This window comes from Mirounga angustirostris, unplaced genomic scaffold (assembly GCF_029215605.1).
Source record: "Mirounga angustirostris isolate CCGP_5_RB_7025 unplaced genomic scaffold, mMirAng1.0.hap1 SCAF_13, whole genome shotgun sequence".
In the NCBI taxonomy this organism is placed as follows: Eukaryota; Metazoa; Chordata; class Mammalia; order Carnivora; family Phocidae; genus Mirounga; species Mirounga angustirostris.
Window position 1 is genome coordinate 60,862,369 of NW_026991721.1, and position 128,137 is coordinate 60,990,505.

At 46.9% G+C, this 128,137-nt stretch overlaps 2 protein-coding genes across 15 annotated transcripts; one reads left to right on the forward strand and one right to left on the reverse strand.

The window, feature by feature from the left end:
- Window positions 1-7,451: 7,451 nt before the first annotated feature.
- Window positions 7,452-71,799, forward strand: TUB (TUB bipartite transcription factor). Of its 6 annotated transcripts, XR_006793858.3 has the most exons (13): window positions 7,454-7,810; window positions 16,658-16,709; window positions 17,180-17,342; window positions 19,181-19,324; window positions 20,515-20,682; window positions 21,666-21,787; window positions 22,230-22,427; window positions 22,661-22,773; window positions 23,667-23,787; window positions 25,500-25,598; window positions 25,824-25,995; window positions 26,463-27,408; window positions 29,707-30,760. XR_006793858.3 is itself a non-coding variant. In XM_064577057.1 (12 exons), the coding sequence occupies exons 1-12, from the start codon at window positions 7,773-7,775 to the stop codon at window positions 71,522-71,524; spliced, it is 1,485 nt and encodes a 494-aa protein (XP_064433127.1). In that variant the 5' UTR covers window positions 7,452-7,772; the 3' UTR covers window positions 71,525-71,799. The 6 variants fall into 6 exon arrangements, 5 of the variants coding, with proteins under 5 accessions (XP_064433127.1, XP_045750161.1, XP_064433128.1 ...); XM_064577057.1 differs by lacking the exons at window positions 26,463-27,408; window positions 29,707-30,760 and adding an exon at window positions 71,430-71,799 and having other exon boundaries at window positions 7,452-7,810; XM_064577058.1 differs by lacking the exon at window positions 26,463-27,408 and having other exon boundaries at window positions 7,453-7,810.
- Window positions 32,826-92,021, reverse strand: RIC3 (RIC3 acetylcholine receptor chaperone). Of its 9 annotated transcripts, none has more exons than XM_064577061.1 (6): window positions 91,729-92,021; window positions 64,617-64,843; window positions 63,284-63,359; window positions 61,137-61,230; window positions 47,229-47,374; window positions 32,826-35,097 (listed from the first exon to the last, which is right to left on the reverse strand). In XM_064577061.1, exons 1-6 carry the CDS (start codon window positions 91,850-91,852, stop codon window positions 34,661-34,663), a joined length of 1,104 nt encoding a protein of 367 aa, XP_064433131.1. In that variant the 5' UTR covers window positions 91,853-92,021; the 3' UTR covers window positions 32,826-34,660. The 9 variants fall into 9 exon arrangements, with proteins under 9 accessions (XP_064433131.1, XP_064433132.1, XP_064433130.1 ...); XM_064577062.1 differs by having other exon boundaries at window positions 32,826-35,058; window positions 47,229-47,377; XM_064577060.1 differs by having other exon boundaries at window positions 47,229-47,377.
- Between the last annotated feature and the right edge of the window lie 36,116 nt (window positions 92,022-128,137).

Below are 128,137 nucleotides of genomic sequence, written 5' to 3' on the forward strand. Positions count from 1 at the left end.
AGTGTGTTTTCACTCTTGTGTGTTTCTTCTATAAAATACAAGACTTTTATCCTTATTTCAGAGTTGAGCAAGCCATAACTGTCTTTTGTCTCGGGCTGTAAGGTCAACATATCGGAGAAATTTAGTGCTGGGGGAGGTAGCCTTTAAGATGGTGCCACCCCTGATTTCCATGAGGCACAGAGAGGCCACAGACTCGCTCAAGGTCACATTAGTGACAGAGCCAGCCCTGGACCTGGGTCTGGTGTTCCTTCTCCTATACTCACTACTGTTATAGGTGTTGGAACTTTTATTCCCATTTCAGAGGTAGGAAACCTGAGCCAGAGAGGCAAAACTATTGACTTCAGACCCATAGCACTGCCTTTCAGGACTCTGCGTCCTCAGTAACCTGGTGGGGCTAGTCTGGTATTTATGAACTATCCTCGGCAAGAGGGAAGGCCATGGAGCGAAATACTGGTATATTGGGAGTAATAAACTTTGCAGTAGTTTAAATTGCATTTCAGGGTCTGATTCCTCTTGCTCGAGAGATGGTTTTATGAATTCAGAGTAGGATTGTTTAAAATGCATTTCACATTTTAAATAACCAAGGTTTTCTTAGGTGAAGAAGAATAACAGGTCAAAAATGCACACTCATAGGCTTTTCTGAAAGGTTACAAAATAAAATGTTCTTTGCTAGAGGATATGAAGGCACTGGCTCTTTGTTTGACAAAGGAGAGGGCTCTGCTAGATAAATCCTGCATTCTGAACAAATGACAGCTCTGTCCCTCTCTTCCTGATCAGCTTAATTCCTTGTTGCTTATCTGCAAATCCAATAATGCTGGTAAAACAGACCCCTCCCGCAGGCTGAGCACAGGGGCCTGGCGGCTCCTTCTCAGAAGCCTTTTTGTGTTTATAACCTCAGCCCCTGCTCCCTGGAGAGCAGGGCCTAGAAGCCCTGTCAGGAAGTGGGTGGCGGCGGGGGGACATTTGTCTGGGAGTGACAGCCTGTCCTGGACCGGGCCACTGAGTGCCCGGCCTCCCCGCCCCCAGCCCCGGCCCTCAGAGCACGAAACTCAGCCGATTCTCAGAGTGGAGCCGGCAAAGGGGGCACGGGGCAGGTATTAAGATTCAGCATCCTTCCCCCACATCCCCTGTGCCCCTCCAAGATAAATAACCTGGCCCCAAATTGCAGGCGTTTCCAATGCCCGCACACATTACAGTGCGGCCATCTGGGGGTCGTCTTGGTGATAGATCATGCTCCACTAGGTGACTAAGGAGATTTCAATTGCACAGCTTCCAGAATATTTATTTATTTACTTACGAAATCCACTGTGCATGGACGGTATTTACTGTCCCTCTCCCACCCACGGGGGCCCAGGGCTGTCGCCCGGGCTCTTTAGGGGTTACTAGGCCCTCACAGGAGCGGAAAACCAGAGTTGTGAGGAAGCCAGCACCTGGAACGAGGAGCCACACAGAGAGGATGGGGTCCTCGGGTGGCCTAGCTGATGGCACTCGACTGTGTCTCTCTCCCCCCAGGCAGCTTTTTATGAGCCCACGCGCGCGGGGCTTCCTCAGAGCACGTTACCTCCGGCGGTATCGTATCCCATCTCGTAAACCTGCTCCCCCCTGTCATTAAAACCTCCCTGTAAAGGATGCCTAATGATCTAGTCTGTGAACACAGAATGCTTCACTTAAAACCAAGTCCCAAATGATAGGCATTTCGTACCCCCTACTCCTGCCGATTTCTCCCGTTAGAAACAAAGTGGTGCCGACGATCTCTGTTCGTAAACTTTTGACACCCTTGCATGTTTCCCTTGGTCAGGTTTCTAGAATGGGAATTAATGAGTCAAAGGGCTAAGGCTCTCATCGTCTGGTTTTCTCTACAGGATTGCAGTGAAGCCTGTGGCTCTAGAACTCTCTGGTGCCTGAGCTGGAATCTGAACTCTCCCACTTATTACCTGTGTGACTTCGAGCAGGTTATGTAACCTCCCATTTCTTCACCTGTAAAATGGGGATAATAATAGTACCTACCTCATAGTGGTGTTGTGAGGGTTCAGTGAGCGGAGCCATGTGTAACAGTTAGGTTGAATAGGCATGACTCATGAGATGTAATCATAAAGCAAACTTTATTTTTGTCTCCCACGGTCTCTTTAATTTTATTCTCTGGGGCTGCTCCCCCCCCCCCCCCGAAACCTAGATGAAATTGAGGGTAAGTCCCATGACTTCTCTGGTCATTTCCAGGTAACCAAAGGTTGTCCTGTCAGTAATTCATATGTTCTGTCTATTGTAATAGAAAAAAAACTTTGAATTTCAGGTTTACACCAACTCTTCTTGCCCATCACAGTGTTCTGTGAGCCAGCTGCCTGCCGGAGAGGGTCCAGCTTGCAGTTCTCACCCTTTCCAGGGTCCAGAGGGAAGGGAGGGAGGGGAAGAAGAGAGGAGAGGAGCAGGAAAATTCTTTCCGCCCCCCTCCTCTGGGTGATTTTTGGGGTTCTTGGACACCACTCCATCGCTTAGGCTGTCTCCAGAAGCTCAGCTCCCTTGATGCGGGTGATTGTCGCTCCCCAAAGCTCCACAGGACACTCTGGTTCCTTTCTCAGGCCCTGGGAAGCCTGGGCTCATCCCCTCCCCACTGTCACCTCCTCCCCCAATGGGGCCCTCTCGGCTGAGATCTAAGATAACAGCATCTGGCCCTCATGCTGGGACCCACACTGGTCCACAGGAAAAGGGCACAGACCCGACCCCAAAGCAGCAGAGCCCTCTCAGCCAGCAGGGCAGCCACCCGCCCCTGCTCTTCGGGTTGGCAGGCCTGGATCCACTGCCTGTGCCCACCCATGGACCTCAGGACCATCCTAGGGGGTTCTCCTTCAAGCCCACCTCTCTGGATTTGAGGCAAAGGCCATGTACCTTCCCTGCTCCCACGAGGGTCCACTGGACCCTGAGGCTCTCTCTCAAATTCCCCTTAAGCCTCTAACAATTTAGAGGTAGGCGTCGGCTAACAGTACAGACCCGGGTTTCCTCCCCCTCTCTTCCAGGTCCTGTTTGGTCGGGGTTATCCCACCGCACTCAGCAACGCGTTATTTATTCACTCGGCGCCTAGACCAGAGAGTTGCATTTCGTCATCCTCTTGCCCATAGTTGCTTTCTATGAAACCTGGGGATGAGTGCCTGGCCCAGAGCATGCACGCAACCAGTGATGGTCGTGTGTGATCCCATCCACAGGCCCCCCACTTACACTCACTCTGTCGCTATTTCATTTGGCTTTATCCCAATTTTATGTTTTCTTTAGACTGTGCTTTTGGTGGTGGTGGTGGTGGAGATTTTAATTTGCTATTATCTCCTGCAGTTACTTGGAAAATAAGCATATTGCTTTTAGTTCTGCCAGTGCCTACCCTACATTTTTTCAAATACATCAGTAAGCCTATTTATCTCCCTTGAGTCAGGTAGAAATGGGGCGGTGGTCTTTGTATGTTCTGCAGTTATTTAAGTGGAAATTTTGGAGGGCACTATCTGGCCGCCACACATATGCTACCATTTTGCCATCATGTCTGCTCAACAGCTTTGAAAAGGCACTGAGCTCTGGTGCAGGGTCTGCTCATCCCTGTCCTGGACTTTCCCATTACCCAGCTAGCAGTTGTCGATACGTCTGGCCTTGTCTCCCTCTGTCCTCCATTTTGCTCCCAATTATATCTTTCTAAAAGTACACCTGGGCAGGTTACTCGTGGCTTAAAACCCTTTAGTGGTTCCCTGTTAGTTATAGGATAAAATTCAAACTCTTCAGCCTGGTGTTCAGGGTGCCATGTGATCTAGCCCTACCTTAACTTTCTAGGCCCTTCTCCTGCCACATGGAACCACTCACCTCCGTGCTACCACATGGGTTTGCATTTTGATTATCAACTGCATTGGTCACATGTTCTCATATCCCCGTGGCTTTGCTCACGTCATCTTCTGTGTCTAGAATGCCCTTTGGTGAAAGAGCCCAGCTCAGCACCGGGCCAGTTGTAGAATCTCAGTAACTGGAAAGCTCCCCCCTTCCTTTCTTATACCAGTCTATCAAAATCCTACTCATCCTTCAAGGACCAATTCATCACTCTCAGGGCAGATTTGTCCTACCCCGACTTCCCTCGCCCCACTACCACTGGCCACCCCTCCTCTGTGCCCCCAGCACTTGGTACACCTGTGTTGTAACCCTAGCCCCTGGCTTCTCTGCGTCTCTCCTGCCAACTGAAAGCTCCCTGGGAGCAGAACTGGGCCTGACGCCTGCCAGAGCCCTGCACGGACCTGCGAGCCCGGGCGGGTCAAGTCCATCTCCTTCCTCAGCCCGAAGGGAGGCAACACCAAGCTCTGAGGTGGGGCACCTTGGGACTGAGTGCCCGATCTGGATAGATATTCACTTATTATTCAGATCCTGTTGCTTCCAAAATTGATTAGAGGTTGGCCGCACTCAATACAACTGTTAAATTAGAAACTGAAAATTTTAAATTCCACATGAAGTGGCAAGGTGCCGAAAGAAGGTGCGAAACTTCTTCCTTGGGTGAACTAGTCTCGCTGAGAGGAGCTTGCACTGGGGTCTTCCAGCTGGGGTAGCAGATGGGAGAGTCTCCTTCGGCCTAAACTCTTGCACTCCCCTCACAAACCGTGGCCATGTTTGAAAGGAGAATGTAAATCCACCCTTGCAGGATTTGGGCAGGTGGTGAGGCAGGCATTGAGTTTGCTATGTGGCGGCATTTTGGGAGCGATCACCTGGTTCTGCAGGCTAAATCTGAAAAGCCTAGGCCCTTTCTCAAGGGTCACCCTATAGCACAGTTGTGTTCTAACCATGGCCTAGTACAATCTACCTCATGTGGCTTTCTGGAGTGGCTTTTCAATGGAAGCCAAGGGCATACACTTAAAATGTCAACTAGGGAAGCTTTTTTTTTTTTTTTTTTAAGATTTATTTATTTGGCAGAGAGAGAGACAGCGAGAGAGGGAACACAAGCAGGGGGAGTGGGAGAGGGAGAAGCAGGCTTCCCTCTGAGCAGGGAGCCCGATGCAGGGCTCGATCCCAGGACCCTGGGATCATGACCCAAGCTGAAGGCAGACGCTTAACGACTGAGCCACCCAGGCGCCCCCAGGGAAACTATTTGAGCAGGAAAACCCATTGCCAGTTCTGAGTTGAGTGTGAACACTTACACACCCCTTAGAACCGCAGAAGAACATACTGAGATCCTCCCCATGCCGTCCAGCAAATGTTCTTGTGCAGACCAGCTGCAAGGACACCTTATACACACACACTCGTGCACACTCGTGGGTACATGGCACGCAGTCCCACTGGCTCCCACACATGCCATGGGCAGGCGCACAGCCTCTGCAGGAAGAGACATGGGGAGCTGTCTTATTTCTGCACCTCACTCTGCCTCCAGATTTTGCTCTCTCAGGACAGAACATAAAGTATCTATTTAATAGATTCAATTACTTTAGGCTCCTGAGACCTTCCAACTTGATTCTGATTGCTTTAAGGTGTCAGATAATTTGGGAATAAATGGGGAAAGCATTCACATCCTTGAAGGGGTAGTCTTCCAGGCCCTAGTCAGTCATCACTGAAGTGGTAGCTGCGGGTTGCAGTTTGGGAAAGGGTGGCCTGGAGGGTGGGACCAGCCTCTTGTTGCTAGGCAGGGACGCAGGGCTCTGTCCTCTGGTCCTAAAGGACAGAGGCCCTCAGGGTAGTGCTTTGGCCTCCAAAGCAGGGGCCAGTCCCTTTCTGCTGACCTTCCTGGGAACCCGATGGGTGGAACCGAGGCCCATGCCAAGTGTCCCAGCAGGCAAGAAAACAGCCCTGCTTTCTGCCCCCTGCACCTCACTCTGGGGTGATTTCTTTTGTCTGCCCTCTGTCCGCTGTGACAGCGATAGCTCTTGGAGGTTGATAATCAGAGGTCACGGCCTTCAGAGATTGATGATGCTGTGCCAGACAGAGATGGATCTGTCCTGTCCTGCGCTCCAGAAACCTGAAGAAAGAGACCGGGTGTGTGGCATGTGGCACGAACCGTGCTAGGCCGGAAGGAGGCTAAGGGCAAGGGCTGTGGGCCCAGACTGCTGTGTGGGAATCTCAGCTTCACCACTGCACAGCTCTATGACGTCGGGCAAGATCTTTGCCTTCTCTGTGCCTCAGTTTCTTCTGCTGTGAAATGGGTATGATAATAGCATCCACCTCCTAGGGTGGTTGTGAGGATGAAATGAGTTACAGTGTAGAGAGCACTTGGAGCTCAGCAAATGCTCCAAACATTTTGGATATTGTTTTTAATAGTTAACGGGGAAGGCCAGGCCAGGCAGAAAGGCTGGGAGAGTCCTGCGGTGGGGAGTCCTGGCTGTGGACCTAGGGCAGCAGGATGGGGCCCTCTCTCAGCCCAGCTGGTTCTTCTCACACTCCCTCCCACCCAGTCATGCAGTCCTGATGGCCTATTTTGCACCACATGGACCTGCACGGTTGCAGGGTGTGCGCACTGCTGAATCCAGGGTGCACGTGAGGACACCCACATGGAGTGTGGAGACTGTGTCCCTCCGAAGACCCCTGCCCAATCACCTGTTCTCTCCTCCCCAGCTGGGGATTCACTGTCCTTCACCTCACCATGCCATGGCTGGCTTTAGAGTTGGTGTGAGTCACAGCCAAGACCTCCTCAGCACCCAGAGACTTTTAAGATGACTTTTTCTAAAAGAAGTTTTTGCCTCCTTTTAAGTGTGGCCCCTAGAAAGAGCTTTGGAGGACGGAGACCCTGGTTCCATTTCAGCTCCATCGCTTTGTAGCTTTATGTTCTTGGGCATCTTAGCATTACTGAGGCTTTATTCTCTGGAAATAGGAAAATACTTGCCTCTCAAGGCTGTTGGGGAGCTTAAATAATATAAATTTATAAGGGCTGGGAATGCAATACACAGCATATGTTATTCTTCTCTTGACTGCTACAGCTTAGAGGGGAAAGACCCACGGCTTTGAGAAAGCAGCTCCCTTACTAAAAAACAAAGGTTCCCCTGGGGCCTGTGAGGACGGGGGGTGGGGGAGTGGAAGGAGCAGAGAGGGGAAGGCCAGCCTCCACGCTTCGGATCTGCAGGTTCCCCCAGACCTCTTCGGTTCTTTTCAGGCCTCAGCTCTTTCCCCGCACCGAAGGATCCCACCCCCCACTGCTCCTCCCAGTCCCCATCTAAGCAGCGGTTCCCATCCCTGGGTGGAGATAGGTAAGCCAGGCAGGCAGGTAAGAGTTAGAAATATCCCCGCTTCACAGAGAAAGAAACTGAGACTCGGAGGTCTGGGGACCCGCCCAGCGGCCTCGGCCTTAGCCCAGGGTGGGCGCGGGCGCGGGCGCGGGCGCGGTCACGTGTGCGGCGTGGGAGCCCCCGGGGCTTCGGGGAAGGAGCGGGGGCGGGGGCGTTCGGAACGCCGGCGCCGGCCGGGGGTGGGGTCTCTGCCAGGGGCGGGGCGAGGGGGCGGGCCGCGGCCGCCGCCACGCAGCGCTCGGGCCCCTCGGCGCGGGACCGAGCCCCTCCAGTGGCGCCCGGCGGTGCGGGCGGGCCTCTCCCGCCTCCACGCGCGCGCACGCCCGCCGCGGCCCCGCGCACTCCGCCGCTTCGCCCATCGCGCCGCGCAGACAGCCGCTCGCCGAGCCCGCGGCCGGGGCCCTGGCGTGCAGCGCGGGCCTCGGCGGGGCCCAGCGCCCCGGCCCGGGAGGATGCGGCCCGGGGCGGCCCGGGAGCTGAGCAGGGCCCCCGCGCCGTCCCCTGCGGGCCCCGGCTTCCAGAGCCGCAGCCGCCGCCCCGCCCCCGGGAGACATGACTTCCAAGCCGCATTCCGACTGGATTCCCTACAGGTACGCGGGCGCCCAGCCCACCGCCCCCCTTCAGCTCGGGGGCGCGGGCTCGGCCCACTACCCTCCAGCGCTCGGGGCGAGCGGCGCCCACCACCCCGACCCGGGGTGCAGGGCCCCCGTACCCATCCCATCCCACACTGCGGGCGCGGGCTGGAGGTGCCGGGCCTTCCTACCCCAACTTTGGGCCCCGGGCGGACTGAACCGGCCTGCCCTGCTCCGTCTCTCGTCCGCCGGGGCTGCTGGAAGGGGCCAGTGCTCTGGGCCTGTGTGGGCCGTGTTGGGTTGGGCAGCGCCATGTGGCCGCCCGGGGAGGGAGTGCACTGCTCTGAGCCCTCCTAGGCCCAGCACAGCGGGTCACACGCCGGTGTAGCTGTGGACAGACACCCGTATAGCTGCAGGCATGCACCCCCCGTGGGTGCATCGGGCCAGAGACACTCCTGCTGGTCTGTTCACACACGCAGAGCATGAATTCCTGGAGACAGTTATTCTGAACCAAGAGCACAGGCCGCTCATACACACATGCCCCTGTACGTCTCCACCTACACTGATTCTCGGTCTCACACAGGTGTACTCCTACTCTCTGTGCCCATAACATCCTGTATTTGGACAATACCTGACACCCGCTACCCACTCACAGGCACTACTCATATCAGAGACTCGGAAATGCACTTGCGAACAGGTCTATACCTGGACACCCACCAACTCACAATACACAGACCGCCTTTACACGCATAAGAGCACTCACGGAAGCACGGGTACCCTGTGTCCCCAGACTCTGTGGTCTGTCCCAAGGATAGATGGGCTTTGCCGGTTGCCTGGTGGCTGGGGTGGGGGAGGGGTGTTGGAGGCTTCTCATACAGGTGCAGGCCTTTCCCCCATCCACTCTTCATTCTCTCCATTACCCCTGGAATAGAGCTCATCGTCATGGCAGCGCCAGATCCTTGGCCACCTATTGGCTCCTGGTTGCCATGGGCTACGGGGCTGTCTCCAGGCCTCCCAGAGAGGCACGTGTGTAAGATGGGTGCTGGACTGCTGAGGGCCACTGTGCTATTGCCCGCCGAGGTGCTCATGCCTGCGGGCTGGAGGAGCAGAGCCTCCAGACCCGCCTTGTAACACAGCCAGCTCTCGGGAAGGGACCTGATTCTGGTCACCGATAGAAAATACTTCTGACAGAGCTCTTCCAGGAGTCTGTCCAGACAGCATCCAAAATGGAAACCAGCTGCAACCGCCTGAGGCTTGTTAAAAGGAGATCCTTCTGCAAACAAGCACCTGTCACTGACCTGGGGATTCAGGGTTTCTCCTGAGAACTGTTGTCTCTAAGCTCCTTTGGGGGCTCTAGGGCTTCCCAAGTTAGAATTTGTGGGTGCCCCTCCCACCAACATACACACGTGCACACACACGAGTCACCCATAGGGTTTCCTGCAGGCATAATGCAGTTACATCTCAGAGTCTCCCATAGATCAGGGAGATACTCCCATCGGGAGACTGGGGCTTTGCTGACTCAGGAGCTGCTTCCCTGCACCGGGCATCCAGGCTAGGGGCGCAGGTAGTTTCTGGAGCATCCTGGCTTGACACGTCTGTGCCGAGGACCTTCTAGAAGACCGTGCAGCCCCACGGAGTACCATTAACCTTTTCTAGCCGCCCAGCAGAGGTGCCTGGGGAGCACCTGCAGGCTGAGTGGCCTCTAACGCTGTGGAAGTACGAGTGTGGGGGGGCACATGGCAGGGTGGTGGCCACAGACTGACTTAGGAGGGCAGGAAGGGAGAGCCCTTGTGGCTGTGGATACGATGGTATGTTTAGGATCTGGCAGAACGGGGGTCCAGGCCAGATCATGGGTCAAGGAAGTCTTTCCCAGAAGCCAAAGACCAGAACAATGTGTAGAGTAAGTGCACAAGTCTTAGAGAAAGCCGACCTCTAGGAAAGAGGTCCCTCAGGAGGTGGGCTTGTCTCTGGGAAATGGCTTTGTCCTCCAGAGGCGCCCAGGGCACTCGCATCCTTTAAGGGGTGATTTGGCACTTGCCCCAGCCTAGGCCCAACCACCCTATCCCCCCATTCCTTTCTTGGGCCCGAACACGCCACCTGGAGCACAGAATCCTATCGCCCTGGAAGCCTGTCCCTGAGGAGCAGCTTGGCACCTTTGTGGCCCTACTTGCTTGCGGTCCCATTGCTCTGTCACCCCTGCCTTCTTGCTCTGTGGCAGGGAGGGTGGGTCTCGATCGGGGGGCAGGCTATAGTCAGAAGTTGCCAGAATCTCTCCTGCCTTGCTGGGGTCTTTCTGAGCATGCCCTGAGCCTGGGAAAGCACTGGACTTTGGGTGTAGCCTTCCAGAACCGGGAGACCTGGGCTGAGAAGAGGAGATGCAAATTGCCTCTCGCATTAACTGGGCTGCTGATTGCAGTTAAAGCCACATGCCTGTGTGATCGCAGAAAACTGGGGCAGAAGACAGGCAAGGCCGTTTACTTGCAGATGAGGGGGATGGGCACGTGGGCACGTGCTTCGGTATGAGGTTTTCCCCAGTGTCACAGCGTGTCAGAACTGGAATGCGTTGTTTGGTTTGGGGGAGAGAGGTCGGTCGATTTCTTGTTAGCTCTCCTGGTGGGGGTTTTACTCCCTCTGTGATGGCTGCACCTGCGTTCCCTAGGCCTGGCTCATTTTCTCTGAAGCAACTGCCAGTTGGCGATAATCTTCTTAAGGGTAATTGTGGCTCCGTTTATAATGATCATGGATTAATCTCACATTCTGACTCAGAAGGGAGCCATTTAGTTTATAAAGTTGAACAATTGGAATAATGTTTTGCCTTTTGATTTTTTTCTATTATTAGTAGTGCTAATAATTTTCACTTCTGCCATTTTCTCTTATCTGTGTTCTTCTTGAGTATTAAATGCCCCTCCTCCCTGGCTTCACAACCTTTTATGAGCTGCAGGTGGAGCATTAAGAGCGAAGGAGCGATGGCGGGCCCTGTCCTCAGTGCTCTCTCTGCACTGTCTCCCCCCAACCCAGCCCCGAACTCCTGGAGAGCAGGGACCGCACTTGGTCCTGGGCTGTGTGCCTGGCGTGGCCCAGCATAGACAAGATGCGCACTACTTTGAGTCAAAGAGGCATCCCCAGATGGTTTTTCAGACTTTCTGGCTTTCCTGGCTGCACACCTGGGTTCTCAGCACACCCGGGTTCTCAGCACACCCGAGGGATGTAGTAGTCTCCCCTCAGGGAAAGGGATAGTGCTGGAAAGCGTGGCCCTGCGTCAGAGAATGAGCATCGCAGCTGGAAGGGCCCTTCCAGGCTGTTGGGTCCTCTGTGTGAATGCGCCCTTCCATCACGTGGGGGTGACCGTTAGAAAGCTCTTCCTCGGGGTGAGCCTCAGCGTGCCTCTGGGTTCCCTCCTCTTGGCTCTTGGGAGGGTCCTCCCTCCCACCACTTCCGGACAACGCTTCTGGGGAGTAGAGGGACTGCTGACCAAGCAAGACCTGGCTCTTCCAGCTCGGCCCGTGTGGGAAGCCTCGGGGTGCCGTGGATGCTATGGTGGCCGCTTCACCTCCGGCCGCAGGGAGGAGGGGCAGAATCTCTGGCTACTCCCAGCCTCGGCGCCCCCGCCCCGGGGAAGGCGCCCCGCTGCTGCTTCTGGTGGGAGGAGCAGGGACGCAGGGGTGAGAGAGAGGACTCAGGGAGCAGGGACTGTGCGGCTCCCCTCAGGTTGGTCTCTGCCCTCCTCCAGCAGGCGTCTGGAGCCACCTGCAGCTTCCTGGGTGTGGCCTGTCCCACCCCGAGCAGAGGGAGGCTGTTACTTCCTTGCTGGGGGCCCTGCTCCCGTTGTTGACCTTGGGCCCTCCCTGTCATGGGGGACAGCTTTGGCTCACTGACTCGTCACCTTGAGGCCTCTGTAAACAGAACTCCAAAGTCTCATCAGGCTGATGTCAAGCCCTGTGTCCCCCATTCTGCCTGTGTGGGGCAGACCTGGGTTTGGGGACCCACATGTAAGACATGACCTTCTCCTGTTAGGTTTCCTTTGGTTAGACTCTGCAAGCTCTCCGGTGTCTTCTGAAGTCCTATTGTCTTAATGAACAGTTTAGTATCACTTCGACTTTGTGTCACCTATAAGTCTGCTGTGAGGCCTGCCTTGTCTTTAGGTCATCAGTAAACATGCTAAGCAAGGGAAGCAGGATGCTGGAAACCTCTGATTATGGCATGCTTTATTGTCGCAAAACCCTGTCTCTTTGGAGGAGCATGCCGCTCACATTGCTTTATCTTGCCCACTAGTGACTGTCACTGATCCTTGTGATTCCATGTGGCAGCCTGGCTGTGCTGCCCTCCCATTTTCCCGGGTAGGTCTGGGGGCATGTGCCCTGACTTGCTGGCCGACTGGGCTCAGTCCTGCTGATCACTAGGTCTTCTAGCTCTTCAGTGAATCTGTCCCATGATCTTACCTGGGGCCTGTGTAAGACTGATCGATCTACAGACTACGATTTCTTCCCCCATCTGAACAGAAGGCTGCATTTGCATACTTTGAGCAACTCTCGGATTTCTTTTTTGTTCTTTAGAGATCACCAGCTGTGGCTCATGGCCCTCATTTGCATGACTGAACATTAAAATCACCTATGTTTCTCGCGTTAAAAGAGAAAATGAGGTGAGGGATTGATTCTGGGCTAACTTCCCCAACAGTTCTGAATCACCAAGTCAGGGCCGAATGTTTTAATGACGTGCCAAGTTTGGGAGCCCACGGCAGGAATGGAGAGGGCCCATCCTGGGAGACTGGGACTCCTGTGAGCCCTGTGGGCTTCTCCCTTTTGGGGCTGCGCCTGTTCCCACGTGTACTGTGTTTCCCTGGTGTTCCAGGCAGCCACTAGGGGCAGATCTGGGCGTGCTGGGGTGGGGGTGGGGAAGTCTGGCACAGGTACAGGGCTTGCAGCCTGGCCCCCTGCGTGGTCTTGACTCCTCTGTCTCCCTGGGTCCAGCAGGGGCAGCTTCCGCTGTGCCTGAGTGGAAGGAATGTGGGCATAAAAGGGGGAGAGTGAATTGGGCGTGGAGTACGGGCCTGTCCCTAGGTAGCCTGGCCCCCAGGGCTCTGGTCAGCTCTGGTGGGTTAGCTGAGCATGCAGGGGGTGGAGTCTAAAGAGAGGCAGGGCCCCGGCTTCCTAAATGTGTTGTCCACGGCTGGCTGTTCCATCCCCTGGGAGCAGTGCCCCTCCTCTCATTCGTTATCAAGCATGGTTTTCTCTCCAGATACCTGTTGGGCAGCTCGGGGGAGGCAAGATATGGAGGGGCTGTCTCCCTGGGAGGCGAAGGGCCACCTCGTTCGTTGGCCCTGGGCAGAATGGGTGGATTGGTGGACACCGCCGACTGGGTTTCTCCGACCCTCAGGAGCCAGTGGCCGGTGCGTTCCTGGATCTCCCTGGTCCGGTCCCCAGCAGGAGGTGACCGTGATGAAGGAGCCGCCAGGGTCAGCTGGAGGACCCATCCATCAGTGCCCTGTCTCCTTTCCGAGGCTCCTGGCGGGGCCGCAGCTGCCAGCCCGGGCTTGGCAGCGATTCCGTAATTGGAGCCCGAGTTGTTAAAAAGCCATTACTTTCTCCTCTGTGGTTATCATTTAGTGTTGCCCAGAACAGTGCCCATCGGGTAGAGGCAGGCCAGGGAGTGGCGGCGGGACAGGAAGGAAGGAGCCCTGGTGGGAGCTGAGGGGCAGGGCTGCCTGGAGGGGTGGGGCGGGGGCGGGGCCTGCCCGGGTCGGGAGAGGGGTTTCCTTCCACTCCCTGGACACAGCCCCCCTTGTTGCCGTGGTTCTCAGCAGCCGCCGGGGCTTGCGGGGATTTGTTCTCCATCGGGGCGATATGCGCCTCCGACACAGGGCTGTCCGGCGGTCCGGGCTCGTCCCTGCCGGGGGCCCGTGACCCGCTTTCCTAGAAACAGGGCCCTGGCAGGAATCAGCTTTCCTGGACGCGCCGTCGCGCACTGTTGGAACCACCGCTCGGAGCTGCGTGGATTGCCGGCCCTCCCGGGGGGTCGTGCGCAGCCCGGCACGTTCCTCCTCACCCCTGGCCGGGCGCACGTGGCTTCCCCCAGCCGCGCCCCTGCACAGGGCGGGGGGGGGGGCGCTCCGGTGTGCCCAGCGGGGTGGCCGGGGAGGGGGGGCGTGGCTCTCCAGGCTCTTCCAGGCTATCCGAGTTTCTGGAATCTCTTCAGAAGCTTACCCCTTTTCATCCATCTTTCTGTGAGGGCCGGTCCTGAAGTCCGTTCCACCTGTAGTCCTGCCAGGTGACCGGCGGTACTAAGGCCTGCGGCTCTGGCTCTTTCTGCCCGATCAGGGAATGGAGGTGGGCCCGGAGGAGGAGGAAAGCAGCCTCCTTGCCCGCGCGTGACCTGTGGAGAGTCCGGGCAGTGGGACGGTAGCCTGCACTAGGGATGTGCGGCCCCCCCGCCCCCCCGCCCGCACGGATAGGGACACCAGAGCCACCCTTGTCCGTCGCGCTGTCGCTGTGACCCGGCGCCTCTGGAGGTGGCTTTGCTTGTGTCAGCTTAACTCGCGGCCGATGTCCCCTTTTCTGAATGACCCTAGATGTTCGCGTCAGCACCACAGAGGGCGGGGCTTTGCCCTGCTCCCCAAGCTCAGTCCCCGGACGACCTGGCTGTCCCTGGCCCTGCCCTAGGAAAGTGCAGGGGCCTTGCGCCATGCCAGGGGGCCACGAAGCTGCCTCCTGCCCCAGGACTCAGAGCCAGTGGTCTCGTGGAGGCGACGTGGGCTCCTGTGGCCAGGCCACTAGCATGACTGAGATGACGGGCTGCCCCGTGTGGACCCAGGTACAGAGCTTGGCAGGCAGAGCGCGGCTGGATGTCAGGCCCCGTTGTTGCCGTCAGCCGGTGCCACGTGGAGTCCAGAGTGCCCTTTCTGTTCATCTCCCGCTGGTTTGTAAGGAATCCGCGCTGCTCATGCCGCAGACCCCGGTGGACCGTGGCGTCTGTGGACTGAGCCCTTGAAGTCTGTGGGAGCAGATGCGTGGCCTCGGCATTTTTCAGTCCGGCCACTGACTTAAGGTGGAGAGGCCAGCGGCAGAGGTGTAGCCTCTCAGACCTGGCGGGGCCCCCAGGCACCTTGCTCACCCAAATAAACGCATCCTTCCTTCAGAACTCTCGCTGCTGCCCTCCGGCCTGGGGTGCCTGCTTTCTCGGATGGCACTCCCTGTGCCAGCCAGCTTGAGGTTTTAGGAGCCAGGTCCCTGTCGCCTGGTCCTGGCAGTGCCCTCAGGGAGTCCCACGTGCAGCTGTGGGCGATTCTAGGTGGACTGAGGCCTTGACTGAGAAGCACGTCTGTTTAGCAGTGTCTTCCCTTGTGTTCTGGCAGCCAAGGCTTTTGGAGAATAAGGCTGCGACCAGACTCAGCACAGTCGGGGCTCCTCTTGAGTGCAGGGCGGCCCCTGGGTGTCAGGAAAGGCCTTCAAGTAAGGAGGACAGCTACCAGTTAAAACCGGGCAGTTGTCTTAGGTTGTGGCCGGGGAGGTGGGCGGGGAGAGCCAGAGGTGGGCGGTGGGCTGTGGGCTCCATGCGCTTCCTGCCACACCCTTGGCCGGGCCCCCCGGAACACGGACACACGGGTAGTTTGGATGAGCCGAAGGAACACTGCAGGTGGATGACTGTTGCCGGTAGAAGAGCTCCTGTCGTCAGGAGGAGGTGGCACTGGTTGCAGCTTGTCTTCGGGGTGACTCGCCCTCACCTTCCCCCCTTAACACGCGTACTGTGCTCACCTGCGCACAAGCACACCCACTTCTTACGCAGGCGCTCATCTGCACAGCTGTGCGGTGTGTGCTCACACTTGCAGATGTGCTCGTGTATGTGGACACCTCCTGGTGTGTGCACACGCACGACGTATACTTAGCGCTTCGCATACAAACCTGATGCACTCAGGCATGCCTGTGCAGGGACCCGCTCAAGGTCTGGTCCAGGGGCAGGCTCCAGCATCCCTGGGCCAGGGTAGTCTGGGGGTTCCCAGGGCTCAGGTCCTCAGACGCCAGCCCTACTACCCCCTAACCTTGGCTTTTATAGAATTTGGGGCTACGGCTAACGGATGTATCTTGGACTAGAAGGAATGCTAAGTGGTTGGAGCTCCCTAATTATGCTTGTCTTCCTGGGAGGCAAGCCCAGCCTATGTGAGTTGACCCTGCCCGTTCCAAGACCTTAGGGACTCAAGGATTTGATGCCCTGGTGCCCCCTGCGCCATGTTGGCTGGTTGCTGGGCTGCGTCTGCCTGCAGATATCCCCACCCAGCCCTAGCCCTGCCCTCAGGGGCTGGTTGGTCTTTTAGCTTCGCTCTCCCAAATGGGGGGACCCTCAGCCTTCTTTAAGAGGGGAGGGGGTGGGCAGCACCTCCATTCTGCCACCTGGCTCCTGGAGAGCCAGGAGTTTGAATAGAAGAGGAAAGAGTCTGCCGCAAAGGATCCAGCCTCCTCTAGGAAGGACAGAAAGACGGGAAGAGCTGGTGAGATCCGAGAGGGACTTGGAGCCAACAGGCGCCTGGGTCTGAAGCCCAGCCTTGGGCTTGGCTTGCACCTGACGCCTCTGGGCAGGTTCCCCTGGATCTCAGGCATGTCTCCTTCCGTACTTACCGGGGCCAGGCTGACCAGGAATTCCTTGGGTCAGCAGGGACCCCAGCAGGAGAAAGCTCCTAAAGTGGCCAAAATATAGCTCCCACCTTTTTGTCTGGAGCCACTTTCCAGATAGTAGCTCCACCCTTCCCCCCTCTCCTCTGCACCCAGGAGTCCTGACGGGAGGGGTTTGAAGAACCCAGATGTGCGAGGGGCGGGCTCTGGGTGGTGTTGTGGCAGCCGGCCGGCAGGCCCTGAGTGCCCCTGTCTCCCTCTGCAGTGTCTTAGATGATGAGGGCAGCAACCTGAGGCAGCAGAAGCTGGACCGGCAGGTGAGTGGGGCCGGGGCCGGGGCCGGGAGGACGGGCAGTCAGCATTCACCATCCCGGGTGGAGAGCGAGGATTGTCTCCCTTCCTGGGGTGACCCTGGCTGGCGGGGAGGAGGCTCTCACAGAAGAGAGGCGAGCCCTGTCTTGACCAGCTCAGCACCAGCACTGCCCCAGAGCTCAGGGCTTTTGCCGGGCAAGCAGCTGGTGGCTGCAGGCGGAGCACTGGACATCCGTACGCGTGTAAGGCCACCTGGGCTGACCTGTGCCTCCTTTTCCTGGACCCTGAGTCTCCAGGTGCCAAGGGCACGGAGCGTCGGCCCAAAGTGGGCTGTGGACCCCCTGGCAACCCCTAGAACCGAGCTGAGCGATCGGGGCCCTCTCTCTGGTCCCAGCTGGGAGCCTGCCCTCCGGGTGGAAGCGGCGGGCTGCGCTCTCGGGGCCCGCCGACTTGTGTGTCTGTCCCGTGCCTGCAGCGGGCCCTGCTGGAGCAGAAGCAGAAGAAGAAGCGCCAGGAGCCCCTGATGGTGCAGGCCAACGCGGACGGGCGGCCCCGGAGCCGGCGGACCCGGCAGTCGGAGGAGCAGGCACCCCTGGTGGAGTCCTACCTCAGCAGCAGCGGCAGCACCAGCTACCAAGGTAGAGCCTGCCCGGGGGCGAGCCTGGGGAGGGCCCCGCGCTGCGGCCTCGCGCCCCCTCCCGCCGGCACTGCTTCGGGGAGCCCCTCACGGCCGGCGGCCGGCCAAGGCGGGCGAGGGGCTCCTCCCGCCCGGACGACGCCCAGCCCAGGTGGAGGGAGGCCGGGGCCTGGAGCCCGGGGCCCCGGCATGTGCTCAGGCATCCTGAGGCTTTGGTCGCCTTGGCGGGTGTTCCTTGAGCACCGACTGTGTGCCCGGGGCAGGGCCGGGCCCGCAGAAAGGCTGCAGCCCCTCCGGAGAGAGCGGGTCCCACCCCCGTCAGAAGATAGTTTCTGCTCACCTGTGGCTGCGAGCAAGTCACTTACTCTGTCTCGGCCTATTTTCTCCCCTCGTAAAGTTGAGGAACATCCTGTATCTTGGGGCTTTAAAAATCGAAGCGGCCAGTGTGTCCCGCGGTCCAGTCATGAATGCTGTTCCCTGCGGAGACTGCTGCCCAGGCTTGGGGTGGGGGGAGGGTGCCTTTGCCCAGCGCCAAGCCCTGAGGAGGCGCGGCTGGCTGACCTGGGGTCCCTGGTTCCGAGGGCCCCTCCAGCGCCGCCTGCTCTGCCCTCTGCTGGCTCTTGGTGTTAAATACAAGGGGGTCGGTTCCAGAGGCTGAGGGGGGGTTTGGCATCAGTGAGAACTGCTTCTCCCAGCGAACAGTTTTTCACTGACCATGCTCATCCATGTTGTATATCCATTTTTTAAATATTTATTGAGGGCTTACTTTGTGTCAAGCTCTGGATTAGAGGCTGAGGGTCCTGGGGAAGCACAAAACAGGCGTGTTCTCTGTTCATGGACTTGGAGGTCTAGGAAGGGAGAGAGTTAAACAGGTGGTCACAGGTGTGCTTGGTGGAACAGAAACAGGCTCTGTGAGTGAACGGCAGAGAGACTGCTCCCAGACGAGGGCCAGGGAAGGCCTCCCTGAGGAGGTGAGGCCTGAGCAGGAATCCACAGGTTGAGTGGGAATTTAGTTGGGGCCAGGGGGGCCAACGTCCGGAGTAAGGACAGTGCAGACGGTGGGACAGTAGAGCAAAGCCCCTGTGGCAAGAGGGGACGCACTGAAAGCGCCTGGTGGGGCTGAGACTTGGGGTACCCGGGAGATGAGGGGTGTGCTGTGAAGGCCAAGGCCAAGTGGAAGGGAGCTGGAGGGGCCAGACTTTCGGGAGAATGGTGGTCTTCATCTTACAAGCAATGAGAAGTCATTCAAAGATTTTGCGCAGGTTGGGGTTCTGATGTGTGGAGACTGTGGAGGCCACCCAGCTGTGACCCTGTTGGTGTGTGTGCAGCTCTTTGTAGGCCAGAGTTCCCCTTCTGCTCAGGGTACTCTGGGTGCCAGGCTCCCATGGGCTTGTCCCACGCGGGCTGGTGCAGCCTCCCTGGAGTTCTTGCCCTACGAGTTCTGGGCTCTTCTAGGAAATGCAGCCTTTTCCGTCTTCAGCACCTTGAGTGACCCACTTTCTCCCAGATGCTCTCCCTCGCCCTGCCCAGGCTCACACAGTTTGCTGGCCCAGAGCTCTGACTGCGTGCTTCTTGGTTGATCATGCCGTGGGCCAGCCTGTTGACTATCACATGGGGCTTCAGGAACCACTTCCTTCCAGTTTGGCCTGCCCCGGCCCCTTTGTCTTGTAGAGGTGGGTGGGACAGAGGCCCTGGCAGGGCTTGGGTGGTGGTGGGGCCCTGGCAAATGTGCTGAGAAGTGAGTTCCACTTGGAGCTCTGGTCTCACCTAGGGCCCATGTTTCTCTCTCTCTCTCTCTCTCTCTCTCTGTCTCTCTCTCTCGGGCTCTCGCCTGAGCAGTTCAAGAGGCCGACTCACTTACCAGTGCGCAGCTGGGAGCCGCCCGCCCAACAGCACCAGCCTCAGCCAAGAGAACCAAGGCAGCATCTGCAGCGGGGGGCCAGGGCGGGGCCTCTAGGAAGGAGAAGCAGGGGAAGCACAAAGGTTGGCTTGCCTCCATGACAGCCCCTCCTCAGGAGGCCTGGCTCCCACTGGAGGGTTTGGGGGGAGGCTTCTCCTCCAGACTTGGAGGTAAGGGACAGGGTGGGAGGCCTCCATGAAGGCACAGAAGGGCACTTGGGCCCCCACCCAGCTGGCGCTCAGGCTTCCTCTAGCTCATGGGGGTTCCTGAGCTGCCCATGGGCATGGGCAGGCTCCCCGCACTGCCAGGAAGTGAAGTGAAGCTCGCCTGGGTCCAGCCCAGGCAGCCCCTCCCCGACCTGGCCTGAGCACCCTCCACCTCTGTCCTGCTCTAGGCAGCCTGTCTCATCCTTGGGCGGTACTCGCGACTGTCACATGGGCTTTCTCGACTCTCCCTCTAGCCCTAACTCCACCCTCTGGGCCCACAGACCAGTCTGTTCTCTCAGTTCCTCTCTCTCCAGAAAAGATCCCCAGAGATCAAGGACCGTTACGGTGGCTCCTGCCACAAGTCTGTCTCTGCTGGCTAGACACCCCGTGTCCCCAACCCGTGTGCATGCGCAGTGATTCCCAGGCGTCTGAGACGGGGTTGGACAGTGGTGTGTCCGGAGTCATAGGCTTTGGAGCTGACTGCAGCATTGAGGGGCCTAGCTCAGCCGGGCAGGGGACTGCCACCTGTGTGGGCCAGGCCTTCTGTTACTTGGGCACCTTGGGCAGGGTGACGTGGGATGGGAGAGCTTCCATCGGGAAGGGGAGTGCAAGCCGACCTCTGTGTTTTTCAAGGGGCCCCATGTGTTTTGAATGACATGTGTGAGTTATGGGGTGTGTGTGTGTGTGCACGCGCGCGCGCGAGAGAGATCAGCACTAATGACTGGGAGGTGGCCATGTCTGAACGAGTGGTGGCCTTGGCCATGGTCATGATTGGTCCTTGTTCTCCATCTTATTTTTTTCACTGTGCAGTTGGTTTCGTAGATGGCTGTCTTCTGCCTAGGGATGTGAGGCATTTCAGACCAACCCTCGGCAACTAATCTGGGGGAACAGCAGAAGAAACGAAGCCCATGTCCCTTTGTAGCTTGTTGATCGTTAAGAGGCTGGCAGCAGTCATTAGTGTTTTTAAAAATCAGTTTTGTAGAGGGTTCCCCCCACTCATCCCTCACCCACTTCAAAGACGTCTGAGAATCCAGGCTCTCCCCCCCCCCCCCCCACATGGCCTGCAGGCACCAGCGGGCCAGCTGCACTGGCAGAAGACAAGTCTGAGGCCCAAGACCCGGTGCAGATCCTGACTGTGGGCCAGTCAGACCACGCTCAGGACGCGGGGGAGACGGCAGCCGGCGGGGGCACACGGCCCAGCGGGCAGGACCTCCGTGCCACGATGCAGAGGAAGGGTGAGCCCTGTGGGGGTTCAGTGACACCCCCAAAGCTCAGTCCCAGGTTCTCAGATGCACCATTCTTAAGGAGCATGGCCCTGGTAGGGGGCACAGTGCGAGACCAATGAGAAACTTGGGTGTAGGGGTCCCTGATAAGGTCAAGTTCAGGGAAATCAACTAGGGAAAGCAAACAGTCCACAGCCCAGCCTTCTCTCCCCACCTCTATTTCCTGTCCCTAGGGAGACCCAGGTTTGGAGACAGATTTCCTTTCCCTCCTTTGAAAAAGGTCCTTTTGAAAGTGTTTCCCCTTCATCTGCTGAGCTCGGGGAGCAAGGCCAGAATGCCCAGAGGCAGGGCAGATCCTCCCAGGAAACCTGCTGCCCAGAGAGTTTCCCCACCAGGAGCCCCGCCCCACGGAGTCCCTGGTACAGGGTGGCAGAAGGAAGCCTGGCAGGGCCACACGTTCCAAGAAATGAGATCAGGGCTGGCTTCCTGGAGGAAGGGCCATCGAGGCAGCAGGAGGCTGGGGACAGCATTCCAGGTGGGGAGAAATGTATAGACAGAAGGCCACAGGCAGGCTGGGAGAGGAGTCAGTGGGCCACGTGCATCAGGCCGGGGAGGAAGGAGCTGGGCCTCTCCCAAGCAGATTCCATGGTCTGTGCCAGCCGAGGCCACCAGTAGACTCGAAGGCTCCCGGCACAGGGTCAGCTCCACTCAGGCCTCGCTGCCCAGCAGATGGGCGCTGACTGCCTGAGAGGGGGGTCTCATGGGAGGACTGAGCGGAAAGCTGGGTGGGGGGGGGTTACACCCTAAGGATGGTGACCAGCCCCAGGTCATGCATGCCCTCGAGAGGACGTGTCCTTCCATATATTTGGATGTATGTGTGTGGACGCATGTGTGGACATATGGCCGTGTGTGTGCACGGGTGACTCAGTGCTTCGGAACGGGTGGCCGGCGCGTCTGTGACCACTCGTCCCTTCCCGTTCCTCTGCCCTGCCCAGGTGTCTCTAGCAGCATGAGCTTTGAAGAGGAAGAGGAGGAGGAGGATGAAAATAGCTCCAGCTCCTCCCAGCTAAACAGTACCACCCGCCCCAGCTCTGCTACTAGCGGGAAGTCCGTCAGGGTGAGGCGCTTCCCCTGCCCGGAGTGGGGGGTGGGCGGGGTCCCCAGAGGCCTGCGTGTGAAGAAATGGAGAGTTGGCTCTCTTGGGACTGGGCCTAGAAACCGAGCAGGAGCTTTTCTGGCCAGGGCTCTTCTGTCCTCTCCTGCTTCCTCTTCTCTTCAGCCAGGCCAGGAGTGGGGGGCTCGAGTTGGAAGGGATGGCCCTGAGAACCTGCCCACATCCTCCATCTCCCCCCACCCTGGGGACTGCTGAGGTGGGGGAAGGGCTGAGGAGCTAGCTGCTGACCCCAGGGCCAGGATGGCTGGGCCCACATCCCAGGGACCCTGCCCCAGTTCCCACCACCACCACCACCACCACATCAGGAGGCAGCTTTGGGTCCCAGACCACCAGTTGCAGCTGCTCAGGGTCTCTGGGGCTCGGGCTCCTACTCTGTCCCCTGTAGGAGGCAGCCTCGGCCCCCAGCCCGACAGCCCCGGGACCCTCGGCGGATGTCGAGGTCCAGGATCTTGAGGAGTTTGCACTGAGGCCAGCCCCCCAGGGTATCACCATCAAGTGCCGCATCACGCGGGACAAGAAGGGGATGGACCGGGGCATGTACCCCACCTACTTCTTGCACCTGGACCGCGAGGATGGGAAGAAGGTGAGGTTGGCCCGAACTTGCAGTTTCCCTGAGGCAGGCTTGAGGTCCTGTGGGCTGGAATGTGACTGGGAGCCTCAGGTCCAACACTGAGCTTTCCGTTCCCCGAAGGGATAGAAGCCTCCGTGCCCGGTCAGTGCGTACCTTTGTGTTTGCTGGTGTGTGTGTGTGTGAGTCACACCCACGGTTGTGACCAGAGGCTGGGCCTGGAAAGTGACCTTGCTCCATTCCCCAAGGTGTTCCTTTTGGCGGGAAGGAAGAGAAAGAAGAGTAAAACTTCCAATTACCTCATCTCTGTGGACCCAACAGACTTGTCTCGAGGAGGGGACAGCTACATCGGGAAACTGCGGTACTAGCACCCCCCTAGGAAGCAGGTGGGGCTGGGAGGGAGGGGCCGGGCCAGACTCTGGAGTGGGCGTGTCTTGTCCCTGGGGGAGATCTAGGGCAGGGGTCAGATCCTCTCATAGAATCCTTTGTCCGTCAGCTCCAGCCATAGGCCCGGGCCTGTGCCAGCCTAGAGCCAGACTCGGAGATGGAGCTCCCATACCCTACCCCAAGCTGCTCCCAGGTCGCTGGGGCATAGGCCCATCAAGAGGGACAGGTCAGACCTCAGGAAGCCACTGACGATGTGGGCCACCCTGGAAGAATTGCCTTGGCCCCATGCTCAGTGCCAGACGGCACGGCTGTGAGTGAGCCCTTGAGGGAAGAGAGCACAACCTTGGGGTCGGGGGAAGGCTCTGAGCTAGGCCTCAGAGCTAGGGGAGTGTTTGCCAAGGGACAGAGTGCCAGATTGGGGGAGTATAAATCAAGCTTAGAGGTGAGGAACTAATGCTGGAGATGGGGCTAGACCAACACTCAACAGGCTGGACAGGAGAGAGGGGGTTGTGTCATCCACTCTCCGTGGGATGTTGAGTGCCTTTTGCAGTCTTGCCAGATGCCATCTGCTTGCTCGCCTCCCATGAGGGGAGCACTCCTGCTCCTCCAGGGAAACCTGTGGAACTGAGACTTACCTCCTGGGATTTCCCTCACTCAACTAGGATGCCCTTTGATTCTATTCAGAGCGAGTCCAGGCCTTCTCCCCATGAAGGACCTTCAGAGGTGGGGAATCAGTGTGCAGTGTGCTCCCAGGTCTGCTCCTGGCCCAACCCAGAATGCTCTGCAGGCTCCTCATGGGACAGACTGAGCTGCTCCCTGCCCTAAGGCAGAGGGTGCATGATCCTCTATTGATTGCCTGTCCTTCAGGTCCAACCTCATGGGCACTAAGTTCACCGTTTATGACAATGGAGTCAACCCTCAGAAGGCATCATCCTCCTCTACTTTGGAAAGTGGAGCCTTGCGTCAGGAGTTGGCAGCTGTGTGCTACGTGAGTCGTGCGTTCCTGAGTCTCCGGTCTCCAAGTTAGACAGGACACCGAGGACTTGCTGCCCGGTCTGTGGGCTGTCCCATCTATCTTTGTGAGCAGACAAGACTGTACAGAGTTGGGCTGCCCTCTGTTGGCATGGCCCCTGTCTGTCCTCAGAGCTCAGACCACAGAAAGCCATCTGCCTGGGGAGCTCTGGGAACTGGGCTGAGCTCTGTGCAGCCCAGCCTGGGAATCGCTGGGAAAGGAGGCGGCAGGAGGCCTGAGATCTTGTTGGTGCATCCTCCACCCCTTCCTCCAGTACCTGGGCCCTGCATGGACTACAAGGCCCTTTGCATAGTCATCTCATGGAATGCATGACCTGAGAGCTCAGTCCTATTTCCTTTACTGTATAGATGAGGAAACTGAAGCTGAGAGGTTGGGTCACTTGCCAGTGTCATACAGCACATAAGTGACCAAACTGGAATGTAAATACAGGGAATTTTTCTTTTTTTTTTTTTTTTATTCATGAGAGAGAGAGGCAGAGGGAGAAGCAGGCTTCCTGCGGACTCGATCCCAGGACCCTGGGATCATGACCTGAGCCAAAGGCAGACGCTTAACCATCTGAGCCACCCAGGCGCCCTCTACCTTATTTTAAAATGAGGGATTGGTACACCCATTAATCTGGGCCTGGGTACTTCTTGGAGGCCAACTGGGAAAGCCATAGCTGTTCTGTATGAGCCTGTGGTGCCACCTGCTGGTCACCTTTGGGGAGGCAGCCCGAATCTCTTCAACTGCTCATTGAGCCCAGCTAATACTGTTTGAGGCACTAAGGATACAGTAGTGAACAAGAGATGCAAATTTATACCGTTATGGGACTTAAACCCTAGTGGGGAGACAAGCTATAAAACAGATTTATAAGTAAAACAAATAAATAAACGTGAAGAAGAAACAATCAGGCCTGGAAATGAAATGTTCAGATGTGTGGAAGCTTTTAGTAAGGATGGCAGGGAGGGCCTCCCTGAGGTAGCACTTGGGCTTTAAGGCCCAGAAGGAAGGGAGAGCCAGCCGTGTAGTGGAAAACACAGCCCGTACTGATGTCCTGAGTGGTTGGCATGTGTGTGTAGGGGGGGGGGGCTGCGGGTAGAGCAAAGCGCAGAGGAGGAGAGTAGGTGGCGGGGAGAGGAATGTAGTGGGGCCCTGCCACGTGAGGCTTGCAGTCAAGACCTTCAGCTTTTAATCTGCATGAACAGTGGAGGCAAAGATGTGACTTAACGGGACGACTCGCTGCCGTGTGAACAGATGGGCAGGGCAAGGTCGGAAACCAGGAATCCAGATAAAGGCTAGTACTGTGACCTCAGGGAGAGACAGTGCTGGTAAAGTGGTTAGTTCCAGATAGAATTTGAAGGGAGAGGTGACATCATCTGCTGATGGATTAGAAGTGGGTTGTGAGCAAAAGAGAGTAGTCAAGTATGACTCAGAGTAGGTTGCCTGAGCAAATGGAAGAACTGAGTTGTCAACTGAAGCGAGGAAGACAGTAGGGAGGAGCTGGTTTGGGCAGAGTGGAGATTCGGGAGCTCAGTTCGGTTGGGTTAAGTGTAGAGATGCCTGTTAGACAGGCGGAGATGGTGAAAACTAGCTCGTCAGCTTTATTCCCTTTCTCCCAGTCTCTCCATTAGGTAAGTAGAGTCCTCAGATGGCCAGTGTTGAGTCCTCTCTCTCTCTCGGTTTCCCAGGAGACAAACGTCTTAGGTTTCAAGGGGCCGCGGAAGATGAGTGTGATTGTCCCAGGCATGAACATGGTTCACGAGAGAGTCTCCATCCGGCCGCGAAACGTGAGTCTCTCCCCACCCCCCGTCATCCCATCATGTGCATGCACTTCTGGGAGCAGAACTGCAGCTGCGCTGTGTTAGGTGTAGGGGACGCAGTGGAAGAAGCCGGGGCTCTAGGTGGAGGTCTAGGGAGATTAAGGACTCCGTCCCGAGGGCAGATCCCTTTTTAGGGCGGTTGTGCGGCCAAGGCACGGGGCCGGTGTGACTCAGGTGAGGCTGCCTTCCCAGGAGCACGAGACGCTGCTAACACGCTGGCAGAGTAAGAACACGGAGAGCATCATCGAGCTGCAAAACAAGACCCCTGTCTGGAATGACGACACGCAGTCCTACGTACTCAACTTCCATGGACGCGTCACACAGGCCTCCGTGAAGAACTTCCAGATCATCCATGGCAATGACCGTGAGTGTTTCTGTCCTTCCTCAGGACTGTCCCCATGACACCCAGAGCCTTTAGCTCAGGGTTCAGCTCACCCAGCCCTGCCTTCATAGGCCAGAGCTCAAGGATGTGGGTTACATGGCTGCGATCAGAGGTCAAAAAGTCTCTGACCCTATGACTGGGAGGCCCTTGGAAGAACTTTCTTTGGAGCCCTAACCCTAGACCCTGTGCACTCAGCAGAGTCTCAGGTGTGGGAACACCCTCTGAATGGACTTTTTCTCTTCTTCTCTGTCTCCTGGTATTTGTGTGCCTCTCGTTCTCCTCTGTCATCTACTCCCTCTTACCCACCACTTCTTCCAATTGTTTTACCTCCTTTGGGCATCTCTGCTCACCTTCTCTGCCCGTTATGATTTGTCTGTCCGCCACCCCCCCGCACCTTCCCTGCCCTGTCCTGTGTGGCTTTCCCTGTGCACGCGTGTGCCGGGCTCCAGCGGACTACATTGTGATGCAGTTTGGCCGTGTGGCAGAGGATGTGTTCACCATGGATTACAACTACCCACTGTGCGCGCTGCAGGCCTTTGCCATCGCCCTGTCCAGCTTCGACAGCAAGCTGGCCTGCGAGTAGAGGGCCCCCCTGTGCCCTTTGGGGTTGCCCAGCCTGGAGTGGAGCTGCCTGCCTGCAGAGACAGCCCTGCTTACCCTCTCTGTACATAGGCCTCCCGCCAGATGAACCTTCAGCTCTCAGTGGCGCCCTGGCCCAGCCGGCTCAGACCGGACTCCTGCCTCCACTGTGGAGACAGGACCAGGTGGGGGAGGTGTGTGTGTGAGGGGCCAGCGTGAATTCTTCCTGGGCCCCAGGGTCCGTACGCACACTCCCACTCTTGAGTTAGTATCCTGCTGCAGCCGTGTTTGCCAAGCTGGGCAGCCTCTTCAGCTGGGAAGGTAGGAAGAAACAGAGGGAGAGGAAGCACAATGCAGGGCTGCTGGGGCCCAGCCATCCACTCAGTCTAGGAATCAGGTGACAGTGGGTCCCCGACAGTGAAGGGCACAGTGTGGGTGTGTAGGTGTGTGTTGGGTACATCGATTTTATATAGAAGGGCTAGGATTGGCCTCCAGGCCCTTTGCTGACTCCGGAAGGGCTCAGCCAGGCTGGGAGAAGTTACGGGGGTTGGGGAAAGGTGAGTGGCAAGAGCTTGTCAGGACTGCGGGGGTCCGGCTGGCGAATTGGTTGGTGGCCCAGGGTTCCCGCCCATTTGGTTCCTCTAGGTTTTCTGTGTGCGCACGGAGGCAGCAGGAGGCCGGGGCCTGCGGGCCCCAGGCTCAGCATGCGGGAGGTACACGGCACACGCTGCCTGAGGAGCTCTCTGCGGGGCAGTTTGTGCGGAGTGCCCAGGAGACGCGGACGGGGCCGGGCGCCCAGCCTCAGAGGGCACTCAGGTAGGCAGGCCTGGGCCTCTAGCTGGCAGGGCAGCGGTCCTAAGCCATGGCGTGTTCTGGGAAGAAAGTAGCTCCAGGGGTTCTGGCCGGTGCCTCGCAGCCCCTGTGCGCAGCCTAAGTCGGGGCTGCTGAGGCCTTGCGTGTGGTTCTTCTGGGCTGGGAATGGGACAGGGTGAAGAAAGGCAGGGAGTACGTTAGAACCACGAGAGAGGAGAGGTGGCAGAAGCCTTAGAGATGAACTAGTACAACGTGTCACTTTAGGGGAATCACATTTAGAAGATGGACTTGCACCGGGTCACCTAGCTGGTCAGTGGCCGAATTCAGAACTTCCGCCCCCTCGATTTCTTTGTTCCTACCATCCCCCGAGAAACTGCTTTCTCTGGTTCTCTGGCCTTCCTGGGCCCCCGGTCTGCATGCCCTCCCCCTTTTGTCTGATTACAGAGACTTAGAAATGTCGGAGTTGATGTACGAAATTGAAACCGTTCTCAGAGGGAAATTAGGCAGTTTCCTGCTGAAAGCTGGCTTTTTGAACATCAGTCTAATCAGGACTGCCCGGTGTCTGGCTTCTCCCCGAGGGCAGGCCTCACGAAGGCCGTTGCGCCTTTCTCTGTTGGGGTGTGGTGGGTGAGGCGTGAGTGTTCCAGGGCGGGGCCTGATCTCCACCATCCTCCTCTTCGGATGGCACTCTTGACCCTGAAGCCTAGGGAACGCTAAGCTCTTGCCTGCCATTGACCCTGGCCGAGGCTGCTTGCCCAGACGGAGGCCAGAACTCAGTGGGAAGCAAGCAGGAGTTCTTCCCTTCAGCGGAGATGTGCTTGGAAAGGCTGCATAGAAATTTTTGGTTTAAATAAGTCCTACTTGAAACATTCGAGTGAGGCTCTGTAGTGAGGGGGAGTGGTTCTGACTGAAGTGGTAGGTAGCAGTGTGTTCTCATTTCCTTAGAAGATTTCCTATGTGGAGTGTTCTAGCGGGGATCTGGGTGAGGCCCCTCTACAGGACTGGTTTCTGGACCACTCCTGGGGTCATTCTGAGGGCACTAGACTTTTTCACACTGGGGCTGGTCCACTTTTCCACAGTCCCAGTTGGGCTCTTACTCTCCTGACTGGGAAGAGACCTGTTGACATTTGGGATGGTGGAAGCTAGACCTCAGAAGTCTGGTTTAAGCTGTTTCTCTGGGTCTAGGATTTTAGAGTAGAACAGATTGATCTGAGAGGAAAGCCTGGCGCCAGTGTGGAAAAGGCAGAAGCACAAGGGCAAACGCTCACACCCTGCGTTCCATCGAATATGCAGGAGAGGACGAGGAGGGGTTAGGAACGTGTCTTGAGCTTCCCAGCCTAGACGTGGGGACGGTAGCTCAGCAGCAAACCTCTGTTGGGCACAGAGTGACAAGAGCAGTTGAGTCACCTGCTCGAGACCCAGCTTCACAAGGTCTGTTCTTAAGACCCCATTCCTGGTGATGCTGGTTTCCCTGACCACTGGTCGCCTAGCCATGGGCCCAAAGACTCAAAAAGCTGCCAGGGCCCCTGGAGACCACCTGGGCTCAGCATCTCCCAGGGTAAGAGCTCTTGTTCTTCACACCCTCTACCCAGATGGGACTGGATGATGGAATGAGCAAGCCCTAAGGGTGGTGGGCAGCTGGGACCTCAGGCAGCTCCTTCTGTCACTGCTCCTGGGGCCACACCCTCTTCCCCCAAACAGCTCTTCTGTAGAGCTGTGATGTTCACTTTCCCACTCTTTCCTTCTGGCTCCAAGGTGCTCTGTCTCTGTGTGTCTACGTGTCTGTGTATATTTGGGGAAAAGGGCAATCTGCAACTCACCCACTGAGGTTTCTTACTACGATCATTGTTCTAAGGATGAGTAGGAAAGGAATAAGGATATTACGATTACCTGTGGATTTTGTTCATTTCATGCTCTTTGGTCAGAAAGTAAACCTGGGAAAGTACCAGCTCTTTCTTGGGAGAAAGATTAGGAGGATACCGTCTAAGAAATTTGCATTACCTGAAGAAATTGGTATGTTACATGCATGCTTTGGGATGAATTTGAACATAGTCTAGTGAATGTGCCTTAAAAATCACGACACTAGTTCAGAAGGAGCAGTTAAGGTCCAGACGCATGCTGAAGACAGGTGTTTGTTAGAAGCCAGCGAGTGTGAAAATTTGGAGTCTGTGTCCTTCAGTGACGAAAGGGGCAACAAAATTGCAGAAGCTTGTCTTTGGTCTGGAAATTTTAGAGGAAATTCTAAATTTAATAAGCAGTGGTGGTGATTTCAAACCTCCTAAGGACATGCTTTCCTCACAGTGTGGTCCGCAGTGAGGGGAGACGCTGGGCGGCCCGTGGCTCTGTGACGCAAGCACAAACCCTCTCCTGGCTGGAGTCCCTGGTGGTCCCTCACTGTGGCAACACTGGCCGCCCCTCCAGAATTCTTTGCCCCAGCTGAGCTGTACCTGTGACCTCCGAGCACACTTTTCCAGAGCTGAAGGAGTCTGCTGTGTTGTGGGGCCCAGCACTGAATGGTAGCGGCCCCCAGGAACAGACCAGGGGAAGGGCTCCTGTTTGTGCTGGGTCCCTTTCTGTACCTCCAGTTTGCAATCTTGCCATCTCAGGATATGGGGGGGGGGGAGGCATAGCAGAAGCGTGCGGATAGATTTAATTTTCTGACCACGTTGCGAGGCACGGTGGTCTTCTAGAGCTATGTGATTCTGAGCAAACCACATGATCTTCCTAGGTCGTTTTCTCATAATTAGGGTGAATGAAAAATTGATCTTTGCTTTCATCACTACCTTTTCTGGCTCATCACTGTGCCTTTTTTCTTTCCTCAGAAACCTGTCACACCCATTCCTCTCTCCTGTTCTACTGCCCCTCTCCCTTCCCCCATCAGGGTCCAGGCAGAGCTGCAGATTAGGCCAAGATCCAGAGTTTCCTAGAGTGTAATTTTGAGTGGCTTAGAAAGGGAAGCCTGACTCTGGCCTCTTTAATCCTGCAGAGTTTCAAAGGGGACTTGGTCAGGATGGGGGGGACACTTCTCTTGCTGGGATTAGCCATTTAGCCAGTTTTCCTAATGCCTAGAATATGTATGTCCATTTGCACAAGATTGTCCTTTCCTATTCTGGAGTGGTCATTTTATTTTTGTTCCAAATTATCTGGAGTTTTAGACAAACTTGCAAAACTGTGCTTTTATTAAGTGACTTTTTGAATAAACTCTTTGCTATTCTTGAGCAAATGTATTTATTTACTGGTATGTGCAATGAAAAAGTTGGTATTTTCCCATGTTGACGTTATATATGTTGTAGAACTTAGTGTTTGTCTAAGGACAGACCATATAGCAACAAATTAAACTTGAACTGTTTAAATACTGCTGTGCACTTTTTTTTTTCTATAAAAGGGGAGAAAACATTTCTTACCTACAGTGTATTTGTTCCGTCTGTCCTAAGAGCCTGGGGGTGGGGGTGGGTAGGAAGGGCTCACGGCTTGTTTGGAAATACTACTGTGTGGGCTGACGCTGTCCTTCCTGTGGCTGAGCTCGTCAGATTTAAGGCTGGGCAGAACCACACCCAGGCTGGGAAGGGCTGGATAGAAGAGACTTCGGTTAGAGTAGTCCTCTGCAAGCACGGGCAGCTTAGTTCCTCAGTATGCCCCTAGGGGCCTGGTTCTTAGGACAAAAGTAAGGAGAGCTGGTTTTAGTTTTTTACCCTAGATTTGGAGTTTTTATGTGGCCAAGATCCTGCCAAAACCACGGCCCAGCTCCTTGGCTCTGCCTCTGTGGGAAACCGCAGATGCAGGTTCTGACCAGAGGTTTTTGTTGTTTAGCGGTCAGGTGAAAGACAAATAGCCAAGGACAGGGTGACCATAGGTCCATGGCAGTCCCGGTTTATACCTATTGTCCTGGCATCATTCTAATTAAAGCTCCCTTTTCTCTTTCTCTCAAGGAGCCTTAGTTTGGACCATGAGTTATCTGATCACCCAAGCCATAGAAGGTACAGAGAGAGTGGCTCTCATAGGCCATCTCTTCTAAAGGTCCAGTATGCCTCCATTCTTCAACATGCCTTCCTCCCTGGGCCTAGTTTTTTAGAGCACGTGCACCACTAGTCCCGGAGCTCACAAAGTGCTTTCCTTGTGCTCCTATTAGGACTAGGAAAGAGGCTCTCCTGACTGGCTCGCCCTCCTAACTTAACCAAGCTCAGTCCCAGGTGATGCCCTTGTTTCCTAGGCCATTTATCCATCCCCAGAGCTAGGACTTCAGGCTCTGTGCCACAGTGCTCAAAGGTCACTGAGGACCTAGTACCTGGGGGCTGATCAAGTTCACATCCCAGACCAGTTCCGAGAAGTGAAGACCATAAGGAAAAAGTACACATGACAAAAACTAGTCCTCTGATTTTGGTCATCCTGGGTTGTATATACACATAATTGTCATCCCTGAAGGATAAAATAATTCGGAAAAATCCACAAAGGCACTAATCTAAATGACCAAACACATAAATATTTCTGAAATATAAATGTTAATATATCCCAACTGTATAAGCCAACCAAGAGTGAGGGCAGTGGGAACCATCATGAGCTCTTAGTACTCCTGGCAGGAGATAGTTCCATAAGCCAATTTCCCCCAAAGATTAACATTCAAAATAGTTGGTTATAGGACATCTTACATACCAGCCTCATAAAAATACCTGAACATCCACATACTTCCACACTTGTCTCTGTTTTGTCCAACACTGCTCTTTCTGCCAAGAATGACCGTTCTTTTCCTTGGCCACCTGGAGAAGTTCTTAGCATGCCTGAAGATCCAACTCCCCAGTAAAGCTTCTTGGAAGTACTTTGGCAAAAATGATCTTTGTGTTCCTGCAGATTTGGGTCCACATCTCAATTACAGCGTAAAACCTTGTACAATAAAAGTAAATTAGCTACCATCTAGTGGGTGGTTAGCATGGAGGAGATGGGAGGGCCAGTGCTGTTTTAGATGCACTGATGATTCACATTTAATCCTCCTACCCACCCTGGGAGAGCTGGACTTCGACTCCCCTGTGTCAGGAGAAAGCCAAGGCTCAGGAGGGGTAAGGAGCCAACAAGAGTACAGATAGAATAGGCCGGGATGGAATCATGACCAATATTTCTCTGCCTGCAGAATTCACAATCTTGAGCCCTTTTACAGTTCATTTAAAAAAAATTGGACAAGGTTCCCACACTAAGCTTTTTTGTTTCTTAAAGGTAGGAATTGAGGCTCTATTCCTACTGCCCAGCTGTGGGCAGTGTCTGCTAAATGAATAAATGAATGAATAAGCTAGAAAGAAACACACATCTCTAATAAGGGAACCATAGATACTAAGGCAAAAAAGAAGGAACCAGGGACCCAGGACTCCTTATAAATCAACCCCTTGCAGTGAAAAAAGGGAAATGACAGGGAAAATGATTTATCAACACAGTAAAGAGCACCTACATTCTTTTTTTACCTTGAGCATTACATCTAGATCACTTCTAGTACATTTTAAAACTATACTCTCTAAAGTGAATCAAAGGTTCCACACACAGATGGATACAATATACTTTTCCTACAGACTTAGTCTTCAATGACTTTTCTCTGTAACAAGAAACGTTAATTTCATTAATTTAAGAAATGCCTACTATTAGCTGACATGTTATCTAAATATGATCCTATAACCTTCTGACAGCAGTCTATATGCCTATATGTTTGATTTTAGCTATTTTCCTGGCATTTTAGTCGACCAGGAACAATGGAACTCCAAAAGCCCTAACGACCTTTACATCATTTCTTAGTTTTCAAGTCTTCCACATTTCATGACGAGGAATGTTCCTGGGAATGTGTCTTCTTTAAACTCTCAGGTCTTACATGTAAACTGAATTCACTCATCCTTCCTAGACAGGATACATGGGTGCCATCTTATCTCAAGAAGACAGATGACAGGGGCGCCTGGGTGGCTCAGTCGTTCAGCATCTGCCTTCGGCTCAGGTCATGATCCCAGGGTCCTGGGATCCTAGCCCCACGTTGGGCTTTCTGCTCAGCAGGGAGCCTGCTTCTCCCTCTCCCACTCCCCGGGCTTGTATTCCTGCTCTTGCTGTGTCTCAAATAAAATCTTAAAAAAAAAAAGACAGGTGGCACCCTTAGAAATTAGGCCTTTAGTGAGGTTAAGACTGGGAGGATTTTGACCAACCTCCTCCCCTTCCCAGCTTTCTCAAAAGACCCAGATACCTGAATATAGAATAGTCTCTTTCCCTGGGCACTGCTATAGGTTCTCTGCAACAGACACACTGCAACTTTCCTTTCGGGCTGGCACTTTGTCTATAGGTTCAGTCCTCCTCATTTCTGTTTCAATTCATGTGGTGGTAAGAACAAATTTCCCAGAGGGCACAACAATTAGAAATAGCTGTCCTTAAGTACATAGATTCTCTCCCTACTCCTCGCTCTCTGACCGTCTCGTGGAGGTCCACCACCCAGCCTCCAACCTTGGCTTTGCAGGGCAAGGATTAAAATCTCTATTTAAAGCTTCCTCTGGCCACTGAAGGCCAGAGGTACAATGGTGCTTCTGGGCTGGCAGTTCTGTGAAACAGAACAGGTATAAAGGAAGCTAGAGACCCAGCAAAACCAGAGTAACAGTCCCCCAACTCGTTTCTGGGCTCATTCACAGGTCGCTGGGAGCCTTCTGCTACTCTGGAGAAAAGCGGGTATCTGAGGCAGCAGCAGTGCTCCCCAAAAGGCCCTCACTGGGAGGAAGGGGCTTCTTCAGTTCACACAGCAGAGTCTTACCCTGCTCTGGCCCCATCATACCCACTAACAAAATGTTCTCTTCTTGAACCCAGGGGACCGCTAACCTGCGCAAGGCCCACAGAGTAAGGCATCCTGGACTCTATAATCTTCACTTTTGCAGCCTTAAGTCCTCATCACGTGTAAACTAATGTTTGGTCACAGGTAAACCAGCTGCTCCTCCTAGCACGAAGTCAGACCTCTGCCCCTGAGTGCCCAACAGATCAAACATAATTCCTCAGTGGATCAACTCTCTGGTGGAAGAAAGGCATGAAGAGAAAGAGTGAAGCTGTATTGTGTTCATACTAATTGCTATGGTGTTTTACAAGGTGACAGGTGTGTGAGCACCAGGAAGGATACACGATATCCATGGTAGTGGCCTGATTAGCTAGGATATTTAAATACAGAATGAAATTCAGGGCACAGGGCCAAGGATGAAATCAGAGAGGAGAGAAAGGTCACCTTGGAGCTAGAGTAATGGATACTTCTCCAAACCAACTAAAGCAGAACCTGGGGGTTCCGCTTCCTCAATGTGCCACCTGTATATACTTTATCAGGGCTGATGCCCAGGCCTTCATCTCTGAAGTCTTGGGGCCATACTTCTTTGGTGGTTTCCTCTTGCTCAGTGTAAGTGTCTGCACCGAATCCAGCATTCTCTGCCAAGACCGCAGGATCCTCTTCTTCATGAAAACAGCAGGAACAGGTTTGTGGCTGTGCGTCACATGAGGTAACAGAATTCTCTTCCCCGGCTCCGGGGTCAGTGGGCATTTCCCAACCCAAATGATCTGATTCTTCACCTTCCAGCACTCCCATTCTTTCAGCTAGTTCTTCAGCAGAGGGCTCCTTGGGGTCAGGGTAATCCACCAGGATTGTTTCTTGCCTACGCTTGATGCAATCTGAAAGGTCATAAATTGGGTAAGTCTCTTCAGGGTAACCTAGAGAAAAAAGTAGCACAAAGTCTTACAAGGAATGTCCTTCAACAGAAAGTATCAGGCTCAAAGAGGCTTCTCAGGCGGCAGCCATCCTATCCCAACAAATCCATTCAAAAAATCTCTAAGATGACTCTAACAGTTCTAAAGTTTTACTTGAGTAAATTCTTAGCGATCTGGCGGACTATCCCAGTGTTTTTTGAAATACAAACCAACTCAGAAGAAAATCCCTTCTCAAGTGCAGGGTGGTTAGGGCAGAGTAGAAGTCTCGCCCCCCTCCCCCAGCTTCTGCAATGACTAAGATTAAACAATGTGAGCCTTCAGTTAAAAAAAAAAAAAGTACCAAACACCAGATGGAGAGAGCATAGCTCAAGGCTAATGTTTATAATTTCTATTTGGATCCATTTCCAAATCTTCCTGCGGTGGGGGGGTGGGAAGGGGGAGAAAAGGAAGACTAAGCTCTTTGGGGGGAAAAAAAAAAACAAAAAACCACCACCACGAAGGCTTCGACTAATCGAAACAACTGAAACGGCTTGCGAGTGTCAGAAAGAGAGAGCCCCTTCAGCAAGACATGCCCAAGATCCCAAAGGACAAGCACTGTGTTTTCACAAGACAGAATTCCCATTGTTGGCTTCTTCGTCTCCACAAAATGGAACAAAAGACAACAACAAACCAGTAAACAAAATGAGTAATACTGGTACTGAATCCCAGCTATGATAATGAGAAAAGAAGAAATGCTGCCAAATTAAAGAATGAACTGAAATAAATCTGTGTCCGCCAAGCTGTGCTGGAACAGCAGATGGGCCTCACCCAAGCTCATACGCCGGCGCGTCAGCCGTGCGTCCTACACGATGCGAGAAGCCGGCGAATCCAAAATCCATTTGCACATTATGATAACTGACAAATTCAACCCTAATGCAAACCACTTTTTGCCTGCAGATTCTGAAAAGCAGGGGTCTTTTTTGATGCAGTGTAGAGTGTGGAGAGACCTATTTTAACAACATTTACTGTTTTTTTTTTCTGATTATAAAAGTCATACAAACTCACTACAGAAAATTTTTAAAAACACAGACAACTTTAAAAAAAACACAAGTCACCCAGAATCCTACCACTGATAATAATCTGTTGTGTTACTTCTGGCCTTTTTATCATGTATAAACATACTGTGTGTAAAATGTAATATTCTGATTTTTTTCATTCAGCATTCTATCGTGAGCTGCAAAACATCCCATCCCATCATACAGCTACATAACGGACACGACTGGCCGAGCCTCTTCTGTAAGACATGTAGGTTCTTTCCAATTTCCCCCTATTATAACTAACTTGGCAGTTAGGATCTCTGAATAGAAGTCTACGTCCACTTCCCTATTTCTTTAAGATAGCCTGCTAGAAATGTGAGAACTAAAGGGATCAGACATTTTCCAAGCCTGTTTTTACACTCCACCAAATGGCTTTCCAGAAGAATGTATATTTTCCGTCCTACCGGTGACATAAAAACTTGTCCCTCTGATCACATCTTCGTCATCACTGCCAGTGGCATGTGAAGCAGTGTCAGTCCGCTGGCTTAACTCACTGTGGATGGAATGCGAGGTCAAACAGTCTAGCCACCCAAGGCCCTCACAGCCTCCCTGGTCAAGGGCACGGGCTGGAGAAGCATACTTGCTAATCAGCTCCCAGCCACTGAATACTTAAGTCCATTTTCTGGCATGTTCCTGCCTTCTCCACACCAAGGACAAAGCTTACCTTTGGAGTTCCATGGCTATCTGCTTTGGTTTAAGAGGGGAAGGCCTGCTAAGGAAAACCAAATAGAGACTCACAAACAGGCTGCTGAGGTAGCCCACTATTAGCCAACATCGCTGGTTATTCAAGAACTTCATTAAAAATATAAGCAAGCTATAAAACTCATTGATCCTATGAGGAAGTCAGCAGGGGAACCAAACTAAGCAAACTATGTAACAGCCCCTAAAAAAACAAAAAACAAAAAAAACAACAGTCAATGGTGTAAACAAGAGTTAATATCAACTTGTAACCGATACTCCCAGTAATATTCAAAATACTACTGCACTGATAAAACCAACCAGACTTCAATATAAAAAGGGGAGCAAACAGGAAATAAGAGCTTTTAGAAATAGAAAATATTTAAACTTGAGAAAGGGAGAATATAGATTAAAACGGACAGGGCTAAAAGCCAAATGAGTATATTAGAAGTCGAAGTATAGAAATTCTTCTATGACAAAGGTAAAAATGATAAAGAAATGGAAATTGTGAGAAAAAAAAAATATAGGCTGCATTGAAAACTGATCCAGGACATCCAATCTCCAAATTATTGGAATTCCAGAATGAGGGCAGAGTAGGTTAAATGGAAGCAATAACCAAAAAAAAAGGTTATAAAAGAAAATATCATTTAGCTGAAGAAAGACTCAAGTCTTCAGATGGAAGAGTCACTAAATGCTAGGCAAAAATACTATGAAAAATTCACATACTCACACACTCAGATATATGCCAATGAACCTGCCCAAATTCAAATGTTTAAGTATTAAAAGATTATACGTTTCCAGCCAGAAAACTAAAAACAGTCTGCCTATTGAGAAAAAGAATCAGACTGTGATAAGATTTCTCATTTTCAACATCAAATGATTTCTCATTTTCAACATCAAATGAAAGCTAATACAGCAAAGTTTTCAGACAAAGAAAAATGGCATGATCAAATAATTATTTGTATAAAGGTGAAAAATGGTATGTGTAGATATCCAAGTACTCAGAAAATACACCAATCTATAAGGGGGTGAGTGGGTAGGGGGTGGAGGTACTTAAGAATTCTGACAAATACAGGGCGCCTGGGTGGCTCAGTTGGTTAAGCGACTGCCTTCGGCTCAGGTCATGATCCTGGAGTCCCGGGATCGAGTCCCGCATCGGGCTCCTTGCTCGGCAGGGGGTCTGCTTCTCCCTCTGACCCTCCCCCCTCTCATGTGCTCTATCTCATTCTCTCTCAAATAAATAAATAAAATCTTTAAAAAAAATAATAATTCTGACAAATACAAAAAAATTTTTAAAATCTAAGAATATACTGTATATGAGAAATCGGTAAACAATGTATCAATAAGAATTATCAATGTAAACGGTTAGAAATTTAGTGCCATTGTTGAAATACTTAAAATAGGCTAATATATTTGAAAGTTAATATTGCTTGGAGCTAAAATTCTATATAATTTCACCACCACCTAAGAGGAAGACAGAAAATAAATGTGATAAATATTTAACCTTATATAACAAGGTTATATAAAAAGATTTGCAATTTAGAGGAGAAAATGCCAATTTTCATTTCTTTGATTACTAGAAAGATTGAAATACTTTCTAATGTTTTGTAGCAAGGTGCATTTTTTCTTCTGTGTACTGCTTACACGGGGATATCAGTTTTATAAATTATAGAACACTTTATATATTAAAGGTATCAACTTCTTTCAGTCATTTGTCACAAATACTTTTTCTAGTTTAGTGTTGGCTTTAAATTGTGTGGTATTCTCTAATCTAAGTAAAGGTTTTACATATTCAGGCTACATTATCCTTTCCCTTACAATTTTCTTCATTGCTTTAAAAAAAATTTAATTGCAGGGGTGCCCGGGTGGCTCAGTTAAGTGTCTACCTTCAGCTCAGGTCATGATCCCAGAGTCCTGGGATCAAGCCCCGCATTGGGCTCTCTGCTCAGCAGGGAGCCTCCTCTCCCCGTCCCTACCACTTTGCCTACTTGTGATTTCTCTCTCTGTGTCAAAAAAAATATTGCAGATTCACATGTTGTTGTAAAAAAACAAACAAACAAACAAAAAACCCAGAAATCCCATGTACCCTTTACCCAGTTTCTCCCAATGGTAATATCTTGCTAAACTATATGACAGTACACAACCAGGATATTATTATTGATAGAGTCAATATACAGAACATTTCTATCATCACAAGGATCCCTTATGCCCTTTATTTGCCACACCTATTCCCTCCTGCCTCTATTTCCTCCTTAACCTCTGACAACTACTAGTCTGTTTTCCATTTCTATAATTTTACCATTTCAAGAAAGTTATATAATTGCACAGTATGGAATCTTCTGGAATTAGACTTTTTCACTCAGTATAATTATCTGGAAATTCATCCAGGTTGTTGCATGTATCAATTTCTTTTTATTGCTGAGTAGTATACCGAAGTATCATTGTACCACAGTTTTGTAACCATTTACCTGTTGAAGGATGTTTGGGTTGTTTGCAGTTTGGGGTGACTACAAATAAAGCTGCCATAAATATTCATGTATAAGTTTTATGTGAATTTAAGTCTTAAGTTCTGTGATACATGCCCAGGAGTGCAACTGCCAGGTTGTAGAGTAGTTGAAGATTTATGAAACTGCCAAAATGTTTTGCAGATTAAGTGTACATCCCCACCACCAATGTATGAGTGGGATCTAGTTTCTCCATATCCTTGCCAGCATTTGGTGTTGTTACTGTTTTTTATTTTAGCCATTCTGATAGATGTGTAGTGGTTATTTCATTGTGATTTTAATCTGTATTTCCCTAGTGGCTAATGATGTTTAACATCTTTTTGTGTGCTTATTTGCCATCTGTATGGCTTCTTTGGTGAAAGTCTGTTCATATCTTTTGCGCATTTCCTAACTGGATTGTTTTTTACTGTTGAGTTTTGAGTGTTTTTTTTTTTAAAGATTTTATTTGAGTGAGAGCAAGCATGAGCGGGGGGAGAGGGGATGGGCAGAGGGAGAGGGAGAATCAGACTCCCCGCTGAGCGGGGAGCCCTGACTCAGGGGCTCAATCCCAGGACCCTGGGATCATGACCCAAGCCGAAGGCAGATGCCTCACCGACACTGAGCCACCCAGGCATCCCGAGAGTTCTTATATACTCTAGATATAAGTCCTTTGTTGGATAGATGATTTGCAAATATTTTCTCCCACTGTGTAGCTTGTCTTTTCATTATCTTAACAGGGTTTTTGCAGAGCAAAAGTTTTAGATTTTGATGACCTCCAATCTATCAATTTTTCCTTTTATGAATTGTGTTTATGATGTCAAGTTTAAGAACTCTTTAACCCCAGATCCCCAAGATTTTCTATATATTTTTCAAAAAAGGTTTATAGCTGGGCACCTGGGTGGCTCAGTCATTAAGTGGCTGCCTTCAGCTCAGGTCATGGTCCCAGGGTCCTGGGATCAAGCCCCGCATCAGGCTCCCTGCTCGGCGGGAAGCCTGCTTCTCCCTCTCCCACTCCCCCTGCTTGTGTTCCCTCTCTCGCTGTCTGTCTCTGTCAAATAAATAAAATCTTTAAAAAAAAGTTTATAGTTTTACCATTTATGTTCATGATCTATTTTTAGTTAATTTTTGTGTAATATGTAGAACTTAGTTCGAGGATTATTTTTTGCTATAGATATCCGATTGCTAGAGCACCACTTGTTAAAAAGGCTATCAAAACTGCTTTTGTATCTTTGTCAAGAATCAGTTGTACATGTTTGTGTGGTTTTGGGTTCTCGGTTTTATTCCTTTGATCTATCGGTCTATTCCTATACCAATATCACACAGTTTTGATTGTTAGCTATATAGTAAGTCTTGGAATCAAGTAAACTAATTCCTCCTGCTTTTATAAAATTTTTTAATTATTCTATTTTCTCTGCCCCTCCATATATATTTTAGAATAATCTTGTCTGTATCTACAAAAAATCTTGCTGAGATTTTGATAGGGGTTGCATTAACGCATTTGTCAGTGTGGGAATGGATATTTGTATTATGTTGAGTTTTCCAATATATGAACATGATAGATCTCCCCCTTTATTTACACCTTTGATTTCTTTCATCAGTGTTGTATAGTTTTCAGCACATAAGCCCTGTACATGTTTTGCTAAATTTACACCTAAGTCTTTCATTTTTTGGTAAAAATTTTGATACCAAATTTAAAATTGCTATCAACATGTTCATTGCTAATATGTAGAAATATAATGATTTTTGTCTGTTTATCTTGTATCTTACAACCTTGCTGAACACACTCTGGGAGTGCTGCTGTTGTTAAGTAGGCTCCAGGCCCAGCGTGGAGCCCAACATAGCGCTTGAATTCATGACCCTGAGATCAAGCCCTGCGCTGAGATCAAGAGCTGGACACTTAACTGACTGAGCCACCCAGGTGCCCCAACTCTGGGAGTTGGGGCTTTCTACATAGGCAATCATGTAATCTGCTAAGAGGAGCAGTTTTCTTTCTTCCTTTTTAATCTGTAGGCCTTTTATTTCCTTTACTTGCCTTACTGCACTACCTATAATATTTAGTATTATGCTGAATAAGAGTAGTCACCCTTGCCTTTGACTATTTATGTTAGCTGTAGGTTTCTGTAGATTCTCTTTATCAAATTGATGAAATTCCCCTCTATTCCTATTTTTCTCAGAGTTTTTATTATGAATGGGTCTTGCATTGCTTTTATACTCAAGAAATCCTTTCCTGCTAAAGAGCCAGTACATATTTGCAACAATTTTTTCTACTCTTTTAAAGGTTTCTCTTCTCCATCCCTAACTACTTATCTGGAATTATTTCACTGTTAAATGTGCAGGCTCTTACTTCTGCTCAAGCAATGATGGAAACATGGGGACCCCTTTCTTTATTTTTTTTATTTTATTTTTTTTAAAGATTTTATTTATTTATCTGAGACAGAGAGAATGAGAGAGAGAGAGCACATGAGAGGGGGGAGGGTCAGAGGGAGAAGCAGACTCCCCACCGAGCAGGGAGCCCGATGCGGGACTCGATCCAGGGACTCCAGGATCATGACCTGAGCTGAAGGCAGTCGCTTAACCAACTGAGCCACCCAGGCGCCCGGGACCCCTTTCTTTAAACAACTAGAAAACCAAATGAAATATAGTCAGCACCAATTTTCAAACATTAATAGGCAGTATAGCATGATCCCTGAGAAAAGGGAAACAGAGTCCAGTGGTCCCACTAAGTTGGGAAGACAGACTAGAATTTAGGAAGGCCAGGGAAGAATACTAGAAAGAAGCTTTGTAGAAAAAGAGTTTCAGGGATCTTCAGAGAACTCTTCATGTTTTTAGCTGAGTTCTGATCTGTGCATATATGTGGAAGAACTACCCAAGGCCAGGAAAAGAACTACTGAAAGCATTAGGCCTAAAAATTCTTGGCACTCATACATTGCTGGGAATAGTTCATGTTCCTGCCAGCCAGAGTAGAAAAACATTGCAGAGCATCAGACAGAATCCTAAGAAGGGTACTGCCTTACTAGTGGGGCTAAATTAGCCAGAGTAAAGGCTGCTCGGACCCATTCTCACAAATCTTAAAAACAAGCCTTAAAGGAATCCAACTTATTTCTGGTAACTTCACTGTGTGTTAAGAAGTCCAGCAACTATTTAAAGTACTAAAACAAAAATCCAGAATCCAATAATATAAAATTTGTAATATCCATCATCCAGTCAAAATTTACCAGGCATGTAAAAAGGGCATGAAATTAGGGCCCACAGCAAGAAGAAAAATTAATCACTAGAAATACACCCAGAAGATAAGATCAGCAGCTAAGACTGTTAAAGAAGCTAGTACAAATATGCCTCATATTTTAAAGAAGGTATAAGAATATGAGAAATGAAATATTTAAGAAATGAAAGACTTAAAAAAGACCCAAATAGAACTTCTAGAAATGACAATACAATATCTGAATTAAAAATACATTAAATGAGGGGCGCCTGGGTGGCTCAGTCGTTAAGCATCTGCCTTCGGCTCAGGTCATGATCCCGGGGTCCTGGGATCGAGCCCTGCATCGGGCTCCCTGCTCAGCAGGAAGCCTGCTTCTCCCTCTCCCACTCCCCCTGCTTGTGTTCCCTTTCTCACTGTCTCTGTCAAATAAATAAATAAAATCTTTAAAAAAAAATACATTAAATGAGACTAGGAACAGATCATATACTACTAAAGAAAAGATTAACAAACTTAAAGGCACAGTGAGAAAAATTATCCAAAATTTGCATGAATAAAAGAACAGTCTATGTACAACCTATAGGGCAATTTCAAAGGTCTAACAAATGTGCAACTGGAGAATCAGAAGTGGTGAGGAGGAAGACAGAAAGAGAAAGAGAAAGAGATAACATTAATAAAATAATGGCCAAAGTGGTTGGGGGGAGGGGAAATCAAAGATCAAGGCTGCCACCTTGAGAAACTGGAAAAAGAAACTGCAAATTAAGCCAAAAGTAAACAGAAGGAAGGAAACAGAACAGAAATCAAGGAAATAGGAAACAGAAACCAAAATACAGTTCTTTGAAAAGATATAAATTTCCGGCCAGTCTGATCAGGAAAAAATTTAGAGAAAGAACAAATTACAAGTATCAGAAACAGAAGAGAGGGCGCCTGGGTGGCTCAGTTGGTTAAGCGACTGCCTTCGGCTCAGGTCATGATCCTGGAGTCCCTGGATCGAGTCCCGCATTGGGCTCCCTGCTCGGCGGGGAGTCTGCTTCTCCCTCTGACCCTCCCCCCTCTCATGTGCTCTCTCTCATTCTCGCTCTCTCAAATAAATAAATGAAAAAATCTTTAAAAAAAAAAAAAAAAAACAGAAGAGAGAACATCCCTATACATTACATACATTAAATGAATATAAACAACTTTATACTAATAAATTTGACCATTTAGATGAAATACATAAATTCCTTGAAAGAAACAAGCTATCAAAACTCATTCAAGAAGAAATAATCTGGGGCTCCTGGGTGGCTCAGTTGGTTAAGCGACTGCCTTTGGCTCAGGTCATGATCCTGGAGTCCCGGGATCGAGTCCCGCATCGGGCTCCCTGCTCGGCAGGGAGTCTGCTTCTCCCTCTGACCTTCCCCCCTTCTCATGTGCTCTCTCTCATTCTCTCTCTCTCAAATAAATAAATAAAATCTTTAAAAAAAAAAAAAAAAGAAGAAATAATCTGAATAGCACTGTATCTGTTAAAGAAATTCAATTTGTAGTTAATAAACTCTTACCAATAAGAAAACTCTAGGCCCTGATGGTATCACTGGAAAATTCCGTGTTTAAGAAAAAGATAGCAATTCTATACAAAGTCTTCCAGAAAATGTAAGAAACACATTGCAATGCATTACCATGAAATCAAAACCAAAAAGATGACAAGAAAGCAAAGCACAAACCAATATCCCTCATAAACACAAAAATAAAAAGTCCTTAGCAAATTGATCCTAGCCATATAGAAGAACATCATAACAAAGTAGTTTATCCCAGGAATGTGAAGTTGTTTAAATATTTAAAAAATTTTTAAAAAAATCAATGTAATTCACTGGATTAACAGATGAAAGCAAAAATATGATCTCAGTTAACAAAAGGCATTCCCCAAAATTAAATATCCATTTGTGATTAAACTTTCAGCAGGGGTACCTGGGTGGCTCTGTCTGTTAAGCGCCTGCCTTCAGCTTAGGTCATGATCCCAGAGTCCCAGCTGAGCCCCACATCGGGCTCCCTGCTCAGCGGGGAGTCTGCTTCTCCCTCTGCCCCTCACCCTACTCATGTTCTCTCTCTCCCAAATAAATAAAATCTTTAAAAACAAAACAAAAAAAACCTCTCAGCAAAGTAACACTAGGAGGAAGCTTCCTCAACCTCAAAAAGAGCATCCATGAAAAACCAACAGCTCATATCACACTAATGGAGAACATGTGAGTACTTCCCTCTAATATCAGGAAAGCAAGGATGCTTGCCCTCACCACTTCTATTCAGTATTGTGCCAGAGTTTCTGACCAATGCAATAAGGCAAGAAAAATAAAAGACATATAGATTGGAAAGTCAGAAGTAAAACGGTCTATTCAGTTTGATTCTCTATGTAGAAAATTCTACGAAATTTAATCCTAAGAAATCTAAAGAAAAAAATCTACTAGAACTAAGTGTGTTTAGAAAGGTGATAGGAAATGAGGTCAGAATACAAAAATCAATTGTATTTCTATATAGTAATAAGCAATTCGAAATTTTAAAATAAACACATTATCTTCAAAAATATGAAATATTTAAGCATAAGTTTTTAAAACATGTACAAGACCTATATACTGAAAACTATAAACTCTGCTGAAAAATTAAAGATCTAATAAATGATGAGATATAAAATGTTCATGTACTGGAAGATTCAATATTGCTATGATGTTAATTCTTCCAAATTGATCTAAAGGTTCAATATGATGCCAATCAGAATCCCACTGGGCTTTTTCATAGATACTGACATACTGATTCTACATTTATGTGAGACTATGAAGGGCCTAGAATAACCAAAATAATTTTGAAAGAAAAGGGAAAAAAACAAGTTGAATTTGCGCTACCTGATTTCAAGACTTAATATATAGACACAGTGATAAAGACATTGTGATACTGGTATAATATAGACATGATTTCACTTATATGTGAAATTTAAGAAACAAAACAAAGAAAAAAGAGAAACAGGGGCACCTGCGTGGCTCACCTGGTTAAGCGTCTGCCTTTGGCTCAGGTCATGATCTTGGGGTTCTGGGATCAAGTCCCACATCGGGCTCCTTGCTCAGTGGGGAGTCTGCTTCTCCCTATCCCTCTACCCTCCCCTGCTCTCTTTCTCTGTCCCTCAAATAATAAACTTAAAAAAAACAAACAAACCAACCCAGACTCTTAAATATGGAGAACAAATTGGTGGTTGCCAGAAAGGTGGGTGGGGGATGGATGAAACAGGTAAAGGGAATTAAGAGTCATCACTTATCATGATGAGCACTGAGTAATGTATAGAATTGTTGAATCATTATACTGTACACCTGCAACTAATAATACTGTATGTTAATTATACTTGAATAAAAAATTTTTAAAAAGAGAGGATCCAGAATAGACCCATACATACACGGTCAACTGATTTTCAACCACCGTGCCAGAGTAATTAAATGTTCCAAAATAAGTGGGAATAATTGGATATCAACATGGAAAAAAATTAACCTCAGTCCTAATGCCTCACACCATATATAAAAACTAGCTCAAAATGGCTTATAAAAGCCTAAATGTAAGCTAAAACTATAACACTTCTAGAAGAAGAAAACATAAGAGTCAGGCAAACCTTGAGTTAGGTAAAGATCATAAAAGAAAAATGATAAACTGAACTTTATCAAAATAAAAACTTCTGCTCTTTGAACGATGCCACTAAGAAAATAAAAGGGGAAGCCACAGTTCAGGAGAAAATATTTGTAAAATACCTAACTGATAATAAACCTATATCCAGAATATATAAAGAACTCTTGTAACTCAATAAAAACAAAATCAACCCAATTAAAAAATTGGCAAACAATGTTAACAGACACTTTACTAAAGATACACAGATGGCAAATACATTAAGAAATGTTCATCATTATTAGTCACTGGGACATGCAAATTAAAGTCACAACTGAGATACTACTATACACTCACTAGAATGGCTAAAAGTAAAAAGGCTGACAATATCAAGTGTTACCAAGGATGTGGAGTAACTACAATACTCCTACATCACTGGCAGAAGGCAAAATGGCAAAGCCACTTTGGAAAACAGGTTGACAGTTTCTAAAAATGTTGAACATACACTTAACATAAAAGCCCAGAAATAAATCTCATTCCTAGGATATACCAAAAAGAAATAAAAATATATGTTCAAACAAAGATGTGTATGTAAGTTCATAGCAGCTTGATTCATAAGATCTCAAAGCTGGAGACAACCCAAATGTTCCTAAACTAGTGAATAGAAAAACAAACAACAGTATATCCATGTATCAGAATACTACTCAGCAATTAAAAAAAAAAAATACTGATACATTCAACACATGACTCTCAAAAGCATTATGCTAAATTAAAGAAGCCAGAAACAAAAGAGCATGTGCAATATGGTCCATTTATATAGAAAACTATAGGGACAAAAAGTGGTTACATTGTGTCAGGGCAGTTGAAGGGATTCCCTCCAAAGGGGAAGGGAATTTTCTGAGAGGACGGAAACATCCTAGATCATGATTGTGGTATAATTATACCACTCTACACATTTGCCAAAACCTATCTAACCAGACACTTACAACTGGTGAATTTTATTATATATACATTATATTTTAAAAAATTTTTAAGATCTCTTTTCTGGGCTGACAGCTAACCAAGAAATGACAAGACACTGTTTACCTTCCCAGTCCTCCATGTAAGGGGCCTCCTCAGCTTCTTTCTCTGGAGTGGGCCTGTCAGTGAATTTTCCTTCTTTCATGACCTTGGTGATTTCTCGGAGCTGATGCAGCAACCGTTTTTCTTGGTCAGAAGTCACAGTCTGTGCTCTGCTTAGAGATATCAGACAACCCAGGCATTTAATGGTAAATGAACTCCTGGGCAATGAACATAGACATCACTATGATCTGTCTGGATCCTAGAATAGGAAGTCCAACAGCAGCAGGTAAATATTCTAGGAATTGGTCCTGGAAATGCATTGCTAGTAATTAGATATGTTAGTTCAATGTTCTGATTGATTTTATAAATGGGGAAACTAAGGCCTAGAAAAGACCAAATGATTGCCCAAGGTCCCACAATGAATTAAGGCCAATACGGGGACCAGACCCCAGATGTTTCAGCTTTCAGTTCAGTGTTCTTTCAGTATACCTCACTGCCCTCATTCTCTAATCTCTAAGAAATTTCACTGTTACTCTTATTACCCATTTACTATAAGCCACTTTTCTCCAAAGCAAGGTCATCAAAAGAAAATGTGCTGAGTCATTAGACTCAACTAGGGAAAAATATCCTACTAGCCCAACCCTGGTTTCACTAGGCTGCATCTAGTTATGCAGAAATAAAGATACATCCAAAAATTTCAGAGCTGGATCATTCTGACAAATCAGTCATCGAGACCAGAGAAACTGAGGCCCACAGAGGGGAAATTCTACATTTATTCCTACTGCTAGTTAATGCCATCACTTGAACTACAACTAAAGTCTTCAGACTTCTGATAGCATCCTATGCAATTCTTAAAGCACAATGCTCAAGTTCCACTTTAGAAAACCTGGGTTTGAGTCCCAATTTAGCTGGATAACACTGGGCAAATGTGTACAAAAATAAGATGAGGCTCAAGATTAATAGTAGGACAATTTTCTTTGAGATGGAAGCATTGCATTACACTCATAGGCAGACAAAGTCCTACTCAGAAGACTGAAAACTAGTTTGGAACCAGTTTTACCTAGTGGCAGGATTTAACAGAGACTACTTATTCTCCTCTTAAAAATCCAAAACATTCGAAGGCAATATAAATTCATGAAGGAAAAATGACCTTTAATATAGCCTCACAGAGGTGCTATCAATTTTTTCTAATCAGCCAGTCTCCAGCCTGTGTTCCTTTTTATGCTTAGTCTAACAAACTTCAGCCTTAATGACGAGCAGGGGAAAAAAGTGTTCCTCCCTCCAATGTTAAGATGGTCAAGTGAGGAAAATGAAGGTGCAACATTTCCACAGACCTCAGTGGGAAGAAAACAGAAGCACCATGAGCTCCACTTCTTCCACACTAAAGGGCCTCAAAGCCATGAACTGAAGAAGCCTGTCTGTCCCACACTCAGTTAAATCTTACATGTAGCAGGCCTCTTACAGCTCTAGTCTTCCTATCAAGTCAGGAGTCCTGACTTGTCACAACTGCTCATCTACTCTATAGAACTCCTAATTCTTACTATTACAACAACCCACTTTGTGGGGGGCTTCTGACTCAGCTAGGGCACCTTTTTAGCTAGAAAAGCCTATTTGCTAGAATCCAAAATATGGAAAGAACTTATAAAACTCAACACCCAAAAAACAAATAACCCAGTCAAAAAACAGAAAAAATGCCTATTCATGTCTTCTGTCCAAGACCATGTACAGACAGCCAACAGGCACATGAAAAGATGATCCAACATCACTCATTACCAGGGAAATGCAAATCAAAACTACAATGAGATATCACCCCACACCTGTCAGAATAGCTAAAAATCAACAACAGAAGAAACAACAGGTGTTGGCAAGGCTGTGGAAAAAGGGAAACCCTCTTACACCGTTGCTGGGAATACAAATTGGTACAGCCACTCTGAAAAACAGTATGGAGGTTCCTCAAAAAGTTAAAGATAGAGCTACCCTACGACACAGCAATTGTACTACTGAGTATTTACCCAAAGGATACAAAAACACTGATTCAAAGGGGTACATGCACCCCAGTGTTTATGGCAGCATTATCAACAATAGCCAAACTATGGAAAGAGCCCAAATATCCATCGACTGATGAATGGATAAAGATGTGCTATACATATACAATGGACTATTACTCAGCCATAAAAAACAATGAAATCTTGCCATTTATAATGACATGGATGGAGCTAGAGAGTACTATGCTAAGCAAAATAAGTCTGAGAAAGACAAATACCATATGATTTCACTCATGTGGAATTTAAGAAACAAAACAGATGAACATAGCAGGAAAAAAGGCAAACTGAGAAACAGACTTTTAACTATGTAGAGCAAACTGAGAGTTACTGGAGGGGAGTTGGGTTGGGGAATGGGGTAAATGGGTGATGGGGATTAAGGAGGGCACTTGTGATGAGCACTAGGTGTCGTATGTAAGTGATTTATCACCAAATCCTACACCTGAAACTAATGTTACACTGTATGTTAACTAACTGGAATTTAAATAAAAACTTGGAAGAAAAAAAAAAGAACCTATGTGCTTATCACAAAGCTCTGGCCCCTGGGCGCATGTGTTACTTCTCTGGACTGTACTCGGCGCATTTTGATTTTTACTGAATGAAACAGTCTTGACTCTGTTTCCTAACTCATGGAAAACCAGAACCCCTAATTTTAAAAGGGATAGCTGTGCTAGGAGAAGCATAAACAGGCAAGTGAAGCTTTCTCAGAAAATTCTAAATTAAAGCATCCTCTTTTACCTCCAAACAAGCATATTCCTATTGTCCATATCATGCATTAGGCAATTAATCATGGTCCGCCTTACAGCTTCTGAATTTATGTAATGAAGGTTTTCATAGATTTCTCATTGTCTCAACTTGGTTTGATAGTCCTGGAGGGCACTGATGAATTCATCAGTATAGGCCCAGTGCCACGAACACTGCAAGCACTCAATAACTATGTGTTAGTTTAACTGGTCCCCATTTCCTTATCGTCTGTTTTCTCCCACCTCCCTGAAATCTAGCTTCTACTCCATCATTATACCAAAACTTGTGAAAATCATCAACACCACTTTACTCTCAAGTCCAGGAATCTTTTTTTACATTTCATTCTTCTTGACTTCTCTGTACTGGGCCATCCTCTCCTTGAAATATTCTCTTCCCTTGGCTATTAAGACTTCCGTATTCCTCCCAGTTTAACCATTCCTTGGATTGCTGATCCTAGCTCACTTTCCCCCATCTGCCTTCTAAACACATGGTTTTCCTGAAGCCTAAATCCTCGGGCTCTCACTTGTCCATTCTTACAGTCATCTCTCAGGAAGCAGACCCAGTATCACAAATTAAACCACTGCCTCTACATACATGATACCCATACTCTACCTCTAATCCCGATTTATCACATGAAAACCAGTCTCATAACTCCAGTGATCTAGGGCATTTCCACTTAGAGGCCTTGCTATTAATGCAGTTAACCTCAAATCCACTCTTCCAAAACAGGGCCTAGTTGGCCCAGGATGAGGAACAGCTGCATGAGCAGCCAGGTTTGGAGAGGTTGGGTATGGCAGATTCCAAGATGCTAGAAAAATAGAAGGTCAGATTGGAAGATACCTGATCAGACTTTTGAGTATTATAAACCCAGAGGAATCATCAAGTTCTGAATCCAAAAGTAAAGAGAATGAAACAGTTTCTTACAACACCATTCATGATTAGAAGAGAATTCAGACCAGCAAAAGATTGCAAGCTATTGCCACACAGTATGTGTGCCTCAAGATTTTGATCTCCTCTCTTGCCATTTGCAACGATGTGGATGGAACGGGAGGGTGTTATGCTGAGCGAAATAAGTCAATCAGAGAAAGACACGTATCATATGACCTCACTGATATGAGGAATTCTTAATCGCAGGAAACAAACTGAGTGTTGTTGGAGTGGGGGGTGGGGTGGGAGGGATGGGGTGGCTGGGTGATAGACACTGGGGAGGGTATGTGCTCTGGTAAGCGCTGTGAATTGTGCAAGACTGTTGAATCTCAGATCTGTACCTCTGAAACAAATAATGCAATATATGTTAAGAAAAAAAAAAAGAAGATAGCAGGAGGGGAAGAATGAAGGGGGGGAAATCAGAGGGGGAGACGAACCATGAGAGACGATGGACTCTGAAAAACAAACTGAGGGTTCTAGAGGGGAGGGGGGTGGGAGGATGGGTTAGCCTGGTGGTGGGTATTGAGGAGGGCAAATTCTGCATGGAGCACTGGGTGTTATGCACAATGAATCATGGAACACTACATCTAAAACTAATGATGTAATGTATGGTGATTAACGTAACAATAAAAAAACTCAGGAAAAAAAAAAAAAGAATTTGATCTCCTCTTTCCCCATGACCCTTACTTACCTCCAGCCAAATGACTTCTAAACTTGTTTCCTTTGTTCTGACCTCAATACCCAGATTTCCTATTGTTGTTGTATATCATATAGATGTTCTGATGGCACCTCAACCATATTTAAAGCTGAACTCATGATCCTTATACCAAAGCCTTATCTTCTTTCTCCTCTTCTGTGTTTTTATCTTGATTGGTATTATAATCTTGTCATTTGGGCCACAAATCTCCAACTCATCTCTATCTCTTTCTTCTCTTTCATTGCTATTACCTAGTTTTTCTTTTGGGGAACCAACCCCTCTTTTGCTCATAGTGTAAAGGTTAGAGTGAAGCTATCCTTTCCCTTACCTCTCCTTCAAGGGTGGCCACGTGGCCCACAGCCAATCACCACACTCCATCCCTGGGCTGCAGTGACTGATTCAGTGATATACACAGGACCCAAGTTGGAACAACTGTACTTTCTCCTAAAACTGGGTGTTGAATGCAGTGAAGCCAGATCTGAAAACTTCTCATGTTAATTCATTCTGACAGCAGTCCTTGAAGAACCTGTCCATTTGTTTCTGTCCTCTAACTCTCCAGAGCTGTTCTGTTTCCCCCTCTTTCTGAAACCTGGATCTTCAGCTATTCCTTTGATATTATGAGCTATCCCATACTTTTCCAATAAATTCTGTCGCCATCTCCAAATTTTTGCTCCCCAGAGTTGGCTGTTTGCTACCAAGGAATCCTGAAAACAGCCTGTGATTTTTAAAAACTTTTTATTTATTTATTTAAGTAATCTCTACACCCAACACGGAGCTCAAACTCACAACCCCGAGATCAAGAGTCACATGCTCTTCTGACTGAGCCAGCCAGGTGCCCCAGCCTGCAATTTTTTATTTTATTTTATTTTATTTTATTTTATTTTAAGATTTATTTGAGAGAGCGGTGCCTGGGTGGCTCAGTCGTTAAGCGTCTGCCTTCGGCTCAGGTTATGATCCCAGGGTCCTGGGATCGAGCCCTGCATCAGGCTCCCTGCTCAGCAGGAAGCCTGCTTCTCCCTCTCCTACTCACCCTGCTTGTGTTCCCTCTATTGCTGTCTCTGTCAAATAAATAAATAAAATCTTTTTTTTTTTTTAAGATTTTATTTATTTATTTGAGAGAGAGAGAGATAGCGAGAGCAGGAACACAAGCAGGGGGAGTGGGAGAGGGAGAAGCAGGCTTCCCGCCGAGCAGGGAGCCCGATGTGGGGACTCGATCCCAGGACCCTGGGATCATGACCTGAGCCGAAGGCAGACGCTTAACGACTGAGCCACCCAGGCGCCCTAAATAAATAAAACCTTAAAAAAAAAAAAAAAAAAAGATTTGAGAGAGATTGAATGGATGAGAAAGAGCACAAGTGGACGGGAAGGCCAGAGGGAAACACTTAACCAACTGAGCGACCCAGGCACCCAACAGCCTGCGATTTTTCTTCTCCCTTCTGTCAAGTCCCCTTGATTTGGACCCTCATTTCCACTCTTACTGACCTATTTATTACCTTTCCCTGGAACTTTTTCTATAACCTTCTAGCATGCAGTCATTCTACCTGTCACTAGAAGAGTTACTTTTCTAAAGTACAGCAGATCACGACATTTCTCCTCAAAAGCCTTTAGAGACATCCCACTATAAAGACAATGAATTTCAAACTTCTCAGCCTACCATTCACAGCCTTCCAGTCTGGGCCCAGTTTACTTTTCTAGTTTTTTCTTCCCTTACCTCCCTACCCATTTACCCCAGCCCTGATATGCTCTACTCCAGTTACTCAGGACTACCTACTGTTCCAAAAACATGCCTTGACTTTCTAACCTTGTTTGCTGCTTATGCTACTACCCTCTCCCTCTGAAATGTCCCCCCCACCACCAAATTGTGTAAGAGGAGATCCTTTCATCATGTAAGGCTTATTCAAATTCCTCCTTTTCCATAGAGCTTCTGTGGTAGACAGAATCATGTTCCCTTTCCCACTCCCCAAAGAAGTTCACATCCTAATCCTTGGAACCTACAATGATATTACTTTATATATAAGGGGACTTACAGTTGTAGATAGATTTAAGCTTGCAGATCAGCTGGCCCTAAAACAGACATTATCCTGGATTATCTGTGAGGGTGCATGTAATTGTAAGGGTCCTTAAAGATGGAAGAGAGAGGAAGAAGAGGTCAGAGTAATAGGATGTAAGAAGGTCGCAATCCACTGTTGCTGGCCTTGAAGATGGAGGAGAGGGTCCACTGAGCCAAGGAATGCGGGTAGCTTCTAAAACCTGAAAAAGGCAAGGAAATGGATTTTCCCCCAGAGCCTCCAGAAGGGAATGCAATCTTGCCACCTTGATTTTAGCCCAGTGCAGGACATCTAACAGATCTGTGAAGATAATAACTGTTGTTTTAAGGCATTTTGTTTGTGGTCATTCGTTACAGCGGCCACAGAAAACTAATGCCATCCCTGGAGTACACTTGCTCGGAGATACAGTTCCTTAGAGAGAAAATAATAGTTGCCACTGACAACCACATAGGGCTGCAAAGAGTAAATCAAACTAGATGCCAGAGAAGATATTCTTATTATTGCTAAAACAGCCTGCTTTATTTGAAGTACTTTCTTTATATCTACCTCATTCATTCTTTCAAAATGTACAGACATTGTCAGTGCACCAGCATCAGGAATACAAGTTTGAACAATGAGAATTTCCTATCTTCAAGAAGAGTACAGGGCATTAGGGAGCACAGAAAAGTTAACAAAAGATCAGAAAGTAATAGGATGCTTACAATATTCAGCCAACCGAGGTGGCGTGGCATGGGAGCCCATCAGAGAACACCTAACCGAGTTTGAGGTTCAGGGTCGGATGCTAAGAGAAAATGATGTCTAAGTTGAGACCTATAAGAAAGAATTAAAATAAAGGCATGTGGGATGGGGGTCGGGGAGACAGTCAATAAAGGAAAAAAGTATCTGCAAAGTCCTAGAAGCAAAAGCAGATGGGTATTTTAGAGGAAAAGCAAGTAGTCAGTGTGGCTGGAGCACAGAGAGAGAATGATGGAGAAAGATAAAGCAACAAAGGTATGTAGGGCCATGTCACCCAAGACCATGTAAGCCAAGTTAAAGATTCTATACTTTACCAAAAGCAACGGGGACCTGTTAAAGCGTTAAAACAAAAAAAAAAAACAAAAAACAATCCATTTGTTTGGAAGAGACAGTGAATTGAAGAAAGGCAAAATTAGAGAAAAGAAAATCACATGAGCTACCACATGAGATAGTCCTGACCTATGTCAAAAGTAAAGGTCTCAGGGCAGTATCCCTGATGAGCAAAGATGCAAAAATCCTCAACAAAATATTAACAAATCGAATCCAACCATATGCTAAAAGGATCATTTACTTTGATCAAGTGGGATTTATTCCAGGATGCAAGGATGGCTTAATATCCACAAAAACATGACAAATCACATTAACAAACAAAGAATAAAATTCATATGATCATCTCAATAGATGCAGGAAAAAACATTTGACAAAATTCAACATCTATTCATTATAAAGTCTCAACAGTGAGGTTAGAGGGAACATACCTCAATATAATAAAGGCTATACGATGAACCCACAGCGAACATCATACTCAATAGTGAAAAACTGGAAGCTTTTCCTCTAAAATCAGGAACAAGACAAGGATGTTCACTCTTGCCCCTTTGTTCAACACAGTACTGGAAGTCTTAGCCTCAGCAGTCAGACAAAAAATAAATAAAAGGCATCCAGACTGGTAAGGAACAAAACTGTCACTATTTGCAGATCACAGGATACTATATATGGAAAACCCTAGAGACTCTACCAAAAAGTTACTACACCTGATAAATTAATTCAGTAAAGCTGCAGGATACCAAATATACAGAAATCTATTTTTATAGAAACCTGCATTTCTACATACTAATAATGAAGTAGCAGAAAGAAAAATTAAAACAATCCCATTGACAATTGCACCAAAAAGAATACCTAGGAATAAATGTAACCAAGGAAGTGTGTGTGAACAAGACGAATACCATCTTGCACAAATCCACCATGATGACCACTCTGTGACCTGAAGCCTTCTTCAGTATAGCACTCCCCCACCACACATACTCTTTGTTTGACGACACCCTTAGGTACTCCCTTGAGGTATAAGGTCCTTGATATTCTCTGGAGAGAGGACTGTGATTCTGAAACATTTCCTCCCAGGTCTCCCAGCATATATACTCCCCAGTCTCTAAGGCTATAAAAGCAGGACTTATGGTAGGTGGGGTTGTGCAGATCTACTTGTCTTGCAGCCACCCACAACACACTTCTGCTCATAAGTCCCTTTAATAAACCACTTATTGAAAAAAATAAAAAATAAAAAAATAAACCACTTGTTGGAAAACTGGATTCTTCAGCCTTTTTCTTCCATCTTATGGTTCCTCAGGCCTTTGGAGATCATTTTCCATATGCCTCCCTTTCACAGAACAAGGTAAAAGACCTATACTCTGAAAACTGTAAGACACCAATGAAAGAAATTGAAGACAACACAAACAAGTGGAAAGATATACCATGTTCATGGACTGGAAGAATATTAAGATGTCCATACTACCCAAAGCTATCTATAGATTCAATGCAATGTCCATCAAGACACCAATAGCATTTTTCACAGAACTACAACAAATACTAAAATCTGTATGAAACCACAGAACACCCCAAAGAGCCAAAGCAATCTTGAGAAGGAAGAACATAGCAGTTGGTAGCACAATCCCAGATTTCAAGATAAACTACCAAGTTGTAGTTATCCACTTTGGTACAATAAGGTACTGGCATAAAAATAGACATAGATCAATGGAACAGGATAGAGAGCTCAGAAATAAACCCACACCTACGTGGTCAATTACTCTACAACAAAGGAGGCAAGAATATACAATGGAGAAAAGACAGTCTTCTCAATAAATGGTATTGGGAAAACTGGACAGCTACATGAAAAGAATACAACTGGACCATTTTCTTACATCATACACAAAAATAAACTCAAGATGGATTAAAGGCCTAAATGTGAGACCTGAAACCATAAACTCCTACAAGAAAACATAGGAAGTAATCACTTTTATATCAGCCTAAGTGACATTCTTCTAGATATGTCTCCTCAGGCAAGGAAAACCAAAGTAAAAATAAATTATTAGGACTACACTGAAATAAAGAGTTTTTGCACAGTGAAGGAAATCATCAACAAAATGAAAAGGCAACCTACTGAATGAGAGAAGATATTTACAAACGATAGTTCTGATAAGGGGTTAATATCCAAAATATATAAAGAACTTTTACAACTCAACACCAAACTGCCTTCCCAGCCAATAATCCAATTAAAAATAGGCAGAGGACCTGAACGGATATTGACATACAGATGGCCAACGGGTGCATGAAAAGATGCTCAACATCATTAATCATCGGGGAAATACAAACCAAAACCATAAGATATCACCTCACACTTGTCAGAATGGCTAGAATCAAAAAGATAATAACAAGTGTTGGCAAAGATACAGAGAAAAAGGAACCCTTGTACACTGTTGGTGGAAATGTAAATTGTTGCAGCCACTGTGGAAAACAGTATGGACGTTCCTCAAAAAATTAAAAAATACTATATGATCCAGTAATTTCACTATGGGCACTTACCCAAAGAAAACAGCAACACTAATTCAGAAAGTATGCACCCCTGTGTTTATTGCAGTATTTACAATAGCCAAGACATGGAAGCAACCAAGTGTCCATCAATGGGATGAATGGATAAAGAAGATGTGGTGTATATATATGTGTGTGTGTGTGTGTGTGTGTATGTATGTATATATATGTGTATATATGTGTGTATATATATGTATATATATATACACACAATGGAATGCTATTACTAAGCCATAAAAAAGAATGAGTTCTTGCCATTCACAACATGGATGGACCTAGAGGGTGTTATGCTAAGTGAAATAAGTCAGAGAAAGACAAATGCCAAAATACCTTACCACTTACATGTGGAAACCAAAAAAAAAAAAAAAAAAAACCACACACACACAGAAACAGACTCAAATACAGAGAACAAACTGGTGGTTGCTGGTGGGGGGCGGAGGGAAATAGGTGAAATAGGTAAAGGAAATTATTAAAAGATACAAACTTTCAGCTATAAAATAAATAAGCCACATAGACGAAAAGTACCACATAGAGAATATAGTCAATAATATTAATAATGTATGGTCACAGATACTACACTTATTGTGGTGAGCACTACGTAACGTATACTGAAACTAATAGAACACTGTATGTCAACTATATTTCAAAAAAAAAAAAAATTCATTCACTCACTCATTCTTCCATTTCAACTAACACTTTAGAGCCTACTGTTGGCCTATGCTAGGCTCTGGGAATAATACAAATAATCCCTGCCCTAGCAGAGCTTAGAGTCTTTTGCAGGATGACAGACTTATTAACTAGGAAGAAATGACAAGACAGGATGATCGAAGAGACATAGGAAGTGAAGGAAAAGGTAAATCAAGGATAATATTGGATTTCTGCTTTGGGCTTTTAAGTAGATGGTGGAGCCATTTGAGGAGATGGAGAATATTAAAGGTGGAGTAGAGTCAGTTGGGGATAGATGATGATTTTCATTTTGCACATTGATTCATTCAAAAGACATTTATTAACTGAAGAAGGGCAGGTCATCTATGAGACATGTTCAGTAGGACCCTGAATATAGAGGACAGGAAATGAAGACCTTAGCAAAGAATGCCATGATTACCTCTTCTACCATAATACATATACAAATGCTTATTTCAAAAGTGAATACCTATCCTTTTTCAACAATAAGAATTTCCTTAGTATCTACTATGTGAACATAGTGAACGAAACAGACTAAGTCTGTCCTCTCTAAGTTTATATCCCAGCAATGCATGCCCTAAATCTACAGGGCCACACACGTCCTCAGCATGCCTGCTACGGCTGTTTTCTGCCCCAGGCTGCACCCTCACTGCTCCCTCAGGTCATGTCATGCTTCCAGGAGGTGAAGGATTACAACCGGACATGCTGCTCCAGAAAGGAAGTGCTGCTGATCTTAAGGACAGAAATAAGGACACCTCAATTCTGATTCCTAGATCCTTTTCTTAGTCTTTATGTCCTGGGGATGGATACTGTGCTTAATATCAGGCATAACATGACACAATACCAACCTTCTACAAGGCTTAAACACATACATAGACATATTGCTCACAGGTAAAAGCTGTCTGAAAGTTTTATTAGATAATATTAAAAACCTTCCCCATATTTTGATTCTTACATAAGCATGGAGATGAAGTCTCAAACTATTTCTGGAATTTTAAGAAAATCTTAAAATTATGGAATTAACATTCTATAAAGGGACTTCGAAGGCTGTAAATGAACATGTCTTCTATGTCTTAAATCCTCTCAGACTCCCAGAGCCTGGAAATGTGTTCAATTTTGATCTGATGGAAAAATACTAGGGTATTTGGGGCTCTTCTAATAATCACAGAAACACAGACTTGAAGAACTAATGCCACAGAGACTAAGGTTAAAGGATAGAAGTATAAAAAGGAAAACAATGTAAAACATGGGGCTACCAGGGCCTTTCAGTGTTGGAGGTGAAGTCTCATAGGGCCTACCTGTAAGGATAAAAGGTGTTGGATTAGGAGTGACAGGGAGAAGGTCACCTTTTTGGGACTGGAAGAGGAAAGATTTGGGAAAGGGAGCCACAAGCTATGCTCTCTGCAGTGGAGGGAAAGCCGATCCCTAGTTCTTGAGAAGTACTGCACAGAGAATGTCTTACACAGTCATTGCCATGTGGCAGGCTGGAATCAATAGGTTCTCAAGGAGTCCACACCTTAGCATCTTAAAAGGAGTAAACGTTCTGAGCTAGGACCTGTGGCCCCAGAAACAATGAGATGGCACAACTCCAGCTGCAGGGTGGGGACAACTCCTCTGCCTTACAGAGAAGTAATCCTAGCACAAAGCACAGAAAGTAGTCAGGGTCACAGTACCACATCGCTGGCTTGGGCAATGCACAGATGGTATATACAGGTGGGAAGGTAGAGCTATGGGATTTGAGCTAAGGGAGTGTGAACAGCAGTAATAGTGAGAAAATATCTTTCTCTGGCTTCTTACTCCAAGGCCCAGTGGTTTAGTCTCCCAGGTAGGAGGCCCTGCCCACAGGTTTTCATCTATGGTTTTCATGACCCTTAGGTGTGGCATGGGTCTTCAAATGGACCAGAACCAGGGTACAGATACTTTTTGAGGGACAAGGGTCCATAAAAGGCTGGTAGTTTCCCACCCAGACTGTGAGTAGTAGAGGGTAAGGGCAGAAAAGATCAGAAAAGTATAGTACAAATTGGTTTAGTCACACTCCTACAAAAACACCTACATTAGATAATGTATATAAAGCACTTCACTCAGAGCTTGGTTCTTAGTAAGTGCTCAACAAATATCAAATTGTATTACACACTTACAGAGATATATTCATGTATAAATATGTACACATTCCTCTACCACTCTGGCCAACAGTCTGGATAGTCACTCTGCTTTCTGGACCAAAAGAAGGTCAAGGCTCCTGGGCGCAGATAGGCAAGGTTCAGCTTCATAAATGTCATTTCAGCAGCATTGTAGACATTGTAGAAAAAGCCAAGCCAAGGAGCTGCAATCTGAGGATGTTCACTCTTGCCTTATCTAGCCAAAGACGCACAAGGCTGGAGCCAAGGAGCCAAGGAAAGGATACCAGGCACTAGCACCATCAAGAGGGCAAACAGAAGAGGCCATGGCGGAGCAGCAGTTTCCTGGGGCAAAGACTCCACAGTGAGCCCAGGGCCACAGGAGGGACCTTTTAGCACTTGGGATTTTGCCACTCACCTCCCAGCTCTTCCTCCATCCTTGTCAGAAGGCCTAGCGGAGACTGAATCCCTCTTTGTTCTCAATCTCACATTCTGGCTTTTCCTCCCTGGCCTCCCCACATCCATATTTTCTTTCTTTTTGCCCACTTTCATCAACCTTCTGAAGCTACCTTTTCAGATCCTCAGCGAGCCCTGTAGCAGGAGGGCTGTCTCCCCTGTGGGGCATCCTAAAAGGCCAGTGTGACTCCTGACACCCATTTTACATGTCTAATCTTGTTCTGGCATAGTCAACACAAAATACAAATGCCTGATCTGATTATACTTGCCCTCTTCTTTTTGTCTCAAGCAGATTTAAAAAGGCATAATTTTAAGTAAAACCAGATTATTAGACAGCTATGAAATCATCTTCATTAGAACCTGGTTATTTCACCCCACAGAACTGCTCATGAACCTCTCCTCACAATAATGTGCACAACACTGAACAAAAACTCTTGAAAGCTGAGACTCTTGAAAGCATATGGTATGAAAATGGATGCTTAGTGAGAAATAATATGTAAATGACAAATAAGTTGATAATTATATAAAATGAAAGTAAGTGGTCCAGAAATCAAGGAAAAGCAAAATTCTGAATGGATTCTCTAAATGGGCAATAGTCTGAGTCCTGGTGTGTGAAAACCTACCTCTCACCATTAGGTCCCACTCTGTTGATTAATTTTTCCATAGCTTCCTCTGTCTCCTTCAGTTTTTCTTGCAGTTGAACAAGCTCAAAATTGGCTGAAAAACAAACATCAATCTAAGAACCATCATACACAACTCCAAAAGCTCTTGTCCAAAACTGGCTGGCTGTGACACCCTACAATCATCCCAGCTGGTTCAGAGATTCAGAGAAGAGACTCCGCGTCTCTCCAGCTGGTCCAATCAGGACACGAGGGGTACCAAGGTGTGGGCACTGAGATCTAAAGGATACATGTTTAGGGAGTAATGCACAAATCACTCCTCCTACACACAGAAATACAGCAGGACCAGCTAAAGAAAAATACCCAGGAGCAAAAAAACAAAACAAACCTCAACACAGTCACCCAAGAAGAAATGAAGAAGATAAACCTATCCTTTCTAGTCCCAGTGATGCTTGAGGGTCAAAGTACTAAGCCTGCAAGGTACTTTAGAAAAGGAGTTAAGACCCTGAAATGAGCAATAGTTCACCTGCACCCGAAGTTTGAAAACATATCTGGAAGATCATGATTTCAATGCTATGCTTCTTCAATAGAGGAAGTCTTGAATGAGGGCTGAAGCCTCCCTGCCCAAGGTTTCCTACCCTCATCATTTGGGGTGAAGTGGTACAACCCTGGCCCCCAGTATTCTCAACAAAGGTCAACAGAGATCACATCGATCTACTGACATTAACACTAAGACCCTAAAAAGTAGAGCAGAAAAAATAGATCAATTAGTACAAGAAATCAACTTTAAGGCAGCAGGAAAACAAAATGCTCTTCATTACGCAGATAATCCAGTTTTTCTGTTTCATACATGAGTACCCTTCTACCCAGATATATTTAGAAGGCCACTGTAAGATACAGTATTTCAAAGGCCTTTTAATACTTCTGGAACAAATTCTTATGCATGCAGCTAACATCTGCAAAGTGTCTAGAGGACTGTGCCACATAAATGCTTATTTTTATTTTCTGCATGATTCAAAACTGAAGGATAAGAAGCAGATATAACTGCTACATTATAAAACAGCTGATCCTAGGAATTCATTTTATTTACTTCTGTTTTCAATGCATTATGTGACTGGATACAGAATCTGTTATTTTTCGACAGAGTCCAAACATTTTTTAAATTATTTTACCGATGCATTTACCATCACTGTTGGTTAGATGTTATCTCAATTAAGAACACAAGAGCTTTATTAAAGGATTTCTTGAATATCTAAGATTTCTAAAAAGGATGCAGACTGTGAGTGGGGTATCAACTTCCACAGAAAATCTGGAGTAAACCCAAAAAGCAGTTATGGCCAAGGGCAGATGCTGCGGCAACTCAGCCTCACTCCATTTTGCTGCTGTCTCTCTTTTAAAAACTTCTGATGAGGCTTCATTATCCACAGGATAAGGCAGTTTGGCCTCCAAGGCCTTCAACAACATGGCTTAACCTACCTACTCCTCAAGGCCTTCTTTCCCACAGCCGTCCTATGTCAGGCTGTGTCTTCCTCAAGCCATCCCGTCCATCGGACAGGACCCAGCTCCATGTCGTTTCCCATAAGGCTTTCCCCAAGTCCCCTTCTAAACAGTAAACTTGGCACAAGTTATTTTTCATCCCAGAGTATGAATTATTAGGGGGAAGAGCCATGCCATATACATCTCATTTCCCCAGAGAGCACAGAATATTCTACTTGGTCAATAAATATTTGATGACCATGTTTCATGAGTCAGAAGTGTTAAACCCTGTCCCTAGATCTAATAACTGATTTTGGCAAGGACTTGATCTCTCTTTCTTAGTTTTCCTCTCTATGGAATAAAGGTATCTGCTACAAATATTCTGAGGTCTGGAAATGAGAAATAACCCACTCCAAATGTGAAATATTAACTTGCTAATATATAAAAAAGTAAATGGACAGTTTTGTACTTTTTGTAACTCTCTTTCTCTTAAAAGCCCAACATCAATTTGGAAACTTGAGAATTCCCAGAGCTTAGGTAAAAATGGCATCAGATTAACTTGGGGCAATTTTTCAGAAATGCTTTTTAAGACCTACCCACAGACTGTCCCTCTGACTGTATTAGGGCGGTCTGACTCAATAAAACTTGTGCATATACTGAGAAGGGGCACTTACTAATTTTCCTGTGGGTGTTTCCAGCTGCGGCAGTAGAGCATTTCCGATCCTCTGTAGTAGTTTTCCCCTTTGAAAGCTGAGAATTGAAGGAGGTACAGCACATCAACAGCAGCTCAGAACCTCAAAGTCATGGAAAACCTCATATTAAATGAAAAAAGAAAAAAGGTTGGGAGACAAAAATTAAGTCAGAAATCAAATCAAATATTAGTATCAGAGAAACATTTCAAAAAAAAAAAGGAGAGAAAGAACCAATAGAAGGTTCCCAAGAGAGGCACCTGTGTGGCTCGCTGAGTTAAGCATCTGCCTTCAGCTCAGGTCATGATCTCAGGGTCCTGGGATCGAGCCCAGCGTCAGGCTCCCTGCTCAGCGGGGAGTCTCCTTCTCCCTCTCCTCCTGCTTTCTCTCTCCCTCTCTCTTTCAAATAAATAAAATCTTAAAAAAAAAGGTTCCCAAGAAGTGAAAAAACCATCAAGGCACAAGGCCAGGTCATCTGCCTTACCCACACTTATCTCAAAGGGGATGTGCAGCCCCCAGAGGTGTTCTTACAGAGGCAACTCAGCACCCCCGCAGAGTTTCTGGGCAAGAAGGACTTGCTTCTTACTCTGGTTAGAAGGGCACAGTGAATATTTAAGATTTCCAAAAAAGGCTGCAGAACGTGACTTCTGCTCCACTTCACGGTGTCTAGGCCTATAGCTTGATGAAGCCTGCCTAGAGGTGGAACTTAATTGGGAGTCTGCTTTTAAAGGACCCAAACCACATCTCCCCAGAGCAGGGAGACATCAGGCTTACTTCCAGGATTGGCAGTTTTGTTTCAGAATTACTGCAGTGGATGTTAAACCAGCACCTCATACTCCTGGAGGGGGAAAGGAGGGCAAAGTGGTGTTGGTATGGTCATTATTGGGCCTCACAGTGGCTACTTGGAAATCACTGTGCCAATCCTAATAATAAAGTTCTCCTTAAAATATCTTTAGGCCTTTTCAGCTTGCAAAGACATCCAGTCAAAAAAAACAAAAACAAAAACAAAACAACTGGGGTGGGAGGAGGCTTTCTTTGACCTTTATTGCTCACTGCATTAGCAACTAGAAGACCGAGGCTCAAGTCCTGATTCTGCATTTCTAGTTGTGAATTCTAGGTCAAAACCCTTTAAGCTCTGAGCTAAGATCTTCTCTCCTGTAAAACCAAGATAACAGTTATCCTAAGTATCTCATAAAGAGGAGGCAAGATTTAAAGATGATTTGAATAAAGGTTATGAACTGTAAAGAGTTTTAATGCCAACAATGATTTTTATTATGACACTAGATTTTATTGATATGATCAAGATGATTCCACTTACCTTAAATAGAATATACAGTATATATAAAAAAATCCCAAAACCATAGATTGGAATAATCTGTCCCATCAGGCCTCTTCCACGACCTCCTCCTCCAGTGCCTCCACCTGATCCTTTGGCCTTTGCAAATGCCTCTGCAAGGTGAGACCTCTGGAAACGAGCCCCAGGGGTCTGGCCATCTGAGGGTGGCTGGTGATGATGCATCATGGGTGGAAATCGACCCAACTTTCCTGAGAAAATAATTAGTATTTATTTATTATTATTTTTTTAGCAGTTTATATCTCATGGTTTTTTATATTCTCAATACTGATTCTTTTTTTTTTGTAGTTTTTAATTTTATTATATTATGTTAGTCACCATACAATACATCATTAGTTTTTGATGTAGTGATCCACGATCCATTGTTTTCGTATAACACCCAGTGCTCCATGCAGTACGTGCCCTCCTTAATACCCATCACCGGGCTAACCAATCCCCCCTCCCCCCTCCCCTCTAGAACCCTGTTTGTTTCTCAGGTCCATAGTCTCTCATGGTTCATCTCTCCCTCCAATCCCCCCCGCATTTTTCCCTTCCTTCTCCTAATGTCCTCCATGTTATTCCTTATGTTCCACAAATAAGTGAAACCATATAATTGACTTTCTCTGCTTGACTTATTTCGCTTAGCATAATCTCCTCCAGTCCCATCCAGTTTGATGTAAAAGTTGGATATTCATCTTTTCTGATGGCTGAGTAATATTCCATTGTATATATGGAGCACATCTTCTTTATCCATTCATCTGTTGAAAGGCATCTCGGCTCTTTCCACAGTTTGGCTATTGCGGACATTGCTGCTATGAACATTGGGGTGCATATGGCCCTTCTTTTCACTACATCTGTGTCTTTGGGGTAAATATCCAGGAGTGCAATTGCTGGGTCATAGGGTAGCTCTATTTTTAAATTTTTGAGGAACCTCCACACTGTTTTCCAAAGTGGCTATACCAACTTGCATTCCCACCAACAGTGTAAGAGGGTTCCCCTTTCTCCACAACCTCTCCAACATTTGTTGTTTCTTTCCCTGTCCATTTTGGCCATTCTAACTGGTGTAAGGTGGTATCTCAGTGTGGTTTTGATTTGGATTTCCCTGATGGCTAATGATGATGAACATTTTTTCATGTGTCTGTTAGCCATTTGTATGTCTTCTTCAGAGAAGTGTCTGTTCATCTCTTCTGCCCACTTTTTGACTTGATTATTTGTTTTTTGAGTGTTGAGTTTGAGAAGTTCTTTATAGATTTTGGATACCAGCCCTTTATCTGTAGTGTCATTTGCAAATATCTTCTCCCATTCTGTGGGTTGCCTCTTTGTTTTGTTGACTGTTTCCTTTGCTGTGCAGAAGCTTTTTATCTTGATGAAGTCCCAAAAGTTCATTTTTGCTTTTGTTTCACTAGCTTTTGGAGGTGTATCTTGAGAGAAGTTGCTGTGGCCGATGTCAAAGAGGTTACTGCCTATGTTCTCCTCTAGGATTTTGATGGATTCCTGTCTCACATTGAGGTCTTTCATCCACTTTGAGTTTATCTTTGTGAGTGGTGTTAGAGAATGGTCGAGTTTCATTCTTCTGCATGTGGCTGTCCAATTTTCCCAGCACCATTTATTGAAGGGACTGTTTTTCGATTGCATGTTTTTTCCTGCTTTGTCAAAGATTATTTGACCATAGAGTTGAGGGTCCATATCTGGGTTCTCTATTCTGTTCCATTGGTCTGTTTGTCTGTTTTTGTGCCAGTACCATGATGTCTTGGTGATCACTGCTTTGTAATATAGCTTGAAATCAGGCAACGTGATGCCCCCAGCTTTGTTTTTCTTTTTCAACATCTCCTTGGCAATTCGGGGTCTTTTCTGATTCCATACAAATTTTAGGATTGTTTGTTCCAGCACTTTGAAAAATGTCATTGGAATTTTGATCAGGATGGCACTGAAGGTATAGATTGTTAAAATGTCTATGCTACCCAGAGCAATGTTTATTCTTCCGATCCATGAGCATGGAATATTTTTCCATCTTTTTGTGTCTTCCTCAATTTCTTTCATGAGTGTTTTGTATTTCCTAGAGTATAGATCCTTTACCTCTTTGGTTAGGTTTATTCCGAGGTATCTTATGGTTTTTGGTGCTATTGTAAATGGAATCGTTTCTTTAATTTCTCTTTCTACAGTTGCGTTGTTAGTGTATAAGAAAGCAACTGATTTCTGTGCATTGATTTTGTATCCTGCCCCATTACTGAATTGCTGGATGTGTTCTAGTAATTTGGGGGTGGAGTCTTTTGGGTTTTCCACATAAAGTATCATGTCGTCTGCGAAAAGAGAGAGTTTGACTTCTTCTTTGCCAATTTGAATACCTTTTATTTCTTTTTGTTGTCTGATTGCTGTTGCTAGGACTTCTAGTACTATGTTGAGCAACAGTGGTGAGAGTGGGCACCCTTGACGTGTTCCTGATCTTAAGGGAAAGGCTCTCAGCTTTTCCCCACTGAGGATGATATTCGCTGTGGGGTTTTCATAGATGGATTTTATGAGCTTGAGGAATGTTCCCTCTATCCCTATACTCTGGAGAGTTTTAATCAGGAAAGGATGTTGTATTTTGTCAAATGCTTTTTCTGCATCAATTGAGAGGACCATATGGTTCTTCTCCCTCCTCTTATTAATGTGTTCTATCAATTGATTGATTTGCAAATGTTGAACCACCCTTGCATCCCGGGGATAAATCCCACTTGGTCGTGGTGGATGATCCTTTTAATGTATTGTTGGATCCTATTAGCTAGGATTTTGTTGAGGATTTTGGAATCCATATTTATCAGGGATATCGGTCTGAAATTCTCCTTTTTGATGGGGTCTTTGCCTGGTTTGGGGATTAAGGTAATGCTGGCCTCATAGAATGAGTTTGGAAGTTTTCCTTCTGTTTCTATTTTTTGAAACAGCTTCAGTAGAAGAGGTATTATTTCTTCTTTGAATGTTTGGTAGCATTCCCCAGGCAATCCATCAGGCCCTGGACTCTTGTTTTTTGGGAGGTTTTTGATCACTGCTTCAATCTCGTTACTGGTTATTGGCCTATTCAGGTTGTCAATTTTTTCCTGTTTCAGTTTTGGCAGCTTATAGGTTTCCAGGAAGGCCTCCATTTCATCCAGATTGCTCAGTTTATTGGCATATAGTTGTTTTGTTTTGTTTTTTAAGATTTTATTTATTTGACAGAGAGAGACACAGCGAGAGAGGGAACACAAGCAGGGGGAGGGGGAGAGGGAGAAGCAGGCTTCCCGCGGAGCAGGGAGCCCGATGCGGGGCTCGATCCCAGGACCCCTGAGATCATGACCTGAGCCGAAGGCAGACGCTTAACGACTGAGCCACCCAGGCGCCCTGGCATATAGTTGTTGATAATAATTTCTAATAATTGTTTCTATTTCCTTGGTGTTAGTCGTGATCTCTCCCCTTTCATAATTTTATTAATTTGGGTCCTTTCTTCTTTTGGATAAATCTGGCCAGTGGTTTATCAATCTTATTAATTCTTTCAAAGAACCAACTTCTAGTTTCGTTGATCTGATCTACTGTGTTTCTGGTTTCTAATTCATTGATTTCTGCTCTAATTTTAATTATTTCTCTTCTAATGCGTGGCTTAGGCGTCGTTTGTTGCTTTTTCTCTAGTTCTTTAAGGTCTAGAGTTAGTTGGTGAATTCGGGATTTTTCTATTTTTTTGAGTGAGGCTTGGATGGCTATGTATTTCCCCCTTAGGACCGCCTTTGCAGTATCCCATAAGTTTTGGACCAATGTGTTTTCGTTCTCATTGATTTCCATGAATTGTTTAAGTTCTTCTTTGATTTCTTGGTTGACCCAAACATTCTTGAGCAGAGTGGTCTTTAGCTTCCAAGTGTTTGAATTTCTGCCAAATTTTTTCTTGTGATTGAGTTCCAGTTTTAGAGCATTGTGGTCTGAGAATATGCAGGGAATAATCTCAATCTTTTGGTATCAGTTGAGACCTGATTTGTGACCCAGTATATGGTCTATTCTGGAGAAAGTTCCATGTGCGCTCAAGAAGAATGAGTATTCTGTTGTTTTAGGGTGGAATGTTCTGTAAATATCTATGAGGTCCATCTGGTCCAATGTATCATTCAAAGCTCTTGTTTCCTTGTTGATTTTCTGCTTAGATGATCTGTCCATTGCTGAGAGTGGAGTATTGAGGTCTCCTACAATTAACGTATTGTTATCAATATGACTCTTTATTTTGGTTAAGAGTTGGCTTATGTAGATGGCTGCTCCCATGTTGGGGGCATAGATATTTACAACTGTTAGATCTTCTTGTTGGATAGACCCTTTAAGAATGATATAGTGTCCTTCTGTGTCTCTTATTACAGACTTCAGTTTAAAATCTAATTTGTCTGATACAAGAATTTCTACCCCAGCTTTCTTTTGAGGTCCGCTGGCATGGAAGATGGATCTCCATCCCTTCACTTTCAGTCTGGATGTATCTTTAGGTTCAAAATGAGTCTCTTGTAGACAGCATATGGATGGGCCCTGTCTTTTTATCCGATCTGCAACCCTGTGCCATTTTATGGGAGCATTTAGACCATTCACGTTGAGAGTGATTATTGAAAGATATGAATTAATTGTCATCATGTTGCCTGTGAAGACGTTGTTTTTATAGATTGTCTCTGTAAATTTCTGTTCTATATCACTCTTGGGGTCATTCTCTTTTTATAGAACCCCCCTTAATATTTCTTGCAGGGCCGGCTTAGTGGTCACATATTCTTTCAGTTTCTGCCGGTCTTGGAAGCTCTGCATCTCTCCATCCATTCTAAATGACAGCCTTGCCGATAAAGTATTCTTGGCTGCGTGTTCTTCTCGTTTAGTACCCTGAATATGTCTTGCCAGCCTTTCTGGCTTGCCAGGTCTCTGTGGATAGGTCTGACGTTATTCTGATGTTCCTTCCTCTGTACGTAAGGAATCTCTTCCCCCTAACTGCCCTTAAGATGGTTTCCTTGGTTCTAAGATTTGCAAGTTTTACTACTATTACATGCCGGGGTGTTGCCCTGTTTTCCTTGATCTTAGGAGGGGTCCTCTCTGCCTCTAGGACTCGAATGTTTGTTTCATTCCCCAGATTAGGGAAGTTCTCAGCTACGATTTGCTCAAATACATCTTCTAGTCCTCTCTCTCTCTCTCTCCACTCCCTCCGGGATTCCAATTATTCTGACATTAGAACGCTTCATGGTGTCACTTATTTCTCTGATTCTATTTTCATGGATTCTGAGTTGTTTTTCCCTGGCCTCCTCTTTTCCCTTTTTATCTATTATATCATCTTCCAGGTCGCTTATTCACTCTTCTGCCTCAGTTACCTTAGCTGTTAGATTATCTAGATTGGATTGGATCTCTTTGATAGCATTTTTAAATTCTGCCGATTCACCTTTTATTTCTGCCCTTAGAGACTCTATGTGCCATTAATTGATTTCTCCATTCTAGCCATTGTCTTCACAATTGCTAGCCTGAATTCCATCTCCAACATCTTGGTTATATCTGCATCCATTTGTAAATCTGCAGCATAAGTCATAGTCTCTGAGTCTTTTCTGTTTTGGGGGCTCCTCCTCCTAGTCATTCTGTTGATGGGTGTTTGGGGGAATGTATAGAGTCCAAATTATTGACCAGAACCCAAGCAAGATGCACCTGTTTTCTTGGGACCTTAGGGTTGCTGGCCTCTTGTTTTCACAACCTGTCTTCTGCGGGAGGGGCCTGCCATGCTGTTACTCAGGCAACCCTGTTTGGGCTGAGTTGCCCTGCCCCCCTGTGGCAGGGGATGGGCTCAGCGGGAATCAGTTTTGGGGGCTTTTGTTCTCTGGCAGTTTTCCACGTCTCTCCCGTGAGTCAGAGCAGAAGAGACCGTTTCCAACCCTCTGCCTCAGAGCAGAAAGACTGCAGCCTGTTCTTCAGTGAGCTCTCCAGGCCACACCGTCTCTGTTTCTGTCCGTGCTGCTATAAACTGCAGCGGCCTGGGTTGTGTGCCCCTCCGCAGCGCCCCCAGTCCTGCCTCCAGGTCGGGGCCCGTCTCTGCCCTTTGTGCTTCTAAAACCGCCAGCTGCTCCCAGTTCGCGCGTGCACGACTCTGCCGCTTGGGGTTTCCACCCCAGGGGTTGCAGTTCACCAGCACGACCCTGGCGCACTGGTTTCCGACTCGGAGGCTGCAGTTCGCGTGCGCGCGACCGTCGCTCCGGTTTCTGGGGGGGGGGGGGGGGGGGGCTGCAGTTTGCGTGCGTTCGACCCCGCCGGTCTGGTTTTCCACCCTGGGGGCTGCCCTAAAGTTCTTTCCCAATGCTACCGGTCTGCGAGTCTGTGCCCGTCCGCAGCGCGTGAGGCTGTCACTCACCGCCGGTGTAGGATCCCCACGGCCAGGCACCCTCCCACTGCCATTTATCCTCCGATATCTGCCCGCAGACTCACGGCTCTCCGCTTCGTACCTCAAAACCAACTGCCTGCGATATTCTGTTTGTAGAGATCCAGATCTTCTTACATCTCAGGCTGGTTTCGTGGGTGCTCAGAGGGGTCTGGTAGATATCCAGCTCAATTCTAGGGGGACCAGTTGAAATAGGGTCCCCTACTCCTCCGCCATCTTTCCCCTCCTCCAGTATTTATTTCTTCTATTTTAAGTATAGCTCTTATGAAAACACCTCACGCACTGAGGCATAAATAACCGAAGCCAATTCAAACAAGTTAAAAAAACAGGAACTTGATTACAAGGATACAGAGGTATGACACAGATAATAAATATGATGTGGCAATCTCTAGCTGTTCACCAAACCCATTTTCTCTTCCTTCTAGGTCCACAGCTTGAGAACATTTTTCAGCTTCCTATACAGTTAAATGTAGCCATGCAATGGAGTTCCAGCCAGAGGAATGGGAGTGATATGTGCTGATTCATGGCCTGACCTATAAAACGTCCCATGTACTAAACTCCACATTCATTTCCCATCTGTAGCCTTCATGCTGACCTAGGGGAGACCTCTGAAGTCATGTGATGAAAATGGCAGAGCCTCCATCAATCTAGGTTCCTGAATAACTGTGCGGCACAGAGTCCTCCAGTGTTGCCGCTCAACCAACTTAGAACCATCTGGACCTGTTTATGTGAGTGAGAAATAAACTTCTATTGTGTTATGGCCATTATACACTTTGGAGTCTGTTACAGCAGTTAGCCCCTGATAACTACTACAGAAAAGGAAGTGCAATCTGGTCTCAGAAGAGAAAAGAACCAGAAACTGGAAAACCATCAGGATCCAGGACAGCTACTCTCAGTCTACTTTTGTCTCCCTCTCTATGGTGCCACAGGCTTTTTCCTGTGCTTCTCTGTGCAGATCTTTATTCTCCCTTCTGGCAGACCATTTCTCTAGCTTCTTTGTGAACATGGAGGAAGATGGGCACCCCAAAACCCTTCAGTTTGCGTGTCCTTCAAGAGGCCAGCAGAGGGCGCCTGGGTGGCTCAGTTGGTTAAGCGACTGCCTTCAGCTCAGGTCATGATTCTGGAGTCCCGGGATCGAGTCCTGCATCAGGCTCCCTGCTCAGCAGGGAGTCTGCTTCTCCCTCTGACCCACTCCCCTCTCATGCTCTCTCTCATTCTCTCTCTCGCAAATAAATAAAAAAATTAAAAAAAAAAAAAAAAAAGAGGCCAGCAGAGACTAGTCACAACTTCAAATTCCTTGGAGGAAGATTTTGATTACTCTGCTTGGGGAAGTATGCATCCCTTTCCAATCAGCTTTTGCTGGGCAGACAGGATTCGTGTAGCACAAACAGGGTCACAGGGTTCTGTGAGTAGAAGCACAGGGCTTAGAGAAAGCGTGCATCAATTTCCTTGCATTATTTCCTCCATCAGGGGCAGTCACACATTAACACCAGCTGCCAAGCCTCCTGAGAGCCACAGGTAAGAAAGGAAAGACCGCTCTTCAAAAGGCCATGTAAACAGGGTTGTGGGGAAAAACCACACTGGGAGCTAACAGTACAGAGCAGAAAACACGAGAGAGAAGAAACACTTCATAAATCAGACTCCAAAAATACAAACCATATAGAGAAATACTGTTAGACTTGACTTCAACAAAACTACAGATTTCTGTACAATAAATACCACGAACAGAGCTATAATAGATGACAGACAAGGAAAAAGCTCCTGCAACATCTAACATTGACAGAGTAAATGTCTAGAATAGACAAGGAATTCCTACAATTTTATATAAAAATCACAAGAAACCCAAAAGAAAAATGGTCAAAAGCTATGGGTAGGGAACCTACAGAAAAAAGCTGAAATGACTAGCAAGTAAATGAAAAGATGATCAAATTCAAAGTAAAGGCAATGAGTAAAATACAAATTAAGATAATGAGAGAGCATTGTTCATACCGATCAGAAGGGCAAAAATGAGAATGGTGGATAATAGCAAAGGCTGGCAAAGACGTCGGGAAGAGGGTAAACAGATACAGCCATTCTGCTAGGAGATCTTAGTGACATTAAGTATGTCTCTGTCCTATGTGATCCAGTGATCCCACTCTGGTGGATAAATTTCAGAGAAATTCTCAAATAGAATGGTCTATGTACAAATTACAGACTTTATAGACCTGTGTGAGAATGTTTGCTGTGATGATAATGTAGCAGTTACTTGAAGTAACTTTGATTTCGGTAACTGGAAGAATGGAAAAATCAAAATGGAGTGGATACAAATATGGAATTCTATGCAGCTTTTAGAAATCACACTTTAGATGTATCTACAGCAACATGAATCTCTTAAGCACGGCACTGAGTAAAAAGCAAATACCATTATGTAAGCTGAAGACATCATAATTATACTACAGGTCTTTCAAGCAAATATGTAGGTATAGGGACATAAACACAGTAGATACATATGAATGGGAAAGGGAATGGGCATGTGGACTCAAGATAAAGGGTTAAAGAGAAAAGAACAAGAAAAACTTGCACTCATGATGTTAATAAGGTGCTATAAACTGATGACTATCTTTAAGTCAGCTGTGCTCCTCAGGTAAGAAAGAAGGCGGGCGGGCAGGCAGGGAGGTAAGACAGCTAACCCCTATTAGGTTTGGAAGACTGCTTTCCGTCTTATATCCCTCTCTCAGCCAGCTCCACTCCAATAATCCTCCTTTCCCTCCCAATATTGACTTTGGAGGACACGGAATTTATGGGAAGAAGTGCTTTTCAAGAGGACAGCAACAAAAGTAGAGCTTCAGACAGAAGAAAACCAGGTCAACACTCCTTATTCTGGGTGCTGGTGACTATGTCGCTATTAAATTGTCAAGGATCTTAATATATTAAATGGTGAGTCATGGCTTTAAGGCTATAATGCACCTTCAAAAAAAAATGCCTAGCCAGCATCCAAAAAGCTAACCTTTCTCTTGAGAGAATCTGATAGATCAGATGGCTAGTGTTCAAGAAACTAGATTTAATATTTGTAGTAATATACGTTGTTGAACTTCATTATACTGTACTGAGAACACAGTCTCCAAAACTTGGTATAAAACAAAAGAAAATTAAAAATAAAAGTCAGGTAATGGCACAAAAATATTTTTTGCGCTTCTAAAATTAAAAAATGCTGACAATGCTAAACACTACACCTCTCGCCCCAAAACTTTTATAGTCTGTCAGCCAGGAAGATTTATAGGACAACTGTTATGTTCAGGACTCTATGCTATAGGTAGGAGCGGGCCATAAATAAAATAGAAACAACAGTTCCCACACTGAATTTTAAAAAGTAGTATATTCAGAACAAACATCAACAAAAAAGGACAGGTTTTCATGGACATTACTAGATAAACTAAATGTCTAAGCATTAAAAGAATGCAAAGAGAGAAAAAGAAAGAGGAATCAAATGGGATCAATCATTGAAGGGAATGAGACATAGAATAAAGCAGCAAAGGCATGCCAGAAGGAAAGAAGAACTCTGCAACAAGAAAGAGATGAGGACAAAGAAATAAGAATAAAGAAGGCTAACTACCAAATTAGTTTGGCCCCATTTAGGGAAGTAACAAGAGATAAGGAGAGGGAAGTGGAGGTGGAGGGTTTAAATGCTAACTTGTGGTGGATAAATGTGGTACTATGGGTCTAAGATCAGGGAAATGACTTAATGAAAAGGGTACCTGAAAGGGATTAAATCTAGCATTTGAGTATAGGGCCTAATGCAGAGACAAACTTGGGTATGAGAAATCAACAAGAAGGCAGTAATTAAGCTCTAAAATGTAACGGCCTGAGGGGATGGCTATAACAATAAAGAGGAAGCAACAGATCCAAGGGCTCTGAGCATGCAGCATTTACTATTGAACAGAATATAGAACTAATGAGGGAAAGGGTCAGAAAACTCCAAGGTTAGGAGTTTAATATACTAAGAGAAGATAATGAAAAAACTGGGTGGGCTTATGACAAGGGGAAGACTAAATACACATTTTTCACACACTAAGTTCCAGGTGTTGGTGGCACATTCAGAAGAAATTTTTATTAGGCTACAGTTAGGCTTGAGAAGAAACTCTAAGCTACCTAAATGAAAAAGTTAATAAAGTGAGTGAACTATTCCCATATTAAAAGTGTTGGTGGGATAGGTGTACTTATGTGCAAAAAGAGGAAGAAAAGAAAATGGAGCTGTCAAAGACCAGATGCAAACCAGAATCCTAAAAATAAATAAATAATCAAAGGGCAGAATTGAAAACAAATGAGAAGTTTAAGAAGCTGATATAAGACTAATGACAATCCCTGTGTTGTTTTTTTTTTTTAAAGATTTTATTTATTTATTTGACAGAGAGAGACACAGCGAGAGAAGGAACACAAGCAGGGGGAGTGGGAGAGGGAGAAGCAGGCTTCACGCGGAGCAGGGAGCCCAATGCGGGGCTCGATCCCAGGACCCTGGGATCATGACCTGAGCTGAAGGCAGACGCCTAACGACTGAGCCACCCAGGCGCCCGACAATCCCTGTTTTTAGACACAATGTATTCTTGAGAAAAGGATGGCCATCCTATGAAATCTTGACTATCCACCTATTTAGACAATAACAGAAACCAATGTACTACAAAGCATCATGTAATCTTCAGAGTCAGAAAGAGGCTTAAAAAAATCATCCAGTCTTTCAACAAATAGTATGGAGACAACTAGATACCCACCTGCAAAAGAATGAAGTTGGACCCCTACCTACACTATTTTTAAAAATTAACTCAAAATTGATTAAAGACCTAAATGTAAGAAAATTACACAACTCTTAGAAGAAAACAGACATAAATCTTTGTGACCTTGGATTAGGCAATGGTTTTAGATAGGACACCAAAACCACAAAGAAAGAAAAAAAGAATAGGTAAACTGGACTACAAATTTTAAAACTTTTCTGCTGCAAAGGATACCATCAGGGCACCTGGGTGGCTCAGTCGTTAAGCATCTGCCTTTGGCTCAGGTCATGATCCCAGGGACCTGGGATCGAGCCCCACATCGGGCTCCGTGCTCAGCGGGAAGCCTGCTTCTCCCTCTCCCACTCCCCCTGCTTGTGTTCTTGGCTCTTGCTATCTCTCGCTCTCTCTCTCTCTGTCAAATAAATAAATAAAGTCTTAAAAAAAAAAAAGATACCATCAAGAAAGTTAAGACAACATACTGAATGGGAGCAAATAATAAATCTGGTAAGGTTCCAGTATCCACAATAGATAAAGAACTCCTTCCACTCAACAATAAAAAGAAATAACCCAACTAAAAAAGGTCAAAGGCTCTTAATAGACATTTCTCCAAAGAATATATACAAATGGCCAATAAGCTCATGAAAAGATGTTCAACACCACTAGTCATCAAGGAAATGCAAATTAAACTGACAATGAGATATACTATATTACACCGGCTAGGATGCTATAATAATAATTTAAAAAAAGAGAAAGTATTGGCAAGGATGTGGAGAAAATCGAACTCTCATACTCTGCTGATGGGAATGTACAATAGCGTAGTCACTTTGAAAACCAGCCTGGCAGTTCTTCAAAAGGGTAAACAAAGTTTCCATATGACCAGCAATTCTACTCTTAGGTATATAGCCAAGAAGAATAGGCTCCCACAAAAACGTGTACAAAAATGTTCATAGCAGCATTATTCATAATTACCAAAAAGTCCATCAACTGACAATAAATGGATAAATACAATGTGGTATACCCATGCAATGGAATATTATTTGGCCATAAAAAAAAATGAAGGGGCGCCTGGGTGGCTCAGTCGGTTGAGTGACTGCCTTCGGCTCAGGTCATGATCCCGGAGTCCCGGGATCGAGTCCCGCATCGGGCTCCCTGCTCAGCGGGGAGTCTGCTTCTCCCTCTGACCCTCCCCCCTCTCATGTGCTCTCTCTCTCTCATTCTCTGTCAAATAATAAATAAAATCTTTAAAAAAAAAAAAAAAGAATGAAGTACTGATACATGCGACAATATGGATGAACTTTGCAAACATTATGCTAAGAAAAAAAAGAGAAAAGATGAGAAAAGAAAAGAAAAAGAAAAAGCCAGTCATGCAAGACCATATATCACATGATTCCATGAATATGAAGTGTCCAGAACAGGCAAATCTATGGAGACAGAAAGTAGATTAGTGGTTGCTTAGGGCTGGCGGGGGGAGGCAGAAAGGAGAGTGACTGCTAATGGGTATGAAATTTTTTGTGTGTATGTGGGAGGGGTGATAAAAATTTCTAAAATTGATTGTGGTGATAGTTGCACAACTCTGACTATATTAAAAACCACTAATTGTACACTTTAAATAGATAAATTGCCTAGTATGTGAATTATATCTCCAAGTTTTTAAAAAAATCATCTAGTCTAACCACATGAGTTCAATACCCTCACCTTCCTTAAATGGAGATTTAACTTTGCTGAATACAATCAAACAGGAAATTCAGTATTGCCCCCAGGAAGCTCATGCCACCTCTGAACAACTGTTAGAATGGTCTTCTTTATATTGAGTTAATAAGTGAGTAATGGGCGGAAGAAAGGAAATCAAATGTAGGGTTTCAAACAGTAGGGAAACGTGACTGATAAAGAGCTTGTAGACTGGAAAGAAGAGCTGAAAAGTGGAGGAAAACTATTTTCAAAGGTAAGAGAAGGAATTGGAGAGCAATGGAACAGATAGGCTAGGTGGTAAAAATAGGTTTTATATCATAGGAGAAATCTCAGCATTTTGTATTTGGTGTAATACTTCACACAATTTACTACTGAACACTTAGTGCGCCAGACACAGATTAAAATGATAAATAAAACAGGGGCACCTGGGTGGTGCAGTCATTTAAGCATCTGACTCTTGGTTTTGGCTCAGTCATGATTTCGGGGTCAGGAGAATCGAGCCCCACATCCTGCTTCGTGCTCAGCTCGGGAGACTGCTTGAGATTCTCTCTCCTTCTTCCTCTACTCCTCCCACTCATGTGTGCGCTCTCTCTCCCTAAAATAAATAAATCTTTAACATATCCTAATAAAAAAATAAATTAAAAAATAAATGATAAATAAAAAAGTCCCTATCTTTAAAGAGTTTACAGATGAGCCATATAGTTCCAGCAACAAGGCAACTGTGCCTTAACCATCAAATCCAATAGTTTTTACCCCTCAGGTCTCACTCTGAAGACTTAACTGCAACACAAGAAAATGATTATCACATACTACTCATTTAATAAATATAGGATTAATCTGAATAAATCCTTGTCAAACTTTCTTGCCCTAATCTCAAGAACCACTCTCCTGGGTTCTTCTTTTCCAACCAACTGGTCTTTCAACCTATTCTTTCGCAGTCTCATGCACAGGTTCTTCTTTAATCCTTTCCCTAAGATCTTTGTCTCAACATATTTTTTTCTCTATCCTTTTTCCTTTGACAAACTCATTCTCATGGATCCATTATAAGTTCCAAAATGTATAGCTCTAGTTCTGACCTTTCCCCCTCAAGCTCCCATCTCTTACTCTAAATTCCATTAGTATATACTTCCTTTTAGTCGGACTATCATGTCAAACCTAAAAATGAAACTCATTTTCACCTTCCAAAACCTGCTCTCCTCCTGTGGGTGTTTATTAAAAAAATAAACAACAAAAAACAAACAGTCATTCTCTCAGACCTTTAGGCTTAAGACCTATGACCTCTGCCACCTGTGACCAAGAAAATTCTTGAGATGGTAGGCTAGGGTCAGAATGCTCAATTTGGAAGAGATTTTTTTTTTCCATAAAGTTAACTGTCTTCAACAGGGAACAACTTCACCTCTTGGATCTTGGTACTATATTGCTTAGAACTGAACCCAGGATGTTTAGAAATTCAGTGGCTATAAAACATTTGGAAATAATTTAAAAAAAAAATTTTTTTTTTTTTAAGATTTTATTTATTTATTTGAGACAGAGAGAATGAGATAGAGCATGAGAGGGAGGAGGGTCAGAGGGAGAAGCAGACTCCCTGCCGAGCAGGGAGCCCGATGCGGGACTCGATCCCAGGACTCCAGGATCATGACCTGAGCCGAAGGCAGTCGCTTAACCGACTGAGCCACCCAGGCGCCCCCAAAAAAATTTTTAATAGATATCTCAAGTGTACAAAAAAGTATAAATGATAATGTATGAGCACTTGTATACCTGCCTACCACATAGATGTAACTGGAAGACTTGTGTACTCTCAGAATGTGCACTTTATACTTTACTATGTTAAGTGTATACTCATAAACTACATACAATATTGTCTTGAGTTTTAAAACTATATTATGAATGGGCAGTAGCGACAGTCATATAGCAATATGAACATACTTACTGCCACTGAACTGTACACCTACTGGTTAAAAGGATAAATTTCTGTTACAATAAAAAAAACCTTTATATTATGATATCATACTATACTCATTCTTCTGCAACTTCCCTTTTCTGCTCTTTTTCTGGGTGGGGATTAATATTTTGGCCTAGAAATGCACCATGTTGATTTGATATATGTAGCTCCAGTTCATTCACTTGAACTGCCATATAGCATCTCCTAGTATGTCCATTATCACAATTTATTCACCTCCTCCCGAGCTGATGAATATTTAGGTTATTTTCTATTTTTCACTATTATAAACGTTCTACTTTATAGCTACATTACAAAGAGGATTTGTGGTTTTTAAAAAATTTTGCTTAAAAAAACAGCTCAAAAAGGACGCCTGGGTGGCTCAATTAAGCGTCTGTCTTTGGCTCACGTCATGATCCTGGAGTCCTGGGATCGAGCCCCAAGTCAGGCTCCCCGCTCAGCAGTGAGCCTGCTTCTTCCTCTCCCTCTGCTCCTCTCCCACCCCACCCCACCCTCTCTCTCTCCAATACATAAAAATCAAAAAAACAAAACAGCTCAAGAGACCAGGATATTAAAGATATTAGAACATTAAAACTGCACTTTTCAAAATAGAAAACAGCTGTGTTCACCATCTCTATCTGCACTTACGTATTCTCTAAAATGGGACTTGACTAAATCCTAATTGTTTATTGAAAGCTTTCCCCATATTTAGGTTTATTTATTAAAATTTCACTTAGCATATCATTTAAGCTTGACTACAAACTTAATGGATTTTACAGAGTGAAGTTCTACTTTCCCTTAATAACCATCCTTATTGCTAAAAACAAAAACTCTAACACTGTTAACAAAAGAGCTTTCTGAAAGAAGCATTAAACCATCTGCAACATTTCATTCTTAAGACAAATAAATCAATAAAGAACTGGATGTGTTTATATTTGATTACCGCAGTTTAAAAAAATCCTTATGGGCCAATTCCTTAAGATATGTAAGCTTCTCCCTAAATACTGAGGAAATTCTAGAGGCCAAATTTAATTCGGCATTACTTAAAGTGGAGCCTGGGACCACAGCTGACTGTTCCTCATCAGTCTCCTCCAGGGGTCCCTCATCTTGTTACATTCCTCTCCTACCTAAAGCTGTGCTCTCCCCACCACTGCTTCGATGTTTTCTGCTAATTTAACCATGTATTTTTTTCCATCTTTTACCAACCTCCTCACTCCCAAATTATGCTACGTACTATTAAGAGATACTTGTGTGTCTAAGTTGCTCAGCACAGGGCCTAGTCCATATACCCTACACATGTTAATTACTGTTTTGTTAGGAGTCATCTTCCTAAAGCATAATTCTAACAGGTCTTGCCATTTTCTCCCATCAAAAGCTTTCAGTGGTTTCAACACAAGACTGTGTTACACAGTCAGCAAAGTGAGTAAAATCAGTACTATCTTTTCAGAGTTATTAGTTAAGATACTGGCTAGGCCTCCAACTATTTAAGTGGAGGTTAAATAAACCCTTTTTTTTTTTTTTTTTTTAAAGATTTTATTTATTTGAGAGAGAGCGAGCAAGCACAAGCAGGGGAAGGGGTAAGGGAGAAGCAGACTCTCTGCTGAGCAGGGAGCCCGATGAGGGGCTCGATCCCAGGACCCCGGGATCATGACCTGGGCCAAAGGCAGATGCTTAATGGACTGATCCACCCAGATGCCCCTAAATGAGCCTTTCTAGAGCTCATTTTCATCATCTGTAAAATGGATATAATTGGGGTTGTTACACGGATTATTCAGGGTTGTTACAAGGATTACAGATTAGGGGCACCTGAGTGGCTCAGTCGGTTAAATGTCTGCCTTCAGCTCAGGTCATGATCCCAGGGTCCTAGGATCAAGCCCACATCAGGCTCCTTGCTCAGTGGGGAGCCTGCTTCTCCCTCTCCCTCTCCCTCTGTGTGCCGCTCCCCCTGCTTGTGCTCACCTGTGCATGCACATGCACTCTCGCGCTCTTTCTCTGTCAAATAAATAAAATCTTAAAAAAAAAAATTACAGATTAAATATCATATACAATGGACCCTGCATGCACAGTGGGTATTTAACAAATTCTGGTTTTGCCTTCCCTACAAACTGAATTTCTAAACAACTGAATTCTATAATCTAGTCCAAAAGTACCTCTTCATATTTCTTTCCCATTACATACTCCTGATTCAGCCTAACTAGACTTCTCCCCATGCTTTGAGCCTGCCTTGTGATTTCTTACCTCTAAGCCTTTGCCTTTTGCTGACTCCAGTGATTTTGCTTTTCTCTCCAACTCCACATGTCTAAATCTAGCTTATCCTTCAGGGCCCAGGCCAAATACTGCCCACATCCCCAATGCTTTTTCTCATCTCATCCCCCTGCACTTAGAACATACTGCTTGATCCTCTTTAATTGCACTTATCACAACTGGCCTTATTCAAAAGTTATATTTACGTGACCTTCAGCCTCTCCTTGAATGGACTGAGAAAGAGAAATAGATAAAACCTTCCTGTAAGTACTATTTCTACCCAATTTTATTCAGTGCTGACTAAAACTTACAAATCCTATCAGAGCACCAGAGAAGATGCCTCTGACAGCCAGAAGCTGGCCTGGTACTATCAGCTAGGCCTTGGTGTTGGTATGAGCCGGTGTGGGGCACTCACAGCTAGGTCTTGGTGTTCTCCTGTTAAACGTCAGCAATTTCAGAACATCAACATTAAACAAGGCTATTCTGTGACCACCATGGATCAAGACGAAAGAGTAATAAGACCACTCTGTAATCTGCCTGAACACAGACAAAACATGAATACTGTCCAAGCTAAAAAATATCAAATAGCTCCCATTCCCGGATAATGAGGGACTGCTGCTTCTTCATAAATTACAGCTTCAGCCCTTCTCTAGTCTGTTCTCCCTTTAGATAAACTCTATTAAGATATCCAGCCATCCAGCCACAGAATTTGCCTCACTTCCTGACGGCATCCAATCCAGAGCAAAGCCCCACATCCTTAAACCTTCTTCAAAAATCACCTAACACATGCCCACATCCTATAATAAAGTTTTTCTAACAATCTTACTGTGATGTCGCAAGCTTCCCCATGGTGTGCATTCTCCCTAGCTAAAAGTAATAAATCCAACTTCTTTAACTACAGGCATTCCTTGTGCTCTGTGGCTGAAGGACAAACTATGAACTTCTTGAATACAAGTCTAGGGTATGCTCTGGGTCTTGCATGCTGTACACTTTGCTGAATTGATCTGGATGACTATACTGGGCCTGCTGGCCTTTACTGGAATCTCAAGACCCAGCACAGTTACTCTCAGAATTAAAAATAATTTTTTACATTATCCTGAGTGGTTTTTAGTTTTGAGTATAGAAAATGGCAGCCAGGGTGACTGGTAAAAGGTGCTCCTTACCTACAACTCTGCTCCACACTCATTCCTCTAGAGGTTTCTGAACTTGAAAAAGTGCCTAATCTACATGTATTCACAGGCTCTCAAACTGTCTCCTCCCTTCTCTGACACTCTTTCAGAGCAGATACTGAGGTTTCATTAGGAGAAAAGAAAAGGTAAGGGACCAAAATAATACATTCGTCCTCAAGTACTTATATACCAAAACAAAGAGCTAACTTAAGATAACAAAGAATTAAATATGTATATGTATTATAGATGCATGTATATATACATATATGGACACATAACTATACATACATGTGTATATATTTCCACATCTTAGATAGTTCTAGACCCAGTGGGCAGAACTCACCTGAGGAAAACATGGTGACTTAAGAGTCTAAGCTATTTTGAAGGAACAGGGCCACTGGGGAGGTACCGGTAAGGAAACCTATTTGTAAGTACTCAAAGCTAGTCCCTCACTGGAAAACATGGGCAGGCGGGATCAGGAAGAGAGATGCCAGATATGACACTATCGTGGGCGCACTCCAGGATCCAGCTATGGAGGTGGGGAGCAGGACTCTCCTGAAGCCGACTCTCGCGCAGAAGCAGCGTACGGTCATCTTGGAGGGCTTCAACTAGTCTGGCACCTGCCCGAAGTCTCAGTGTGCTAACCTTGGAACAGCTGACAAGCCCCTGACCTTGCGTGCTGAGGCTTTCGTGTTAAACAGGTGCAGAAGGTGAGAGGAGGGGAACTGCTACTTTGGCCGAAGAAGAAATTGGTCAGTGAAATGAAGAGAGAACTGTAGGAGAAAGGGACCGTGCCAACTCAATATTTGTGGCAGCAAAGTAGGGGTTGTGTGGCGCAGGTCCTAGGAAGGCAGAATCAGGTTCTGAAAACAAACAGCCCCATGGCATGAGACCCTTTCTAAGAGGAAAGCTTTTTTTTTTTTTTTTTTTAAGATTTTATTTATTTGACAGAGACAGACAGCGAGAGCAGGAACACAAGCAGGGGAGTGGGATCATGACCTGAACCGAAGGCAGACACTTAACGGCTGAGCCACCCAGGTGTCCCTAAGAGGAAAGCTCTTAAAATGCATTGCTGCTTGAGCATTTCAAAAATTGTCAAGCAGATAGGAAAGCCAGAGGGGGCAAAAAAAAAAAGCGCAGATGTACAGGTAGTTCTTCTAAAAGAACAGAGAAAAGATGAAAAGACACATAAGTGAATGAGTGGCAAGACTTGGAAGAACCCCAGGAGGCCAAGGTCCAAAATAAGATTTACAAAAAGGCTAGCCAAAGCAAACGGAGTATTTTTAGAGCAAAAAAGGCAATTTACCTGATGATAAAATGTAATGCTGAGGAAGAACTTTTGAACTTCTATTTTGCTTCCATATTCTCTATCAAAGGGACCAAATTTTGGGTTAAATGAAAGAGAATCAGTAATCCTAAAGACAAAAATAAAGTCCCAGATGGGTGAGGAGAATAAGTTCGTCCACTAAGCAATTTCTACCAAGACTAAAAAACCTGCAAGAAAAGTCCTTAAGCTAAAAGAAAATCTTAAGAAATTCTATTGATAGAGAAAATTTTAAAGAATGGAGTAGGTGATTATTGTTCCAGTTTGCAAAAGGTGGATGGTGGACTTTTCACCCATGCAGAAGTGAGCACACTGTAGCTCTTAGACTAGATTCTAAATAGGATTCTTCAGGAGACTGTGAGGCAGATGGCAGAGGAGGAGGATCCTGAGCTTAAGTCGTGGACACACTCGGAGATAACAGCTATATCTGTGTGACTGACTCTGAAAATGACCCAAAGACTGGCAGAACAGTGCTCCCACATTTCATCCTAGGGGGAATCGAGGAGGAAGGCCACATCGAAAAAGGGCAGAGGAGCAGAGCTGAGATTGGGGAAAAACCCAGGTAAGACTAACCACAAATGTGAAGGATGCCACAAGCATGGAGAAGTTAGAGGATCAGACCCCACCCTAGGCTTTGGGGACCCACACTGGGAAGATGAGTGTCCATTAACATCTTGCTTTGAAAAAAAAAAAAATCAGTGGAGCTTAACTTAGCTTTTAAAATCAGTGGGGTTTAACTCTGGGTACTTTAAAAACCAACCGGCTTAACTCCAGGAAAGCCAAAGAGAGATAGGAAACTGAGTCTTTGCCTTAAAGCATAATAAATAACTTGGCTTTAAACACAGCATAGAAACAACAGTTTGAAAAGTGCCTGAGGTACACGTGACAGATGTATTTACTACTCTCAGAACATGTGCTGGAGGGGCGCCTGGGTGGCTCAGTCGTTGGGCGGCTGCCTTCGGCTCAGGTCATGATCTCGGGGTCCTGGGAAAGAGCCCTGCATTGGGCTCCCTGCTCTGCAGGAGGCCTGCTCCTCCCACTCCCACTCCCCCTGCTTGTGTTCCCTCTCTCGCTGTGTCTCTGTCAAATAAATAAAAACTCTTTAAAAAAAAAAAAAAAAAAAAAAAAAAAAAAACATGCTGGAGGCACAGGTATCTTCAGGAGAGTTCAACAACAAAAGTGCTGGCAAGCGCCATTTCTCTTCCCCTCCCCAAGCCTAGATAGCCAGACACTTGCAAAAACCAGCATGAACGCTCTCCACCTATTTTACTACTACCATGTGTGCAGCCCCACCTTCCCCGGCACGGCCTGGCAGGCATCTCTCCAAAGCGGCTCCCGCCCCACCATACCCTGCAAACAACCCAGCAAGGACCAGCACCACTCCAAAGGGAATCCTGTGCTGGGAAAGGGGAAGCTAACCCCACACACCGGTGCCCCTACAGTTCCAGCAGCCAAGCCTTTTCACCGGCCACAAAAGGAAAAAGCCCTGCCTTCTGGCATGTCTGCAACTGTGACAGAAAGACCAAGTGCAGAAATCAAGGCTGACTGCTAACCCTGCCCACCTATGTTCCAAAACAAAGTGAACAGCACAAAATGGACAAAACCTAGATGAGCAGCAATCAAAAAAAAAAAAAAAAAAAAAAATAGCAGCTTAGCATTCTAATATACCACAAGGTCAGCAAGTAAAATGCCAAAAATCTAAAGCAATCCTCAGGATGCATTAAAAGAAATGAGAGTTTTTAAAAGGAGGGTGGGGTGGGGGGAGGCAACAGGTTTGCTCTTCCATGAGCTAACAGGCTTCTACTTGCTATTATTTGTCTTCTAGAGAGGCTGTTTTGAGATACTTGGAACTAGGTCATATGAGGAATGGATGAACTCCTACAGATGTCAACATAGGAAAAAAGCCTGAAAAAGGGAACGTGATGCTAGTCTTCAAATTCCTGAACTCACCATCTTTCCCTTTAATCTATTCTCCTCCATTCCTATTTTGGTGAAGGGCATCACCATCTGTCTATTCACCTAAGCTAATAACTTGAGACTAATCCAAGATGCCTCCCTCCCCCTCACCTTCCAATTCTATTTAAAAATGGCTCTTAAGTGGCACCTGGGTGGCCTAGTCAGTTAAACGTCCACCTCTTGATTTTGGCTCAGGTCATGATCTCAGGGTCATGAGATCGAGCCCCATGTCAGGCTTAGCGTGGAGTCGGCTTGAGATTCTCTCTCTTCCTTTGCCCTTCCCCACACTCATGCATGCACGAGTGTGCACACGCTCTCTCTCAAGTAAATCTTTAAAAATGGCTCTTAAGCTGACATTTCTGACAATGTTAAATAAATTTCAAATCATAAAAACATAAAAATAAAAACCAGAGAACTATAATAAATAAAAATTTAAAAAAGCTCTTAAAATTGTTCTCCTCCCTCTTACCCAATGATGGCAGCCTCCCCTGCTCTATTTCCTCCTTCCTCCAGTACCCCTATCTCCCTTTGGGAATCTCTCTCAACTTCACAGTGGTTAATTAGTAGTTAATCAGTATATTCTTTCTACCCAAAGCACTGCAAGTAACTTAATTCAAGCCATTACAATGCACGGATAGGTTAGTCAGACCTACTGGGAAAGAAAGAGGGGTGGGGGTGCGAGCTAGGTACGAGTGAGGTGGGAGTGAGGGAAGAGTTTAAAAGAAAAGACATGCTCCTTCTCTGGACAGTGGAATGTGAGAGGTGATGTCTGGTACTGTTGCAACCACTGCTGCTATCCTGAGAGAGCAGTCAGAGGACAGAGCCAACGTGAGAAGGAACTCGGAAGTGAAATGCACACATAAAATCAGAGCTGGAGCCCTGAACAGATGGTGAATCTCTGGATCAGACAACACTAAAGGCCAGTTCTAACACAAGGTCTTTTCATTTGTACAAAGCAATAAATCCCCTTTTTCTCTTAAGACAGTTCAAGTTGAATTTTCTGTCATTTGTCATGAGGATCCTAACTGATGAGCTCAACAACACTGATTTAAGGATGCTCATGCGGCCTCAACTGGAGTACGTCAACTATCTTCTCCTTACAGAGATCCTCACCATGCAGTTCCTACAGTGCCGCCAGGATGTCCTTTCTAAAACCAGACTGGAGCTTCTCTTCTACTTACAAGCTTACAGTGGCCTCTTCTACTTTTGAAATAAAATCCAAACTCCTTGAGTACATCAGAAAAAAAAAAAAAAATCCTCACAGTTTGGCCCCTGCCAACATCTCTGGTCTCATCTCTGATCAAAATGAAAAACTTTTCTTCTTAAAAGGACACCAGCAAGAAAGTGAAGACAACCCACTGAGTGGGAGAAAATATTTGTAAATTATATATCTGAAAATGGGTTTTTGTCTAAAGAACTGTTAAAACTCAATAAAAAGATAAGTAACCCGATTTAAGAATAGGCACAAGATCTGAGTAAGACATTTCTCCAAAGATGATATACAAATAGCTAATATACACACAAAAAGATGCTCAATGTCATTAGTCATCAGGAAAACGCAAATAAAACCACAATGAGATATCACTTCACACCCACTAGGATGGCTGTGATCAAACAGGCAGACAGTAAGTGTTGGCAAGATGTGGAGAAACTAGAATGCTTATACATTGCTGGTAGAAATGTTAAATGGTGTAGCCACTTTGGCAAACAGTGTAGCAGTTGCTCAAAAGGTTAAAAACAGAATAATCATATGATCCAGAAATTTCACTCTTCATTCCAGCCACACTAAAATGCTCATATTTCCCAAATGTATATGCCCAAGAAAAACGAAAACATGTCTAAGTGTGTATTCAAATGTTAATAGCAGCATTATGTATATAAAAAATATAAACAACCCCAAATGTCCATCAACAGATGAATGGATAAATAAAATGTGGTATAGCCACACAATGGAATATTATTCAGCCATTAAAAAGTAATGAAGTACTGGGATGCCTGGGTGGTGCAGTCAGTTAGGCGTCTGACTCTTGGTCTCGGCTTAGGTCGTGATCTCATGGTGGTGAGATTGGGCCCCACGTTGGGCTCCACACTCGGTGTCAAGTCTGCTTGGGTTTCTCTCTCCTTCTTCCTCTGCTCCTCCCCCTCACTCTCTAAAATAAAATTTTTTTAAAAAATGAAGTACTGATACATGCTACAAAATGGATGAACCTTGAACACATGCTGAGCAAAAGCAGCTAGTCACAAAAGATTACATATTGTATAATTCCATTTATATGAAATTTCTAGAAATTTATACTGATAGATTAGTAGTTACCTAGGGCTGAAGGGGGTGGGGTGGGGTGTGTTGGAGGGGGTGATGGCTAAAGAATATGGGGATTTTGGTGAGGGGTGGGGTAGAAAATGTTCTAACACTGATTGTGGTGATGGTTGAACAACTCTGAACAAACCCCACTGAACTGTACACTTTAAGTGCGTGAACTGTATGTGAATTATACCTCAAGAAAGCTGTTAGAGGGATAAAAAAAACAACCAGACTGTCCTGCTCTAGGACACCTTTCTTGCCCCCAATAAACCTGACCATTCTAACCATGAGTCCTCACTGTTTCCTGCAAGGGCTTTGAGTACATGCAACGGACACTTAGGCCCTATTTTTTGTCTATTTTCCTCTACTAAACTGTGATCCTCAGAGATTTGGCTCATTTTTCTTAGAATCCATGGTTATCTGTACACTGTGTATACACTATGTGAAAGAGTACATCATAAGTATTTACTAAAAGACGGTCTTAAGGGCTGTCATGTGGAAAAGGGACTGTCCTTATTTCACATACTCCAAAGGGCAGAAATGAAAGTTACAATGACAGATTTCAAGAATTTTCTAATAACTGGGGTTGTCTCCTTCTCTAAAACAAGGATTTCAGGGTTCTGTGAATTCTCAGAATTGATACTCAAATTCTGAATGTATGTGTAAGTAGTACGTGAATTTTCTAGGGAGAAACTCCATAACTTTCATCAGATTCTCAAAGGGGTATATGTATATAAACCCAAAACGGTTAGGAATCACTGTTTTTAAAATGTTAGCATACCGGCACAGGGATTTTAAGTAGTTTAATTTTTATTGAAGTATAGTTGACATACAATGTTACCTTAGTTTCAAATGTATGACATAATCATTCTATAGTTCTATACATTATTATGCTCACCACAAAATACAGCTACCATCTATCACCATACAACACCATGAACGCCACTTACTATACTCCCTATGTTGTACTTTCATCCCCATGACTTACTCATTTCATTACTGGAAGCCTGTATTTCCCACTCCTCTTCACCCATTTTGTCCATTCCCCCCACCACCCGTCCCATTTGGCAACCATCAGTTCTCTATATCTATGGGTCTATTCCTGTTTTTGTTTGTTCGTTTATTTTTTAGATCCCACATAAGTGAAATCACATAGTATTTGTCTTTTTCTGACTTATTTCAGTTAGTATAATACCCTCTAGGTCCATCCAAGGGCAGAGAGTTTAGTTAGCAAAATTTCAGTTACTGAAATACATCATTCAGGAGAAGTTTTTTCCTAGATTATACTCCTTTGGTAACTAATGCAAAAAGAATTCACAGTAGGGGCACCTGGGTGGCTCAGTCGTTAAGCGTCTGCCTTCGGCTCAGGTCATGATCCCAGGGTCCTGGGATCAAGCCCCGCATCAGGCTCCCTGCTCCGTGGGAAGCCTGCTTCTCCCTCTCCCACTCCCCCTGCTTGTGTTCCTGCTCTCGCTAGGTCTCTGTCAAATAAATAAATAAAATATTTAAAAATTCACAGTATTAGTAGCTTCATAAACTTGAATTATTCACTTAAAAATATTTATCAACTGCTATTTTAGGCAGATGCTAAAGAAATAGTGGTAAACAAGACCAAGCCCCTGCCCTCATGAAACTTACATTCTTGAAAGTAGAAACAGAAAAAAAGTGAGTAAATAAGAACATTTCATATCATATAGTAATTCCTTCAAGAAGGAAAATAGAATAACATGAGGAACAAGGAAAGGTGGGGCTGGAGTTATCTTAGCTAGGGTCCATAGGGAAAGTCTCTGAGAAGGTTACCTCTGAGCAGAAACTTGAGTAATTAGAAGGAAGCTGAGGGAAGAACACTCTAGGAATAAGGAGAACAGAAAGTGCAAAGATTCAGGGGCGCCTGGGTGGCTCAGTTGGTTAAGCCACTGCCTTCGGCTCAGGTCATGATCCTGGAGTCCCGGGATCGAGTCCCGCATCGGGCTCCCTGCTCCTCCCTCTGATGCTGTCTCTCATTCTCTCTCTCTCAAATAAATAAATTAAGGGAAAAAAAAAAAAAGAAAGTGCAAAGATTCTAAGATGAGAACAGTGGATAACAACTCTTGAGTTCTCAAGGGAAAAAGCCACTAATGTGGCTCTACACGACATTCAGAAGAGTATCTCCCACTCACATGCAATAGAACTTACTCAACATAATTCAGCATAATGGAATTCAATTGAGTAAAATACTATTTTAGAAAAATCTTTACTGCTCAAGATCATCATGAATTAATCTTCAAGGCAGACAAGGCAGTTATCATTAGACAAAATGAGTAAAACCTTTGGGATTTTGTAATAAGGCAGAAAGGAAAAAAATAACATGATTTTTTAGAAGTCTCTTCCAGGTAGATAGTTTTACAAGCATAAAGTTTATCAAGCACATTCTATCAAGAGAATTCTCAGTTCAATCTGTCCTCCACCCCTAGAGCTTAGTGCTTGTCATCTGCAGTATTTCTATCTATGATGTGCAAAAGAGTGGAAAGATAGTCCGTGTGCACAAATTACAGGGAAGTGGATTTCAGTTCAAAAGGAGCTGTCCAATCGTCGAAAGGCTGAACATTAGTGGAAGTGTTTGGAGACTGTAAAACCATCCTCACGGGTATTACAGCAATAACTTACAGGAGAAAAGTTACAGAAGAACTTCAGGAGCTAGAGAGAATTGTTCTAGTTCCTTCTCTCAGTCTGGACATCCATCCCTTTGCACCTATTATGTAAAAGCACCTGAACGCAACCAACTGGGTGGATTTGTAAACACCACACACACCATACCAATAACAAAGGATTAGCAAACACTTAAGGGGAATGTAGTAATTCTTTCGTCTCAGTAATTGAGGTCTGAATTAAAATCTTCAAATTATATTTAAAAAGGCACAAAGACGGCCTGAAGCTGGGCGCTGGAAGTACACAAGGACTTCAGATTAACAACAGCAATGCCAATTGACTTTACTTCATAGAAAAGCAGGACACAAAGCACACAGAAACCCCAGAGAGGGGAATCCAAGCGGGAGCCCTCCGGACTCAAAGCACCTGGACAGATGTGACAGCTGACTGAAGCCAGGGACGGGAGTGGGGAGGGCTGCGAACGGGTGAGCGAGAGACCACCTGGAGGGCGCCCAGGTACTCGAGCCTGCAGCCCCGGCCCTTCCTTCCAGCATAAGGTCGGGACGGACCCGCTGCCCCATGGAGTCGCCGCTGTCAGCTGACGCCGAGGGAACCGCGGGGCTTGGCACCTCCCCAACGCCGCCCGGTCCGCCCTCTCTAGCCGGGCTGGAGGAGACCTCGACTCACCCCTCCCTGGAGCAGCCGAGAGGGAGCTAGCCTGCGCTTACCTTCCGGCGCCGGCGGCGGCTCCTGCCGCTTTCCGCGGGACAGGAAGGCCTTGGGCAGCAGCAGCGACACGGCCAGGACGAGCCCCGAGGCCAGGGCCACCCTCTGCACGGTGGAGTACGCCATGGCCGCCGCCCTCGCCACAGGTGCAGACGCCAGCCGGAACCGGAACCGGAACCGCAGCGCCGGCGGCCTCTTCCGACCGAACCGCGGGCTGCGCGGACGGCGACGCGCGAGGGACAAGTGCGCGAGGCACCCGCACGGCGGTCCCCGTCTCCGTCCTCGCCCCCGCGCCCGCGCCCCCGGGTCTGGGCCAACTGGAAACTCCTCCCTCTCCACGCCCCGCGGTGCGTTCTCCGCCCCCGCGAAAGGCTGGCGGCCGTGCCCTTCCTTTTCCCCGTCCCGCCGGCCGCCCTGCTCGCCGGCCGCCCTGCTCGCCGGCCGCCCTGCTCGCCGGCCGCCCCCGACCACGCCGGCGAGCGCCTTACCGCAAGCAGCTCCCGCCGCTCGCAGCCAGCCTCCGTCCGCAGCCAAACGCGAGAATGGAAGCGCGTCTAATGATCTCGCTCCACGGTGTGAAACCCTTCACGAACACCTCTTGGTCCTCAGCACAAGTCCTCACATCTTTCTGTGACCTCGAGGCCCTGACCGATCTGGTCTGAACAGTGCTGCATCCAAACTAGAGCATTTGCTCTTTCCCCAGCAGATTCTTTGCTTTCAGGGAAGCTTGGTTTGTCCTGTTCCCTCTGCCTGGAAAACTCCTAACGTCATCTCTGCCGGTGAAAAACTCTGAAGAACTGAAAAATACTACCTCCATGAGACTTCTCCAGTCAGCCTCTCCTCCCTCTGTATTCCCACAGTCCTTCCTTCCTGTCTTTATTCATTTATTTATAAACATTAAAGAATAAACATTTAGTTCCTACAATGTATCAAATCCGGAAATGGGACTATAGGGTCTGATGAGTAAGATGGGTTTCCTTCTGGGGCAGATAGGTATCTAAACACGAAAATGCAGGAAATATTCTGGACTCTGGAACAGTCAGCTCAACTGGAAGGAGGGGTCAAGAAGAGCTCCTGAAAGTAGGTGAAATTTGAGTTTTTGAAGAATAAGTCACTAGACAGGTGGGAGGAGTTAGAGTATTCAGACAAAGGTAGCAAAGAAAGCAAAGACATGAAAGCCTGTGTGTGCCTTCCAAAGATTACTAGTGATTCATTTTGGCCAGGCCATAGGGCTGGTGACAGGATATAAAGTGGTGAGGCTACAAATATAAACAGGAGTGAAATTGTGAGAAGACTGGATATAACTTCCAGTTCAACATGGCAGAGGGAACACAGCCATTGATCTTTCCACAAAAATGAAAATAAAGAGAAAAAGTGTATCTACAAGACTGAGAATGAATGAAAATATGACAACAGACAAGAAATGTCAACATTTTGTAAGATGCAACATTATCCAATAGAAATACAATGACAGTCACGTATGTAATTTAAAATTTTCTAGTAGCCACATTGAAAAAGCGAACGGGTGAAATTCATTTAATACGTTTTATTTAACCCAATATATTCAAAGTATTATTTCAAATTGTATAGCACTCGTAAGTCACATTTCAATGGCTTAATAGCCATGTGACTAGTGGCTACCATATTGGGCTGTGCAGGTGTAGAGCATAAAAAGTGAAGTACCGGGATGCCTGGGTGGCTCAGGCTCTGCCTTCGGCTCAGGTCATGATCCCAGGGTCCTGGGATCGAGTCCCGCATCGGGCTCCCTGCTCCGCGGGGAGCCTGCTTCTCCCTCTGCCTCTGTCTCTCTCGCTCTCTGTCTCTCATGAATAAATAAATAAAATCTTAAAAAAAAAAAAAAGTGAAGTACCTACTGAGGGAAAGCCCCTAAGAGGCAAACTAATTTGCCCCTCAGAAGCTAGGGGGTCTTAAGAATTGAGTTCCTTTAAAGGCAGAGATGTGGAGTGGGGCTGAATAAAGGATTGGTTGAAAGTCTAGTTAAGAAGCAGGTGAGATCCTCCAAATCTTGTTCCTCAATTATTGCAGCTGGGTGGGTGCCCCTATCAGCGTTGCTCAGGCATCCTCATTGTTGAGATCATCAACATCACTAAAAGTTATTGAGCACTTACTATATTCCAGATATTTTACATATCATAACAATTGATTCTAAGAGTTTTTTTTTTAAGTTTCATTTTTCATTTTTTATTTTTTAAAGAGAGAGAGAATGAGAGAGAGCACATGAGAGCGGGGAGGGTCAGAGGGAGAAGCAGACTCCCTGCCAAGCAGGGAGCCTGATGCGGGACTCGATTCAGGGACTCCAGGATCATGACCTGAGCTGAAGGCAGTCGCTTAACCAACTGAGCCACCCAGGCGCCCCGATTGTAAGAGTTTTATGAAGCAATATAATATACCCACTTTATAGATGAGAAAACCAAGAAACAGAAAGCTTATGTAACTCCCCAACAATTACACTGTATCAGTCAAAAGCTTTTACTTGAACCCAGGCATGCTTACTCCAGGACTTGCGCTCTTAACCCCAGTTTTACTCTCTGGAAACAGGGAAGCTCTGGACTCATAGACAACAGGTGCAGCCTATGGAGGTGGTACCTTATGGGATATGGCTTCTAAGAGGTGCAGAGAAAACTGTGATGACCCACCCCCAAAATTCTGACTTGGGTGACTGGATAGGCATTGATTCCATATAACAGCATTTTGAAAACAGAAGAATCAGGTTCGTGAGATAAGGAATTCAGATTTTGACTAGTTGAATTTGAGTTCCGTGAAATACCCAGGTACTGCTATCCAGTTGGATATATGGGTCTGAAACTCACAAGAGATGTTTGGGCTAGAAACAAATATGAAAGCGATTGGCCCTTCAATAGTAAGTGAAGTCTGGGAGAAGATAACGTCAGCAAGAGTGCTCATATAGAGTGAGGAGAGGCCGCAGGGGGAAACCTAGATTACACCATTATGTTGAAGTTCCCAAATATGAGGACAGAAATGGGGTGGAAAAGAAGATAGTGATCCAGGTGTTAAAAATCTCGAATAAGGAGTTACTGGGAAGTTAGAAGGTGACAGAAACAGAAGGTGTAATGAGCAACCAGAAGACACGCTCTTGTACGGAGTGGTAGGTTTTGTGTTTGCTGGTCTTGAGAGTGGTTGTAGCGGCGGCAGGCTCTCCCAGGCATACTTCTAAGTCCTTTACATGCAAACATGCATTTATGAGAATACAAAACTCTGAATAAATGCCTGACCCTAATTGTTAAGTGCTTAATCTCATGTATTTTTTATCATTCTGCCCCCGAACAAACCTTTTTTCCTCCTGCCTGCCATCCCACCGCCGTGGAACTTGTAAATTGCTCCCTTAGAAGCTTTCTCCCATGTTCCTGGCGTTCTGATCCCTATGCTAGTTGCCTTCCCAACATTCCTGATTTACCTTTATTCCACTTATCTTGACATCCAATTTCAGCCCAGAAACAAACTGCTCATGGATCACAAGACCCAGAACAGAAAACCTACCTTTCTCCGGTGGGCAGTAGGAAGCAAAGAAGGGCTCTTCTAGCCTTAAACCCCCACAGAAGGGGAAGACCTCCATCTCCCTCTCCTCGGAATCTAGTTCTACTTTGTCTTTTAATGACCAGCAGGGCTCCCTGATATGAGGCCCGGGAGGGCCCACAGCCGGAGCCACTGACCTGCAGCTGCTGCCAATGACTTCCTTCCCTCCACCCCCTTTCACAGCTGACCTTGCCTAATAAAGAAACCCAAATAAATGTGAACTGCTTCCAGAAAGCTCTCCTGGATGCTCCAGCTCATGCTAACTCTTCTTTCATTGAATTGCTGTGGACACTGTTTATCATGGGTTTGCTGGGTTTTTTTCACCTGGACGGGAACCCCAGGAGGACAGGGTTATATCTTCTTTCCATGACATGACTGAGCACAGAACTGGCTCACAGTAGGTACTTACTGAAGTATGAGGCTGCTGGTTTCACACACATACACCCCCCCACACACATACACTGATTTTGCCACAGCTCCAAGCAACTATCCATCTTCCTAGGAATCAACAGTCAGAGTTTCCTTGAAGAGTCACCACAGTAGATATATAAACTACCAGTTATAAAATAAATAAGTCCTGGGGATGTCATGTACAGCATGGTGACTGTAGTTAGTAATAATGTATTATATATTTGAAAGTTGCTAAGAGAGATCTTAAAATTCTCATTATAAGAAAAGAATTGTAACTATGTGTAGTGATAGATGTTAGCTAGACTTATTTTGGTCAGCATTTCACAATATATGCAAATTTTGAATCATGTTGTACATCTGAAACTAATATGTTCTTTTCTAAAGCTAATATGTTCTATGTCAATATTCAGTATATTTATATTTCAATGGTTAAAAAAAGAGTCACCCCAAAGAATCTCATTTCAAAAAGTCACTGATTTTGCCCACCATAGGTCACTCTACCTCATCCACCAAATTCGCCCCCCTTGTGACCACGATGGTTAATTTTATGTGTCAACTTGGCTGGGCCACAGCACCCAGATACGTGGTCATACATTATTCTGGATGTTTCTGTGAGGGTGGTTTTTTTTTTGATGAGATGAACTTAAATCTGTGGAATTTGAGTAAAGCAGACTGCCTCCATAATGTGGGTGGGCCTCACCCAATCAGTTGAAGTCCAGAACAGAACAAAAGTCTGATCTCCCCTGAGTAAGAGACAATTCTGCAGCAGGAGATCTTCAGACCTCCTGGATCTCCAGTCTGTCAGGCCACCCTGAAGATTTTGGACTTGCTCAACTTCTATAATCACATCAGCCAATTCCCTAAAATTAATCTCCCTTTCTCTCTCACTCTCTTACTCTCCCTCCGCTCCCACCGCCCATCCTGACCACACACACACACACATCCAATTGGTTCTTTCTCTGGAGAACTCAGAAAAATACAGTGACTTTGCCTATTTCCAAAAATGTAATTCTCCCATGACTGAGGTTTTTCTATCCCACAGGAGATTCCAAGGATGCACCTTGGTCTCTGAAAATAGTTCTAAAGAAGAGCCCAAAGGAAATACAGTAAAGTCGTGGACCCTTAATATGGGCAGGAAATTGGGGTGGTCCACAGGGAAATGAGACCCAAATATCCAGAACACTGAGCAGAAAGGAGCAAGGCCTGTATCTCCAAAGCCCAGAATGAAGACGCTAAAGAAGGAAGCAGGAGATGGGGTAGGATGCACACAGAGGGTATACTGGACCCAGGCCTTGAAGGAAGGGTAGAATTTCCATCAGGGATGAAGGAAATGTGATTAACAGCTTTTCATTGTGGATGTCCAGAATCTTTTGAATATCCTCTCTTTGATGTTATCCACATCAAGAACCTCGCATTGTCAGTGTAGAATCCAGCAAACTACTTCCCCTTGCCACCAGGTGCAGGTCTAGAACTGCTTCCCCAGCCAGACCTACCCATGCCTGACTTCCATTTGGAAGTTATCTATGAGAGGCAACAGCAATGGCTGGGTTGTCATTTTTGACGGTCCTAGGGGGCAGCAGAGGTGGGATGTGCCCGCCGTTGGTGGCCACAGCAGCTTCCCGAGAGGCAGAGCTGGGACCACACAAGGCCTGGCGGCAATGGCAGCAGGGACCCCTCCAGAGGCCAGCTCTGTGGCATGGTTCTGGGAGCTGCTTCAAGCTCTGGAGCCCTGGTTTTGTCACCTGTGAAATGGATTTTGTGCTGCCTCCCTCCCTGAGCTAGCAAATGTGATGGAGCTTGGAAGGCAATTGGGTGTAACATGAAACAACAGCTGTAGTTACAGCTCAAAGCAGGTAAAAGGAAGAAAACTAGAATCAGAAAAGGGGAGAGGGTTTCAGAGCAAACCTATCAGGAGGAAGCCTCTATAAGACCCCTATTCCTCACCCTAAAACTTTCCCCAACTGGGACTGGGTGGGCAGAGGCTGGGGGCATGAGGACCCAGGCTTCCAGGTGGTGTGTGGTCAAGGTAAGAGTGTCCTTACCACTCTCCTACCACCTCTCCTCACTGGCCCTGGCCCCCGGTGGATGCCGAGCAGAGAGAAGTCACAGTTGGATACCTTGGGCCTTTCTGCCTCGAATGAGAAGAAATAGGCTTTGGCTCCAATTAATTAAGCAAACTGATAGAAATTCCCTGCCTAAATCACACTTTGCATATCCATAATCTCTGCACTACATTTTCTGTATACTTTACCCCTGGGTAAAAATTGGTGAGCATTTAAATGCTTCCTCACATAATCTTGCTAAAGCACACTCTTGCCTATAAATATTCATGCCACCGCCAAAACATTTGCAAGCTTTCCCCAAAGGTGAAATGTGTGTAATGTACTTTGTCTTCTGGGTATAAATATTATCCAATACATTTTGGTTAATAGGAATACACTAATTATTCCTGTAACCCTTTTAAAAAGGGTCATCTTCATGATGTGAATTTTTAAAAAATGTAATTACAGTAATTGGATACTTAATCTAATTAAAATTTGCTTTATCTTTAATGGGAATTTTTCTAAAGAGGGAGAATGACAATTGCCTTTTTGATAATGACTGTTTTCTTCCTGCAGGGAGATCAAGTTGATGAAAACTGGGGAGCCAGGCAGTTTTGTGTCTGTCAGTGCCCTGGTTGCTGGGCAAAGCCAAGCCAGTCTTTGCCTTAGGACTCAGCACTTACATAACGAATATGGGTTTTAGTTACTGAAGAGAGTGGAGGAAAGGACGAGTGGAACCTTTTCTCTTCCAACAGACGAATCTGTCTCCTTCCCTAGGGAGGAGACTTCTGTTCGCCTGGACCTGTGATTGGTCCACAGTAGGACCTTGACCTCAGCCTGCTAGATCAAGTCCCTCACTGGGCTTGCTGGAGCTGGAGGCAGAGAAGCAGCTCCCCCATTTGGGGGGCCATGGTGCTGTAAGGAGTTGTAACGAATGTTCCAGGGGCTCCACTCAGATCCCGTTGGTTCACCCTCAAGGTCACCTGCAGATAGCTCCTGTATACAAGTTGGGGTCCTGCATCTCTCTGCATAAGGCTGGTCTCTAACCTGGGGAGCAAGGTAGGCCTGCTGGAGAGCTATCAGCCCTAGAGCAACTCTCAGACAATGAGGGAGGGAAGCAGAAATGAGGTGGATGGAGAGCACACCTGGTGTTGAATCCAGGCTCAACCCCCAAGACTCTCCTTGCTCCTTCCTGCTCCTTTGATTCTGTGGGTTGCCCTGAACCCTCCCCAGCCATATGAGTCAATACACTTCTCCCATTTTTTTCATATGTGTTAAGCTTGCTGGCTAGAGTTGGTTTTCTTTCTTTCTTTCTTTCTTTCTTTCTTTCTTTCTTTCTTTCTTTCTTTCTTTCTTTCTTCCTTCCTTCCTTCCTTCCTTCCTTTCTTTCTTTCTCTTTCTTTCCCTTTCTTTCTTTCTTTCTTTCTTTCTTTCTTTCTTTCTTTCTTTCTTTCTTTCAAGGCAGTTTTATTAAAGCATGGGGACAGGACCCATGGGCAGAAAGAGCTGCCTAGAGATGGATTTCTATTTCTTGCAATGAAAAAGTATCATGACTTTCTCAAAGAATAGGTGAGTTTGCATGCAAAGCATTTGGAATAGAGCTTGCCTCAGATTCAATGTTACTGCCACCATTACTACTGTTATTATTAAGTGCATATTATTATTATTCGATGTCTGACTTGCTTCCAGAAAGGAATATGGATCAAGGACCTAGAACTTAGAAAAGAGTAACAAGGGGCGCCTGGGTGGCTCAGTCGGTTAAGCATCTGCCTTTGGCTCTGGTCATGATCCCAGGGTCCTGGGATGGAGCCCTGAGTAGGGCTCCCTGCTCAGTGGGGAGTCTGCTTCTTCCTCTGTACTTACCCCACTCATGTTCTCTCTCTCTCTCCCTACTCTCAAAAAAATACTTAAAATCTTTAAAAAAAAAGAGTCACAAAAGAAGTCAGTTTAATTCTACCTAATTTCCTCCCTTTTGTCTTTTTTCATAACTTGAAAAAAAATATTATTTTATTTTGCTTAAGGGTCACGTTCATTTTGCTAATTTTGTTACCAAGTCTGAGTGGCATAGACAAACTGCTGAGTGTGAATGCCCCAGTCAGGTCCAAATTATGGCAGGCTCTGACAGGCGGCAAGGTCACTTTAGGTCTGTCATGGGCTCCTGCTATCTTGGCCCTGATGGGTCTCCTCTGAAACACATATTTAAAATTATATTTCATGACTACATTGGCATAAAGACAAATATGTTACTATTATATATCAAGACATTGTCTACCTAAAAATTCATTCTTCCTTCTGGTTTTAAGAGAAATTAAAACATTTCAGTAATAGGGTTCCTGCTTTGTGTTTTCTAAAACACACAATTTTTTTTTTTAAGATTTTTAAAAAAATTTATTTATTTGACAGAGAGAGACACAGCGAGAGAGGGAACACAAGCAGGGGGAGTGGGAGAGGGAGAAGCAGGCTCCCCGCCAAGCCGGGAGCCTGACGCGGGGCTTGATCCCAGGACCCTGGGATCATGACCTGAGCCGAAGGCAGACGCCCAACCGACTGAGCCACCCAGGCGCCCCTCACGTAATTGTTTTTAATTGTATCAAGCACCACAGAAATAAAATGTTGCCATTTTTAGAAAAGTTGCCAGGCAGATGTTTCTGTATTCTAGGGAATGGTGGAAGACTTACCTTGGCACAGGGAAAATGCTTCTAGGAATCTTCTGGCTTGGCAAGGCAAGGCCCAGAGTGTCATCTGGACAGAGCCGGGGTTAAGACAATGAGGACAAAGGGCTTTTCAGAATAAATTAAAGTGACATGTTCCTTCACAGAGAGGCTGTTATGTTGTAAAATTTGGGACTTCTTCCGGATACTCAGAGACAGGAATTTGACAGCGAGGGACTAGGGAAGAGACAAGCAGGGTTTGAATCCCTACGGTTTGTGGAGGAGCAGGCCTCCTAGAGAGTCAGCCAGGAAAGAGATGCTCGGTGGGCTATGGTTTCGGGAAGGTGATATTTAGGCTTTCCTCTTGCACAACATTCCTCTTCTGGTTTCCTCAAGCCTTCAGAAAAGTCTGTGACATACCACGTGCTGTGCCACTGATGCTAGGGAATCTGGGAGGGGATTGGTCCCTGCTTAGAGCAAGGCATTCTCATCTCCTAAGCCCAGGGCTGAGGGAGCAGCATTGAATCAGCGGAGAACGCTAATCCCAACAACGGAGGTGACAAGAAACAATGTGCATGGAGGGCTGGAGGGGGGTGGCCAGGTGAATGCAGAGAGGCAGGCTGCTGCATGTCTGGTAAGAATGCACTTGGGATAAAGGCTGCTTCTCCCAAATGTCCTGGAAGACAGCAATCTTGCAAGGGAAAGGGGCAGAGAGAAGGATTGGATCCTACTATTTTGTGGTTAAGGGTCCCAAAGCAGCCAGAGTCTGTAAATAGTGTCCTCACCTCTCTGGACACATGTCCTCTGATGTCTTTACTTCCAGCTGCAGCCACATTGGCCTTGCTCACACTCATACAGGCCTGGGCAGCGCCACCCTGAGTCCTTGCACTTGTACTCTCCGCCTGGACTGCTCTTGCCCCAGACACCTGCATGGCTCAACCCCTCACCTCCTTCGAGTCTTTGCTCAACTATCACCATTCTCAGTGAGACCTTCCCTGGCCAACCGATGTAAGGTAGAGCACTCCTTTATCCACCTGCCCTACTTTATTTTCCTCCACGGCCCTTGTCCTAGCCAGTTCAGGCTGTTGTAACAAAGTCCAATAGACGGGGTGACAGAACTTTCGCTCATAGTTCTGGAGGCTGTCTGTACTCTGAGAGCAGGACACCAGCAGATCCGGTGTCTGGTGAGAGCCTGCTTCCTGGTTCATGGATAGCCCTCTTTTTCCAGTGTCCATGGAGGAAGAGGCAAGGGAGCTCTCTGGGATCTCTTTCATAAGGGTGCTAATCCCACTCATGAGGCTCATCACATCCCAAAGCCTCTACCTCCAAATACCATTACATTGGAGATTAGGTTTCAACATATGAATTTTGGAGGGGCAAAAACATAGAGTTTATAGCAACACTCACCTCCTTCTACAGCTTATTACTTTGTTTCTCTCCTGTCTCGCCCCCTCTAAAGTATAAACTGCATCAAGGCAGGGAATTTGGTCCATTTTGCTTACTTCCGCTTCCCCTGTGCCTAGACCAGTGCCTGGCTCATGGTAGGTGTCAATAGATATTCTTTGAGTGGATGAATGAAGATGACAGTGCATAGATTCTACAGATAAAGTGCTTTGAAAAAGCTCCTAAACTTGCTGGAAATGAGTTACATGCATACAAGCAAATTCTATACTCTCTCCCCCTCTGAGTTGATACAGCTGTTCGTTCACATCAAGGTTTTGAAGGTGGAAAGTGGAATGTTCACTGGGAATTCTTTTTAAAGTTTTTAAATTTACAAATGTAAAATTCACTTTTTTTCCTATGAGTTTTACACATACCCAGATCATTTTAACCAGCACCTCACACAGGATACAGAACAATTCCAACATCCCAGAGAATTCCCATGGCTACATCTTCGTCTTCAGATCCTCTCCCTGTATCCACCTCAGGCGACCATGGACCTGTTTTCTCTTTCTATATTTTTGCCCTTTGCAAAATAATGGAGTCATATAGTATGTAATCTTTTGAGACTGGGTTCTTTCACTTAGAAAAACGCATTTGAGATTCATTGAAGATGTTGTGTGTATTAATAGTTCCTTGCCTTTTATTGCCAAGAGGTATTCTATTGTGGGGATATAGCACAGTTTACTCACCTATTGAAGGACATTTGGATTTTGTTTTCAGGTTTTGGTGATTACAAAATAATGCTATAAACTTTTGTGCACAGGTTTTTGTGTGAGCATAGGTTTTCATTTCTCTAGGATAAAAACAAAAACAAAAAAAATGGGATTCACAGGACATAGGTAAATATATGTTTCACACTGTATTTATTTATTTATATATTTTTAAAAGTAAACTCTACACCTCACAACCCCAAGATCAAGAGTTGCATGCTTCAGTGACTGAGCCAGCCAGGTGCCCCATGTTTCACTTTTTAGAGAAACTGCTACACTATGTTTTTCAGAGAGCTGTATCATTTTGCATCTCTATCAGGAGTGGAAGAGAGTTCCAGTTGCTCCCCATCCTCATCAGCACTTAGTATGGTCAGTTTTTGTTTTTTTAACTTTAGCCATCTGATGTGTACATACTAGTATGTTATTGTGGTTTTCATTTACATTTATCTAATGACGAGTGATGTTGAGCATCTTTTCATGTGCTTGTTTGTCATTAATATGCCTTCTTTGGTGAAGTATCTATTCAAACCTTTGTCATTTAAACAACTGAGTTGCTTCCTTGTTGTTGAGTTTTGAGAGTTTTTAAAATTTTCTGGGTACAAGTCATTTGTCTGCTATATGATTTGCAAATATCTTCTCCCAACCTGTGGCTGATCTTTTCATTCTTTTAACAATGTCCTTTACAGAGCACAAGTTTCAATTTTGATGAAGTCCAATTTATCAATATTTTCTTTTCTGGATTGTGCTTTTGGTGTCATACCTAGGAACTCTTTGCCTAACCCAAGGTAAAGGAAAATTTCTCCTATGTTTTTCTTCCATGAGAGTCCTACATTTAGGACTATTACCCATTTTGAGTTAATTTTTGTATATGGTTGCTATTAATTCTGGACATTTCAAAATCATAGGTTGTTTTTATTGCTTGAATTTCTTTTTTTAAATATAATGATTTTGTTTTTATGAAACTAACACATGCTTACTATAAGAAATAATACAGAATGCAAAGAAGAAAGTTAATATTCATTCCTAAACTCTACCACCTGGAAAGAACCATCTATAACTCTTGATGAACATTATTTCAGAAATCTCTGAGCATATATACAGATAGACCAGGGCAGGGGAGAGGAAAAATGTGTGAAAGATAGGTAAGTAGGTATTTTTAATTTTCTTTGTGGACATTTTCATCTTAAGAAACATCAGTTATATATATTGGATTTCTTTAGTCTTCCTTATCTATCAACCTCTTCATAATCATGTTTTTATTTTTATTTTTGTTCCACTTTATCTTGTGTGATTTCTTAAATTCTGATCACGAGGACTCTGGCTGTATTTTCACTGATTTTTTTTCCCCTCTTATTTGTTTCTTCTAATGTGAGGTTGCTCTCTATAATATTCCCTCACTGTCTCTCTTATTTTCTTTTGCTTCCATTTATTCTCTTGACTTTTGCCACCTTATGATTTATTATTTGTTACCCTACAAACTCTTCTCTACACCTTTGTGTCTCTTCTCTGTACTTTTCTTTAGAGAGATCATGTGATCTATAATTTAATGAAGGCTATAGAAGATTATTTGTCTGAATCCTTTGCTTAATTCCTCTTGAAATGTATGTCCTTCATCTGCTTTTTGTTTATGTTCTTTTTTTATGTTCCCCACCCCCTACCCTTTGCTAAGGTCCTGCGTGACTTCCAACTGGTTGTAGATTATCCTACAGTTGAGTAGGTTGTTGAAGAACAGTGTGGGGAGAGGGGAGAGCCGAGACAGTTAACGGCTTCAATTCAAGAGAGTTGTGGCAAACAGCCTCTCAGCAACATTATTTCTCCTGCCCTAGGTGCCTGTTTTCCATTGGTTTTCAGCTTTCAAGAGATCCAGAAGGCTCACAGCTGGGATCCTAAAGTCACAGGTTTTCCTTACTATGATCTCATGACCCCCATTTAAGCTCTGCCTCTATACCACATCCCCTCTGGCTAGGAGTTTAGGTAGTAGATAGTGATAATTGTGTCTGCTTTGAATTGGACTTGGTAATTATGTATTATCTAAAAACATACTGCTAAGTTTTACTTGCTAATATTTTATTTAAGATTTTTGTTTTGTTATCAAAATGAGATTAATCTGTAGTAGTTGTTTTACCTTGTCCAGTTGTGCTAATATTTTATTAGCTCTGTAACAAATAACTTGGAGATTTCCTTTCCTTTTTATGCACAGGAACAGTTTAACTCCAGAATTATTTGTTCCTCAGAGATTTGAATGAATTCACTTGTGAAACTGTGTGTGTGTATGTGCATATATACATACAAGATAACCATTAAAATAGTTTTTTCTCAATATCGTCCATGATTATTAATACTCTTCAGCCAATTTTGGTAATATCATTTTCCTAAAAACCATTTCACACAGTTTTTAAAGTATATTAACATAGAATTGTGAAATTTCAAAATTATAATTAATTTTCTACATATTTGTGGTTATTTCCCTACTTTGTCTACTTGTGCTTCTTTGCTTCTTTTTTGATCTGATTAACTAGTAATTCATCTCTTTTAGTCTTTTCATCAGTTGGGCAGTTAATTAATAAGTTGTTCTTAATGGATGATTTTCTATTTTATTATTAATTTCTTCTTACTACTGTTCTTAGGATGATTTTGTTATTTTTTCTAGTTTCTTTAGTTGGATGCTTAAGTCATTTATTTTAATTGTTTCTTGTTAATGTTTAATGTGTGGCTGAGACAGTGTTCACTGGATATATATGTACTACTCCCCTACATATCACAGCATCTCTTGAAATTTGGGATCAGCCATGTGACTAGTTCTAGCCAATGCATTGTGAACAGAAGTGGTGTATCTTTTGTCTGGATTGAAATAGTTATGAGCCAGTATGTTTTCTCCCTCCTCCTCCTTCTACTTTACCACAGTCTTGTAGGCTATGTGTTCCAGGTGATCCAGCTACAAGACAGAGGATTCTCTATCAGCCTGCACGCTTAAGTAACTGTTTGGAACAGGCATGTAGCATGAACAAGAACTAACCTTTACTGTGTTAAGTCACTGCAATTTTGGGGTTTGCCTGTTGTGCTAGCTGTTCGTTACTTATCTTGTTTAATAATGCATCTGAGTCTATGACTCCTCCTCTGAGTATAGCTTTAGACACATCCAAAGGTTTTGATACACAATTAAAATAATGACCCCCCCCCCAAGCCCTGCACAGAGATCTATGTACCAGTTCTCATTAGTTCAGTCTGGCAGCTGCAGGATACATCTGCTCAGTCCAGTTCTTCCAACTCCAGTCTGGCCAGAACTTCAGGCCCTCCCACTCACTTAGGACAGTCTGTTAATGCAAACTGTGATTGCCCACCAGGCCCTTCCAGAGCCTACTGCATTTGCTCCTGACCTGCTTTTGCTCCAGTGCCACGCCTCACCGGATTACCAGTTCTTGGCTCCATCTCTCCTTCACAAATCTGTTTCTCTTCTTTTGGTCTTATCATTTACAACCATCTCTCTGGTGGCTTAAGGCTTTCCCTACAGACGAGCTCGCATTCGGCTCTCTCCCTTCAGATGGCTTCAGGCTGCTGGTGCCCCTGCCCAGCCCTGCCTGGCCAGCTCAGGAAAAGGTGTGGGGAAAATGCCATCCTTAGGTTTCCCTATAGACCCCCACCTTCTCTCAACCCTCTTCCTTCTCGGGCTCCATCTTTTGAGGGTGGGATGTGCATGCCGCACGGAGTGGGTGCCTGGGAAGGTCCAGGTGGTCTCAGCCCTCAGCCTGCCATAAGGAGGGCTTTCTGCAGCCCCACCAGGAGGCCCGAGGGGGATGGAGGCACGGGCCCGCCACCACCACCGTTTTCACAGCTTTGCAACAATCTGTATTCTTGGGCCTTTTCCTTAAGAAGGAGTGTAGGAATACATATGATTTATAATGTAAACAATATACACTGACAGGATGTGAATGAATAAAAGATGAATAAATAAAAGCACAGGAATAAATAAGCCTCCTACCTTGGCCTTACTCTGAGCAGCAAAGGAAAGGGTGGGAACACCTCAGCAGGACAGGGCAGCTGGTGGGGCCACTCAGCATCTTCTTCCAGAAGGCTGGGTGGCCTCCCTGCCCATCCCCTCCCCAGAACCCTCCTCAGGCAGAGATCCTCCATCAGGAGCTGACCTCTTCAAACTGGGGCAGTCTTGTGCACAGAGAGAGCATAGGACAGATACTAACTAGCATCACAACCTGAACCAGGTCAGCATCCCTCCCTCCTGCTACCCTCCAGGCCTTGGTGTCCCCATCTATAAGAGAGAGGGTTAGACTAGATGTCCTCTGTGTCCTTTAGGAATATGCTTTAATAGTCCCTCTCATCAGGAGGCGCAGTGTGATACACTCTATTTCTGGGCCCCAGTTTTCTCATCCATGAAATGGGGATTCTGATGGGAGGACTCAGAGGGTCTTCCCTCTCCTTCCCTCGCTAGGTGGCTGACTCCTGCCTTCCTCCCAGGGATCACAAGAGGGCCATGCTCTGTTCCCAGCGCAGCTTCAGTGCAGCTAGCTCTGGAAGAGCCCTGGTTCTCTGGGCTGACAACCCTCAGGCAGACTGGAAACAGCACATCCATGTAATCCCCCCTCCAGACCTGTGACAAGTCAGGCCCCATGGCTGCCTCTTTCCTGCCTGGCCTGGTCCAGAATGATGGAGGGTACAGGCAGCATGTCTTGCCCGAGAGGCCGTGTGCCCCAAGGTCCATGCTCTGTGCCTCCGCCTCTGTGCCTGGGATGGAAGGGGAGTTGGGGGAGAGGACCCCAAGCCAGAGAGGGATCAGTACCCTGACGGTGTGTGAGAGAGGGCTTGGGAGGCCAGAGGAAGCAGGCGGGGAGGGAGGGAGGAAAGCTGAAGACGGACTGGCTGGGACTAACAGGAGAGAGGTGCTTTCCTAGGATGAGGTCTCGCTTGGGCTCAAGTGCCAGGCAGCCTCTGGATTGCTCCTCCATCCTCCCAGCAGATGGCAGTGTGCGTATGGGAACGAAAGCGACAGCTTCTGGAATCCCCAGCGGAGGACTTTACAGGGCTAGAGAGCAAGGTCTTGTCAACACACTCGGCTCTATTGACCTCTGTTTTCCCACTGCCCTTGTTAGAAAACTCCTTATCCTAATCTTCACTGCATGCAGGGAGTGAGTGCTACTGGAGACGATTACCAGAACACAAGGACCAGAACCCTAGGAACTATGGGCTCCTTTCTGCCGAGCCCTCAGCACTGTCCATCCCTCCCTCTGTCGGTCCCCAGTATCTCTGTCTCCTCCTTTCCAGGGAAACTATTTCAGAATTGATTCCCTGTCCTCGAACCTTCCTTCACTTCACTCGTATCAGAAAACCCTAAGGAATAAGAAACCTCATAGGGAAACTCCTTTGATACCCTTTTCTATCAATTACAAATTGCAACCTCTGTCAATTGGCTCTAGCTGGTTCTCTAAAGTCAGCTTTCCTTTCCTCTCCTAGGGAGCCACTTTGAAGACATGTCCACCCCGATTGTCTGTTTAGGTTTAGCCTGGAGGGAACACAACCACATGGCTGACATGGGGATCTGGGTACCATGTGGGAGCGCCTATCCAAGGCAGGACAGGGTCAAGCTAAATCAGGCCCTATTTTAGAAAAAATCAAAGTTGATACACTAGAAACACCCAGAACAAAGTGGAAGCCTAAAGGGATAGTGGCAGGATCAGAGTTTGGGTTGTAAAGCAAGAGCACAGAGTCATATGAGATGGTGTCACAAGGAAAAGCAGAGGACAGAGCAAGGAAGAGTGGGTCTGGGTGGTTTCTCTGAGCAGCCTTGGAACATCCAGATCATCTTTTGTGGCCTTTGGATGCTACACACCAAAGGGGTGGGGGTATAGATTGTCTTAAATGTAAGGGAGGTGTAGGGTGAGACCAGGAAATGAGCCTGTTCCCGAGAAAGGAGGCGTGTGTGCCTTCCTGGCCTAGTGCTCTCACTGTTCCATGCACTGAGCTGTCCGTGGTACCCAGGATCTGCCTTCCTGTTCTGGGTTGGGACAGCCAGACTGAGGGTGGGAGAAGGGAGAGGACAGAGTTGGGGGATTGTAATAGGATGTCATCCAGGATATTCTCAGGACAGTATCTTACACACAGTAGGATCTCAGCTAATATTTGTTGAATGAGCGATAAATGACTCAGGACCACTCATACAAGTGTAGGCATGTCTGGAAGAGGATTTGTCCATTTGTTGCTTTCTTCCATCCTGTTTGCATGCTGCCTTCATGAAGACTCATGTGCTCTGTGTGAGTCCCAAAGGCCAGATGAATTCTACCCTGTTTGTTCCACACCAGATCAATCCTGGCAGAGCAGGGTTCTCCTCCTGCCCTCACCTCATCCCAGGAAGTAGTGTGCTTTTGTGGGACGAGTTCCAGGCTCAAAATTAAACATTGATGTTGTGGTCCCTTCATCATCACTGACTTATTGAATGAGCTTGGAAAGGTCACTTACTCTTGGGGCCTCAGTTTCCCCTGGGAATGATTATCTCTGCCCTTATAGGGTCACTGCAAAATTAAATGAGCTAATGAATTGAAAGAGTTTTATGGATCATAAAACATAGTGCGTGGGGTTAGGACTGTGATGGTAATGATATTGAGCATGGCATCCAAGATAAGGTCTTAGCCAGGCAAAATCTGCAAGCTCCTTGAGGGCAAAACATGTGAGTGGTTCTTCTGTGTAGTCCCCCAGGGCTCAATGACGGCAGTATGGAAATGCCAAGTAAGTCATTGAATGAAACTGAATTTCTTTCTTCAGAAGACCCTTAGTAGTGATCTAGATCTGGAGGTTTTAGGCCCAGGGAAGGTGAGACTTTCCAGCATCTGCCATTCCCCAGAGATTAGCTGTTCCTTCTTTTGCACCCATCCACCCATCCCTCTGGGCCTCGAGGAAATAGCCTGGAATCTGAATCTCCAACTTCACCAAGTGCCTCCTGTCACCATGGACTTCTATAACCATCACAGTGTGCAGTGTGGCTTCTGCCCGAAGGGAGGGCAATGTGCGGCATCAGGATCTATTAATCCATCACTTTCAGAAATACGACTCAATACAAAACCGAAAGCAACAATTATGCTAACTACATCCATTTCTTGTTATTGGAAGCTATTCAATAGGGGAGCTATAATTATTGTGGGATCTATGTGTCATTTTACAGTTTTCAATTTCTTAGTTATGTTTGGCCAAAAATTGATAAATACATAAATTACAGTACAACTCATTAATTCATACCATGCATGGGACCACGGGGTGCCCTGTGGATCTGCCGTATGGGCGCTCACCTGCCTTTCCTTTCCTCCATGGCTGGCCACTACATATGCCCAACCTCAGTCCCCTGGACATGGTCACAGGGCAATGTTAAGAGAAGCTGAGGTTTAGGTGGCTGTGAGAGGGAAGATTTGACTCAAGCCCAGAGACGAGACCTGGGGCTCAGGAAGAAAGGACTCTAAGTACTCAGGAAGCACTTAGATGGATGTGGCACAAGGACTCTCTGATGTTAGTGGACATTTTACATCTGGAGGGGGAATCTCAGATTTGGGGGGGCTCTGCTTCTTAGCCTAATCACAGTGGCTCATGGCATGATGGTTCTGCTTACCCTCTTTCCTCCACTTCTCCAAATGAACCCCTATCCTAGTGCTCTGCCTTGACAGCCATGTAGCTCCTGGGTCAATCTCCCCACCCCACCCCACATTTAAAGCCATGCCTGGCCCCATACTTCACTCTGGAAAAGAACCTGGTGTGTGTGGAGGCAGATGGGTGGGGTCCTTGGCCAAGTGCCTGATGGCTCAGTAGTATCCAGCCAGCCCATTCCTGTGTGCCATTCTGTTACCAGGGCCTCAGGCACCCTGTAATCCATCCTTCATTCATCTGTCCATTTAATAAACATTAATTGAACACAGAATATGTACCAGGTTCAGTTTAAGCATGTCAATTGATTGAAACATGTGAAATACTTATGGGAACATGTTGGTAAGAGGTAAAGTGTCAGGGCTAAATGCATATGGAGTCAATGTTCATGGCACCTGGCCCCACTTACTTGCTCTGTAATTTGGGTAAATTATTTAATTTCTTTGTGCCTCATTTTCCTCATGTGAGCTATGGAAAGAGTAATAACAATGGTAAGAGAATGGTAAGGATTAAATGAGATATTAGGTTGAATCATTTGAAGTGGCCACCAGTTGGCTATTTTTGAACTATAAAAACACTAATTTCATATGGTTTAGCCTAATAAAGAGCTTAGCATGGGGCCTGGTTCAGAACAAGTGCTCAGTGAGTGGCAACCTTGCTTCTTATTATCCAAGATGGTACAAGCCTAACAGTGAGTGAGTTCCTCCACCTTGACTGTCTAGTGCCAACATTTGGAGATGATGCTTTTTCTAGCAACCACCAGGAAGGTTTTGACTCAAGATTGACATATTCAATGGATTAGTTTTACTCAAGACTGGGGACAATCATGTTAGAGCAGGCAGTGACCAACAGTTAGTGACTAGCCAAGGAGTTACCTAATTGTGTCTGGGAGTTAGCATTTGCTTAGGTTTTATTCAAAGTGGTACCCATCAGTTAAATACAAGGTTAACTAACTATTAATGCTAATTAATACTCTCTCAATTATTTTAACAGAGTTTTTTTTCTAGGAAGTCATAATGGAATGGGAATTGTCTCTATACTTAATCACAGATAATGTGTCCATTAATCACAAATCTATTTTTTTAAGTGCCTGGAAGAGGCAGAGTAGGAGCGTGTTGTCTATGAACTTTGGAGAATTCAGTCTTCAGTCCTAGGGGGCAAAGAGGGGACTGGAAGGTGGGATGAGAGTCTGTTTTCCAGAAAGCTTCACTCCGGGAGGAACACAGACCCTAGAAAGCAGGGCCCTGGACAAGCCCTCCTTTCTCTGCATCTTTTTCTCTTGAAAGACCTACTTAGGCAGCGCTATCACTGGAAACATCAAAGGCTCTAGCCTGCCAGAAACCATCCCACCTAACCTCGTGTCCAGAGCTCCTCCCGTGGCAGCCCTGGTGTCTGCTCTAATGCTCAGAGGTGAAGAGATGGCTGGTATCTGTAAGCTTTTCCCTGAGCACCTTGTGGGCAAAGCAGGCTTCTCGGGGTTTTTCGGATTTTCTCAATGCCCCTAGGGCTTCTCCTTGCACTCCCTCCAGCCAGGGCCCAGTTCCTGGTTTTCAATGAAGTGAAGCAAGGCTGCCAGCTCCGTAGTCTCCTGGGGCCTTCTGGCTTGGCAGAGCAAAAAACATACCCATACCTCTGCAGCTGCAAGCCCCTTCCGAGTTTCCCCCAATCTCTCTTTCCTAGCATGTTTCCAGTCCTTAGAAAGAGCATGATGGGGACCCTGAGTTCCCTTTGGCTCTTCACAAAGAGGCTGTATTTTTATTTACAGAGTCAACCAGATGAGAGGCAAAGAGAAAGCAAAAATACACTGTGGCTCGCCGGTCTTCGCCTTAGAGCAGGAAAGTCCCACCCCACATGTTGCACGTGAGGCGGCAGAGCCTCAGAGACCGGGAAGGGCTCGCCCAAGGTCACACAGTGAGTCTCTTCCTTGCTCTAATAAGCTTTTCTTTCCACGATTTTGTATTAAGTGCCAAAACTGTAGGCCACCCCCAGAGAAGAAGAACAAGAGAACCGATCTCAAAGTCTGCATCTCAGCCATAGAACCCTCTGTGTTACGAGGCCCTAGGGGAATGCAACCCCCCAAGTTTGAAGTGAGGAGGCCCCCTCTTGAAAAATCAGTTAAAATGCCCTCCTTTATGCACATGCCAACTTTGACTTCAAAAAGGCTTTATTCCAAAGGATAAACAACCCCATGTTTGTGTAATATAATTAAGTGAAGGCATCTTTAAATGTCATACTAGCTTGTGCCCATTTCAAATTGTTATGCATCAACAGAACTTAACGAGATAGCCAAGCCTTCTCCTTGCTGTGAGACTGAGATAAGCCACAGCACTGTGGGCCCTTTAATAGATTGCCAAAATAAAGCATTTTCTATGCAAATTATTCATGCAGTGGGACAGCTAATCGCTTGCCAAGAGCCCGCCCACTGCCTCTGCAATTAGTCGTGAAGTTGAAGGAGCTGCAAACTCCGCAGGCGCACTCGGGGCCCCCTGCTGCTGTGGCTGGTTTTCAGGTGAGCAGAAACTTTCTTTCCTATGGTGGTGGGCCCTGAACTCCCCCGCAGTGGAGACCTGTGAGGGAGTGAGGGGCTGGGCAGGAGGTAGAGAACTGAAGAGGGATAGAGGGCTGTTTCTAAAGTCCCAACCCAGCACCTGACTCGATGTACCCATCGAGTGTGTACACGAACGCGCCCTGAGACCCACTTCCCTCATCTATAAAGTCGGGGTGGACACTGGTCTGAGGCTCCAGTAGTCCGGAGTTTCAAGGAGGAGGGGCAGAGGGGATTGGAAAAAAGCTCAGCTTTTCCTCTGCTCAAGAACGAGCCCACTGTGGACTCGCAGGAAACCAGAGACTCAAGGTCAGGATAGGGACTTGGAGTCAGGAAAACCTCCAGGGTCCCAGCCCACCACCACTCCCATCCTGGCATCTGTCATCATAGACACGGAAGTCTCTATGGCAGCCAAAGGAGAGTCCCAAATAATTTAACCAATGACTAGAGCTCCCCTTCACCCCTGATGACTCTCTCTGCCTCTCCCAAGTCTGTCTCTGAGTCTCTCAATGTCTCTCTCCATGTCTCTGTTCCATTGTCACCTCTCACTGTCTCTCTGTCTCCCACCACCAGCTGGCTATGGGAGCCTCTCCAAGGGGGACCGGCATCCAGTAGCCTGAAACATAACCGAACCAGATTCGATCTGGCAGAAGAGGATGGGGGTATCTTGTTCTTGCACCATCTTGTGCAGGCAGAACCCCCAACCTGGGATCACATGCTCATCTGACAAGATGAGCAAACCCAAGGTGTCCAAAGGAACAGACTTGCTCAGTGAGGGACCAAGGAGCCCTCTGAGGGCAAAAGTCATGTGTGTGCACATTTGTGCGAGAAGGAAGGAACTATTTTTGACATTCTGGGAAGCTTTAGAAGTTACTTGCTAACTTGGCAGATTAGGGTTTGGGCTAATCCATGGGTTCTCAAGTCAATGTTTTGCTTACTTAATGGAAGGTTATTTTTCTCATTAGGGTCTGTTGACATAGAATGGCAGTCATTTTACCTAGCAGGATGGATGATGGATAACTGCTTTTGATGTTATTCAACGGCCTTTGCCCTAGGGAGGGCACCAATGAAAAGATCATTGAGCAGGAGCTAAACTCCTTCCCGTGCTGAGTGCTGGTGACTCAGAGCCTGCGGCTGAGCCTCCCCAGAGGCCTGGGGCAGCTGTTAATCCTCCCACACAGAGGTCAAGGCCCTAAGGGCACCTGGTCCTCAGGACAGGAATGACCCCGGAGGAGCAGCACCTTGAGCCCTTGCTGTGTGTGGACTCACACGAAAAACAAAGGAACTGCTTAGAGGAATGAATTGCTGCCTCTTTGGTTTCCTTCCTTCCTCTCTCAAGCCACCTGTGGCCTCAAGGTGGCCCAGCAGATGTCACTCTGGCTCACTCAGTATCACATCTGGTCCCTGCCTCATGCCCCAGGGCTGATCACTTCATCCTAACTGGTCCAAGGCCCCACTGGGTCACCTGCTCAGGGATGCCATCTTCCTAAGCTTAGAGCTGCGCTCCGCCCAGACCAGCTTTGCCCCGCTGTGGCTGGGGCCCTGTCGCCTGCTGATGCTCCTCCCTCCTTGCACTTGGCCTCGGCTCTCTAGGGAGCACAGCCCTGAACTCCTATCATCAAGCTCTGTGATCTACAGATTCCTCCCCGACTTCATGGGATCAGGGGCATTATGCCCGGTGTTTGTCCCCACCTATGGCCTCCCGGGTCCTATTGCTTGACTAACTCCCATGTAGCGCCTGAGAGAAGGTGGGGTACAATCAGGGGGAGGATTCTCCCCACTTCCTCATCCTAGGCTGCCTCCAAGGCCACATCCGACTAAAGCCCTCTACCTCAGTGACCCAGGCTTGCTCTTTCACATGTGGAGACACCCACAGCTGCTCCCTGAGTGCTTGTGACTCTGGACATGTGGGTCTGAGTTGGGGGAAGGGCGGGAGAGGCGAGCTATGGAACACTGAGCCCTCCCGGCCAGAGCTGACCTGCGCGGGTGCAGTGACAGAGGGTGGGCTGGTGGGGTGACAGAGAAAGGAAGAACAGTATGGGAATGCTGGACACTGAGGGAGCCGTGCCCACTCAGAAGTAGGCACGGCCTGAATCCGGGGTGTGGGCCCTGGGAAGAGAATAGATAAATCCCCTCTCGGTGATCTTCCTCCCTTTCTCCACTTCCTTCTCTTCCCTTCCCTGGGCTGTGGCACCTCCTGCTAAGGACATGTGCTGAGTTTCAGCTTTGCTATGGGTCTCACAATATCTGGGGGCTAGCCTGGGGGCCCATCCTCCCACAGGGAACATCATTCTCTGTAGAAAATGCATTCTGAATACACAATGGCTCCCAATGGGTTTTCTGGAGCCCAAGGCCTGAAGAGCCCGAGCTTGTTCTGGACAGGACCCCCAACAGGCCATGACCCTGGCAGCCTGTTTCGCTGCCTACTGGGGGGCCAGTCCTAGTGTTCCCAGAGTGTCTTGTGCCCCCCTCCCACTGCTTTTTGTGGGTAAGGGAAACATGACCCTCTATGGCAGAACCCAGCAATGTGCATATTTAATTCTTCCCCACCCCGGGCGACTCTTAAGACATGGCCAGAGTGGGAACCCTGCTTTTGTCAAATGTTCCTTGAACTTCACGCATCAGGACCATCTAAAGAGCTTGATAAAACATAGAGTCCTGGGCCCCATCCCCCGAAAGTCAGATTCAGGAGATCTGAGCAGGGGGGAGGGGGGGGGCAAGAATTGGTGTTTCTAATCATCTCCCAGGTGGGGGATGCTTCAAGACCATGGGCTACATTTAGAGTAGCAAGGGTCCGGTCCAACCTCTCCGAAAAGCAGGGCAGGGGATGCTGGTCACCCACACAAACACCCAAGTCTATGGGCTTGGCTTCCCACTCGAAGAAGGCAACCCAACTCAAGCCCAACCCAAGCGGGTCATGTGGCCACGCGTCGGGCTTCCCGCCTGGCCCAGATGGCCAGGGCATCAGAAGGGTTAGCCACCGTCATTGGCTGGTCCCTCACCGACAGGCTGTCACTGAGGGCAGACACTCGGCCAATGGCAATCAATCAGGGGGCCCGCGCGGCCTTAAATACCAGCAGAGCCAACAGCCTCAGACAAAGCTGCGCCATATATCAATTACCAAGAGGCTGCGCGCTCCTCTGGGTGGAGGGAGCCCGAGCGAGCGGCCAGGGCTTGCGGCCCCAGCTGATAAGGGCCTGCATTGTTCGGGCACAGCTGGTGGCCCGATAAGGGCCTGCTCGCCTGAGATAATGGCAGTGGGCGGGCGCCTCGCGGCAGTTTAGAATTTCTTGGGTCTCCAAGAAGGGTTCTATTAAGCCCACTGACCCCAATTGAATATTAATTAGCTAATTAACGGATTTATTGTTCCACGCCGTTTCTGGAGAGGCCATTTTTTTCGAGTGCCATTATTTTTGTAAATGATTTTTCGCATTGTGCATAATTGAATCTTTGCAGCTGCCAGAATCTTCTGCATGATTTGGCAAAAAAAAGGAAGCAGAAGCACTTAGGGCTTTTCACCCCCCGCCCCCCCCCTCCCGCTCGGAACAAATGTTTTCAGCCCCTCCTGCTCATGCTGGAGCGAGGGGGAGGGAGGGCGCCTGGCTCTGTTTCACAGGTTTGCTTTTTAAGCCGAAATGCAAAGTCCGCACTCCTATTCCCTTGCTTTCGCAGGCAGCCCGGGCGCCTCGCACTCCGGGCGGTCCCGCGCCAGCCCTTTGTCTGGCTGTCTTCAAACCGGCCAGACTTAGCTCTTCTCAGCCCCAGCTCCTTAAAGCTTTATTGTAGGGGGTAGGTAGAGGCAGCTGGGCCTGAGCTTGTCACACCCAGAGCTCCCAGTGGAGGGAGGCCAGCTCTGAGCAGGAGGGCAGTGCCTCCGTTTCTGCCCCGACCTCCCCCAGCCCGGCCTTCCCTAGCTAGAGTACCTTGGGTCGGGTGTGTTCTGGGGGGGACGGAACCCCAGCCTTGCACATGTCAGCTGCTCTTTAATGAGTCCTCGCTCCGAATTCCACGCCGGGGCTGCCTGACTCCCTGGAGCTGGCGTCTGCCCATAATAAGTTGACCTGGAAGGTCCCACAGGCAAACAGCTGATTGAATCAAACCCATTCCTCAGCAGAGGGTCCGGAGTGGGCGGGGGGGGGGGGGTATGTGCGCTGGGGTGGGGCTGGCGTAGGCGGCTCAGCAATATTGTCAGGCAGCGTTTGGGAGCCCCCTTGGACCTGTCGGCCCCTTCAGCATCGTTAATGAAGCGGGGGCAGGCAGAGGCACCAGGAATATTAGTCGGGGCCCCCGGGTGGGCGGGTCTAAGGAAGGCTTGTGCCCAGGACCTGCCCCTGGCCACCAGGGGCTGCAGAGCTTTATTGGGATTTTTTATTAAGCCACCTCTTCCTGCCCTCGTCCCTGTCCCTATCCTGCTGCTTGTGCTCAGAAAGAGGAATTCTGAGGGCTTTTCTGAGCCCAGAGGTGATTCGGGAAGCAGTTCTTGCATCCTCCTCTGCCGACACTGGCCGGGACCACACCATCTGCCCGTGTCCTTCGCTCTGGACTGGAATAAAAGCCCAGTGGATGTCTGACAGACGGTCCTGGGCATCCCCGCCAGGTACAAAAGTGGAAGGGACCCCAAAAGTCTGGCTAAGAGCTGGAGGTGGCCCTTAGAGTTGGGGCGGTGGGGGGGGTGGGTCAGTCAGCCTCTCGTTTGAACACCCCGACGGGCAGGAAGCTCACAGCACTGTGGCAGCTTTCATAACGAGAAGGGTCATCCGACCCCCACCCCGTGTCTCCCTCGTCCCATAAGAGCCACTCAGCCAATAACAGCAATAACCATAATGGTATCTAATAGTAGCTGAACGGCTGTGTGCCACACGATACCAGAACCCTGTCACGCTTCACCTCATTTAGTGTTCCTGCCCGACGGAACCGAAGCAAGGTCACTGGTGAGAGCAGTGGCACGAGACACGACACCCCGCTTTGCCAGACCTAAGCCCTCGCTTCTGGCCCCTCCGCTCCACAGTCGGGAAGCCTCGGCCCCGCGGCTGCTCTCCCGCAGGGTAAACCAGCTCAGTGGCGAAAGCTGCTCCTTGTGCCCCAAGGCCTCTCTGCTGGGTCCTGTCCTGAACCCTCTTCCTGAAGTCCAAAGCCCAGAGGTGGTCTGGCCAGAAGAGAGCGGAGTGAGTCTGTCCCGTTGCACATGCGAGACACTGTCCTCTGCGCATCCAGCCTGGCCGGCTGTGAGGTCCTCCGCAGGGGGCCACCACCCTCTCCCCACCTCCTGTCCACCAAGGTTCAGACTCCCTGTTTTGAAAAGGAGCTAAAAAGATCATCTTCTCCAATTATCTGAATTTTAGAAGAATTTGGTGTGATCTTCCCCAAGCAGGTTTCCTACAGCCCCGGCATCTGCTTAGGGACCCCTTCGCTGGGCTGCAGCCTTCCTCAGGGAGTTAGGGGTATGCGAGTTGGGAGGCCTCCAGCCTGGAGGTCAGTGGGGCTGCATGGCCCTGGCTCTACCCTTCTAGGCCATTTGAACCCCGTTCTATTAATGTGACCTTGACAGGACCCTCAGCCCTGGCAAGCGTCCCTTGCTGGGTGCCCTGGGGACTGTGAGCCACACTGGGCCCTTCTGGGAAATTTCTTCCAGTTTCTTCTTTTGTAAAGAGGAGGAGGGAGGAGACCTGCCCAAGGTCACCCAGCCACACGATGGGGCCAGGACCAAGTCCTGTTCTCCTCTGCCCCTAGGGAAGGGCCATTGAGTATTTGGTAATGGATCTGGGAGTCGAAGGTCACACTTGGCTCAGAGGTCTAAGGTCACCTCCTGTCAGGAGCTCGATTCTGAAGGCAGTGCCACTGGCTCACTGGTCACCTCGGTCAGGTTGCCTGGGACCCTCTTCTCATTCCCATGTCCACGTTCTAGGAGTCAGTGTTGCTTAAACCCCAGCCCCCTGCCCCCTGTCGGTCTTTAACATGATGTTATCAAGCTCTCAACGGCAATCCTTTCATCAGATGGGACAACTCAGGCTCCGGGGAGCAAATCTCCTTCCCGCTGGAGCCTAGGGTGCTGGCAGCGGTCTGACATTCCTGACTCATCACTCAGGCTCAGTGGCCTTGGGCAAATCACATCTCTCTGAATATCAGTTTCTTAGCTGTCAAGTGGCAGAAATAGTAAGGCTAGTTCTCATTTCCTGAAGTTGCTGGGAGGACGGGCAAGAAGAGGCTCTGTGCTTCTTCCTCTGGAGTGCCCAGCGCGATGCTAGGGCTTGTGAATGCCACAGGACAAGTATGGGCTCCTGCAAACAACAGTTTCACTACGTAGAAAGGAATTTAAAAACGTATTTTGGAAAGCATGTATTATGGACTGGCAGAATAGAGGTTACCTTTCAGGGGTAGTGACTGGAAAGGGTACTAGGGGTTCTTAGGGTGCTGATGATATTCCTTTTCTTTGGGTTCTGGTGACCTAGGTGTGCTTCTTTTGAAAAACCATGGGGCTAAGCATTTATGATTTGAGCACTTTTGTTTACACCTCAATAAAAAGCATACTTTAAAAAGGCCATATTATGAACTCGAATTAGGAAGATGTGTGTGAATTTTTGTGTGTAACCAAACCTGAGAGATAGACACATTTTGTGCAAGCAGTGGACCACACCCCTCCAAAGCTCCTTCTGATAACCAGGGCCCTTCAGGGAGAAAGTGTGTGGCTCATACATGGTGTCACTTGGTGCACGGACAGGGGCTCCCAGTGGCTTGACTAATAATGATGGTTTTGGGCTCCAAGCCTGGGGGTTATTCTGGGGCCTGGGGGAGCCCCCCAGTTGACACAGATAGGCTTTCATATCTCCTGTAGGCAGGACCACCTGTGAGCATCTGAGTTTCAAAAGACTCATGTCCTTTCTAAGAATGGAGAGTGGGGGATGGGCAGCCTCAGGCTGGGGCCAGCAAAGGCCCTGTGGCAACCTCTCCCCTGAGCCCAACCGTCTTACACAGGGTGACTTAGATTTTACTTGAGAAAAAGTATCTTAGCTACATAGAGCCTGGGAGGGAGGGTGAGAGAGGGAGAAAGTCAAAAGGAGACAGAGACCGAAATGTAGGAAAAGAGAGAGGGAAAGACGAAGAGGAGACAGGGCAAGAGTCACAGGGGAGACACAGAGAGCGCTGACAGGGAAAGGTCTTTTCAGTGGGTAAGGCTGGTATCAAAGCAGCCAGCGTGAGGCATCAGAATCCCTTTCATGTTTCCAAGGCCAGGGAGAGGAAGGAGAATGGCTTTGAAGGCTCCCCCAGCAGTCCCAGCCAGGCCATGCCTTGGAGCTAGGGCAGGCTGCACTGCAGGCACCTTCAAGAGCTTTCAAGAGCCTGTCTAGCTGATACCTCAGCCTGAGGGGACGAGAACGGCAATTGCCAGCTTTTGCCTGCCTGCCAGTTGACCCCTTGCGAGTCTGCCCTCGGGCTTCTGCTGGGCTCTGGCCCGTGCACAGTGGATTCCCAGTTGCCGCCTGCCCATGCATGGCTCCTCCCCTTGAGCAACAGAATCGGGGAGGGGATGAAATGCAGGGCTGGACGGGATTGAATATACTGCTGCATATGGAGAGGACAGCTACCTCTCACCTGCAGTTCAGGGCCCTCCTTTCTGGCCCTTAGGTGAGGTGAGTGCATGGGTCTGATGATAGTCTTTTGAGAGGAAAATCAGGAAATTGGCCCTTGCACCCTCAGGCCTGGGGAGCTGTTTATGTCCCGAAAGCCTTTCTGGGCAGTGATACCCAAAGGCAGGGCCAGCGCCCCATCTGAGGACAAAGGAAAAGGTCCTCTTTTCTGAGTGTCTTCTCCAGGTCTAACACAGAGGATGGGGGTGTAAGCAGTTCTTCTATTGAGGGGTTCAACTAAGCACCTGAAATCAGTATGGGAAGCTGGAAGATGTGGCATGAGATTTTATGTGACCGAAACGTTCCTTGTACCACACCAAGGGGGTTCAGGGAGTACAAGGCTTCACCTTTGGAGTCCTTTGGAGACGGTATAGTAGAGATGCTTTGAGCTGTAAGTAACAGGAAGTTACTGCAAGTCCCGACTCAAAGGGGCTTGAAGAATAGGGACATTGGAAGTATGGCGGGGCCCCAGGTATGAACTACCAGTGGTGTAGTGAAGCTGTCAAGGATGTAGGAGTTTCCCATTCCTCCATTCTGTCTCTTTGGGGTCATTCTGCCTTCCTGGTTTCCTTTGTGGTCATAAGATGCTTCCGGTGGCAAACAGGGCTACCTGTTTTCCTCATTCACATATGAAAAGAAAGACAGAAAACCTCTCCTCCGATCATAAATATAAGTCCTTAGTCTGATCAGAACAACTCGGATACCTACTCGTCCTGGACCAGTAATGGTGCAGAGTATATACACCCTTTCCATATAGACTGATCATCTGCAGAACAGAGGTTGGGACTTAACCAAATGTGCACCACAGAGGGTGTCTTGGGGAGATGCTCCTTTGAACAAAGATGTTCATGCTTTGACTCTATCTAGTTCAATCTCTCAACCAGACATGCATTGCTTCCTCCTGGAGAGAGCTAAGAGAAATTCACCACTGCAACAAGCTGATTCTCACCAGAGGAATGCATATGCCTCCCAGTACCCTGATTTTAATTTCTCTCCAATAATTATGACCCAGAATTACTGTGCTAGGGACGTGTTTGACTCATTTCTGCCCCTGCTTTCACAGAACCCTTCATTCACAGAAAATGCCCCCCTCTACCACCCCGAGTCATTTGGGACATTTGGCACCATTCTCAATTCATCTCTATGAGCCCCAAATGTCTTCCCTGGTAATGGGGGATTGAGGAGGTGGCCACAGTCCATCTCAGCTCATAAGACATTCTTTGCCTGATGTGTCTATTTTTCCTTCGGCCATTTTATTCTCTGTGCTGGAAGAAGCCCTAGGAACAGATCATGGGTGAAGGTGCTTGGAGGGGATCTGGGAGGCTGGATTTTCTGAAAAGGGAAAAAGCAGACCTTGGAAGCTACGGCAGGTTGGAGCATTTCACCTCTGCATCCCCAGGACGGTTCTAGTATATGTTTTTGAATGGATACAAAAATAAAAAAAAAAGCCCAGCAGGGGCTCATGAGAGGAAGTCATGCAAAACTCATTTCTCACCTGGGCAATTGAAACTGCAGGTGTCCCCACCCTGGGTGTCTGCTCCCTCTGATTCTCCCTTTATATCACCCCAGAGTGATCCTTCAAAGAGTGCAGATCTGATCATGCCTTGTTCCAGTTACAAAGCTCTGACATTTTCCTGTTCCTCGAGGATAAAGGCCCATCTCCCCAGGCCAGCAGGAGAACCCCCGCCTGGGCCCTGCCACTCTCCTCCAGGACCTCTGCGTCTGTGTGCGGGCACACGGGAACTCGGGGCCATCCTTCACCCAAGCTCCATCCTCTCCCGCTTCTGGGCCTTTCCCCACTGTCTGCTGTGCTCATTCTCCCTTGTTTGATGTTCCAGTGTCCTTCCCCAGAAACTTCCCCACCTCCTCTGCCTTCTTTCTGAAGCTGTCAGGACACCGACCACACTGACTTAGGACTTTTTCACAGGCTGGCTCCTCACTTTCCTCCTTCCCATGAGAGGTTTTTTAGGGCAGGGACCCTGCTTCATTCCTTTTGTGCCTCTCTGGCCTTACCCTGCATTAGATGCTCAACATACAATGGATAGATAGAAAGATGGGCGGAAGGAGGAAAAGAAGGAGGTAAGGAGGGACAGTGGGAGGGAGGGATGAATGAAACCAATCCAACTTTTTTTTTCTGCTTAGGGCACCAGACAGCTATCAGGGATGCTTTGTGGTGTCCAGACTTTTGATAAATTCTTTCATAACCTCATCCATGCCTGTGACGGAAAACTGCATTTGACATGATACTACTCAGCTGTTTGAAGAACCGCCCCCAAAGAGCACTAAATAACGGTAATCCGATGGGAAGTACCTGGTGACCAGCCAGAGGGCTCTGCTCTGGGCCATGTCATGCTCAAGTTTTAGCCGACAGAGAGGTCCTCTCTGCTTTTACTCCGCATTATTGGCAGAGATGTCATTGAAAAACGTCACTCCATGTGCCGAACTCTGCTACCTGCAGAACCTTTCTGGTCTATCGGGCCTTGAGTTATCCCCCCAAAAAGGGCACCCCTACCTCGATCATGTGCCCAATTCTCAAGACAGAGACCATCCAGTGTCTCCATGCACCGCACCCCTTTGCTTGTCGCCTCCTCCCCTGCTTCTAGCCGCACAGCTGGCTACCTGCTGCACCCAGAGCTCCCCAAATACTGTCCCCACTCCGGGCCTTTGCACTTGGTTTTGTCTCAGCCGCAAGTGTCCTTTCTCTGTGTCTCCACCCAGATGAATCCGAGGCCCAGCTCAAATAATTCTGCTTCCCGGGGCCACCGAAAGCCTTCTTCCTTGGTACTCTTTCTTCACTGCAGGCTATAACTGCCCTTACCAAGGTAGAGCTTTGATAAGTGGTGGCCAGTGAGGTTTCCTGTGTGCCTGCAGGAAAGGACGTATTGAAAGTGGCCATGACTTAGAAAACAGAGGACTTGTGTGCCACGTCCTGCTCCAGAACCTAGAACAGCTCTTTGTGTCACACATCAAGGCTTTACCTCTTCTGTTCAGCTTCCCATTTCCTGTCCCCCACCTCAACTCCAAGCCCACTCCCCTGCCAGTGTCCCCTCTTGTGTTCCAACCAGTCAAGATTCCAGACCTCCCCCATACCTGTAAGGCCTCTCTCATCTCTCCAGCTATTCCTTCTGCAAGAAGCAATGCAGTCTCTGCTTCCTCTCAGGTATTTTGTGCCACATGGGCTGCCCCATTCAGAGTTCTCACAACATAATACTCATCCATTCATTCTCGTTACATATTGCTTATATTGATGTGTGTGCCTAGGCTACCACAGAGCAGCTCCCCTGTCCCAAGATGCTGAAGAGCGGACTTCAATTCTCTCCTCTGCACCATCTAGCTACATCACGATGTGGGATGTGTTTTATTTCCTCACCTGTAACCTCTGCACTCCCAGGGACGCTGCGAGACACAATACAGCAAAGGAGGTGATGCGGATTTAATAAGCAGAAACATTTTCTAGTACGGGGAGTGTCATTGGTCCTGTTGGGGCTAAGTTCCCAGAGGGTACAGACCTATGAGCTCAGGAATTTAGACTGTCCACAGGGAGCAAGGAGCCCTTGATATCCTCCCTTTAAAGCCTTTTCAGGCCCAAGGGCATTATTTTGCTGCACAAAGGGGCTACTGATGAGCGGTGGGGGTAGGTGGAAATGTGAGCATTCCCCTAGGGAATAAAGGCAACCAGAAGTGTAATGGGGATCTGGTCATCACCCAGATGGGTTCAGGAGCCTGGAACCTACATCTATTGTGGACTCTGGAATCTGTGCCTCTTCCTCTGTATGGAGTTTTTATTCTTGCCTGTTTCCCTGCAGAAGATCAGAAGGCAAAGCTTGAAGGTGCACAGAACTGGTAGAGCACGGGAAGAGGGGGAGAGGAAGATGGTGCCTCATGCTTCTAAGTGCTGCTGGTGGTGAGGGCCATTAGAGACAAGGGCAGCAGGCCTGAGACCTGCTTGGCCTGGGACTTGCACTGCAGAGGCCTTGGGGTCCCCAAGAGGGGGCAGATCATGCTTCCTTTTTCCCATATATTCATTCCCACTTCAACAGGTTCTGGCTCTGGGCTAAACATAGGTGTGCATCCACTGCTGGTGGGGGTAGGAAGAGAGCAGGTAGTGACAGCCCACTGCCACATGTCGCTGGGGAGGGGACTCAAGGGCTCCCAGAATGTGGGAGGGGGAGTGACCTCTAACATTATGTAGCAAAGCCCTGAATGAACAAAGCCAGATGAAGTCTGGAGCTCAAGTTAGAGGTCCTAAGTTAAAAAAAATGTTAGGGCATCCCCCTATGTGATTTAAAATAAATATAATGGCTAAATTGCAAAATAAAATTATATCCTTGAAATGAAACAAGCTTACATAGATGCTGAAATTAAGACAACCCCCTTGTAGTCTTTTTTTTTTTTTTTAAGTTTGGTTTTTCCACCTTGCAGGGCCCAGACGGGACAGAGGGAAAGACAAGGGTCACAACGAAGGTCACTGTTGGCATCATTTCTTGGAGTCAGAGGGGCCTGAGCAGGGGCCTCCCTTTATAAAATTGAGCTGCTTTTGGAGATGGTGAGCTCCTCGTAGCCCACATCATAATACTTGGAGGTGCTTTCCACCACCCCTTTCACTTTGTGCATGCGATCATGAGCCCAAGGGCTGAGGCTCAAAAACTCCAGGACCACAGAGAGCTCCAGAGAGCTCTGTGGCCCTCACTTGGTTCCCCCTCCCACAGGACATGATCAAATCTTAGATTTGGGCAGGGAACTCTTCCAGCACTGAAGCCCCAGAGGGGCTGGTGGCCACTATTCAGGGCTGGTTTTTCTCCCAACTCCTTAACACCGTCTCTCCACCCAACTCTCCAGCCTGAGCCTGTCCTGCCCAGTCTCCATCAGGCTCAGCCGTCCTGAACTCACTGGGACGTCTGGCTGGAGGGAGAAGAGCCTCAGATGCTTCTACCTCCTCCCTTCCCAGCAACCTGGAAAGACTTCTGTGAGGAGCTGCTGTCTGGGGAGGACAAGGAGCAGAGTCCCTCTTCAGATGGGAAGTGCATAGTAATTAGTTTTAATAGGGAAGGAGGGGTAGCCCATTTCATTGCAGGGAAATAGGATTTTTAAATCATTTAAAGAGCTGTGTCAGCTCTAAAATGGCCTGTGGTGGGGCCTCAGAGGGGCTGGTAATTAGCTCTCTTGTCTCTAATGAAAGCAGAGGAACAGGTGGAGGGGTCACTTAATGAATGCAGGGATTAGCTTCCAAATAGGCCCGAAATAAGTAGGCAGGTGCAGAAGAGGGGTAAAGGACAGGCCTGGGCCAGCTGGGCCCCAGGCTAAGGGGAAGCCAGCCCGTGGGAACTTGGAGAAGGGGTCCAGGGTCTCCTGAGTCCCATGGAACCAGTGCCCACCCAACCCTACCTTGTGCAAAGTGCCTTCCCTCCTTCACTGTGAGAGGCTAGGAGTGGATGATGGTCTGGGGTCCCCAGCCTAGAAGCAAGGGGCTCTACTGTCAGCCATGTTCTGGAAATCCACAGCCCTGCATGAGAGCCCAGGGTAAAGTCGGGAAGCATCAGAGGAGCCAAACGAAACAACCCTTCCTCCAGGGGGCACCTCATGCATGGTATGTGTTGTTGGCAGCAGACAGGGGCCCCCACACCTCAGCCCTGGGATGCACGGCCATGAGCAACCCACTTGCCTTGGCTTCCCTCAGGATCCCTGGAAGCAGGGAGGCCCAGTAGCAGGCCTGAGGCTGAGCCCAAGCCTGGAATACCTCTCCCCTCAGAACAGGTCAGCAGGCTGAAGGCAGTGAGTCTGGAGGAAGGGGAAAGGAGGACCGGTCATGCCAACCCCATTGTGCCCTGGCCCTCTGGGCATTGCCAATTCCTGCTTTTACAGCAAATCCTCTTTTTCCCTGGAAAACTGGTCATGTGGAGTCTGCAGAGAAACTGCTTTCTTGGTGCCTGCTCTATGGAGGGCAGTAACTCCAAGAGTTCAGAATAATTAGGCTGGGATCCCCAGAAACCATGGGCCCAGCCAACATATCCCAAGTTAGTGGCATCATGGGGCAGGGAGACTGGCGATGGCAGCCAAGAACCCAAGCCCAATGTCTTGGTACCTTCAGGAATCATATTTCTTGTTAACCTGGAAAACAAAGGGAGAGAGGCACTGAGCAGACGTCAGGGCTGAGCAGCACTGCTTTCCTCTAGGAACTGTGTGCCCAAGTGGGACCCGTGGGGAATGAAGGTCTCAGGATGCAGGAGACACAGCTGGGGACCAGGCTGAGGGCCAGAAGTCAAGCTCCCAACCCAGGCTGGCCTCAGTGTGCCCCTGTCCATCACTTCCTGTCTGGGCCTCAATTTCCCCAAAGTGAGCCCATTAGAGAAGATGGTCTCTAAAGGTGAGGAAGAAAAGATCATTCTTTCCCATTCTATCTAAAGCAGGTCTCTTTCCAGGCTCTCCGCACTATCTTGAGCTTGTTATCGATCTATTTCTTTGTTTGTCGTTGGTCTCCCCCATTAACTGTAAAGCCCACACAGGGAAGGACCCTGCCTGCCTCGCCCACCAGGATTTCCATTCCTGAGCACCCACTACCACGGCGGCCACGCAGCAGGCTGGCTTCCCGACGGACTGATAGTGACGCACTGGGGCCTGCCCAGGGACTGGCCGAGCTTCCCCGGGTCGGATCACTGCTCCGGCCCACGCTACCTCCGATGACATCACCTGGAACCACTCATCCCGTCGGCAGGCTCAGGCAGGGTGTGCAGTGAGGGACAGAAGTGCCCGAGTCACTTACTCTCCCTCTCTTACCCAAGGATCACCTTCTCAGCTGGGGGAAGGGTCGTAGAGAGAAACGGGCAAGGTGGGGCGTCTAGGGGCTTTGTCATGGGTACCGTCTACCTGTGTACTCCCAGGCCCACTCCTATGGCGGGGGGGGGGGGCGGTTTCACACAGGAATTCCCCAATTGCAACCTGGAGTCAGACCAGGCCCCAGTTCAGATCCAGTTCTATTATTTACTAGAATGACACTTGGAGCCTCAGTTTCTTCAGCTGTAAAATGGGGATGATGATAATCATCTCACCTCCCTAACCGAGTTACCGAGCAGCTGAAAAGGGCTGAGCGTGTTTTTATTTAGGAAAGCCTGCTCCGTTGGTCTGCCGGGCTGATTTCCCCCATAGTCTCAGGGTGCGGTGCCCCTTCCAGGGAGCGGCCTGTGGCAGGGAAGGCAAGAGGCTGCCGTAAGGGGCCCAGGCCTCCTGCAGGAGGGCCCCGGGCCTCAGAACCGGCAGACCTAGTGGGGCTGGGTCAAGTCCGTGCTCCAGCAGCAGCTACACGTTCCGGCGTTCCCTGTGAGCCGGCTGCCGTTGTGACAGGTACCATCCACGTGATGACTCATCTAAAGCTCTGCTCGGGGCAGTCTTGACTAAGTACTATCCACATCCCCCTTGTAAAGATGAGGAAATGCCTCCTCTGTAAGTGGGAGTGAAGTGGGCTGCTGAAGGCCGGGCAGCTGCCACGCAGAGGAGCTACGGGTCTGATCTCGCGTAATCTGGCTCCTGGCCACATGCCACCGCCATGCCACGCTGTCCTTTGCCACCACAGCTGCCCTCACCCCACGCCTCCCCGGCAGTTAGATTCTTCCCAGACCTGTTGCCCATTCTGTCTCCCTGCTCTCCTGCCCCATTTCATCTCTTCCCATCTGTCTCTCTCTCCGTCTCCCCTTTCCTTCCTTCCTTCCCCCGTCTCTCTCATCTCTCCCTCTCTGTTCCTTTGTCTCAGGTAAGCATGCCATCTCTGATCCCTAAGCTGTGCTGGCAGATCGGGAGGCA

Coding starts and splice junctions, on each gene's coding strand:
- TUB (XM_045894204.3), top strand. CDS start 7,773: ATGACTTCCAAGCCGCATTCCGACTGGATTCCCTACAG. Junction 19,325..20,514: donor GAAGCAGGGGAAGCACAAAG/GTTGGCTTGCCT, acceptor CATGGCCTGCAG/GCACCAGCGGGCCAGCTGCA. Junction 23,788..25,499: donor AGTTGGCAGCTGTGTGCTAC/GTGAGTCGTGCG, acceptor TCGGTTTCCCAG/GAGACAAACGTCTTAGGTTT.
- RIC3 (XM_064577060.1), bottom strand. CDS start 91,852: ATGGCGTACTCCACCGTGCAGAGGGTGGCCCTGGCCTCGGGGCTCGTC. Junction 47,378..61,136: donor GTGGGACCTAATGGTGAGAG/GTAGGTTTTCAC, acceptor GATATCTCTAAG/CAGAGCACAGACTGTGACTT. Junction 35,098..47,228: donor TTACATGGAGGACTGGGAAG/GTAAACAGTGTC, acceptor TTTTTTCTCTAG/GTTACCCTGAAGAGACTTAC.